Consider the following 122,326-nt stretch of genomic DNA (forward strand, 5'->3'; position numbering starts at 1 on the left):
CGACATCACGTTAGCCCTAGGAGCTCACATCACCTACTTGAGAAGTGCCAGAAGAACACTTGATACACCCCAACTGTAGCGAAGTACTCTGCAAAGGAGGAGGACACAGTGTATATGCAGAGGTGACCATTCCCCCCTAGCTTTGTCAACTAATACTACAGACAACCTTGGGTGGGCTCGTCTAAAAAACCTCATACCATGGACAAAAGGAAAACTGTCTGTGGTAATACTGTGAAGCACAGCTTTTGAGGTGAGCAGTTTAATGAAAGACCCATGTACGTTTATAGCATAATTAAAGTGGACCTCAGATTACTACAGGAAGAAACTTAAGCTGAACTACCATATCTCAAAAAAGCTTTGGTAAAGGTTGGTGCAGGATAGGGGAGTTATTATCCATAAGTGCTTTTATCTTCTTTGTATTTCTGGCAGAATTTGTCCTTCTTCCAGACATCTTAATAGACAAGTTCCATCAGGGGATGGGTAGGATTCATCTAACTTCCTTATGGAGCTGTAATATTATGGAATGTGAACGCAGCAAAGGACAGTAAAGAAAAAAACCCCAAACCCACAGGCCAAAACCTCTTATAACACGATGTCCACAAAAGTGAAGGACGAACCAGTCTCCTCCAGTTCCCACTGCTCCAACCAGCAATATTAAGGACTGTAAGAACAACACTCTGAAAATCATACATAGGTATACACCGTGTAATCCTTTTTGTCATTGATGAGAATATCTTGCAAGGCAGAAGAGATGTATGCTCCTAAAAGAGCCATCCTGCACCCATGCCCAAGATCAAGCACAGGAGAATTGTTAGGCATGGTGCTCTGCAGTTCTCCATCATGAGGTCTGGGAGAAGGGACAGCATCACTGAACAGCTTTGAGAGAGCGATAAAGACATTCCCACTATCACTACAGTCCCAACCAAACTACATGGATTACTACCACATTGCCATCGTTACTATGAGTCTAGTTCTGTCATCTCTTTGAAAAATGAAGGAAACTTGTACATCAGCCTTTCTGGTCCTACAAGCGGAATCACATCTAATGGACTTTCCCACACATCACTGACAGGATGAGAACAATTAATGTGTCTTGTTGATGTCCAAGTCAAACACACAATTAACAGGCAGACTCAAATGGCCCCATGTCTGGAAGAAAGTCCATTACACATTCCTCTAATTTTCCTACACAAGATATGGGAACTTGAACTGATTCAGCCTGTGCACCAGAATATTCAGAGTATGCAGTAAATGAGCCAACAAGCAAATCTGAGGCTCAGTGCACCAATATATCAGCGGTCAACTGCTTCTATGATTCTACACCAAAACACAACGTTTTGCTATGTTGTGGATATTATATCAGCTGGTTACATCATGTTGTCAGCTGCATGTAACATCCCAGCAGATGCTGATGAAACACCATGCAAAAGGCATTGCCTGTTAACTGTTCAGAATAATGTGGCCTCCTCTCCCTTTATGAGCTAACAAGCTGGTTCTCCTCTAAGCAAATGCTTCATATGGAAGCATCTTTTAACTAGCTATCCAGGCAAAAACAGGACAGAGTCTCCCACCTTACCAAGTATCAAATCAGTTCAACCACCAAAAAAGAAAACATTTCGGTCAGTAGTTTGTGACCTTCAAAACGAAACCATCCATCCACCCAAGCTGTTGCAAGTCAGGTCTGCTATCTTCAGGCACCTGTTGTGGGATTAGATGAAGGGAAGGTGGCCACTGCCACTTGTCCATGACGTGTTGCACAGTGGCAGCACAGTGGTGGCAGGAGCAGAAAGGTGCTCACAGGCAAGTGGCTTCCAACACCGACTACAGAGCAGACCAGGCATGCTTGAGTGAACCAGTAGCTCCAAAATGCCTACACCTGAGCATAGTTGAAGAGTTATCTCTAGTTACTGTCCTCATAAAGCCAAAAAAATCCCTTCTCTATTGACAAAGTGCTGGGGGGGCAGGATTTTTGGGAACCTGAAGAAAACAATGAATTTCTTTTTAGTGATGTCAGTGATTACTTAACATCACCCCTGACATTTGTCATAAATCTGACTGCAGGAACCAACTGAGTTAATGCATTATACTCAAATGGCTTCTTAAGCTTTCATGAGGCTGAAATATCACTGATCCAATTGAATAGAAGCATCACAGAAACAAAGCAAGTCTTAGGGGACTGATCGTGACACATTGAAGAGATCCAGTCTCTGGCAAGTCCTTAGCCAGAAAAAAAACAGACCTTTGGGGTCTAGTTTCTACAAAACCCATGACTCAGAAGAAGATACAATTTCCTTCAAGAATCCTTCTGTGATCCTATGTGTTTCAGCACTGTTGCACAGGGCTGAAATGCACTTTTCAAGGCAAGAATACAATGCAGAAAAGTGGAAATGGCACACGATGCCTCCTAGCAGTCCAGAACCATGAAAAGGAACGGGAACAATGAAGCATTTCATTGCACCAGGGACCTGACTGAGCAGGCTTGAGATGGCACTGACTACATCTTATGCACCAAACATGACAGGCAGGGCTAAGCATGCCTACAACAGATAATACAGAAGTAAAACAGCCTGTCAAGTGATAGGGTGTACACATTCCTGCTGTGGGGCTGAACTTCAGTTATAATTTCTTGAAGTGGTTTAATGTGCTTTTGTCTAAACTACTTCACATAAACATGCACATATGTACAATCTGTAATTAAATAATTCTTTGCTTTTTCTTTTAGTAATTCACATTCAAGATCACAAAAAACCCAGGCCAGATCAGAAGAATGATTGGCTTTGACTATAAAGGGCAATTTTTTTGAGAGCTACTACATTCAAGCTAGCCATAAATATGGGTAATACAGAGCTGGTTCCTGTGGTTTTCAGCATCTAGGAATGAGAGAAGATTTTTGGTTTTGAGATTTGTCTCCAGTTCATTCATCATATTAGTACAGCCACATCTGAATGGAATTACATATGCAACTTGATCTCACTGCCTCAAGGATACGTTTCTTTTTTCATTTCACATGGGGAGAGGTTCTTTACGCTGGTAATGGAAATGACACTTTCCACTCCCAGCACTTTCTTGACTTAAAAGGCTACAAGAGAAATTGCAAGCGAAGGGTTCATTGGCATTCAACAAGCCGTCAGTTACCATATCACAGTAATCACCAATAATGACAGCTGTTATATCCTGAAATCTTAGAATACTTACCATCAGAATTGGTCATTTGAGCTGTGTCCATGTAACTGGCACAGATCTGAAACTACCACTTTGCTAATCCGGTTAGCTACCTGAAAACATTTTCAGACCAAAAAGATCCATTAGAGACCTGGATACCCTGATTAATCAATTGACATACATCAAAACCATGACAGAAAACAGCAGCTAGAAAATTCTTCCTGTTTTCACTGAACTTGAAACAAGGTTTCTACTCTGAAACAATCCAGATCTCCTCATCGTGCAGCCAAGGCAACTACAAAACTTGTTCTCAAATTCTTTGGTCTGAATATTTCCAACACTGAAGTTGCCACAGCAATGAAGGCTGGGCTCCTTTCCCGCTTCCTGTGGACTGGACATGGACCGAACAGTTTTTCTTGGACCACGTCACAGGATAGGTGCCTGCCTTTGCCAAAGTCAAGTTTGTAGGAAAGGCGTACTTCTAGAATTTAGAGGAAGCAGTGGTGAAGTCTCTTAAAACACTGGTTTAACCTCCTTTCTATTAGCAGTTCGCTTCAGTATATAAACTATACACGACCAACTGGTTATAGTCCCAGAAACAGGGAAGTGACATAGCAGAGAGTATCTGAACAGTAAAGATTTACAATCAACTTCGAAACGCACAGTGAAAAGCTGAGAGGCAACAGACAAATTGCAGGAAAGGAAATTCTGATTAGGTATTGGGGGGTGGGGGTGGGGAATCTTCACCATGAGAGGTGTCAAGCACAAACAGGCTGGCCAGAAGGTCGTATCCTTCAAGATACTGAGAACTTGACTGGACAAGACCCTGAGCAACCTGACCTAACTTTGAAGTCAGCCCCGCTTTTGCAGGGCTTTGGACCAGATGACCTGCAGAGGTCCATTCCAACCCCAGAGAACAGCAAAAGTGGGAACGTCAGAAACTTGTGACTGAACCAGTATCGTTAAGTACTGAGAAAGAAGTCCAAGTTATTGAAGACAGCAAAATAACCAAAGTTAGGTGATTAAACAGCATACAAGGAAAGAAAGCAAAAATCTATAAATTCAACTTAATGCAAAATGGAACAAAGAATTACTTCTACAGTCCTGTGTTAGAAGCTAAATGTTCAGAAGACTAAAACGCCACCGAGGATCACTTCATGAAAATATTTACGTAATGCACTATTAGAATGCATAATGGATAACATAGAAATAATGCACATCTTTAATAGCAATATATGAACTCATCAGTACCTTAAACACCATAATCCAATCTTTGAAAGAATAATAAAAAAAAGAGACAACTCGGAGAAAGGTGATAAAAATGAGACAGAACTCCACAAGAGGTGAGACCAAAAAGCTTTTTTGAAGAATACAAAGCATGAAAAACATCAAGGTTATTTGAGAACTCCTAAAGACATCCAGCTACTGAAAGAAAGATGATGCATTTAAAACTGAACAAAAAGAAGTTCTTCTATGTGTCTCACTAGTTGCTTCAGAGGCAAGGAAACCAGTAATGATCATTTCAGAGGCAGGTTACTATCGATGCCCTGAACTGATGCTATCGCAATTACTTGGTTTATTGTCAGAAGTAGCAGCTTGCTTTCATCGCAGAGTTTGGTTTTGATGTGGACTAGCATCACGTCGCTGAATGGCTCAGCACGGGTAAGGATCAGTTGACTGCACAAAATATAAGCAGAATGCTACAAATGCATTCTCCAAGATTCAAAAAAGAAAAGTAGTAAGCAAGTTTTCATCTCAATGTTGTAACTGAGACTAAAGTCTCTAGATAACCTACTAGCTATTGTGCCACCTTTGTTTTCTACATTAAAACCTATTTTGTTATTCAAAGCACTGTACACCATGTGCACCATCTTCACATAATGTCACAACTATGTTCAGTTGATCAATTCTCAATTATCGGAGTGTTTAGACACAAACTTGGGAATCATTTGCTTTAAGATGATTGTAAATGTTCTTACAGACCTGAGAGCAAACAGCACTCTGATGTGCAAATTTGATCATTTTAGCCTGACATACGCCTGTCTGACCCTAAATCTCTAGTATTACTATTAAGTTCAAATAAGGTGCAAGGTGCCTAAAGCTGTTAAAAAAAAAAAATCTATTCTGTTACAACTACATTTCCCAGCATTTCTTCACTACAGTAACAATTCCTCTCCATACTTTCAAATGAAGGAAAGCTTTGAGTAAGTATTATTCAGTCAATCTTCTGAAGCATACTTGCATCTCCTTTCTTACTTTGCAGGGGAAATATGGCAGAACAAACCTGCCAAGCTTTTGCTCATCTCTCTGAATGTGTTACATTACTTGAACAATCAGAGCAACTAAGAAGCATTCTGCAGAGTAAGAATTGGAAATATTATCTTACTTTTGCTGCTAACTTGTAACATAGAGATTCTCTTTTGCTTACAGTACAGTATCTTAGATTAGGTCCATTGCTGTGATACAATGAAAAGCAACTGCTAAGCCCTTTTGAATAGTACTACCATAAAAATAAATCTACTCAAATACAACTTAATTTCATACTGATAAAACAAACTGGCAGATCAAGACAAAGACATTCACAGTGGTACATACACACAGGTGCTTGTTTTGTGACTTTCAGTATCTAAACACAGCAAAGATGACCTAATCAGACCTGGCACAGTGTAGTTATCTAAAGTTTGTACCATAATATGTAATACGCTTCAACTCAGTTAAAAGGCACTGGTGTTTCTCAATAAATGTCTTTACACAGGCAAATGAGAAGAGATGGAGAACAGAGCACCGTCTTTAGAGCACGCATAGGAAGTTTATGCTGAACACACTGAGTGCAGGACAGAAGGAGGACAAAAAGAGAGTTTAACGATTCTCTTCAAAATATAACTACTGATTTTTTTCTACTTACCCTGCCTGTATTTGCTATCAATGTCAAATAAGACAGCAGTGGTCTTTTTTTCCCCCCTCCTACATCTGATCTGAACAAAGCAGCCATAAATGCAGAGGGACTGGAAAGCAGAGTGGGATTTCTAGAAATTATTCATATGCCTAACAACACAGGTATGTTACACAGTAAGAAAAAACACAATACTCCCCCCCACCCCGGAACAGGTTAAATAAAAATAGCTACAGAGGTTCTACAAAGTCCAAATGAAGACTTCAGTATGGGAAGAGAGATTAGATGGAAAGGAGTTAAGTATGCCTGTAACTCAAAGGATAGAGTCAATTAATACTCCTATTCAAACAGGGACATACAGGTACTATGCCTGTAAGTGGAAGACCACCACGACAGCTGAACAGTCACTGAGGAAGCTCACTTGCAGCAGGGAGCTCTGACAACAGCCACCACCTTTGTGGTTAAGACAAGCTAGAAGAAAACTGGGCGGGGGGAGCTATTCTGTGGCCACGTTTGAAAGGTGCTTAATACAACGGAGTATTTGAAATGCACGTTACTAGAGGGACGGGGAATCTTTGCAGAAGCCCCGTGTTGTCCGCCGAGACAGTCCAGCTGCTGAGCACGTGCCGTGGCGAGACGGGCAAGCTGAGCAGAGCCCACCGCCCGCCAACCACCCCCAATTACCCACCACCCGCCAACCACCCCCAATTACCCGGCCACGGCACCGGCGGAGCTGAGGGGTTTTGAGCCAAGCACCTAGAGCCTGCAGACAGGCTCCAGTCTGCTGCTTCCCCTCCCCGTACCAGCAGGGGAAGAGGGCTGCCTTCCCAGGTAAGGATTGGTAAGGTCTAGGCTGGAAATTGCATTGCTACTTCAGCTTTCTGGAGCTGACAACTTCATGTGTGGATTTTGAGTTGTGCCATGATTTTTACTGCGGTTTTCTTTGACGAACATATTAAAATGACTTGTCAAATTAATAAGGGTCAAAATCACAGTAACGGAGGCCTGCTTACAGGTTTAGTTACATTACAAGCCGTGGCACAAGTTCTGTTAACAGGTTAAAAATACAGAGTTAAATATAGAGTTAAAATACAGAGTTAAAAATATAAAGTGAAAATGTATTCATTTTTGTGTGTTCAATGATGTGCCACATACTTATGAAATCTGAAACACTAAATTAAGACATTTTAAAAACTTACAGGACTTTTACACCATTCTCCTGATGCTCCTGCTTCTCATTCCACAGGTTAGCCACCTCTGATTTAGAGCCTCTTCAGGGGCAATGTTTTTAAACGGATGTATTTTGAGTTTGGGAAATCGTTTCTGAACTAATACATAACCTCATTTTTACCCACCTCCACAAAACCCAAAGCTAGTTTGCTAAAATAAACTAAAATAAAATCCAAACCATGATCCAAACCATCATGCACTTGTAACACAGCAGAAGACTGCAAACAGTATTTCGGTGGGCTCATATGCAGCATCAGACAACCACAAATTGTACTTCAGAAATGGTATAAAAGCAGAAGGGACCACAGAGGATCTAAGGAGCAAGCAAATGTATCAATTACTAATGATGACACTGTCACCCATCCCATCTTCTTCACTGGCTGTACCAAAGGAGTAAGTCTTCTCATATAACCACTAAGACAGTGTTGGTTTGTTTGGGGTGGGGTTTTTTGGGTTTTTTTTTTTTCTCCCCAGGGATGGGGTGGGGTTGTGGTTTTTTGTTGTTTTGTTTTTTTAAAGTCATCTGGGCACACTTCGGTATCTTTCTGATAGATGTACCATACCATTACTTTCGTAAATCCACTTCGACCTCATAAGATTTGCAGGGCTATCCAAAAAGAGGGGTCAATGAAAGACAGTTATATATTTAGATGCTTTATCTGATATTAATCCCACATCAACTCATCCTATGTGTTTTTAAAGTAGCAACATAATACTGCAATTTGTTATCATTTCCCCTGCTTTGTGTATGAAAACTCTCGTGTACTGCTGCAGAAATAACAGAGATAACACAGACTAAAGCAACTTGGAATAGCAAATCTAAAATGGCTGTGACAGCCAAATACAATTCCACACAACTTTTGCATGAGTCTAGGTTTAATTTGCTTTACAGGACAGTTGGCCAAACAACGACATTTATCATAAAAATATCCTCTCTATTAAGCAAATCTCATTTTTCTTTCCAAAAGAAAATTCAATGTATACTCTGAGTGTTCAGTGGCTCATTTTCAAGATCAGCCCACACAGACTTTTGTTAAGAAAACAAAGCAATTCAGTTAAAAAATGCAGACCAATGTAATGACATAGTCATATTGCTTTTGGCTATGTTAACTTTAAAAACCATGCCAATTTAGCTATTTTTCTTTAGGTTTTATTAGAAAAAAGCAGCAGATCAACATTACAATTCAGAGTCTAATCTAAATATGCACTTGACAATGAAGCACATCTGAATATGAAGTGAAAAAGGATTCCAGAAAACCCTCAGTTTTGCTGATCTCCTGCTACCCAAAATCATGTATCTTTTCTTCTGGCTTTCTGATGACTGAAATCAAACAAGGAACAAAAGATTTATTGCTATGAAAACAAAACCACAGTACAGTAGTATGAGTCTTGGGCGCTAAGCATATTCCGTCAAGTTAACTTAATAATTTCAAAGTGTGTTTAAATCTTTTGTTTGGCCATGAAAGTCCATAAGCTGACTGACCCAAGTATAAACTGAAATGGCAGGTCTGGACAAAAAAAAAGTTAGACAGCATGTTAACCTCCAGTTTTCAGACAGTAATAAAGAGATACAATTCCAACAGCCAAGAAATTAAAATTAAAAAGATGAAAAAAGTTGATCTGACATTCAAGAGCTAAGTTTATTCTTATGCTCATTTTGTTTGCGCCCAAAATAATTTTAGACCCACCATAAAAAAAAAAATAGTATTTATGGACTATCACACAATTGAAAAAGAGAAACAATTGCCTTTTGACTTGGTTATTTTCCCCCACTGAGGTATAAAATCTACATACAAATTTGATACTTCACTATAACAAATTGTACTTTTCATAGTTCTGATTTACTTTCCATTAAACCCTGTTTACTTTTTGTTTTTAAACCACAGAATTCTTATTTCATGTTATTGAATCTGGTTTCCAGCTCTCTCTCACATTTATTTGTGGATCTATATTTAGTAGTCTGGTTACCACTGCTAACCAGGAAAAAAAAAAATTCTTAGAACTTTCTTCATTACAACAGCACTTTCAGCAGAGGTTACTGATGTGCAAGCAAACTACAACGATATGCAGCTCTTCAGAGAGACTATTTCATTGATTATGTTTCCACTGTCCAAACATTTTTGAAATTATTTGCTGGAAGAAACTCTTTCGATCTTGTAAACATCAGTGGGCGCAGTTTCACTAGTATGTGTGGTAGTTTCACATCCTTACACAGGAAGGCTGGTTCACAGCTACTGAGAAGCTGCAGGAGTTCTAACAGCTGACGAACTGTGGATTCTGCCGAGCAGAAGTTTCTTCTGTTGCTACTTGACAGTGTAGCCAAATTATCAGCCGAGGTAGCCCAGTCAATCCTTGTTTTTCTTTAGAACCTCTCAGAATATTTCTGGAAGGGTGACGTTGCGAAGCAGCCACTGCTGGGAGCGGCTGCCGTTGCAGTCTCTGATGCTGGGTACCTGGCTGTCCTCTTCGGTGGCTTTGTCCAGGCACTGGTTACTGTTCACATGCAACAGGGTTAATTTCTTGAAGACAAAATAAAAAGAAATTAGTTTTACAAAAATCACCAGGCATAAGCTAACCAAAAAGTTTCTAGTGGCCATTGAAATTCTTCCATAGGTAAGTCAGAACTACACAAGACCCCTTGGTTGCTGGCTCCAGATCCCAATCCTAAAGAACACTGAAATATGCTATTTGATGTTGTAGATACTAAAAACATTGCTTCACAGAACAGTCTGAATTTTTAAATGACATTCTTTATCAAGCAATATCCACCATTCTTTAAATATGACTATACAGCTAAGGATCTCTGAAGAGTTAGAAATTCAAGTTTGTAAGATATAAACTTCAATTATTAGTTATAATAGTAGTTTTGATCAGATCAGAATGAACACATTGAATATGTATTCAAAAGTGCACTTTTTTCTCAGCTGGGGACACAAATTTGACCTTATACAGTATTCCTTTAGTACTATGTTCTTTTTAAAAACTATGTTCTTTAAAGAAATAGTGTACAAATTGACATACGTATGTATCTTTTCCAATACCTACTAATCTTATTTATGCAATTTTCCATATACCACTCCATCTACCTCAGCACTATCCTCATGGAGAAGAGATCTCAGAAGTTGCATTTCCTGCCACTGTACTATAGATAACCATGTGTGCATCAACTTGTCTATGGTGCTGACTGGCATCACTATCAGTATTTCTTCTCTCAGTCAGCAACACAACTAGGACACTGGACTGACTGAAAAGTGGCGGAACAGGCAGGCCTTATGTGCACAAGTAGCAAAGGGTAAAAAAAAAAACAACTAAAAACCTACTGCACTCATACAGCAGCTGAAGAATGAAGAAGGGAGTTGGAGCAGACTTGAGTAGACAAATAACTAACACAAAGCTTCCTGCCCCTCCCTCCTTTCTTTTTCTTCCTGGTAGACATTAAGGGAAAGGGGCTTCTCACATGCCTCCCAGAGGCAGAAGGAAAAAAACTACAGAAAAGTCACCGAACTATGGGGGCAGGAGTTCTTGGTAAGTATTCTCTAACTTATTTTTGTGCTTTATTAGCCAGCTTTCAGTAAAGTTCTGAAGATTATACCTAGATTTTCCATTGACAGAATAAAGAGAAAACACATACAACCAAATTTATGGCTGAGGATTGACACAGGTGAAGTCCATTTTACAGTCTGTGGCAATCATTGCAAGGCAAACTATTGCAGTTAGGTGTCTAAAGATGCAATGTTCTTACCATTGATAAGGTAGAAACAAAATAAAAAGCACTTGCTGTTTGGTGAATCACTGCATGTAGTAATATTACTCATCTTATTTACTTAAGTCAGGTAAACTACATAAGATACAAGAATGAATGGTTCCCAAGACTCAAATTTAATAATTTCAATTAACATTTAATCCTGAAAGCCTTCAACAGCTTTCTTCAGTCTCCTATCAGCAGTTGCTAGCAATGTGCAGAAATCCTAGTAGAGATCCAGTCTTCCACATTAACTGCCATCCCAATCAAAAAAAAAAAAAAAAAAAAAAATCATTATTCATAAGTATTTCCTTTTAGTCTTAAAGGCTGTAGGTTTCCTTAACACCTCAGCTACTAAAAATCTATAGCAAGTGTATTTAGTTAGAAATAACTCCTCTTTTTTTTTTTTTAATCAGTGAAATGACTTTTTAGTAGCTAAATATCTGCATGTTCTCTTTATGAAATCGTCATCATGATTATACTGGCGAGATTCTTCTTCCACAAATTGTCTCACAACTGTCTTCTGCAATAAATGATTTTAAATTAACAAGCTTCAGAACTATTTTTTCTAACTAGCCATGCCATAACTCAGAGTTCTTCACTGCACTACTCAATCAGAAAATTGTTTCTAGAACTTGCAAATCAAATTAATGATGAATGGATCAACGGTCAATGGTTTCTAGATCTGGCAGTTCAACTCATGAACTTAAAATAAATTTGAACATTATGTATGAGAAAGAGAATGATCAGAATAAAGCTGTTTTAAGCATCTCTACCTTAAACATACCAGTATTAGAAATGTAAAATCTTCCTCGTAATTTTGGGATGCTGATTTTTTAATTAGAAAAGTATTTCCTTTTAAACTTGTACAAGATAAGACACCAGGTGCTGAATTTGTCACAAGATGGTTAGCATTATCTTTTACCAGTCCAGCAGATACCTGGAATACTTTCCCACTATTGATCTCATTGTAACACAGCACTACACTAGCAGACTATCTTTCTCCAGAGGATCCAAAAAGCACATTGAAAATATTCTTCTAAAAGAAGAATAAAAAAAAAAAATTCTCTCCCCCAAAACTCACCAGGTAATGAAATCAATACAGATGTCTATTGAGTAACTACACCTTGAATTAGTAACAAAGGGAACATAATCCTGACTGTTTCCTGTTTTGACTGTCAAATAGTGGTCCCACACTGGAATATGTTGCTCTGTAGGCTCATGTAAAAACCCAAGCTGTCTCATTTTAATGTCACAAGTTGTAAGAAGACTTACCACTGGATCATATTCCCAAAGCTGATTTCCTTTCAAATGGTGGCACTTGAGCATCGTTACTGGGCCATTAAGTTTGGATACATCTAAACACAAATCATCTGTTCGAATTTCTTTGTTGGCAGTATATGAGAAAACCTAGACAGAAAAAAGAATGAGACAAACTGAAAAAAAAAGTTAAACTAAAAGATTCCTGGGGCGGAGGGAAGGAGGAACATTTGTGCGTTACTTCATTAAATTACCCACTAAATATTTTTTTTTTTTCTTTTCCCTTCCAGCATTTATAGAAAGATTTTGGGTTTTTTAAGGGAATAAATATAAATGCTATATGAACAAGCTCTTCAGTCAAAATTGGACATTTTTTTGAATTGCAGACTGCTTCCTGTGTAGAAACAGGAGGATCCCCAACACAGGTAATCTCTGTATATTGGAAAATAATTCATCAAGAATTATTAACAAAGTAGAACAAAAAAACAGATGTAAAATAAATGTCAGAACTGAAACCCAGAAAAAAGTACATTAAAACCAGCATTTCAGGTACAGGCTTTTTTTTTTTTTAAAGTAATGATGCCAATCAGGAGATCTAATCAGAAAGTTCCAGAGAACCTGCAGGAGGTTTAGTCTAGCTTATAGCTGTTTCCTCCTCCCCTCATTTCATTTTTGACTTGAAAGTTGATCTAAAACCTATTGCCATCACGCCTCAAAAACCTACAAGTGACAAGCCATCAACAAATCTTCTCATGCATTTCCTCTTACAGGCATATTCTTCAATAAAGGTTCCCTAAATTTTACAACTTAAGTGTGTTTTAAAGATAACTGCTGAAAGAATTGAAGAATCGTCCCAATGAGAAGCAGTGTTCCAAATAACTCAATATATTAAGACAATTTTTTTTAAAAAAAGTCACCTGATTGCCACCCATTCCATGGCAGTTAAAGATTCCAACTTTCTCGTTTTCTTTTCTTGCCATGTTATCCAGACATTGATTTGTCTCCACATTTCTTATCTGGGAATGAAAAAGGACACATCACCAAACGTCATTATTTTTAGAAGAGAACTGGGTCCATATCAAACCACACTGGCACCAGTTCTCTCTGCTATGCACCAGAGGTTATGTGAATGAAATGTAAAATATAGAAAATGTACTACAATGAGATACCGTTGTCTGAGACTCAAACTCCCAAGCAAACGTTCAAGCTACCAGGTTACAGAACTGTGTTTATTTCTTTGCTTTCTTTTGAGGACCTTTCCATCTTGCGGACTCTTTTTGCTCAAAGACTCAACTACAACAGAATGGACACAATTGAGTCTCCAGCCCAAAACCTGCATTAGTTTTAAAGCACTCTCCTAGGTGTGGTGGGTTTAATTCCCTTTGAAATCACGGGTGACTGGGTTAAATTTCCTCACTTCTTGAGTTACAGCCTTAATCCCTGTATTACTATATAGTAAGCAGGCATGAATATCAAGTCTCTTGATAGTCATGCAGCAGCACGAATGCCTGCTCCATTTTGTTGAAAGCATTTGTTTTAAAAACAAACAGTAGAAAATCACCCTACAACAGGGTCAATGTTTGGCTCAACATGACTTGTAGGGGAGAGTAGGTGCCTACTTATTTAGGACAGCATCATCTGCACTACCTCTGCAGTCACTTAAGAAACTCTAAAGAAAAAAAAAAACAGAGAAATGCCCAACAAAGCTTAGGGATCACTGAAATTTGCTGGTGACTGACAAGGGTTCTGGGGGTAAAGTTCAGAGCAGTTTTTAGGCAAAGTCCTTGTTTGACCTGGTCTATTTTTTTAAGCAAAACTCTACTCATAATCTACAAAGAGAATGTTATACAGAAAGTTATCCATAACTATACATTTCTGAAGGAGTATTTCTAAAGCCCTTCTATGTGACATTTAGTACAGTAGTAAAAAAGGGAAAACATTCAAATTACAGTACTGTATACGAAGGTTCAGTTTTCTGCCCCACTGAGAAGCCAGATGACAGGAACACAGGTGCAAGCTACTTGAACTTTGCTGGAGATAACTTGTTTGCACTAGTCAGTTCAGAATACAAACAACTTACTGTGCAGCATACTTTACATAGGGTAGATAAATATGTAGGATAAAATCTTACCTCTCCCAGAGAAAAGTAATGGCGTGGAATTTGGGAATCGGGATAAACATTCTCCAGGTACCAGGAGAAAGGCTTGCACTGGAGCTTGCGTCTTAGTCCAAGTCGTGATGATATGTCCCCATAATCAACTTTAGTAACTCCTGTAGAAACAAAGGAAGTTTTATTTAATGGCTGCTAATAAATGTTATATAATTCCACTTAATACAAAAATCATCAGTATAATACACTGCTTGCATGAAAGACTTTCTCTTTAGAAAGTCATCTCTACACAACGAAATGATTTTTTTTAAAATAAAGCATTATGCTGTTTATATTCTCAGAGAGGACATGTCAGTCTGTGACTTCTTTTTCCAGATAATTATACAAAAGATGGAGTCACTACATCTGTGCTACACATGACAATTTCTTACCTGTGGTTTGTGGAACAATTTGATTGCAGCTGATTACTAAGTTATCAGAAGAGAAAGGCTGAAACAGTTATAGTCACTAACGCCATTCTAACCCCAATGGTAACCGGAGTACATATCTATGCAGCATAGCATAGCAGTCTCCTTCTGTGGAGCAAGGAGAATTCCATTTGAATTTAATTCTGTAAGTCAGGTACCACCTGCTGGACCCTTCATCATCTATCTAACAGCACAAAGAAACAGTCAGAAAGCAGCCTTCATACAGGGAACTAATCCTTTAATAATTCAGTATTTGTTCAATATAACTGCAGCATTTGCAGGAAGTACAGTCACCATTAGAACTGTTATCATTTTTTTTGTGGTATTTTGCTTGCCTTTTTTCTCCTTTGCTACTCAGTTATCAAAGTGCTCATGCTTCCTGTATCTTCCCACTCCTTTATGGTTGTTTTAATACCTTCTGAAAATTAATTTGTGCAAGTCCCATCTGCAGATGGGTTGAGGAAGGTATGCATGATCAGTAGATATTTTTGCCTCACCAGAATTAAGCACTATTTTCATTAATATTCCAATAATATTCATTAACTAAGGGTAGGATAACTTCCAGTTTTCAGGCATCACTTTCTTTTTGTATTTTCCACACTACACTCCATACCACACAGGCCAAAAGTAACACACTACAAAAAAAAACCCCAAACCAAACAAAAACCCAAACCAAAAAAGAACAAAAACATGTCCTAGCAATTTAAATTCCCCTCACAGACCACAAATATGGCTCAACTGGCCACCACACTATAGACCTCCAGCTGCATACATTTTTCAGAAATCCCTCCACTTAGAGGACTGAATTACCTCTAAAATTGTTGACCTTTTGAAACAGTTTGAGACATTTCTAAGTTGGCATACTGTGTTACTAAATCGACCTGCCAGCAGATGGTGTATTTCTACTCAATTAAGACAGATAACTGCGTAATTTCAGCTAAATGTTTGTAAATATCAATAAAAACATTAGTAATTTCAATATTCCAGAAAGAAAAAATGCCAGACAGGCTTTTAGGCTATTTAAAAAAAAAAACAAACCAACACACACCAAAAAGCACCCCCAAAAAATCCTAACAACTAAAGACTTTTTACCAAAGATGCTGGCAAACTATACTGGTAAGTGAACGAAAGCAAAGGAAAGCTTGTTTTTTTAATGACATTTTGAATAGTGTGAATGAAATTTAAAAATGTCTTTGAACAGGATCCCAGAAAACTTCAGTCTGGGCTTTCCAGTCACAAAAGAAATCCCAAAACTAAAAAACACAATACAAACAAAAAACACCCAAAACACTGCCCTATCTTCACCAAAGCAAATATTTGCTCTACACCAAAAGAAGCACTCTCAAAAGACAATGAAGTAAGAAGAGAAAGACTGTACCAACTACAGCTAAGTATGGAGTTCTTCATTCTTCAGTGATGAAAAAGCAGCTGATGGATGAAACAGTTATCATGCCATCCTCGTAACAACCTTATGATACTCAAAACTCATTCATCACAGTTTGCTACATTGACCTTCAGAAAACAACACTGTTAAGGCTTTGTCACATCACTGAATGGCAATAAGAATTAAAGTCACAACCATAAAGAATTAAATGCAAAGTGATACTTAAAAGCATACAAGTGTGCTGTTTCTTAAAGTAGTTTTAAATGTCACCATGTTGAAAGAAAAGTGCCAGCTGATTTTCCCTCCGTTACAATGAAATAAAAGGTGTGTATTATATTCCATTTAACCATTTTTAGTCTGAAAGTTTTTTTAAAAAAAATCCTCTCAAGTTAGGTCTGCACCAAACCATGTAGTAGCACACAGACTACAGTTAGTATCAGGTTAGCAGATGCACTGAATAGCAGAACCGGTATAGTTGCCTTAGGGGTGTCCTCTAACAAGGCCGAGTTACTCTGTTTACTAGGTTTCTGGTACCTTATCTATACTACTTAAAATTAGCTTGAGTGTTCCTACACATTTGCACTATACAGTATGGGTAACAGTTCTTTTTGGGAAAACAAACAAACAAAAAAACCAACACACCAACCCAAACCAAGCCACAAAGCAAGAATTAAAGCAAATCTTCCTCCCAGGAGACAATTATGCCAGACTTCACAGGTATGTGCATCATGAGGAAGACAATATTTGGGTTTTGTTCATCAAAAACACCCAAACTAATCAGAAGTAGTATTTAACAGTACTTGCTACTGTTGCCTTTACTTGACCATGCAATATATATATATTTATTTTTCCCCCAACCCCCCTGGCCCAAACCCTAATTATACTAAAAGGCTGGACCTCCCTGATGATTCTATGTCACACAGCTTGCTGTTTGCTGTGGGACAATTGCATGCTTTTTTTCCACACATGTGCTTAAAGATGTACTCAAAACCAAATATTGATAAGGCAAAAAAACCCCACATCAAATCATCCGATCGCACCATCACCAATTTTGTAAAAATGTAAGATTCATCTCAGCACTTGCTTGTGCTGTCATTATTCTTGAAGAAGTTTGTTATGCAGTATCAGACTACTCTGATTAGTAATGGTCTCTAGTAATTGTTTAGTAATGGTCTTTCCTTATACCTTTACAAAAACATACATGTAATGATGCCTATCAGTAGAATACTACTGCTTCAGTTTAATTTTCTTTGCCACCTTATATTTAAGCTTTCCATCAGCCGTGTTACAACAGCTCTGCCACCCTCAAAATTTCAAGAGCTGAATATTTGCTTGCGAAGTTCAACGTGTGGCAATATATTTATGCTAAACTGCTTTGAAAAAAAAAAGCATGATGTTTTCATCATGATTACCAATTGCTCAATCATTTTCAAAAGCACAGTATGAAAACTGTCTAATCTAAAACTAGTCTTCTCTTAAAAATCATAGAACTTGTTTTTATTTAGTATTATGAAACTTGGTAAGCAATAATCACTTAAAACCAATGTGAACAGCTACATTATTTGCATTCCCAATTAATGCTAATAGGGAATACTAGCTGAAAATAAGAACACATGGAATCACTCAGTACATATTTTGAACACAGGCTTAGCTACATTGCAAGATGTGGACTCAGTCCCTTCTCTGTCCTTCCTATCAACCATAAATAAAAACGTTATCCATTTCCAGTCTGTACATACTGAACCTTGACTTAACACGCTTGGCTAGAGACAAGCGCGTGCAGCGATTAGAAACTAGGCCTGCTGATCCAGTTTTCAGGATAACATGTCTATGTCTCTGTCTAGATGGCTCTTGCTCAGGTAATTCTGCAATGCTGTCTCCTGTCCACTTAGCCCCAGTGCAATGGAAGACACCTTCTGGGGCAAACTTTTGGTCAACAATAAAATTAATTTCCACCATACAAGCTAGACGAGGCTCTACCCAAGCTCATTGGAGCTGCTTTTCAGGATGCCTTCAGCTGGGATGCGAGAGGCTGCTGAAGGACAAGGATGCACGTTGGACAAGGAGCAGCGGGGTGCATGTAGGAGCTGGAACCCAGACTCACATGCTGCATGGGGAAACCGCACAGTCTGAAAGTATCCATGCTTCACCTTTAGATTAAGGATACCAACAAATTCTACATACTGCCAGACTACCATTAATTAGTAGTTAGGAGAAGGTTAGGGGGAGGTAGCTGTGGTAAGCCAGCCTAATGCTTTGCAGCTGCCGTTGCAGAAAGAGGCAGCTTTCCCTCCCTCAGTTTCAGATTCCTGCTGCACCTCCTGTGCTGACACAAGTGCTAACTTAACCAGTAGAGAGCCAGCCTGCAGGGTAAATAATCCTGACCAGTTCAGCAAGTCAAATCAGTTGACATGTATGAGCAACCAACAAGTGAGGGGAGGTGAAGCCCTATCACCTGCCATGAAAAGCAAGGCACCCTCCTCACAGCAAGCTGTTAGACTGACATCTCATGAAGCCTCACCTTGGACAATCCAGTCCCAGTATTTTAGACTGGAGAAAGTGATGAAAGGCCAGCACTAGAAATAAAGAAGTAGCAGAGCCTGCAGAACAGAATGACCAGAGCCAGGAATCACTATTCACCTGCACGTGCTGGATCTGTTTTCTGAAAGCTTAAGAGGAAATGGCCTGGGAAACAGTGCCCTGCTGTAACACATGACTCCAAGGAAAACTGTTGGCTAGTGAGGAAATGTCCTGGTTTTGGCTGGGATAGAGTTAATTTTCTTCCTAGTAGCAGGCATAGTACTGTGGTTTGGATTTAGTAGGAGAAGAATGTTGATAACACATGGATGGTTTAGTTGTTGCTGAGTACTGCTCATGCTAGTCAAGGACTTTGCAGCTTCCCATGCTCTGCCAGGTGCACAAGAAACTGGGAGGGGGCACAGCCAGAAGAGTTGATCCAAACTGACCCAAGGGCTATTCCATACCATATGACGTCATGCTCAGTATAGAAACTGGGGGGGGTTGGCCGGGGAGCAGCGATCGCTGCTCGGGAACTGTCTGGGTATCGGTCGGCAGGTGGTGAGCAATTGCATTGTGCATCACTTGCTTCGTATATTATTATTGTTATTATCATTATTATACTGTTACTATTATCATTACTATTTTACTTTCTTTCAATTATTAAACTGTTCTTATCTCAACCCAGGAGTGTTTCTCACTCTTACTCCTCCGATTCTCTCCCCCATCCCACCAGGACAGGGGGAGTGAGCGAGCGGCTGCGTGGTGCTGAGTTGCTGGCTGGGGCTAAACCACGACAGGAAAGACTACAGCTAGCGCCATTACTGCCACAGAGCATAGCTGTTGCATGCCATGAGATAGGCTTGATTTTGGCTGAGCAGCAGCTGCTGCAACACTTTCCTGCCCAACCTCCATCTGTACCTAACCACTTCCAAGCAGAGAGATGGCTTCTAAAATGCATGAAAGCTTAAAACAGACAAGTAACAATTTCTACTAGGCTGTACTTATTAAAGAAAAAAGGATTACAGGCTTACTTTTCAAAAGGGCAGCTTTCCATTTAACTACATTACATCAATAGTAAGAAGTCTCTCGAGTTCCTATCATTCAAGCAGTATGCTCAGTATGCTTTTTTTTTTTTTTTTTTAACCAGACAACACAGATTACGTGAAGTAGGAAAGCTACCTGAGAATCTTAGGTTTGCTTTCCTGCACCAGTCCCTCTGTAATTCACTATCTTAGGGGAGCAGAAGAGAAAGGATATAAAGGAGGAAACAAATTTCTTGTTAGCTAGGCTCAATGATGCCTGTCAGTATATTACCTACTTCAATCAAAATCCAATTTTCTCATCCATGTCAACTAACAAGAAAAAAACTGGGTGCACAGAGGATTGCCTGTTTTCCTTCCTCATCTGCACCCAGGCTTGCAAACCAGCATCAGCTTAAAAATCCTCACCTTGCTCCTTGCAAGAACTCGTGACACTGTCACAGTAATATTTAAAGCACACATTGTACTAGCAAAGAATTTCATAGGCTGCATACTGTGCTCTGCCAGAGGGTCACTACACCATCATTCTGCAAGAAGTAAACATTTAAATTTTTATATTAGAAGGATACCTGGAAAAGCAGAGTATGGCTAAATGAGCCAAAGTAGCAGAGATTCACTGGGTTCCTAAGACAACTACTGGCCAGAAAGACTTACAGAAATTTACACTGATGTTGTTTGCTGTCAATGGGTAGAATCAGGGTCTGCAACACTCAGATATCTAAGATTGGAGATACCAGAACAACAACAGTAAGGTGTTTGTGAACTTCCCAGACTAGTAATCCTTTCTAGTTAATGCCTACTGGCTGTCATAACTTACATGGATTCATGGGGTGAGAGGCATGAGTGGCACTGAGTACATTTATATGTTCAATAGATACTATATCATAGCTAAGAATGAACCACAGTACTAACCACTCTCTCCACAGCCCCAGGCAACAAAACAATTTCAGAACAACCTAACTTATTCAGGTACTATATGAACATATTCTTGAAACACTTGCAAATTCTAGTATCAAACCTTAGTGCAGTGTCAATACGGATATGGGTACACAAACGAGATCGTGTGCCAGTCGGCAGGTGCAGATGCTCTAAGAGGAGCTCGGCAAGAACACATCCCTATCCACCAATCATTCAGGCTATTAGCATACAAACTATGCAGACATGCATCTTTTGAAAGGAAAGAAAATACACAGTGCAGTTATAGATAATTGCTTAAGTTACTTTCACTATTTTAAAATTTTTACCGTATTCTATTTTAAATTAAATTCTTTCATTCCTTTTCTCCAACAGGAGAATGCATGCATATTCCACAATACTGCAAAGCTATGAAAGTCCTATCAAAGCAACAATCCTACAAAATTCAAGCAATATAACTCCTTTTGTAGCTTACAGTTACCACACAAAATGGAAGGACTATAGAGATTATAAATGAAGTAACAGAGCCTTATCATGATGTTCAGTAATTTACACTTGTTTTTAAGAATTAGGTTATTTTTACAGTTAGGTGTTCCAGCTGCTTAGTACATTTTAAAATCTAGCTTGACATGGACGCATAAAAGCAATCTTAACCAAAAAAAGACTGCACCTATTTATATACAACTTTTCTGAATGATATATCTATACATGTCATGTTTGAATTCATAATGCTTCATTAATAACAACACAGGGCAGTAACCATAAGCTGTTAGCTTCTGATTTCACCTAAAAAGCTTTGAGTAGTAGCAAGAGTTATTTATTTTAATTTAAAGAACCCTACAGTCTTAAGTAATGCATTCTCTTGAGACAAAAACCCACCATAAATCCACACAGTCACTTGTTCTCACAAGTATTCTTAAAACCTGTAATCTAAAATTTGACACCGTTCAGACTCATACTACAGCTTGTATTACAGCTTTTAAATTTCAATACTAATGAAGGTTTAACAAGCAAGTCATAAGGAAATACTTTTTTTAAAGATATGTCTTTGGAAAAGCAGACATGGCATACAGAACTACCACTTAAGTATTTAAAGTTGAATGTCTCTAATGTCTCAAGTATTTGAAGAGGATCTCTATAGCCACCCAAAGTTTGTCTCTTTTTTTTTTTTTTTAAAACAACAACAAAAATATCCTGTAGTGGAAAGCAATAATTCAGTATTTCCCAGGCTTCCTTTCTTTTCCTGATTTTTTTTTTCCAGAAAGTTTGAGTTCATAGGAAATTTGCTCTCATATTTTTACATCCTCTTGTTTTGTTAATATCCATTTTAAGAAACATAATAAATATCATCAGTCAAGTACATTGGCAACTTGCCCCTATACTCTGGATAGTGACATGCAAACTCTACCAAGGCAGATGTTAACTTTTGCCACTCCTGCTACAGGGTTTCACTTAAATCACTTCTGATCTATTCAACCTGGAATGCCTACAACACAGAAGCCAGAGGCCAAACTCCAGCACATTACAAGATGTATTTGGATGGCTAGTTTTCAGCACTATGGTTGAGCTCTTTGACGTTCCACTGAGTTTTTGCACAGGAAGCTCATTCATAAATCACATGCATGTTTAAAAAGAAAAAAGAAAAAAAGACTTCAGAACACATCTCTGGCTAACAAAGTTATTTTTCAATTAAGACCTTCTTTTTTGTATATCTTACGTGAGCTTTGTCTTGCAAACTTCAAAGCATATCATTTTTATTTAAATACACATGTTCTTTCCTAGTAGTAGTAACATTTTAATTCTTAACAGGTATTTCTCATAACCAAAGACCTGCTCACCTGGGGAAATGATGTAAAAAAAGTTTTTGAATTCATCCATCCAGACTTCTGCAAGCCGCCTGTTATTTTTGTTGATTATCTGCCCTGTACCTCCTGGAAAAGTATATGGTGTTGCTTTTCTGAACACATGCCCAACATGTGAACAAGTTACAATTTCCAAAGTGCCACCACACTGCCAAATCTGAAAGTGATAGAACAATTATTGCATAGCTTCAAGTAGTTAAAAAAAAGTTTAAAACTGTTAATCACTTGCTTCTGTTCAAGTTGGAGAAACAACTTTAGTTGAGGTCTAGAACAAATACATACTGCATGGAAGAGAAATGTATGCCTGTTTCTTGCTCAACAGATAAAGATGCTCAGTAAAGCATGAGGAAGGTAGTGTAAGAAAGAGTACGTCAGGCCTCACAGCAATAATGCATCAGCAACTACTTTAGAGACCTGGGCAAGCTGACAGCAAAGGAAGGAAAAGGCTCACATGAATCACAGGGAAGTAACAGGTAGTGATCTGTCAAAAAAAGTCCATTATGAAATAGAATCTCCATGTAAAAAACCCCATTCGTTTCCCAAGTAAGGTTTCTGAAAATATTTTCAATTTTATTTTTGGACCTCTAAAAATGGCAGATTCAGAAAGCTGAACTACTTCAGAAGTATCAACCTATATATCCTGAGCTGATAAGTAGAACAAAAGGAAATAGTACTATTTGGTAAGAATGAAAGTGAGAACAGTGCTGATTAGGTGCACATCAAAATGAACACATGCAATCATTAAGTTAGAAAAACAGCAAGAAGAGAGAGTTTGTAACAGAGGTGCTCACATTTCACTGACACATTAAACCATACACTGATGACATCACCCTTAACTTATGCTCCCCAATTAGCTTTTCTAACTAAACTCCTTTTAACACACGTGCATCCATTCTTCAGAATGACCACCCCAATCTTTTAATTACATGGCTCTGCCAACTATTCAGCATGCACTTTTCACTGACAGATACAGTCCTTGCGTATCTCCATTGCTTCCCGTCAAGTTCCTCCAAAGTGCTAACTACAACTGGAGAGGACACTGATGCAGGCAGCAGATCTGTATTTTACAAAACTAATGACGCACTATCCTGGCTAACAGCACACTGAAAAGAGTAGAGTTTTACCTACCCTGAAAGAAATTTCTAAGTTTTCTCCACCCCAAATATCCATTCCAGCATCGTAGGTTCCAATTTCCTGAAAGTAATCTCTGTCTATTGAAAAAAGACCTCCTGCCATTGTAGGTGTCCTGGAGGCAAGGGTAGGGGGGAGACAAAAAACAAGCATCAGTCACTATGAAAACATGTATTAAATACATTTCACACTTACACTGACAAAATGGCTTTTTATTTCCCAAGTTCCTAACATGTTCCTTCTCAGTAGGCTTCCATCCAAATTCAGTTACCATTGATGTACTTGCAAGCTCAAAATTTTCCAGAGATGGAACCAGTTAGTCTCCTTATTTTCTCACTTCAAATGGGAGTCTGGATAGAGAAACAGCCCTTAGAAAGCTGCTGCCATTCCTGAGAAAGACTTCTGCCTCCAATGCTGGTAACTCATAAAAAAGAAGCCAGTTTCTTACAGGAAATTTATACTTCTGGCAACTCTTCTTGAAAAAGTTATGGGAGGCCATGAAGTGGCCTGCTTGCTTTCACTATTAGTGCTTCATACAAGATAATTGTACAGTCAGGGTTATATTCAGATTTTCTTTACACATTCCTTAATGGTAGAAAAAAACCTGCTAGTTTTTCCTCAACTTTAGCAACCTCTCCCAAATTCCCATATTTTTAGTCAACAAATACACAACAGGTAAATTATATATTAGGCTGACAATATAACTTTATAGTTCAAGTATACAAACTATTTACACTTTTAGCATGCATGATTTTCTATCACTAGTTGTTTTCCTGAAACGTTTTGGGCTTTTTCTGAAAGACACATAAAATATAAGCTAGGTCACAATCTAACTAAAAATCTCTGTGGCTTTTTTTCCCCCTCTTAGAAAGGAAACTTGGGGGGTGGGAGGGATACAATTAGCCACATCCTGAGAAGACCTCTGGATTTCTTAAATGAAAAGCTAACAAAAAAGAGTAAAGGCCATATCCTCACCTTTACGGTAAGTATATATTACCCACTTATCAGAATAGTAAGGCCAGAAAATACAAGTTTCCAATTGTGAAAAAGTACACATTGCACACAAGTTATCTGTGTTTCTCATTACCTTTGTCATAGTATAGTATCTATATATGACATGCAGGTATAAATTCACCTCCCATCCATGCACTTTGAAGATGTTAAGTTTATATGTACGTACACACACAAATATACACACACGCCAAAAATCGATGCATCTTTTCAAAATATTTACTTTGTTGGAATAGAAGATAAGGTTAAAAAAAAGATAAAAATAAGGTTCACTAAAAAAACGTACATCAGTATAAAAACTAGTTAAAAAAAAACTAGTGAAATTCTCCAGTAATTGACATAAAAATATTTCTAAAGTGACAAGCTGATTGCTTCCTTCATTGCTACCAAAAGTTAACAGAAACAAATCCATGTGAAAACTTTCATGCTGTTCCTTCAACCAGACAAAAATGATGCTACAACACAATTCATTAAATACTTACTTACAAGATTAACCTAGAAAGGATATGAGTAAACCTCAGGTGAACATTTTAACCAATTTAATAATTTCTCACTACCTAACAGGAAGGGTTCGATCTCCTTTCCGTCGATCCATCTCTCTCTGAGGAACAGGGTACCAACGAAAATTCAACTTCCAGTTGAATCCACCGTAGGTCATGTCAGAACCTGCCATATATTCAAAGGTGTCATCGCTAATTACGTCAATGATGGGACACACTACTGTTCTCCTAGAAAAAGGAAAGAACCAAAACATTGAAGTGTCAAAAAGGTGTGTGTGTGTTTTTTTCAATTTTGTTTTTAACACATACAGTTTAAATTTTCATAATGCCATCTCTTAACAACAGGACTTAATAGATTATTACCATGAATTAGAGTTAATTCATCTAAAGGAAAATGTGTTTTCTGATACAATTTTGGCAATACTAGCTCTTTTTCTAAATAGTATTTGCATTATTACCAGTAATAAATATTCATCCCTGACCACAGGCTTTCTCAGTGCTACACAGGGATCGTATAGAAAACAAGATTTTCATTTCTAGTTAAGTGGTCAAAGTAACTTGCATGTTTTGAAATTAAAACTTGGTCATACGCTCAGGGGAAGTATTCTTATACGCCCTCAGGACTAAGAAATGACAGTCATTGTTAACAAAGTGTAACTACCGCGTCAAAGTTGACAGAAAGAGGCCTCCTTGTCCACTGTCCTGACATTATTAAGACATATACTCCCAGAAATTAATTCTAATCATCTTAAAGACACTTAAGTAACCAGCCTCAAGCAGGCTTTCTCGCTCGGAAAGCTCTGTAAAAAGATTCAGGGGTTGCAACTAAATTTGAAGTATGTACTTAGTTGAGCTGTTTGCACAAATTGTAACACATTATGTATCGTAGTCTCACAAAAAGTATATTAATGATAACTCAAAGGTTAGTATTATGTCTTAGCACAGTTCTGAGCAAAGACTCTTTATTACTTGTAGCTTTTTCATTATATATGCTATACGTTGTAATAAATTTTAAAAGTGATTTTTATCTATAACTATAAGAACAAAACAGATCTGTAACACCATATTTAATATCTAGTCTATTTAATACGCTGTTTACTAACAGACTAGCGTGCAACTACAGATGTATGAATGTTTTATAAAGCAGACCATTCTCTCACTTGTTGGGGTTCCCCAGCTCTCAAAACAATTTCCATCACACTATCATGGATATAAATGTTATGATTATTGACTTAAGATAGAAATATAAAGTTATGTTACTGCAACGTAGATGATTCCAGTAACTATTCCAACTTCAGAAAATACATCCCAGAAGACCAAGTCACAGCACAGAATCCCACAATACAAATATGTAAAGAAATAAAGAAATCACAATGAGAACCTGAAAACAGTAAACCTGACAGTTCTTGCTCACAGTGTTGGTGTTACATGAGACCAGGGCTCCATTTCTTCCTCAAGAATACCTTCCCAAATTCATGAAGGAATGGGCCAGGCTGCAGATGGGAGACCTCAAATTCCACTGCTCACAACTCCATTCATGCTCAGGTCTCCTGGTATTTAACACATTATCCCATGCATCCCAATAAAAGCTTCACTTTAAACCAAGTTTTACTTTTTAAAAGTTGTACTGAATTAGCCTTTTATCCTTACAGCAATGAGAATTTATCCAGCCCTTCAGAAAATAGGTATTTGCTTGTAAGGCTATATTGTAACACTTGGAACATTTGTTAATGATGAAAAAACCAACATGGACCAGTAGGTGGATAATTACCTGTCAGCTTTGATCCTTGCCAGCAGAGGTTCAAGCCAGCCTACTGTACATTCACAATGAGCATCTAAGAAGGTGATGACCTGGCCTTTAGAAGCAGCAGCCCCCTTTAATCTGGCTCTAATCAATCCAGAACGCTGTTCCATTCGAATCACATGAACAGGTACTTTTAATTTTTTCACGTAATTCTCCAGTGGTCTTTTCAAGAAGTCTGCAAAGAATGATCAAAACCATGGAAACTGTCAGTTACATAGTTCAGCTTACTTTTTTTTTTTTTTTTTTAAATGGAGACTTGAATTAAGAGACATTTTCTGATTTATTTTCTATCCTTTTCCCACTTTCTCAGCTACTTTTCTCTGCTACTTATTCTACACTTCACAACATGCCCTTCCACATTTCCATGTGTTTCACTTGCTAGAGCAGGAAGTTCTTCCTCCTCTTGATTTCTTCATTACGGGAAACACAAAAATGAAGGGAGTGTAGAATGCTTACACAGAAACCAGATTGGATAGACAAGTTTTTATTATGGAGTAGAAGTGACTCTTACTTTCAAAAACATATGCATAATTGTTCTTGGGCATAACGCTTCTCTACCAAGAAAATACAGAAAATAATCTTGACTAGCTGAACATAATGAATTACCTCCTACAGGAATGTAACTTACAAGTAATTTCTTTGCAAGCAGTTTAAGACATGACCAAATCCATTTTTCAGTTGTGCTTTCTCTAGATTTTTCTGGCTAATATTTTTCCTATTCAACTATCACTCTAACACCTAAACCCAAAAATAAATACAAAATCAGGTATACATAAGTGAGTATCTGTAACACCAATAAACCTCAGCTTAGCTGAAGAACAAATTATTCAAAATAGAACAGCCACAACTGACTACCATATGCCGAGAGACTCAAAATTACTTGCATTACAAAGAGCTGCCAAATTAACAAATTTCCCATTGCCAGGCAGAGTTTTTGTCCATCATGAAAAACTAGACTATGATGGATGATGCCAAAGGAAGAACAAAGAATTGAGGGAGAATGCAATGGACAGTCACAGAAACAGACTTCTGCAATAACATGCAGATTTCAATCTGTAAAAAAGGCAAAATAGTCTTGTGACACAACTACAGAATATATTAGATTATGCAGTCAAAGCACATGGGAGTTGTGCTACAACAGTTCAAAGCCTGTAGTCGGATTCAGCATAAGACAGTAAGTACCTCATACAAGAATAAGCGTGACACTGGAGGCAGGACGGGAGGAAAGCACAGCATGAACTCTTAGCAGCTGTTTTGTAAACCTCAAGAGGCAGAGCTGACCTGAGGGTGATTACCATTCCTTACCACTGCTCTGGATGAATGAGTTCTAATTGCCTCCTCATTTTTTTCTGTTCATTGCTGGACTGTCACCGAAACCCACAGAAGTAAGTTCTGACACATCTTGAAAGCTGAACTGTGCTAAAAGAGCCTAAGAGTTTGACAGATCTTAAATATTTGCCTCCAGAGAAACTCAAAGCAAGTTAATTCTTATTTTGCATATTAACAGAGACTCAAATGAATAAATGTTTATTCGCACAAACCAAGTGTACATGTCTGAACATTTTGCAGGCCTTTTGGGGTTGAGCACAAACAGAGATGATTTGGCTGACCGAGTCTGTAGCAAATATAATGTCATCTCTTTAGAGTGTAGCTTTCCAAAGCCACTAATTTAAAAGAACTAGTATCATGGTAATGTTTATAGTTTTAACATATATGGCTTCCATGATATCCATAAAGAGAATAAAACAGTGAAGCATTTCTCTCTATGCTAACCATCTCATGAGCAAGTCACGCAAGTCAACGTGTTCCTCTGCACATTTCAAGGGTAGTGCTGGTAAACTTTTAAAGTAGTTCTAACCACTTAAAGCTGAATGAATATGGGCTGTGACATTGGTCCCTGAATGCACAGTGGCATTAACAGAATGGTAAAATTCTGCCAGGAGGAAGAGAGAAACAGAGAAAGATTTCAATAATACAACTGCAGCCAGTCAAGAACAAGCATAAAACAAAAAGTTACATTACAGAAGGTCATGGTCAACATATGGCATATAAAAATCTTAAGTCCTACCTACATTTTCTCTGTAAAGTATTTCAAATTTCAGTTTATCTTTTCAAGTACTTTTCAATTTTTTTTTCTCTAAGAAACAATCACAGAGATGCATGAAGTATTTTCACTATGGAGGGAACAGGGTTAAGAACAGTCCTTCTCCCATGTTTAACCATGTCTGTAAAAACATTCTTATGAACTACTACCTTGTTCAAAATTTCAGAAGGGAGTATTCCCAGAAACAAAACACTGTGCTACACATTCAGTAACTGTGCCCCTAAAATATTACTAGAATTTCAGGAAAAATAAGCAAAAAGGTAAAGCTTCATGTCTCATCCCTACAAAGGCATGGAAAATAACTCGGGTGTCAAGATTTCTAGTGTTCCTCTGCTACCAGCAGTAAGGGTTAAACGCTCAAATCTAAGCCATGTATTTTCCCTGCAGAGCACTGTCTCTTAGAGCAACAGATATCCCTCACAAACTACTCCTTTAGTTCAAGTAGCAAGAGTCTAGAGTTTTGGACTAGTCATCCATCCAGAAACTGGTAATAGTTTCTTGTAAGGCAAGACTTGCTTTTTTCTTTAAACAAGAGTATTTGAATAGACTTTCAAATGCATACAATACATTTTGGCCTACAAGAAATGCCAGAATCAGTAGCTGAGAGCTGTAGAGATGATTTTCTATACAAACTTATTGGTCATATTTATACTAAATCCTATATTAAACACTCACATGAAAAGTTTCATGCATTACAGAGTCAGTTGTTTACTAGTGACCCAGGATGACAGCTGAGTAAATTTTTAGCATTGCCTCATACACTTCAAACAGAGAGTGAGTTTTTAATAATATTAAAAAAACCCAAACAAACCACAAATACTTCTACTTGGGAACAATAATAATTAATGCATTTTCAGAGGTATAACTTTAGTTTCATTTAACTCTTTCACTGGATATTCTGTTCAAACTTTTTCTATATCAGAAGGGTGCGTAATTTTAACTAGGGCTATGGACAGTTTAAAGAGTATCTTCTGGGGCAGTAGCAGAACTAAGCCAAAAAAGCATATATTCAGTTCAGTTCAAGTAAGTGCATAAGTTGAAAAATACTTTGCCAATTCTATTACTGAGTCACATTTATATGAATATAAATGAAAAATTAAGTTTCAAACAATTTGTTTTTAATTAAACTACAATAAGACACAGATTTATCACACATAAGCATGCAAACACAGTTTTAAGAAGTGTGAATACTTTTCTACATTATTGGCAGGAATTTCATTTTGGTTACGTTGCTTTGATTCTGTATCCGTATAACTTCTGTGAGTGTATTCTATCCTGATGCAATCTGCCTACCACACTTGGCCATTCAGCGCTGACCTAGTTTTAAGCACTGACGAATCCTGATTTCTCCTGTTACCTTTTTTTTTTTTTTAAATAGTTACCAAAGATCAATACTTAAACCAAGCAATTCTGATCAGTAGAGAACAATGTTACAGATATGTCTTGCCCCTCCAAAGCTTTTCTTTTGGGTGTAAATAAGTGCGTGATATTATGCAAATTCATTCTAAGTGCATGACACTAGCAGGTACAAAGTGTGCTTCAGGCAGACTGAATGATTACTTTATTCCAATTAAATTGACTCTGATGCTGGAATTCAAATACACTACTCAGGCTGAACATTTTCTTTTTCTGGAAAAGTCTGCTGGTTTAGTTCAGCACAAACAGAATGCTTAAGTAGCATATACTAAACCCTTCACATTTTCAGGCATCATACCCTTCCGTTTTGTTTAATGTAAAAGCATGCTTGCTGGAACCATAACAAGTTTTTTGAAAACAAAACAAGACAAACTTTCAGTAATTGTTGAAAATAACTACAAATAAAAGATGCCCGAGTGATCTGAAATGAAGATCACAGATTTCAAAACTAAATATTGGAACAGGTTCAATAACACCACCAAAAAAAAAAGTCTGAAATGCTATGTCTTTCAGCCTGGAACTAAGTTACCTTGCTTTTATTACCTAACCCAAGCCCAGAAACAGAAAAGTTATCTATAAAAGCCACATGCTTTTTTAACTGGACTATAATTCTAGTTCATAATGAGGACATGGCTATTGCCATCTTAAAATTTATTTTTTCTAAAACAGAAATTGAAGAGGCAAAATGTAAGAACTATGTCTATACTATTTTAATATTAGTTTGCTCTTTATTTCTAGGTCATACTGAAAGATGACCTATCACAATCATTAGCACTGATTTGAATTAGTGCCAAGGACTGTTTTGACAAATGAAACAGAGCACACTTGCAATATCTATATCAAAAGGGTGCGTAATTTTAACTAAGACTATGGACAGTTTAAAGAGTATCTTCTGGGGCAGTAGCAGAACTAAGCCAAAAAAGCATATATTCAGTTCTTGCAATAAACTTTGTTTTCCTAGAAAGAGTCTGTGCACAAAAGCTAACTAACCAAAACAAATATACTATCTTGGTTCCTTTAAGGAAGCATATACCTGTACAATAGCCTAGTATATGCACTCAGAATCCAAATATCAGCATCTGTGTTAAAAAGATGATTGTTCCCTGGGAACAACGCCAAGAGAGGTGAGCAGTTTCACATGCATTGAAACAAAAAAAAAAAAAAAAACAAACCCACCACCCTGGAATTTTTATATAAAGGTTGAAAAACTACAAGAAATCGTGGAGTGTAATTACAAATTCCCCAAAAGTGAAAACAGTGACAATTTGATCTTGTGACTTTCTAAAAGCAAAAGTTAATCACACCTCTCATCTAATCTGGAACACATTTATGTGGTAGCCTTGACTTTCACATGGGCATTCCTCCTCTGCTGCCAGAGTCTAATTGGATTTAAGGCCTCTGTCCTTTCTTCCAAATTGCACTGAAATTGGCTGAAGCTGTTAAAGTTAGTATCAGGTAAGAAAGCAAAAGCAAGCGAGAGTGCCCGAGAGGGGAAAGGAACACAGACCGATACAAGTGCAAACACAACCTGAGCACATGAGCTATGCTGCCTTAAGAAAACAGGTTGGTCAGAGCTCAGTTAGCTGATACCATCTTTCTACTCAGCTGCTCCACAGCCAGCTGTACTCTAGACCTACATAGTTTGGAATGGGTCAGTTAATATGCTAAGGCATCACACACACGCAACCTGAAGAACAAACTCATACTTTCTACCACGTTAGATATGAAGTGTAAAAATCCACTCCTAAAGTTCTTCAGCTACGAAAACTCCTGTTAACCACTGCAATGGTAACTATCATAAAGCCTCCTGTTAACCATTGTAATCCATGCACGATAATGCTACTTAGACCATGTGATCTGAAATCCAGTGCCTGTCTTCATACATAGGTCTTGTTTGGACAACAGTCACCCATCTTACTCTGTAAGCAGCAGAATATGGATTTTGCAGCACTGGAATCAGAAGCATCAGGCAGAAATGTCAGCATGCTGGGTGTAAAACCCTTCCATAACTAAAGCATGGGAATTCCTGCTGATACAGATAACAGCCTACAACTGGTGGCTGCCAAAACTTTTTTCTAATGGCCTACTAGCTATTAGTTCTAGTGGAAAACTTGCAATGCAGAAATACAGAAAAAAGGGTGATTCAATAAAAAAATACAGAAGTGTTTTAGATGAAAAAAAGCATAATACATTCTCATCTATATTTACAAACACAAGAAAAAAAATCCCTCAAGTTATAGTTTATAACCCATACCACCAAGGAAGATTAAGGAACAAGCCAAATATCAACTATTAACCAAAATGAAATATCAAAGATGGTCTAGAATATTATTTTTATTTCTACTGTACTGTAATTTACAAAAAAAATATTAAAAGAGTAAAATCTAAATAAAGTTATTATATTTTAAGAAAAAATTAGCTTCAAGTCACGTCTATTAATTTCATTACACGTGGAAAGTTTCATTCTGTAGCATGGAGTTTTTATCTGGAACACTAGTTATTAAGAAGTGGAATCTCTTACAGCATAGACACTGAATTTCAACTTCCCAGGAACTGAATGATCAAAATTAATCCCTCTGAGCACCAAGTTTAATGGTGGTACTGATAGTAAACTTGGATGAGTGTGAGGAACAGAGTTGCCTTTGCTACTATTCACCAGGTGATTCAAGTATTAAATGCCCTCAAGCTTTAGGAATGTGTTAAAATTCTAAATGAAAAAAAAAAAAAAAAAAGGCGGCTGTAATGGGATAAACCCACTAGCAAACACACTCTACACTGTCAACAGAAAAGTAAACACAGGTGAACTTACACTAGTTTTCAGTGGAGAATGACCCGCCGGTATTTCAAAATGGGCATTGCTCACTCTGCCCTCCCCTGCCCCAGCTACTGTGTTTTGCCGAGAAGAGCTAAGCCTGTAGAAAGTCAGTCTCAGTTTTTGAAGTAAAAAGAGCAGCAAGCAAAGGCATTGACGTTATCATTACCTCTTTCACTGGCATCATCGACGAGGACAATTTCTTCCAGCATGTGTCGTGGTGACCGGTTTATCACACTATGAACAGTTCGTAGAAGTGTGCTCCAAGCCTCATTGTGAAAAACAATGACAACACTTGTTGTGGGAAGGTTGTCTACATACACTTTCGTTTTACACCTATAAACAAAAATAAGGCATATTTGTAAAGGTCAACCCTTCAGCTAGAACTGCAATTTTGAGGTTTATTGCCAAGTATCAATACTAATGTTCATGATATATCAATTGTCATACTTTGCATACAGAGGAGCAAACGGTGCACAGATTTATATTTTTACCTAAAGACCATCCTGACTCACATATACATCTATGTATTCCATCCTACTACTAAGAAAGGAGAACCTCAATTCCATAACCAGTTCTAGAAATGAAAGAGACATCCATACTGCTAACACACAGAGATGATAACAGATTATTTATTTCCACTACCCCTGTTTTGTGAAGAGTAGCATGTCCAGATACAGTAATCCAAGCCCCTAATTTAGACCTGCATTCCCTCAGAGGGCAAGGGGGAAACCCTAGGAGTGTAATGGGGGCAAAGAGTGGAAGGGCGAGAGACACACGAGATAGGAAATGGCAAACAAACTAGGGAATAAATGCAATAAAAAGTATATATAGAAGAAAACCAAATAATAACTAAAAGAGGTAAAGAATTCTGGACACAGTTGATGTTTGGAAAAAGCCAACACTACATGTATGCCACCTATAATACTGGTGAGTTAAGTATATTTCATAATGTGTTTATATTACAAAGAAAGGGGGAGGTCCTCCTCATTGTATACATATTGGAAGTGCTATTAAAAAAAAATCAAAATCACTTCTGTTCATCAAATTAAAAGAGAACTATATTCACATTCCAAAGTCAGTATGGAAGACCACAGGTTTAGCTCTCCTAACAGCATATATGGGACATTTATGCAAAATATGACCTTCACTCCAAGTAACCCCACATGCAGCCAACATTTTACACTCCACAATACTATTTTAACACAAATGATATTTTCAGCATCTCCTAGAAAAACCACACACTGTACATAAAGAACTCTTAACAATTCTGAAAACACAATTCTGCTCTAAAAAATAACCATGGAAATTTAAGTGTTCTCTGCACAGATCTGCTCCTCCTGCATATTCAAAATCACACAGAGAAACTTACATAAGATTTGATGGTACTAAATCCTTCAAGCTGAAGAGATATATGCAGATCTCAAATACAAAGAAAACACTGAAGCGGAAAAAGAAACATATTCAATGGAGCTTCATTCCAACAAAAAAGCTGTTAGTAGATCCCAAAATACTGAGTCAATTCACTCTAATGTAACCTGATCTAAACACTATTAAAATACGCTAACAAGTATTCATAACTATCACATTAACAGCAATGGCCCTGTCTGAGGGCAAGAAGTACATAGTGCCTATCCTCTAGCCTAAACATATAAAAACAATACTGAAGGAACAACCTGCCAATACAGGATCATGATGTCAGCATCTATCCCCACCCTTTTTTCCCCTCCTTTGGAAAAAACAGTGACACCAGGAACATCATCCAACACTGGGCTCCCAGCATGAATATTTTATTTGCTGGATAACTTGGTTAGCCAGAGCTCTTCTAAGTGAGAGCCATTCTCATAACACATAGGCATTTCAGCTCTGAGGTGGTGACAAAAGCCCAATGTGCACCCAGATCCCAGAAGGAATCAGTAAGCCCAAGTACAATTGAAGACATATCTGGAAGAGCTTCTGTGGAATCATGTTTCATCTCTGAGAATTGAAGCAGAAGGATCAGGCACTATCTGTCTTCAATATTACACTTACTTATTATACAATTATGGCCAAATTTAATTATTCACCATGCTGAAGCGAACATCATAAAATCTTCAGGGAAAGCAGCCATATATATCTCTATGTTTTCCGATTTAGTTTGTGTATAAAAAAAAACTTGCAAAGCATGCCAACTGATAAGGTTATTTTTGTGGTAACACTTGAAAAATAAAATAGCCTTTCGCAAAAATGCTATGATTTTCAGATGAAAAATTCAATCATAAGCCAAATAATTTTCCCCCGTTTGTTACTTGTTCAGCCTATTTTGCTACTTTAAAACCAAACCCTCAATGTTTTATTCCTTCTGCTGCACTGCTCCCTAGACCAGAAAATAAGTGTCTGATTGTAGAGCTTCAGCTACAGTAGTAATACAAATGCACCAATTGTTCCTCTACTTTTTGGCAGAATATTTGTAAAACAGTTGAGAGAAGCCTCTTAGCAGTCTCTGTGAAAAGCAATAACAATGTGTCATTCACCAGGAATATCTTGCTGGTGGGGGGGCTACAGGACCTGCTATTGTATGTAGTATGAAATCTCTCATCTCCAGCCTTGCCTTTTTTTTTTTTTTTTTAAAAAACAGTTTTACAGAAGATTTTATTTTACCGAGCTCAGATCAATGAACTGGTATAAAAAAAGCCAGCCAAGTGATCAGGGACTACCATATTTATAAGCCATTATACTATCCGAAGTATAAATGTATCAAAACATTTAAGATCCGTCTTGAAGGGGAACTTTTTAGCACTAAGAGGAAGGCATACAGGAATTTTTTGGGATATCCCACTCCCTGCAAGGCATTCCCACTGCCCTGTCCTGCAGAAGGAGAACATCTTCCTTTCCACAACAAGACTTGACTATCCTCACCCCCAGAGACCAACCCTTTCTGGGGTAACAATTTAAGATGGACCCTACACTAGGTTGTTTACCGATATGTAAAAGTCTGCCATGGGTAACACAAGGGTGTTTCATAACAAAACTGGCTTGGAAATTTTTGAATGCTATTCGTAATAAAGTGTTTGGTGTGAAGTTATTCTGGAAAGATTCATTGATGCAGGCAGGATAAAGGAAAGAATTAATAGTACAATACCTGATTTTAAATACTCCCTTTACCTGCCTTTCTATATATACCTTTTAGCTATATTTGTACAAGTTTTTGTGAATACATACAAATAAAAAACCCTGGTTTTAATTTTGAAAACACCAACATACACTCCTTCCCACCCAGGAACATATTGCTGCAGAACATAGGACAAATAAAATAGAACAGTCGACACCTGTGACTAGAGCATTAGCCTTCTATGTAAACCTCATGTTTTATCCTTACTAACAAACATTTTAATTAAGAATCCTTTTTGTGTTTCATTTGAAAACAAATTACCCCAGAAAGGGATTACTACAGAATTTAAAATACAGCATTAGTTTCAATCAAGTTATGCAACATTAGTAGCAAAATATAACCATGAGGGGTATGACACAAAGTGTATGAATTAAGGACAATTTGAATTTTAATTCTCTACTAATACATTATGTTCCTTTTGTTGGATCATGCCTCAAACAGTTTTAAAATTGAGTGCATAATATTAGGAAGGCATACCATCTCCAGTAATCTAATGAAGACTCCAAACAGCAGCTGAGAATGCCTACTTCACATGTAATGCGTCATCCTTTCCTTAATCTATGGCATTCATCATGCAAACTCTTGGCTAATGTGACTCCATATATTATTTAGATTGTGGAAACTCCCCAAAAATGTTTTTGACATTTTAAGTGCAAGCAGAGACTTACTGCCCTATTACCTAAAGACACAGAAAAAGAATAGGCCGGATTGTTAAAATATTATCAAGACAAAAAGCCTAATTAGTCTACATTTCTTGATGTACATATTCCAATGCTCAAAACCAGTAATGTTTATTTCATAGCAGGTGTCCCTCTCATGCACTGAAATCCCCAACATCAGCTGCATTAGCCTTGTATTCTTCCCTAACATTTGATTTCTTGCTTTCATGTAATTAGGAAATAAAACGGAAAATTAATTAGGAAATAAAATTAAAGTTATCCAAGATCTTTAATGCCCCATCAAAATCAGATTTCAGGAAAAAAGTTTACAAGCTATACTTTCAAAATGTTGTTTTTACAAAGGAGCCATGGGATTATGAAAACATGACTCTGCTCTGACCTCTGCATGATGCTTATACACATTCCTCACGGAATTTCATCTTTTTGCAATTTTGCACCATATACTCAAAATACTTTGGCCTGGTCCCTTATAACCACATGGTTACTCATAGGTCCATATCTCCCCAAGGGCACAAGGCAGTGTAACAGGTTCCAATCCTTCATAACTTAAATTCAAGTTTAATGCACTACAAGCGAAGGAAGGAAGACATACCCTAGCATATGTGTGTATAACATTGCTAAATAAGAACAGGGACAGCAAAAGAAATACAAGTTGTTGTCCCTAACACCCTGTAGCCTGATTTCAAAGTTTTAAACCCAAAAGTTTTTAAAACAGAAAGCCAAAAGCAACTGTGAGTGTGCTTCTCCATTATCATGACTTTTTGTGAAGATGTTAATTGAATCTTATACAAAAGCTCTGCACATTTTAGACAGGAAGATGCTTAGGAAAAAAAAAAATCAAGGAGAATTTTATTAAATGGATTATGTATAGCCACTTGAAAACTACCTGATGCTACTTCAAATGTGCCTGAAGAGCCTCTGAATAAACTGCTTTCCTCTTTTCTCTTTCAGCCCAGGGTACAAATAGTCCACAGGAGACATTACAAAAATAACCTAGAAGAGACAGGTAAGGCAATTCTGTCCAAATAAAATTAAGCTATTATATCTCAGTTTAAATGCTGCTTCAGCACAATCTTGCAAGGAAAGAAGACAACTCTTCATCTTGCACTTCCTACGTCAGCACAACCATATATTCTCAATGCCCCTTCACATCTGGCAGAACTGGAAGCCTCTCCTCTCATGTCAGCAAAGGAATGAGAAAAACTTCACCAGTACAGGGACAGAAGAAATCCACCAGGTGATCTTAAAAGATCCTTTATTTGATTTCCTCAAAGGTGAAATTCTTCTGATACCTATCTGCTCTGCTCAGTGCCCAACTCAGAGATCAACAAGGCTTACCCACTCTAACCATCAGCACCAGAGATGTCAGGTACTCTGGACACTGCCTTTCGCTATCCCAATGTCACCTCTTTCAGTCTATTGTTGGGACTTTCAGAAATACTTCAAATATTACCTTAAAAAATGCACTCTTATTACAGAACAGCACTTGGCATTTTATCAATACTATGAAATTGTATTCATGGATCAATTTACTTAGAAATTATTCCTAAAACCCAAAATTGAGTGCTACATGTGTAATATTGTCATAGCTTGAAAGACAAATATTTACAATGTTAGCAGTGATCTGTTTGCACACCCTTCAAAGCGTGCAATGCTAAATCATTTCTGAAAGTAATGTAATAAAACAGGATTTAATGTCCTGATAACTCTTACATACTTTTGTTTCGTAGGCTAAAGAATCACACCCCCAAAAAAAAGCTACAAACAAGGTAGAGGTCTTGTAAGACATCAGTTATACAGTACCAACCATGTTTATGCAGTGAGACACAATGGCGGAAAACATCATTCACTGAGGCAAAACATGAAAAAAACCCAACTTAGGTAGTTTTCTAGAAAGATGATGTCATATTTATATTCAGCATTAGAAACACATGCTAAATTTGTAAATACTACATGGCAAGTCTCGACCTCTTCTGATGCTACCAACAGGTTCCTCCACAGAAGAATGAGAGGACAAGTAACAGAGTATTTTTTTAGAACAAGGCCGCTCATGCTTACCTAAACACAAAAATCAACAGACTTAAACATTACCTTAGCCACATTTGCTATACTTGGTACAGTTTTATTCACAGATTCCACCAGCCTTTCATAGGAAAAAGGCATGACCAATAATCTGCAGTGGCTCAAAAACATTATCAGCAGTAAAACATGTATGCAATCCTGGTTTTCTAGCCCAGTGCACACAAACCAGAGCACTCTGATAAAGGACAGACATGGAACGCAAGCAGAAGTGTCTCCTGTGCGCTAAACGGATCAGTTGGGAAATCCCAGTGGAGCTCAGACCGGAGCTCATACGTGCAGTATGATAAATGCAGTGCCAATGGATTTTGAAAGCTGTAGTAGCAACAGATTGGGGCAGAGGAGGAAATGTATTTCGTCACCTTACAAATTTAGTACAATCTTTTATCTTACATGCTACAAACAACAGTTGTAAATAAAGAGTGCAGTTATAAATAAACTGCATCCCAGAACTTCAAATTTCATAGAATCATGGAATGGTTTGGGTTGGAAGGGACCTCTAGAGGTCACCTAGCCCAACCCCCTGCAGCGAGCAGGGACAGCTTTAACCAGATCAGGTTGCTCAGAGCCCCAGCCAACCTGACCTTGAATGTTTCCAGGGATGGGGCCTCCACCACCTCTCTGGGCAACCTGTTCCAGTGCTTCACCACCCTCATTGTAAAAAACTTCTTCCTTATATCCAGTCTAAACCTATTCTTCTTTAGTTTAAATCCATTATTCCTTGTCCTGTCACAACAGACCTTGCTAAAAAACATCTTTCCTATAGGCCCCCTTTAAGTCCTGGAAGGCCGCAATAAGGTCTCCCTGCAGCCTTCTCTTCTCCAGGCTGAACAACCCCAACTCTCTCAGCCTGGCCTCACAGGAGAGGTGCTCCAGCCCTCGGATCATTTTGGTGGCCCTCCTCTGGACCCGCTCCAACAGGTCCATGTCCTTCTTGTGTTGAGGGCCACAGAGCTGGACACAGTGCTGCAGGTGGGGTCTCACCAGAGCAGAGTAGAGGGGCAGAATCCCCTCCCTCGACCTGCTGGCCACGCTGCTTTTGATGCAGCCCAGGATAGGGTTGGCTTTCTGGGCTGCAAGCACGCATTGCCGGCTCATGTCCAGCTTTTCATCCACCAGTACCCCCAAGTCCTTCTCCACAGGGCTGCTCTCAATCTCTTCATCCCCCAGCCTGTACTGATATCGGGGGTTGCCCCGTCCCAGGTGCAAAATTTGACACAGGAAAAATCCCAGTCTTGCTGAAAATCACGTTAGAGCTGAAGTTTTGAGGAAATGCTCCACAGCACAGCCCCTGTAGTAAATCTGTTTAATATTACTGATGCAGTACAAACTGCATAGTCTTCAGTATTAAAATAAACTGGAACCTCTGGAAGTAAGCATTCGTATTCTTAGACTTGAAAACACACATTTATTTGTTATTGAGGTTACCAAAGCCAATGCCAGATCAACAGAGAAGAAAATTAGAAAAATCTGAACTCCTCTCATGAAACCTCAGGCTTTAATTACTGATACCTGATGAATATCGCTGCAGTGCCATAAAATGTCAGTACTCAGTTGTTTACCTGTCCATTTGACAAAAGTTACAGTCTGCAGTAAACTTAATGTAATAAAGCTGAGGCACAGCTATGCCCAATGCAAAACCCCCCCCCTACTTAAATCATAGATGAAAACAGTTTTGAAGTAAGACTCGGAGTCACCCTGAAGCTGCTGAGACTGACCTACATTTCCATCAGAGAATTAACGCCCTGTAGCAGGGGTGGCAGAGAGTGTCAGTACACTGCAGCAAGAACCACCGGCACTCAAGTCAAGTGGTGTGTTTCTGGTTAACAATGACTTAGTCTTTCCTGGATATGAGCAGCAACCTCATGATACCATTATGAACAAGGATGTGAACAAGTCTGCTTCTGACAAAGTTTAAGAATACCCCAAGCCCTCAAATCGATGACAATCGAGCTGGTTAAAGATCTGATTTTCACACAGAAACAACACAGCTGAAAGGGCTGAAAGCAATACTTCTGAGAAAGATGGAATCACTGACTGTCGTAACATGCCAAACCACTTTTCAATGCACAGACTTTGCGTACAACCACAGTTTTAACTTGTGGCCACACAAAGAGAAAGCACTGCAGACAAGGTTGCAACAAAACTTCATGCTACCCTTGAAGGGTGCTTCTTCCAATCAAATTAGAACAATTCAGTTTAGAAAGAGGTCTTAGTTTCTGTAATTCATATCACAACTCCAATTATTCTTTCTGAACAGATGACCTGAATGCAGGCAAGTCCCTTATTCTTATTTAAACATTTCCATCCAGCCTGCTTAATGTCTGCCTTCAATAGTATTATGTAATTTACCTGACATCAAGAGTATGAAATTTTCCTTTCTTCTGATCTCAAAGATTTGGATATAAGAAAGGTCGCATTATCTCATGAGTCAAGTAGAAATCTTCTTTAGACCCTGGAAACAAAATCCAAAATGGTCCTTAAAACCATTGTGGTTACAGAATTCAAGCAGAATTTCACAAAAATAATTAGCTGCAATTGGCCTATTTTCCTTATCCTGAAAGTGATCACAGGAAAGCATCTCTTGACAGAAGCAAACCCAATTCTGTCCTCAAAAACTGAAACTGAACCTTAAGTTCTCTAGCCAAATTATTTTCCATACTTGACCTATCAATTTGAATAAAGTTCAGCATGTGGCTGCTCATCCAAAACAGAAGACACTCATAACAAAGAATGAGACTGCCAAATGTGCCAAATGTTTGTGTGGATATATACAGACTCACATATGTATATATGTATGCATATATACATGTGTGTATGTATATGCATATATACAAAAAAGTTTACAGGAAGCAAGCTGATTTTTAAAGTGACTTTTTTTCCCCCTCTAAGCTTTCTCTATGAAAAAGATTTATAGGTAATTTCCTCCAGCTAACTGATTAAGTCAACATGAACAAGAACGTTTCCAAATGTTGATTCTACAGTGGGCCAGTAACAAGCTATGTGCACCACAAAAGCCAGATGAAAAAATATTCCTGCTTGAAAGAATTGTAAAGTCTTTAATACCTCACATGCTTTCAGACTTCCAATGTGACATTACTGAAAGTTACACTGCTGGTCATCAGATCAGCAGATTTCCTTTACAGATGCCAGGTTAATTAACAGCCTGGATTTCTAGCTTGTAACAAAACATTGAATAAACTTCTGAAGTCTTCCATCACCTATACTGACAACTTTGCTGGGTTTTTTAATTATCTTTTACATCACTATGACCTGAGCTAAATGAATACCAAAAGTTCACAAAGCACATCACAATTTATGGAGCTATTTAAATCCCCAAGACCTCATGGGGATTTTAATACACACTTTCAGTAAGAAAAGTTTTTTCCCCCCATTTTCCACCTAATCTGGTACAATTGTGGGCTGCCAAAAGCAATAATCCCATTTTCACCATTGCAGTTTTGCCCCATCCCTTTCTTTGCACCAGAATCTAGAAATCATACAGCTGCTGGGTATGTTGCTTCAGTTTGCTGATTCAACAAAATAACACTTTCTTCCCCTTTTTGGTGTGCAATCCTCCACCCAGTCAGTGAACACCAAGACCACACAATCATCAGATCAGTATCAACAGAAGCAGTGAGATGACTTCCTTTGGCTGCAGTCCACATTTACACGAGATTATACGTAGTATAAAACTACCTCCTTGGCTCTTCTGCTGAATTAAAATAATTAAAAGCAAAGAGAGCACATGTTCACAAGCCTCACATTTCAAGTACTGCCACTTAAACTCATAAAGTATCACATATTTGTGTTCCAAGAGCATGCTTTTGAATATGTGCCTTTACTAGTTTTACCATGAATAGGTTTACTCAAACTATTTTTCTCACACAAGGCTTGTGTAAATTTTATTAGTGTCATATTATGATTCAACTGTAGTATCTTCAAGTACACAGTAAATCAATTTGTTTTGAGAAGTTAAAAATCCAAATTCCAGTGTATTTTCACATGTATATTTCAGGCGTAAAATCAACAATACATTTTTAAAGCACACATATGAGAACCAGATTGCAGTCCCATAACTGCAGATCATTATATTGTATCATACAATTAACAGTGCCTAAATCTAAACACAGTTCTTTCTAAGCAAAGAGATCACAGAATTAGTCATATGAAGGACTTACTCAGAAAGGAGCCCAGTATAATTGCTATAAACTCCACAACATTCATGTAAGATAGACTTAGAAGAATGGCTTTTAACACCAGAAAGAAATTGTCTACTTCCTCCCGATTGTGAAAGTAAGCTTGGCAGCAAGAACTGAGTAGGGTAGTTTGAGTCAGCAAAAAAGCCTTCAATAACAACTTAAACTTACCACATTACTGTACTAGTTAAACATTAAGGTCTTAGGAATCTGCATCTTATTTTTCTATTAAGTGGCTGAAGTCATAGCTCATATGAATTTAGACCCAGATCACTCAAATACGTAGAGCCACGTGGCTAAAACCTCTGATTATACCCGAACACTATATGTACCACTCAAAACGCAATATACTTACTTCCTGAATACAGACAGTTTGAGAAAAGGACAGGTAAAAGATCCCAAACGTTACGCAGAACTAACTGAGGTATAATAAGATGTCTGATTCCCTTAATTCTGGCAAAATTATACCAACTAAGGAACAGAATGACAAGGAAGATCTTTTACACCAAGTTCTACAGAACCTGCAGCCTTGGAGAAGGTCTCAAAGCTATCCACACACCTCATCGCTACAGGTCTGCTTGCAGAAGACCACCACCTTTCCACGAAATTGCAACCTGCAAAATATGACACCCTCCTAGCACTGCATCATAAGCTCCAGTCAGGACCAGAGCTTACATGAACGATATTATTCTGTCCCACGTATGCCCTGACTACTTCTGGCTAGAAAAGACGAGCATTTTAAGATGCTCTTTTCTAGTGTAAAAAAGTCAGAATTGGGTTTTAACTCTCACACCAGGGACCCAAATGTCTCCTTAAATGTTTTATATATTCCACAAATTACTAAATAATGACTACAGCCTGGAAAGCTCAGCCTTAGAACACAGTACTCATTCTTCATTTTACAAAGCAGCTTCCAAGTTGCCTCAAACAGCATTGAGAGCAAAACCAAGTCACACGACATTCAAATTTCACACATTTAACCACACCACCTTCCAGCCTGAACACCAGTGTAAGACACACACAGGCACACACATTTTAGTCATTGACACCTATTTTATTCATTGCCTCCCTCATCTTCAGCAAAATGAAGGCAAGGCTCTAGTGTTCCTAATCACCTACCTTTTACTCTTTGCTGTCATGCCAAGCCCACAGCTGCATATTTTCCTGGTAACTGTGAATCAACACCCACTTTGATGACTGATTTACAGACCAGAATAAGACATGCTTACAAGAATTATTCTATTAACAACTTAAACCCAAGCTTCTTGTTCCCCCACAACATCCGTCCAGAGGCTGCGGCACTGTCAGTTATATTAGCTAGCTACACTAACATGCACCAGTCCAGATTCAGGGAAGCATCCAGGCTAAAAAAATTACTTCTGGTTTAGATTTTTCTGTTAAGCAAAGCATTTAGTTGTCCCAACGAGAGGAATAAGTAGAATAACGTTCCCACTTGCAGACACAAAATGACTAGCGATTCAGGCATATGTCAATGATTTTAAAGGCATCTATGTGCCTCAGTAATTTTGTGCCAAATAATAAAAATAAACATAAACCTGTTAATATGGCTGGGGCACAGCTCAGCAGAACACAGATTTCAGCTGCTGTAGATGTCTCGTACTGAGGAGTTCCCCAAGCTGGAGAAGTGCCTAGAAGTTATTAAAACAGCTCACATTTTTATTCTTCTAGTAAAGAAACAAAATTTCTTGGCCAAAACAAACATGATACCCTGAGTGGGTTATCTGCAGAGATTAACCTATGAGCACCCAGAGGCAGACTTGAGAGACAGAACACGTAACCCATGAAGGTATTCACTGCCTCGAGGACTGAGCAGGTACACAAACGTGCTTGCCTTCGCACAGGTGATGGGGGGTTTGGGCAGAACCGAAATTCATGTGAAGGATAACGTAGACTACTTCAAAAGCTGCTCTCCAGCTGACAGGTTATGCCACCCCCACTAAATACATGTGGCAAATTGGTCCTGGCACACCTAATTCCACCAGCTTTTGAATGATTAACCATTAGGGAAAACTTTTACAGACTTCTGTACTTCAGAAGAACTGACATGCCAGAGAATTATAGGACTTGAAATAGTCACATCTTCCCGCCCTCCCCACATTAAAGGAAGCAACCCACAAAACCTGTGAAGAAAATAATTACATGGTTGAACAGCTAAGTGTGCCTTTGAACATATCCTCCTTTTTCAAAACCTTGATTGAAAGTGCTACTGGCAGCTGTGCTGTGAGCACGTAAGTGTGGTAAAGAATGATTAGAAATTACCCATTCTCCTTCTTCCCGAACTAGTTCTACCTATATCCCTGCTAACATGGAAATAGTTATAACAGAAGCAGCTCCACTAACACTGCAGAAAGGGTTTCTGATCATGTGAATATTTTGACTAATCAGATAAATACTTTCATAAGACATACATACAACACCGGAGAGTATTTACAGTTTTCACAATTCTGAAAATGCCTACAGTGTTCTTGGAAAGTAATATTAATCCACACATACAGATTAAGATACCCTTGCATTGTAAACACAGTATTGTTCTCAAATTTGCTTGGAAAATGTTAACATGCTCCCCAACTTCTTAATTAGTGTGACCTTACAGAGTACACACTGAAAAGATGACAACAGGAAGAGCTCTTTGGGGACTATTTTTCTCTCAAAATCTACTAAAAATGCACACAGCAAAGAAATATTAAAATTGTTGGCAGCAATTTACAGAAACAGAAAATCCAACTCTGCCCTGAGGCCTTACCTAAAATTTTATTCTAAGATTCAACTTTCACACACATAGTATAGTGATAGTATTTGTGTCCATACAAATGAAAAAAAGAGAAACACATGCAACATCACTAAATTTATAATGCATATCTTACTGCAAAACACAGTAACTGCAGAGCATGGCCAAATGCGCAAGACAAAAAATGCCTATAGCTCAACTTGGTTTTAAAATTGTAATTTCATTTGTCTGCAAAAGCTTGAGTGAAGCTTAGGTAGTGAATTTTTAATAGTTTATAACAATTTCTCTTTCCATTTTTGGTTAATTCAAAGTCTAGGCTTCACAAAGGTTAATCTTAAGTCAACTTTTTAGATGCAGAAATTTATTTTCTTATCTTTGTACTTACACTGTAAAAATAGAATATATACATGCAAGTTTTCCAGTGTGAATGCTGATAAACAGATTATATTATTTAGTTTCTTCTGTGCTTCTAGAGTCATAATGAAAAATTACTCATTTACCTTCCAAATAACCAACTGTTGTAACTATCATTTCCCTAAAGTTTTGTTAATTCCTTCCATTCAGCTCTTCCAGAAAATACGTACAGAAATCACCGCAAATTAGCATCCCAGCTTTGACAAAAGTCTCCAAAGAGTTGAGAATGCTAACTACAAGTTTTTAACCAGTGGAAGTCACCACTTTACAGTGAGGCAATTTCTTATCCTATAGAAAGTATGTGATAAAAGGGGCAGACACTACATATGAAACTGCATGAATGCCAAGAGATCCCATTGCCAAGTTACAACCACAATCAGAGCAATAACATGAGAGAAAAGGATATAACCCCCCCAACAACATCTGTCAGTTTTGAAAGAAAACCCTGCACGTTCGTGATTTGCATTCTTCCACTATAATGAGAAACAGGCAAGTAGTGACGATAAACCCTGACTAATACTATATCTGAAAATCAATTAAGAAGTTACATAAATTCAAACTTAAGACATCTTTTGAAAAATATATGACTCAATTAACACCACCAGCACTACCAGGAACTCGCACGCTACATAGACTCACATTCACTACAACTGATGAAGGAAGGTACCTACAAACCAGCTCTTTATCACTCATTAAAAATGAAAAGCAGTCGGAGCTTTATCTCATTCTTCTAATATTATCTTCTGAGGTAGGAAATGAAAACAATCCAGCAGCTAGGCCTGGTGTATACAGAAGCAACAGCAGCGCTTCTAAAGAAATAGGGTTTCTACAGCATCTGACTGTTGCAGGAGAATGCAGATAATTGATTGGGAAAATCTTGTTTCATGAGCTTTATTTAACTTGAGAGTCCCTTTCATAAACAAGAGGGGGTGGGGGTGGGGGGAGTCATCAGCTACCCTGCCAGAATAGCCCCAGGAGAGTAAAGCAATCCTGGTTTTATTTAAAACAAGGCTACAATTTTCTTTTTAATTAGTTATGACTGAAATAGCTCTGAAAGGATCAATATTTCAGAGGCAAGATCAAAAACAAACCAGATGGATATTAGAAAATATTATAATGCAATCTAAATGAGGCTTTGCACATTTCATGAGGTACGAAATGTTTAAAGTATTTCTTTCTCATCATCAAATCTTTTCTATTTCATATAACGCAAAATTTTAGTCTGCCTCATTACAAGCAGTGCATGAATTTTTCAAATAAGTAATTTTTTCCTGAAATGCCAAGTCTTAAGTGAATTTTGTTTTTCTTCAGTCAAATTAATTTCTATTCTCCAAACAGGCTTCATACTTGTAATCAGATTCAAAGTTAAATAACACTGAAGAAAACTGGTTTCTGCTGTTCAATCTTATTTTACAAATAAGTACCATATATACAGGAAATCCTCATACTTTTCACTTCAACAGTAATATCTTACAGAACTTAACTCTTGTTTTGGATCACTCTTTGCACATTCTTCATTTAAGTAGCATACATTTTTAATGCAACATAAAGCACTTACCCTTCTAACCTGACATCAGGTAAAGATCTGTTGAGTGCAATCATTTCACTTGCCATTAAATTAAATTGATTTATTTTAAACATTTCTTTCATTTTTTCTTGCTCCTCTTTCGGAATGACCACAGGCTTCCCCATCTCTCCAGGTCCTTCATGTGGTTTTTGTACGGGTTCTGGAACTAAGAGTAAATAAAATGTTGGTAACTGCTTTTATGCTTACTTTTGTTTGCTTATATTTTACTTTACACTGTAGGAGCGTTCCTGTTAAAACAGAGTTCTAAACCCACCAGGTTTTGGAAGTGAAAACAAATCTTCATATTTGGGAGTTCAACAGAAGTAGTTAAGTGCTACTCTTAGACACCACAATTCATTTGAAAAAACAGTAAGGGTTTATATCTATCCATCATCATGTCCTAATTGTCTTTATAGAACTGTTCCAGAACAACAGACATTTGTATCCAAGATTGTTCTTGCACACACAAGCTTTTCAGGAAAAGCTGAATTTTCCTTTACAGGGATTTTAGTAAAGATTAATTTAAAGTGAAATTGTAACTTTACATTTATTTCCACATTTTTATTTTGACAGAATGGCATTGTCTTTTACAGTCTGGAAATAATTTCTCTTGGTTTTATCAACTTTATTTTTAGTCAACATAATCACATTGGAGTTTAAAGTTAGTAGTCAAAACAGAAATGCTTGACATATTTAAACAAAAAATCTTAAATATCAAATAATTGATGAAACTGATGAGGGGGAGGGAGAGGAGAAAAGGAATCCAGACTCTTGAATTATTTGGGTTTTTAAACAAAATAAGTAAAAAAGGAAAACATTGTTTTAAAAAGTTACATTTTCTTTACAAATACCCATTTAGTTTTCTCCTGAACTGAAATGTTCTAAATACTTGAGTGATAAATTTGAAGTGTATTACTACTTTACAAATTCAGTGCAAATTTTAATTTAAAAAAATAGTAATTTAAGATCTAAACAGAGGAACAGGAAGTATTTTAAAATAAAGGCACCAAAGCCTTCAGTAATAAGCCTAGCTTAAATTATCTTTAATTTGCATCTAGGACAGCACTGTGTAATTAAAGCTTATGCCAAGAACAAATAGTCATGTAACGAATAAAAATAAAATAAAAAAATAGTCAAAGCCTTCCATCCTTACTGAAACACTAGGACTTAAAATATATACTTACTAATAAAGTGAAACATTCTGCTAATTTGCATTTAACATTAATCAGTTACAAGCACAATGTGCTCCTTGAGAAACTTTCATTTTCAAGTACCTGAAGCAACTGCACTAGTTGCATTAATGCAGTAACATTTAGCAGAGAAAATCCTCCCACCACAGAGATGCCACCAAACTCCCCTTGACTGAAAGTTGAGCTGTATAGTACTAGAAGTTTCCAGCCAGCAATTCATACACTAAAAAGTGATAGAATCGGTATGTCCAAGCAGATCCTGAGCAGACTGATTTATGCACTTAACCATGGGCTTTGCATCTTTGCCTCCTAAGAAAGTACTGTTGAAACCACATCAAAACTTGCTGATTTGCAACTGCGTAACCTTTTAAACTAGAATTTGTGCCTTTTGGGAGGTAATCAACATAAAATTATGTTATACAATAAGGCAATTATTTGGGCTTAATTTTATATATTCAGCTTGGTTTTATTACATAGGCTATCATAACTATTTTTATTAAGTGTATAGAATCATAGAATGCTTTGGGTTGGAAGGGACCTTTAGAGGTCATCTAGCCCAACCCCCCTGCAGTGAGCAGGGACAGCTTTAGCAATTAGAATATAGCAATTATATATATAATTTTAATATATATATATAAAAAATAGCAATGCTAATAGCAATTGATATATAGGTTCACTTGGACAGAAAATTATTAAATGATGAGTGTTCAACATACGTAAAATGATTAAACAAAAGCTATCAGAATATAGTTATATGTTAAAAAAAAAATAATTATTCACCGTGTTGACCAGCCGGGTTAGCTCAGTTGGTTAGAGCATGGTGCTAATAACGCCAAGTTCACAGGTTCAATCCCTGCTCACTGCAGGGGGGGTTGGGCTCAATGATCTCTCAAGGTCCTTTCCAACCCAAAGCATTCTATGATTCTATGATTTTCGGCACTCTCAAGAGTGAATGTCTTATCCTACCGTATTTGCTATTTAGAAGCAAAAATAATTTCCTGTTTTCATTTATACTTCCAGCTGTTTCTTAACTTTGACTAAATCAGTTAAACTGAATAGCTAAATTAACTGAAAACTCATCTTTCACATCTGCAGATCTTGCTGTTAGATGCTAGTTTAGCACATCAGTGAGTTGGATCCAGGTGTACAAATTCCACAAATTCATCAGTTGAGTTTTTAAATTTCATTAGCGAATATATAATACTTATTTATACATTTTACCTAAATAAAGTACTCCCTCCTCCTGCAGAAAAATCCAGTAACAGCTAACTAGATCCACAGATATTTTACGGAACTCACTAAATGCAAAGAGAGGCAAGGTTGGTGTGCAAGCACAGAGGTGACTTTCCGAGAAGAGTTAACCATCTTCTCTCAGGTTTCTGCATTTACAGTAATCTGGTTTCCCACAAAAGCATGTAGTTTTCATATCAATACAAACCAACAACATCGTCCAAAAAAGCCTGATACACATTGTTAATTCAAATTGCAGTGCTCTTTTGGCAGCTAAATATGCAAAAGGTATTTCCTTTGAAGGACTGTAGACATGTACTGATGACACACTTCTAAAACAGTAATTTACAGATACAAGTTTCAGAGCTAAATGAATGACTTAATCATCACCACATCCAATGGGAAATCTAGTAATGTTTTTCCAGACATTTCTCATTTGTATCAGTAAACCATTAGTTTCAAAGAGGGCTTGATCTCTTCCAGATCTTCATTAAAAGTCTTTATGGACTATGGACTACAAATTCCTTATTAACAGGCAACATGCCTGATGAAAAGCAGACACTTCAAAAACCTAAGACCCCCTAAAGCCAGCAAGAGGGATGGATTCTTCCCTGACATGTCTTTCGGGGCCACAACAATGGTAAACTGACCAAAACAGCAAGTCCAGTCACCTTTGGAGGAACCACCACAATAACAACAAAGCTGTTTTGACAGGTAGAAGTTGAGATGTTTTATCTCTTACACACACCTCAGCCTTAATAGAACAAGACTGATTTATGGTGAAATCTGTTTTCAAAAATTAAATCTGTGTTTTGTATCTTGAACCTGCTCACTTTTCTTCTTACAAATTTATGCAGATGAGAATACTCAGAACCAAGTCACAACTTAGATATTCCATCTTTACCAAACAGCTCAGAATTCAGAACACAAGGCCTTGATTGGCACTTGACAAAAATGACTGGTCCTAGTTTAAATTTGTCATTGCTCCAAAAGAAGATTGTAGATAGCAAGTAGCTGAGGTCACAAGACTCTTGCAAAACCAATCCTAGATCTGAAAGATTTTTTTTTTTTTTGCGGGGCTTCTAATCACTACACAAGTGGAATGCCCCTTGAGGGAAAAAATGTGAAAAAGAATGCGTTTGGAAGTTTATTTAGAAACTGCATCAAGTGCCAAAGCTGGAAGTTCCCTTGCAGACATACCTTTAAGAAGCCTATAACTGGGGGTAAGGATGGACTCATTTGATCTTCATTTAAGATCTCAGAGCTGACATTCAAGATTCTTACAGAAATAAGACAGAGCTACACACAAAAAAAATCTTTATTCGTAAAATGACAGTACTACCTGGGCATTTTTTGTTTACAGGAATGTTCCTTTTTGGATTGCTAGAGAACAGCTTGAATCCTTTCTTTAAATCTAGAACTTGTTTACACTTACCAGTAAGTTCTCTTCCAGGCTGTGAAATCTAAATTGCAATGCCAAATCCCCATCAGGAAACAGTGCTCAACTAGATACCCTATGAATTTCACATTTGGAAAAAACCTACTACATAGCATGGATGATGCTTACTAAGGTTCAGTGACTTTCTTTCCAACTAGTAACAACCTTTAAACTTACAGAACAGCTTTCCATCATCAGCAGTTACTCCTTGTGACTTTGACTGGTGAACCATCAGTAATTACAAAAAGGGAACGACCACCCAGAAGATGTGCCAATAGGAAGAACAGCTGTGACAGTTTGGGCAAGAGGTGTACACCACCCAGGTCCGCTGGGTAACTCAGAATAGAATCATAGAATGCTTCGGGTTGGAAGGGACCTTTAGAGGTCATCTAACCCAACCCTCCTGCAGTGAGCAGGGACAGCTTTAACTACATCAGGTTGCTCAGAGCAAATAGGTGAATAGGTGAGACAACCTCAGAGCTGGGCACTGGAGAGAGCTTCCCCTGACCTACTCCCCCATCTCTGGAGCAGTCACGGTGGGGAGAAGAAAGAACAGCAGTATCAGCCAGGACAAGCACAGGCTCCCTCCCAGCTCCCACGGATGGATGCTGGAATCAACACTGCTATGTGTTCTGATCCCACTTTCCCACCCAGGCTACCTCCTGAAGCTACTACTGTCTTCTTCCACCATGATGCAGGGGATGGGCAAAGGTTTAAGCCTATGGCCAAATCATCCCACACAACTACAGTCACTAGATTCCAACTACACCTCCTCTGGTATCACTTTAGTTCCCCAGTCCCATACTACTCAGACACCATGCCAGGCCCCCTTTTCCCAAACATATCCTCCACAGCTCTCACAGTCTGGTAAGTGCCTATCCCTTTTCCACTTCACCTTTTGTCCCCTCATCTCCACACTCACATCATTTCAACTACCAACCCTCAATCTCTATGCTAGCAGATACAAAGACCTTCATCCCACTCATCTTACAGTTCCCCATAATCACGTATGCAGACTTTTTCTACAGATTCACATTCCTTTTCTATTTCTTATTTTGAGCAATTTGTAAAATATAACAGCGGTATACATACAATCCAGTATTAGACACATAAGCTGAAGCTCATGATTTAAGATGCTAGTATCTTATGCCATCAATACCAAGGAGAAAGATTTTCCCCAAAGGCAATTTAGACAATGGCTCTAAGTCTCATTCTGAAAAAGAAACTCCCTCCATTTTCTGTATTAAAAACCTAAGGAAAACATCCTTCTAACTTCATGAAAGCCTGAACTGTCCGAAATTATCCTCAAAATCCTTTGCTCCTGATGAAACACCTAAAGACTAATTTTTCCAGCTGGGCAAGCACAGCCTAAAATAAACTTACAAATTCTTCAGAAAAACTTACTTGTATGTCAAGTAGGTTCATTAAATGCCATGGAATTTTTCCACAAATTGCAAAGACAAGCTATATACCAGAGTGACATGGACAAAGAGACTATCAAATTCAGAGCACTTACATAATTTATGCTGAATCAAAAAACCAAAATCAATTATGGAAATGAAGGGGGGGCGGGGGAGTGAAGTGAAAAAGCAGATTTTGATAAAAGCTTCATAGAAAAAATAATCTGTGTTATCTGAGGAGTTTCTAGGCATTCTGAGTGGGAATAAATCCACTACAGACTCCAAAACAGTAAACTACTGGAACAAGTAAGAATATTTAGGATCAGGCATGCAACTAGGTTAAAAGGAAATGTCACAGCACCAACTACAGCCATGGTTTCTAGCAGACATATTTCTGCACATACCTTACTATAAGTCAGCTGTTTAAAAAAAGAAAAATGTAAAAAACCTAGACACAAAGTTTTGGTTGGTTGGTTTGAGGTTGGTTGGTTTGTTTGTTTACAAGCCAATAAGACATTAAAAAGATATCATGGATTTTGACACACACAAAGGTTAGGGAAAGGCCAGAATGAAGACTGTACTTACCTAAGTAAAACTAACGTTGCATAGAGAAATTCACAATACCAACCTTCAAAAACTGCAGGTTTTTCCTCACCTGAAGGATCCCCAATGACTTTATGTGTAGTCATCTGAACTTTCAACATCCTCAATATATCAAACCAAGTTTGATATATATTGACTTCAATTGCTGTTTGCCAACAGCAGAAAAAATCCTGTTTACAAGACAGCTCTAACGAAGGCTGGCATAAGTTGTCTGCTTAGCATCATGGAAAAACTTTGTGGGAATCCAAAAAGTGGAACCATTCCTTAACACCACAATATCAGTCATCATCTTGTCCCCAAGAAAATCTCCCAACTTCCGAAGAAGGGGGGGGGGGGGGGGGGGGGGGGGGAAGACATACTTTCTATATAACCCTCACCCATTTTCTCGTCACTTTCTTTTCTGCTTATTGAAAAAGAAAGCCAAAAGATGAAATGTAAGCAACTGAAAATTTAATTCCCTTCTCCAAAATTGAGGTGAACTAGAACCTCTCTAAAATGTTTGCATACAATTGTGGAAACAACAGTTCAGACGTACTAAGCACAGAAATTCTACATTCCTATATATTGTTCTCCAGAGATTTATTGGCCTGTTTTCATTATGGAGTAAAAAACCCAAAACAAACCAAAACTAACAATTTCTAAACATCTCCCCAGTGTTAATTAAATCTGTAACAGAGTAACATTGTTCTTAAAAGATTTCAGAAGATTTCCCAGGGAGGTCAAAGTTGTCCATACCAGATGTCAATATGTGAAAGTTTTTTATGATGGAAACGATTAATTTTCAGTACAGATGGGCTGATTGGACTTAACATTGAGCATCAGTGCATAAATTTCCTCAGCAGTGAAACATACAGACACAGCCTTTCCAGTGGGAGACACACCATACTACAAAATTAGGTGTTTCACAAATGAACTGGAGGCAGCAGCTGCCCGCAGTTCGAAATGCCTGTGCTGACACATTGCAGGGATGAGCATTCTCCCTGCATCACCCCTTTCTCCCATGTGACCACCTATGATGACCTCCCTAAAACAAAGTTGGCAACATGAATGGTACTGGCTTTCAAAAAAACCACACTCAACTCATCTAAGTGGTACCCAAAACCTTAAGATGGCAATAACAAAACTGAAAGCTTATCTGAAGAGCTTTAGTACTGAATAATACAGCTCTCACTTCAAAGAAAGTTACATACATAAGCACATGCATATGTGTGTGTATATAAAAACCCAAAACACTCCCCCCATTTGTTACTTTTACATCCAAGTTTATTCTAGTTATTTTCATCACAACATTCACTGTCCCTTATTGCTGTAGTCACTGGCCAAATTTTGGCTTAGGTGGGTTTCTTTTCCTTTGGGGTGGGGGTGTTTTGGATTTGGTTGGGGGGAGGAGGGCAGGGGGACAAGTAAGCTTGGTTGTTGGTTTGTTTTACCACCAAGCCTAATGAAGTTAACAGTGCCTTTGCTTCCTCATTGGTGGAAACTTAGAACATGCTTTAGACTATATTAATGCAGCTTACATTCCTGAACTGCTTGTTGCATAGTTTTATTATTTTTCCATATACATTAGTGCTTAAAATTCTACCTCTTAAGTAAGCATTGAAGTCTGCAACATACATCTCAGGCAACATGCTTATTCCTAGTCATTCAAAGAAACATTGAACATTCTGCAACACCTAAATTCTGATGTAATGCTAAACTGTTGGGGGGGGGGGGTGGGGGGGAAGGAGGCGGGGGGCAGGGAATCAAATGTTTAAAAGAAGTGCAATTTTAAATAAGCATAATTTAAATATTACTCAGGCAGAAAACTTACCATCTCCAGCAGGCAGGCCTCGTTCTTTTTTCTCATCACATTTGTTGCATTCACTGAAGTACAGCAATAGAAACATATCCAGAAGGACCCAAACCAAAGAGGTGGCAAGGACCACCTTGCAATATGCAAATTTTTTCATGGCACTTTAAGTCAAATACAAAAATAAAAAAGTATAAATAAAAATATCAACAGGTTTCTTTAATCCAGTTTAAGTGACCACGTTCTATATCTGGAAAAAAAAAAAAAAAAAAAGAAGAAAAAGTCACAAAAAGTTACCTAAGGACAGCAGCTAAAAGCAGAAATTTTAACCACGTTTTAAGGTAACAATTTAATTACCAAATACTGTATGTATCAAAATGAATGCCCTATGCACACCAATGAGATTAAGGAAATAGGGTCAATTAAAGCACCATTACTCCAGTCTTTTACTATGTTAACATTTATCACCTGAAACATTAAAATGAGCAACCAAAACAGAATGCTCTGCAGAGCCACTGGAGAAAAGGGTAGGCACATCTAATTAAACTAAAAGGAACTCTCTGGACCCTCTAGAAATCAGAACAAGCTAAATGAATGAAAACCAGGAACATCTCAGGAAGCAAGGTATCAATCTGTTCTGTGTGAAGCCCATGGCTAATATTCCTCATGCTCCTGCCATGTAGTACACGCTGACTTTCTGGACCCATCACTAGGAATGCTAGTCTACAAGTGCCTGTATTTCACGTGAAGTCCAATGGCACATTACACCTTTGTCACAAAGACAGATGCTTTGCTTTCAGCAAGCCAAAAATAAACATTCATTTTGGTAAAGCTAAACAGTAAGCAAAGTGAAGAAAGTACCCACAAGCCACTGTGGTCACTTACCAGGCATTCAAAGCTAAAGGTATCAACTAATAATTTTGATGCTTGAAGTGATTTTAATAGTTTAATGCTTGATTATAGAGCAAACTTTTATACATTTTTCACACATATACATTAAAAATTTTACAGTGCCAACCCTTGAAATTCTCTTTTGTTATACTTGGATTACAAGACTGACAATTTGGAAGGGCAGAATCAAGAACAGCTTTGGGTTTGCTCACTTACACTGAAATACGGTTTGTTGGTTTTTTTTTTCCCCACCAACAGGCTCCCCACCAGTGCTGATGTGTTTCAACACAAAGTACTCCCAAAGTATTTCCCAGCAGGAACAGCTTTAAACCAGAATTGCAGATATTCTTAGCTTATAAAATAAACGGAAAATAAGACTCTTGAAAAACGCACTACAAATTTAAAATTGAAATACACACAGTTTCTCTCACGTGCTTTCAACATAAACTGAAGAATTTATTGGAATGGAGAACTTTAATTGTAACGTAAGCCATGATTATGCAAAAAACCTCACAAAAAACCCTGTATCATCAAGACTACCCTTCCTTTAGTATTTCATTGTCATAATTTGATTCCTGCCCTTCCCCCCACCTTCTTGAGGGAAAATACTAAATACAGCTTATTTCTTATTGGCAGCAGAGACATCCATGTCTCCTTGCACCCCTATACACTTAACTGGCATCGGTTTGGATGGCATAGCAACATAGGAGCCTGTAGCCTTCCACTTGTACAAGACTAGAAGGGTGTATATCCCTCTGCTTCCTGCATAGGTGCGCACCAAATGCCAAGAAAGAGTTTTGTTTGGTATAATCTCAGTTTGCATCTATATAGTTTTGGTATACAGGGATGACTATATAAAATGGAGAACTGCAAAAGTATCTGTAATTAACAACTTGATAAAATAGTAGAGGACATTACCACAACGAAACATTAAGTGAGTTATGTTAAGAAAAAAAATCCCAGGGGTTGGTTGTTTGGCTGTTTTCGCTGTTTTTGCTGTTTTTTTGTTTTGTTTTTTTTAAATAGATACAAGGATGGGCCTGAACTGTGGATCTTGGAGTTGCACTATACAGCTCTATGAAACCATCAGCTTGGTGATCCGCAGCAGTGAAAGAAAAATAATTTGTTACAGACTACTAAGAGAAGAACAGAAACCAAACCATCACTATGCTGTTACACAGTATCTGCTTTCTCATCTTGAGTGCTGTACGAACATCCAGTCTTGTCATTTCAAAAAGGATATAGAAGGATTAGAAAGGACAAGTGAGAAGGGCAAAAGGATGAAGACAACAAGGCATAGCTTCATTACAAGGTGTAAGTGAAAAGAGTAGCATTCTTCCTGGCTGGAAAAGATGTAACCTAAATTGTGTGGCAGGTCTATAAAAATCAAAAGCTGCATGGAGATGGCAAATAGAGAATAACTGTTGCCTGTTACTCCTACTTTTTGTATTGGCAGAAATCAAGTGAATTTAGCAGCAAGAGGTTAAAAAAAACAAAAGGAAGGTATTCACCACAATGTGTAGTTATGCAGGGGAACTGGCTACCACAGTACACTGCCAGTGCTGCAGGCCTGTTCATCAGCTATTAAACACCAGGTCCTCACCCCTACTTCAGACATTCCCTGACTGTGACCCTCAAGTCACTGCATGCTAGGAGAGTAGAGCAAGGAACTATCCTTATAATTTCCCCTGTTCTCTTCCCTAGATATACGCTATCAACCGCTGGCAGAAACAAATACTGTACACAGCCGAAATCTCTCTGACACGGTACAACTGTACTTAAACTCTCCATACAGTAGGTTTCTTCTTTTGCTCTAATTTGGGACACCATAGAAATGATCTGGCAAAGAATCAAGTCATACCACCACCCTGCTTGCACTTAAAGAAAACAAATGCTACTTAAAAATAACATGTTTTAAAAGAGAACTGAGTAAATTCTTATAATCTCAGACTTCTTGAAGTTCAGACTCGTGAGATATTAGGCTATAAAAGAAAGTGTAAAACACACAGGAGTGCAGTGCTTACAGGTCCTCAAATTAGCAAGACACCAGGAAGAGAACTGTTTATCTAGACCTTCTGTCCATAAGAACACCAAATATATCAAGTGTTTTAAAATGCATAGGCTGGCACTATATCTGCTTCTAATGCAAGAAAATTCCTTTGAGTTCAGTGAAATGTCAAAGAGACACTTTGTGAACCCTTTGAATCCTTTGCAGGCTCAAGGGAAACGATCAAGAGACACCAATGCAAAGTTCAACACACACCAGGTACCATCAATAAGGCCCTTCCCTGTACCTTTAGACAAAGGCTCTCATTCCCTTGGGCAGTTTACCATGTCGTGAGTTAAAACCAGTGGTAAAAATACAGTGTATGACAGCACTTCCACTCTCTGCTTATCAGCAGAATTCAGGCAGCACAGCAGTGAAGCAGAGGAGCCCAGAAACTGCAGAAGCAATTGCTCTTAGCATACCAGAGCCTTGACCCAGACAGACCTTTGGAAGAGGATTCCATCATCCAGGGCTTGAGCTGTAAGAAATGCTAGGTACCTCTCTCTGGTGCCAGCGGCCTCACCCATGGGAGAGGTGCTCTGCCTGAAGTGCTGCTTCTTCAGTGGAAGGAGCTACGAGGGTAGGACAGCCCTGCAGAAGGACCTGGACAGGCTGGACCGATGGGCTGAGGCCAACTGGATGAGGTTTAACAAGGCCAAGTGCTGGGTCCTGCACTTCGGGCACAACAACCCCATGCAACGCTACAGGCTTGGGGCAGAGTGGCTGGAAAGCTGCCTGGTGGAAAAGGACCTGGGGGTGTTGGTTGACAGCCAGCTGAACATGAGCCAGCAGTGTGCCCAGGTGGCCAAGAAGGCCAACAGCATCCTGGCTTGTATCAGGAATAGTGTGGCCAGCAGGAGCAGGGAGGTGATTGTTCCCCTGTACTCGGTGCTGGTGAGGCCACACCTGGAATACTGTGTCCAGTTTTGGGCCCCTCAATACAAGAAAGACATTGAGGTGCTGGAGTATGTCCAGAGAAGGGCAACAAAGCTGGTGAAGGGTCTGGAGCACAGGTCTTATGAGGAGAAGCTGAGGGAGCTGGGGTTGTTTAGCCTGGAGAAGAGGAGGCTGAGGGGAGACCTTATCACTCTCTACAACTACCTGAAAGGAGGTTGTAGTTGGTCTCTTCTCCCAAGTAAGACGTGACAGGACAAAAAGAAATGGGCTCAAGCTGCGCCAGGGGAGGTTTAGATTAGATATTAGAAAAAATTTCTTCACAGAAAGAGTGGTCAAGCATTGGAACAGGCTGCCCAGAGAGGTGGTGGAGTCACCATCCCTGGAAGAGTTCAAAAAACAGGTAGACGTGGCACTCTGGGACATGGTTTAGTGGGCATGGTGGTGCTGGGTTGATGATTGGACTGATGATCTTAGAGGTCCTTTCCAACCTTAATGATTCCTAGTTTTTACTTTCACTATAAATAATCCAGCCACCAAGCCAGGAAACATGAAATTGCTACTCTACCTTTAATTGGTTTAGTGGTGGACTTGGTAATGTTAGGTTAATGGTTGGACTGGATGATCTTAAAGGTCTTTTCCTACCTAAATGATTCTATGAAAGTGGGCAGATGGGTACACCATGAGCAAGGGTGTACAGTAAGTAGACAGGTCTTCACAGAGACCTTGCAGCACCACAAGTCTGAGCCCTGTGATGAAAGGAAAAAAAAGAGACAGCTAGGCACTGCACTCAAAGGATGAGTGGATGGAGACTCCCAAGATGGTGACTGAGTGAGGGACAAATCCAGGAAATTAGTGACTTGTGGCAACAGAAGGAAAGCCTGCAGATGTGCATTTCCAGAACAGTTATACTGCCTGGGATGCTGTTGAAAGATTGATGAGTCTGCCCAAGTTCAGCTCTTAGATAACCACCCCTTGGCTATTCATTCATGTATGAATCAATGATACTGCCAGGTGTGAACCTGAGCATATGAGCAGTGACTGCAGAGCTCAAGGGAGTAGAGTGTAGCAGGCTTGGGACCCAGATACTGCTCTCCTCAATTGCTCCAGTGGGAGGGCAAGAGTTAAGCAGGAGTGCACACAGCCTATCAATACCTGGCTGCATGGCTGGTGTCAAAGACCATAGGACCCACTCTGAGAAATGAGGGTTGCTGGCCAGGATCTGTGTGAAAAAGTGAGGCAAGGAGCATCATGGAGAGGTTCTTGCACAACTTCTGTGAAATGCACAGAAGGCAGAAGCAGACCTGCTTTGGACGAATATAGAAACATACTCCTGAGTATGTGAGGAGGCGAGTACCTTGAACCCCAGAGTTCAAGCTCGCTAGAAACAAGAACAGCAACAAGACAGACATCTGTAAGGATACTGGCAAAAGAAAGGCCAAGAAAAATGCAGATCCACTGCTCAGTGGGGCAGCAGACCTGGTGACAATAGGTGTGGAAAAGGCTAAGATACTCAGTGCCTTTTTTGCCTCCTTTGTTATTGGGTGCCACAGATCAGAGCCTAGTGGCAGAGTCTGTGGGAGTGAAACTTCACATGCAGTACAGACAAACTGAGTCAGGGATCTCTTAAGCTGCTTGGACATGTGAAGCTCCATAGCACCAGATGGGAGGCATCTGATGGTGCTGAAGGAGCAGACTGATCTTATTGCAGGGTCATTCTCTATTATCTCTGAAAGGTCATGGTGATCCATACAGTTGCCTCAGGATTAGGAAAAAAAAGCTATCATCAAGAAGGAAAAGGAGGATCTGGAGAACTATCTGCTAGTCAGTCTCACTTCAGTCCCTGCAAAGATTATGGAACAAATCCTCCTGGACCCTATATCCACACATAAAAAAGAAAACCAAAAGAAAAGCCACAAAAGGGCAACTGGGAACAGACAGGACAGATTCACCAAAGGCATATCATACTTGACCAACCTGCCAGCTTGCTTTAAGGAAAGGACTGGTTTGGTGAGCAAGGGCAGAACAGTGAATGTTGTTTACCTTGACTTTAACAGGGACTGTGACAGTCTTCCAGAGTACTTTGTCAGAACTGAGACGTGACCCGAAGAAGTGGGCTACTGGGTTGGTGGACTGCTAGCTGGACCGCCAGGCTCTATGGGTTTTGACCAGCAGTACAAAGTCCAGCTGACAGACATTCACTAGTGGTGTTCTTCAGAGGTCAAAACTGGAGCTCATACTGGTTAGTGTCTTTCCTGAGAACCTGGGGGATGGGGCTGAATGCACACCCAGCAAGGTTGCTGGTGACGCCCAACAGGGGGTGGGAACATGCAGACAATACCCTGAAACAGTACCTTGGAACGGCCCTGGGTGGTCAATCCAAGGGACATCCAAGGACTAGAAAAACAGGCAGGCTGAAAACCTCAAGAAGTTCAATAAACGCAAGTACAAAGTCCTGTACCGAGCGTGGAATAACCTTATTATCCATATAGGCTGGGTGTCAACAGGCTAGGAAGCTGCTCTGCAGAAGGAAACCTTTGGAGCTTGATATAATAAAACATAAATCAGCAGTGTGTCCTTACAGAAAAGAAAGTCAACTGCATCTATAAACAAGTCCAGTAACCATAGCAATAATCCCAAAATGCATAGGTTTAATAATTGCCTTTGCTACTGTGTAATGTAATAAAACTGAAGATTTTTGCAAAACCAGGTATTTTTCCTCCCTTCAAAATACTGGATAATAGATAACAAAACCTTTACAACATGGAAATAAAAGGAGTATTAAAAACGCCTTGGAAAGTAGAAACAGATTTATCAAGAATACAGTGAAAGGAGGAAAAATGGGTACATTCAAGTCTTGTTACTTCTGAAGGTCAAGCGATTTTTTTTTTTCCCCCCTGACAAAATCCATGATACACTTGACACTATAGAAAAAGGTTATCTTTAAAATTACTGCTCATGTCAAGCACATTGTTTCACTTTACCACCTCTTTTACCAACACAGTTGGCATGGGAAAGAATGCTTACTCTTTTCAGTATGACACATGACTATTCAGTCATTTTTATCTTTGGACCAACTTCATCTTTGTTTATACTAGTGATCAGTCTTCAATACGACTTTGTAACAGACTTGACAAAGGACTTCATTGCCATTACTCAACTAAATCAGGATTCTACACTGGATGTGGCACGTAAACAGACAATGCTGATGTAAAGTTTGTTTTCCAAACTTTCAGATATGAATAAACAGAACTTGGCACAAAGTAAGGGCTCATCAAAATCCTGACACAATGCTTGCTAATTCTAAGCTATTAATATCAATCTAAACCAAATGGAAAGTGATTAACTGAACAGCATCTAAGGAAAGATTGATGACCTACACAAAATTGAATTTTCAGCTTCTCAGTCTATTTAGTAATGAGGGAGAAAAGTCTGGCATACTCTAAGGTAACATATTAGGCATATGTACAGATTTTTAAGCAAACTTCTGAAAAATGAAGTAAATGCAAATTGTCAATACAAGCACTGTCTAAAACTCCACATAGCTGAACTACTAATGAGGCCTATCCAGTTGAGTATGTCTGTATTTGAAAACAGAAGTGATGCCAACACTAGACTCAGGTTTCAGAACTACTTTTGCTACTGTGCTCATGTATTTTTTTTTCTTCTTTTTACTGGCCCACACTCTGTTAAATTGTTTTTAGTGCTTGTTTGCAGAGAGCTCATTACCATCAGCTCATCAGTAAATAGATCATTTTGAGGATAAACAAAGTGTTACCTAGTTTCAATGTTATTAAAGCAAATGTAAAAAAAAAATTCACATCAGAGGGTCAACCCATCACCTATGGAAAACAGGTATATTCTGTGTCTTCTTCACAGAAACATAAACGCATCTGGTAAATTCCATCAGGCAAAAAAAAAAGGTTCAGGAGTTCAAGGATGCCAGTACTCTCTTCTGTTCAGTTAACACAAGAGGAGTACTCTTCATTGGGCTACACTTGTCTGACAGATTTTGAAAGGTTTTAGTATTCAAAAGTCATCTGTACAGTACAATTCAGCAACAGTAAGTTCTAAAGAAGTGATGAGAGAAAACAGATCATACTAGTCTGAGCAGTACGAGAATAATTCATTACAAGCAAACCTACTCTTCAGAAAAATCTGAGAAAAGTAGGTCAGTAAAATCAATTTCTATTCTTGCTCTGTGTAGGAATACTACACTTTTAATTCATCAGAAGTGAATTTTCAATTCATAAGTCAATTTTTTAAATTAACCATTTTAAAAAACTATCAATTTGTTTCTAAAACTCGTAGGCCTTGCAATGAAGGAAGAATAAAGCAGAAAGAAACATAGGAGTAGCTGACTACACTTGAACAACAAGGATGAAGTTCATACACAAAGGCAGAAGTTACTGGTTCATAAAGGCTTTCCTACAGATAAATTACAATGCATAAATATGATTATAAAAGTAGAAGCTCTTGTGAGATGAAAATCCAGCTCATCATAGAAAAGCAATGCCAAAAATGGAACAACAGGTATGTACTCCATCCACAATTTTGTCAAACTGTCTATAACTGTATGGAACTAAGTCACTGTGCACTTGAACCTCTGATTCTCCCAATTTAGAACCATAGAGTAGTTCAGGTTGGAAGGGACCTTCTTATCTAAGTAGTCTTCACTTAACCTCTAAACTTTTATTATTTGTTCTAATTACTTCTACAGATACACAGTAAGGAAATAACATTTCTAAACTGAGTAGAAACACTTTCAAAACCAAGCTTTTCTTTCAGTTACTTCAAGTAAATTAATTTAAAGGACATTGCTATTTTGGTCCCTATACTTTTCAGAAACATCTTAACTACAACCATTTAGCTTCTAAAAACAGTTTATCATTTTGCAAATTAGTGCTTAACAGTTTCTCAAATAAGTTTGTAAGCAGCATGTACTAGCTTGATTAAATCTCCTCAAAATTTTGCAAGAAATCAAGCAAGCATTTGGTCAACACTTTCAAGCAGTTCCCACTACTACACAGCTCTTCCTGATTCTCCTTCTAATCAGCACTATTCAAATAAAAATGATCATTTGCAGATTAATAACTACCTAGTATGGCCCAAATATTAATTATACTAGAAATATAGTTTACCTCCATCTAGTAAAGATGAAATACGTGAACATTAATTGCAACAGGGACAAGGACATGGAAATTATCAAACCCAAGATGAAATAAAACCAGCTGAGATTACCCACTTTGGTAAAACCAGGATGGCCTGCATAATGCCTTCTGTAGGGCCCAGAAAGAACTGCCATGTGAAACTTCAAAGCGTGACAGCAGAAAAGTCTGGTAATTTACTACACATACTACCTGAAATAAGCATAAATGCAATGATATTCAGAATGACAGCAAGTTGTCCAGACTTATATGGTTAGTTTAATATAATAAAGTATATTAATACTGCATTAGCATAGTATACATTAATGGAGTAATTAATATAGTATATAGTATATCAATTCTGCAAATGTTTCTAGACCAGACTAAGTGAATGATCAAGGATATAAGTAGATCAGAAGTTTAATAAAAAGCAATACATCTTTGATAAAATTAGAACAGTGTAAATTTCCTTCAATCTATAACTGAATTCAAAGTTACTGCTGTCAGCTAGCGCAAAATATTTTAAATATAGCTCCCACAAGGAAAATTGTCATTTAAGGTGAGGAAGATCAGGATTAATACAAAAAATAATGTCGATAAGTAAGATTATTACAAGAAAGACTGTAAAGGCTTATTAAAAAAAATCCTTAGTAGGCTGACAAGAATGCACCTTCAATAATCTAGCACTATTTTCTTTAGTAATCTTGGTGCTAGATCTAGATGGGAGATCTTAAGACCTATTGCTGTTAAAAAGGAACAAGTGATAAGGTAGGAAGAAAGATGGTTTTGTGGACTGGAATAACAGAATCGAGTCGACATTTAATAAAATACATTCCATAATATGCATTGGAGTATGTAACTTTGTTATCAGCTGAAGAATTTCAATAAAGCAAAGGCTCATAAGGGTGACACTGTGAGCTGCCACTGTCACCCAGTCATGGATAAAAGGCCAATGAGATTTCTGGATGCATCATTTAAGTATTCTCCTTAGATATAAAACCAGAAACCATTGTATGATGCACCAGTATTTCACAAGGGAAGGGCAGAGGGAGAGCTATGTATTTGGCAAAGAAGATGTTTTAAAGCAGAGCCCTGTGGATTTATAAGAGACCGCTGCAGGGCCTGGACGCAGTGATCCAAGCAGTCCTTTCTACTCTCGGTCTTCCAGCCTGGAATTCATAGAAGAGTAACGAACACAAATGAAAAGGCCAAAATTAATTGCTTCCAGAAGCAAACGCAGATGCCAGATCTTTGTCATAAAACTCCTCCATACCAACTCACTGTTTGGGGTGGGGTTTGGTTTTGTTTTTAAGTTGGTCTTTTAGAAGGAAAAAGAAAAAAAAAAAACCACCACCCACCCCACAAACCACAAAAACAAATATCCACACTCATGGATTCCCCTAATGCCAAATTCTCCCAGTAGATTGTTTTTGAGAATAAAATGAAAGATTATTTACAGAACTCCTCAAATGAAAGTCTTTGAAAGGCTTTCTTAAGTTACTTTTTCTCCCCAGCCATCGCCAATACTTTTTAGACTGACTTTAAGAAAGCCCTATCTTACTTGCAGGAAGAAACTGCAATGGGCAAAGTTTCAAAGGATCAGATGAACAATAATTTATTCAAATAATAAAAGTTTAAAACCAATTTAATCCACAGATTTTGGATTTGCATTCTTTTTTTACAACAATTTTTGCTATACAAGAAAAAGAATCCAGGAGGGAGACAAAAATTCCCTATCAGAATATCACTGTAAATATTACAAGAGCTCAAGAGGATAGCTAAAATTTGGAAACCAAGAATACAATAAAAGTACAAAGACTACTGCTGTCATATAAACAGCTGAGATTGACTAGACTCCTATTCCATGACTTTAAAGTAGCTTTCAAATGACTGAGGCAACAATTTCATTTTTCTGTCTGCTCTCCAGGTTGAATGAAAATTATCTAAAAATAGACAGACTTATTCAGGCATCCTTCAGACACTTCCATTCTCTCAACTGCTTTGAGATTTAAAATATACTTCTATTATGCCCAGTGAACAATTAGTATGCATTACTTAATATTGCCAATCCTATACAAAAAACCTATACATCTTTTTACAGTACTGCTTCTAATATTAGAGTACATCATTAGTTCAATTTAATTACAACACATAACAAAAATGAATACACAGATATATAATGAAGCCAACAGCAGTAAGTTTTTGCATAAGCATTAAGTTACTGGGTATTGCAGTACTGGCAGGTAAGTTCAAACCACCATTATTCAAATCTTCTCCTTCTTACATTGAAGAGCAGATATTGCCGCTCCTGACAGCTACAGAACAGGCAGTCCTTTTAGGAAAGCAGATTTATAAGCCGATAAACAGTTATTTCTTTTCCTGAAAGAACTGCAGTCAAACTGGGCTACTGACACCTCAGGTGCTGTCAGAAAGCAAACATTCCTCTTTAAAGCCATAGCTACTTCACATACACACTCCAGGAGGGCTACTGAGTGCGCTCAACTTAGAGTAACAACCAGCTAGAGAATACAGACAGTATTTTCATCAGTGAGTATCACAGGCAGCATGAAGACAATAAGCAACTCATGAGTGAAAAGCTTTTGTTACTAACAGCAGCAAGAGAGGATTTTAATGTCAGTGCTAGCAATGCACCAAGCTCATAAAACCCCGACATATAATAATTAATAGCTGAAGACGCATCCGTAAGACCTATTCAAGCTTTCTGCTACACTTCACAGAGGCCTAGAAGGCTGGGGTGGGATTTTCTTTGGTTTTTCTTTTTGGAAAGTCACAGCTGGTGACCCAGCACTTAGCTTTCAGTACAGCAACACTCATGCCAATCAGCACCACAGAGCTATAAAGCGTCTCCAATCTTTAATAAATCCCTGAAGAGCTGTGCTAGTTGGTCTTCCAATCCCTACGCTACAGGACTGGAAGCAGAAAATCCAGGTCACATCAGCACTGATGTTCTAGGTGAAGACCTCCATTTCGTCAACAATTTTGTCACATGAGCTACAGACCTTGCAAGTTCACCATTACTCAGAAGAAACATTTTTTTAAAACTAAGTAATTTTAGCTTTGCTATCAGAGCTAAATGCCTGTGCAAAGGGTCTTTTAAGAAATAAAAAGTTCCTACCAGAACTACCCCAAAATCTATATTACAGTGGGATAGTGTCACAGTACTAGAGATTAGGCTATTAGTATACTATTTGCGGTCTGCAACAAAAACTTGTAAACACCTCCACATATTTTAGGTACTCAGGCTTGTGACAGGATGTAACACAGCATGAAGGCTTCTAGCCAAAAGCAGCATCACTTGGCCTTACAAGGCATATGTTCACTAAGACCAAATGCACGCAAGCAGTCAAGAATTTCTAATAATCAAGAAGTCACACATTTCAAAGACTATTTTAAATCATCTGACAGGTGCACATGATAAATAGAACAGGCTAGCTGACAGGACTTCTTTTAAAGTTAAAATTCCTGCTGAAAAAATTAGATTTACTATTGCGAGCAATCTTCTTTAAGAAATCACATGCACTAGATTAGACTATGGTAAAGCAAAAACACACTAAGGTGTTCCATATTCTCAATGCTCATATTTTCCATCTTCCTTTATAAATGTTTCTGCACAGTCAAGAAAATCATATTTACTTTCAAAATTTTTTTAAGAGTTCTACATTAAAATGTCAAACTGCAAACTCAGTTTTTACTAGCTGAGACTGAATGAAAATGAATACTATCCTTATCAATAGATCACTCTTCATACAGATGTGTCAAATACCCAATAGAATTTTCTGCAGATAATACTTTCTTCAGTCTGCACATGTCAACAGTTACAAACATCAGGTTGCATTTGCTTTTGAAGTATTCTGAGGAAACAAGTGGATTGTTCTTGAAAACACTGATGAACACAAAGGAGGTTGAAATTTACTCTCTATTCTGCTATTAAGCTAGAAGATAGAAGTTAGAAGAGAAGAAAACTAGCAACTCAGGTGTCAGTATGAGAGTCACAAATTTCAAGGAGAAATCTTTGATTACTTAAAGGTCAGAAGAACTCACTGTCACCAAGCTAGTTATGCATTTTTTCACAGACAAAGACCTAAGCAGACGATGAACAATCAAGTGAATAAATCTTTTACAAGACAATCTTGAAACCTTCCTCATATGTTAGGAGAAATTGTTAAATCTTGCAAGCTAAGTCTCAAATGTTCTAAAATATCCAACCTCCATAAAGCTTCTGATTATTCTTTAGATATGTATCAAAGCCAAAAGCTAGAGTGGAATAAAATTGTTCATTAATTCTTCAAACACTTTTAAAGATGGCAGAAAATTACATAGGCAAATAGTCATCATTAAGGATGAATCACTAATGGGCAAGAATTTGAATTAAAGAAAAGCAGAATCAGCTAATCAGAAAAAAAGATTATAAAGGAGATTTCTGGCAACATACGGTAAATTGCAGTGAACAGATTCAACCATCCTTACGTGACTAACTGCAGAAACCTCTAAACCTGAAAACCCTCTACTGTAGATTAAAAATCCAGAAGAGGAACTTGAAGAAATACCAAATACATTCAAAGAACTTTTTTTTCCTCTGCCTTCAATGTATGTGGAAAACATTCAAAAAAAAGTGCTCTAGAAGAAAAGCTTTGAAAACAATACAGATAAAGAAAAATTGATGTTACATACTGGGGCCTAGGATGTTTATCCTAGAGAAGCTGGTTGAATTCTGTCTACAGAAACTGCAGAACTTGCTGACAAATAAAATACAGGCAGATACCAAGTTAAAAACTGCTGAATAGGATAATGCATGTGACTAAACACGAAAACCTAAAAAAGAATTACGAAATGTAGTTTGACAAAATAAGGATGACAATCTTTTAACACATGGTGGGTTATATTATCTCAAGTAAAATGAAGAATGGTAAAGAATCCAAAGGTTTTGTTAACAAGATTTACTTCCCATCCCTTTAACAGTGATGATGCAGATAGTTTAAAAAAAATTAAAAATAGCACACACACACACACACCCCCGCCTAGGGAAACACAAAAATTCTAACCACAAGTAGCTTAGAAGTTTTGCAGGGCTAAGCACTTTTTGAAATACAGAGAAAACATCAGATCTCCGTCCAAAAACACTAGCACCAACACCCCCCCCCCCCCCAAAAGATCAGAATGTACGTTTGTTTCTCTTTCTCAAGAAAGAAAAACCTGATCAGATATGGAGAAAAAAAGAAAAGCTAGCATTGTCCACTTTCACAATACTTTTTTATTGATTTATTGCAATGTTTCTCACAAAAAATTGTGCCACTTTGCTATATCCATATGCAAATATAAACTCTAAATAGAAAGCAAATGTCTGTATTTATACAGACATGCCATAGAGCTCTTAAGCATACATTCACACATGAAGCCTGTTTTCACATCATAAAGCTGTCTGCTCAGCAGGTAACTTCTGCTGCTAACAACTGTTTTGTATTGAATAAACATGCGCAGTATTCCACTAAGGATGATTCTTCACATCCATCCTTCACTTTCCCTCTTACTTATACTCCCTTGCTTTAGTTTTTCTTAATTCTGTCTTGCAGAGACCTCTGACAGCATAAGCTTGAGAAATATCATGCTTTATTTCCATTACCAACCCATGCAAATGTACACACGGTATAAAAAGAACCATGAGATTTTCTTCAAAGACCCATAAATTTGTCCACATAAAATCTATTTCTGAAGTAAGCAATGTTTCTATTTTGGGTTCTACTTTGGATAGGTAAACAACAAGAAAAGAACTGTCAGATAAAAAGATAAACAGGCAGACTAATAAAGTAGAGTTCTGGAAATCCTTTAGAACTTGGGATCATCTGCAGGACTGGACAAGGTAAGAAGAAACTGAAAGGGAGACGTTGCTATAATAGTTGGCAAACAGCCCAATATAGCAATGGCTCTTCTTCAGGACTAGAGTTCTGGATACTTTCTTCGTCCCCACATCAGTACCAGTGCTGAAGACCAAGATGCTATTTCCACAGGACCAGAGCTTAAACTCCAGAATTCAAACTTCAGGTGAGCTACAGAGGTTTGTATGCCGAAGCCCCTGTGATGACAGGGAATTTAGAGATGCACCAGTACTGTCTATTTGGAACTGTTGCAAAGGCTAATTTTGCATTTTGGGACATTCTCACGAGTCTACTCTCCTTTTCACTGCATTTTCCCCTTTGATATTCAAACAAGCAAACTATCCTTAACTCTCGGGCAGGCAGCAGCTCTGACCAAGTCTGCTCCATGCAAGCAGATGCGCTCTCCTTCCCCCGCTGCTCTTACACCTACATCTCCTAGGTTGCTACCATACAAAAATTAAGATAACAGGTGAAGTAGAGACAGGATGAAAAGTGATCTGCTGCTGCTGCTGGAATCAAGACTATTTAACAAAAGGAGGAGGAAGGAGGAGAAGAAGCTAAGACCCCACCTGTCTAAGAAATATACAGCTGCCCATATGATTCAAAAAACCTGAAGCACACAGTATTCACCTGTCCACCAAATATGTCTTTCTGTAACTGTAGAAGTAGACAATTATAAATGATGGATCTAAGCACAGAAATTGTAATTTACCATGGACATACACCTAGCTCATTATAAGTTATCAGCAAGGCAGAGCTTCCATATGCCATTAAGTGGAAGGGAAAGAACTCAGTTTGACCCACCCAGGTCATACGCCAGTCCTAATGCAAATGGATGAAGCCGTTTTTACATTAGCAGTCCCGAGAAATATGAATATGTGAAAAAGCTAGATTGGCAGACAAACCAAAAAAAAAGCCCAACTGAATAGTCATGAAAGACTGGCAGAAATTCAACAGCAAACAAAAAAAGACAATATATGGCCAGCCAACAGAATAAAATCACTTTTAATTGCAGAATACTGAGACTATATAGAAAAAAACCCAAAGACTAAAAAAGGACAAAAAATCCAGTCTATTAATTTCACTGTGAACAGCTTTGCCCTTTCCCCACTGCCCCAAACCAGATATATTAGATAACCTTATTAAAAAAAATATTTAGAAACCAAGACTTTGTTTGCCAGTATTTCCAGACAAAATAAATGCTGGCTACATTGGAGACTTTTCTCACTCATCTCCAATACTACAGTAAATATTTTAAACCCTTTTATATTCACTAGAGTAGTACTTCCAAACAATTACGCAAAAAAAAAAATAATTAATCCACTAGTTAAACTTGGTTTGCTGAAACTTAAAAATACAAAGTATGAACATTGAGACCAAGAGCATATTGCATTTAAATCCAGCCAAGTGTGACAAAGAATGTCTTGGTTTTATAGTTTTTTAGAATGAACTTCCTTCTGCACTCTGGACACATCATTATAAAAAGCATACCATTATTAATGAGAGAAAATGTAACGAGAAAGAAAAAGGTCTACATCAAACAGGTGGCTATAAATTTAAAGAAGCTCTTGGGTAGCCCTATCAAGTCACTGTAATCACAGCATTTGTGCAGGAAATTCCAGTCTGGATTTTCAAGGGTTAAACAGAACCACGGAGCACTCTTCCCAACTTTCAATTTCATCAAAAAAGAAAAAAAAAAAAATTACATTCAAGTTGACATTTGATCAAAAGCAATAGTATGGAAACAATAAGTTGAATTCTATAGAAAATAGCAATCCGGTTTTGTTAACAGCTTCAAAAATCTGTACTTTTTAAAACAAGGACAAACCTATCATGTTTTGAGCTTTGTGAAAGAAAGTGCTAGAAAAACAACAACAAAAAAATCAACTGAAAAATTTAGTTTTCACTTGGATCATGGAAAGTATTTAAACAAAGTCATTCTTCGCAGGAAAATGCTACATTTTCAGCATTCTGTAATAAATGTTTTTCCAATGTTGCTGGATTTTATTTCTTAACTCTCTAGAAGAAAAACGGCAGATTCACTCACATGCTGTATTTCAAGACTTTATTCTTACAGCGAGTGATTCCAAAACAGGTTTTCCATCTGGTTTAACTTGTAAGTTTTCATCCTAATATGAAAAAGGTTTGGCAAATTTAAATAAGATAGCCATATCAAGATATAAGCATTGCATCAGTAAGGGATAAAAGTAAATAAAATTTAGAATTTGTTATTTGTCGCACTGTGCAGCAGTCCAGAGAAATCTGAAGAATGTGATATGTAATTTAAAGCAGAAAGATTATTTCTTGAAAGAGTTCACTTTTTTCCCCAGTTACCTACAAGATTGATGCTAACAATTTTCTGCATAATTGCATAGAGAAAACAATCAGTATAACATTAGGTATGGCAGAGATGTATTAAACTTCACTAAATTACTTAAGTTCCTTCAAATACTAAGGTGCATATTACTTTGCCAATTTTTTCCAGTTGTCAGGCACTTTCTAAAAAACAGCTAATGTATTTAATTTGACACATCATTTTTGAAGGTATAAAGCTGGTAGCAACTTAAGCTTTTTTACAATTCAAAATTCATACCTGACTAGAAGCCAAGAGAGAAACAGGTCACCATAAAAAAGGTTAATGTGTCAGAAAACATTAAAAAAGGGAATATGATGGAACCGTTTTGCAAGTTCAGCTATACATTAATTGGAGGCCACAGCACTTGAGTAATACAATCACTTTTTTAAAATTTAAATTAAGTCAGATACTTTTAAAGCCTCTTTTATAATTCTGTGTTCCAATTCATTTAAAATTACTTTTCAGTAACATTTCTGAAAGACTTTCAACTTCTCTGAAGATACTAGAACCTTAACAACAAGAGAGAGTAGACACGCCTGTGATGCCATATCACATAGTTAGGTCATGGTTAAAGATGCACCACACACTACTGCGTGAGTAGTTGCTACTCCATCTTCTCCCTCATTCCAACATGCCAGCCTTCTGCTTTGCCAGCAAAAATTTACACAGCAATGAAGAAAATCAATCAGGGAACTGATACAACTGAAAAATAACCAAGAACAATTGTTTTTTTCAGCCACACTAGTCTCCCAGTACAGACCCAGATCAAAGAATGCGGACCAACCAAGTATCCCCGCCAACAGCAGTTATTTCCACTCAAATCTGTTAGCTCATTAAACCCACCATTAGAGTCAACAATCACAGAAGAGGTGGCTGGGCTACAACAAAAGAAATATCAGTGGATCTACAGCTTGAACGGTCATAAGCAGTAAATCCAGAGGTAAAAAATTTGTTCTGCTCTTTTTTTTGAGCCTAATTTTTTTAGTCTGAGTAGCCTCTACTATTATTTAACAATATTAGGTAGTAATTTTGGATGTATTTTTCCCTCTCCCCTCAACTGATGCTCGTTCAAGCTATACTTTTTAAGCACTGAGTTTAGGAGTACATGCCAGATGAACATCTTTTGGAGTTGACTGGAAAAGGATCCACGTAGACCTGAAAGACACTTTTCGCTTTTTACCCCACTTAACCTGAACTTCACAGTCAGCCCCAATGAGTTCTTCAGAACTCAGTCTGTGAAAACTAACCTTACGAAAGGTGCTAACAGGTTTGCGGGCGTGAGGGTTGGCTGTGTAGAAATCAAGGTGAAAAATAAGCACAAAATGGCAATACCAAGGACATCAAGTGGAGGACAACATTTAACACATTAAATACAAACTGAATCAGTTAATCTTTTCTGCCAAAGGAAACAGACTTGTCCTACCACATCTTTGCCCATCTGTCCCATTAAATTTTGGTTCTCCGTTGTGTTTCAATAAAGCTTAAAAAAAACCAGTAGCAAGTGGGAGATGCACACAGGGAGAAGGCTTGACAAGAACCTAGTTGTTAAACACCTCATTGGGCAGCCAGTGGCTACACAGTGGTAGTTTAATAAATCATCTCTTGTCCAACAAGGATGCTTTAAGGGAACTGTGTTTACTGTAGAAACAGAGAGAATAAAAACCAGGCCTTCTTAGTTCAGCTGGATGGAAAACTGATACGAATTCCAGCTCATTAGCCTAGATCACTCTTTTCAAGATGATATAGTACTAAGAGAATAAAGGTAACTTTAGGAGAACTAAAAATGGGGTGCTTTATACCCTTGGATATTGTACTTTCCAATACCCAGAGACAACCACAATAACCGATAAATTAGGCTTGTGCTAATATCTAAAGGAATTCTTATGGACACCTGTTTAATAGCTGCAGACAACTGAACTGGTTCACCAGGACGCTGAAGGAACAGAAAAATATGGAATATGCAGTAACAAAGTCGTAGCAAACATGCAGTCTCTAAGTGCTCCCTTTGCTCTAAGATACATCGAAAGCAGACAGACCTGACTAAAGTATCAAAAATTCCTGTATCGCATTTTGTACTAACCTCCTCTGCAGGTTTACAGCCATCTGGATGGTCCACTAGCACTGGTGGCAAAATCCCAATACACTGCTGTAGAGCGCCTGTGGCGGGAACCATAGAGCAACAGGCTGGCCTAGGCCATTCCGACACAAATGTAGAAGCACAAGAGGTCTTCCATCCACAAGGTCTTAAGGCTGTCCTAGAAGAAGAACAGAAATTCAAATAAGTTCCCCACTCAATTGTGTGAAGGCTTGAGGTGGAAGGGGAAGGGGAGGAAAGTTTTCCAGCATTTAAGACTTCAAAATCCTATGCAAGAGAGAAGGAGCCAAAAGACTGCTTCTAAAAAAAGGCAGTGAACTGAGCCTGTGAGGAAAACAACATATGCAGGGTAGAGTGGAGAGGTGGAACAAGTCATTAAAATTTTTTAGCCTTTCAGATGATATGATTTAAGTGGGAGGACTGCCTGTCCTCCCAAATAAGCAGTTATCTGTTTTTGAGTTCTATATATGTCGCCCTCTATCCAATCATGAACACTTAGCACAACAAACTACGAATTGTTCTCGATAAGGCTAGAAAACAGCCTCCTCAGTGGCACACATTCACATGAGCAACTCCCCAGATAATTATTCTTTCGGACTGTTTTCCCATACATATTCTAGTTTATAGATATAGGGTTTTTTTACATTCTTTCATCTCTCGCCCACAAGTTAAACATTAGCATTTATAATGACAGCTTTTGTAAAAAAAAGGTGTTATTAAACTAACACAGACCTGACGCTTAAGAAGTAATGTTTTTTCACTTCTAAAAAAAAAAATGACACCTGAAAAATGATGCCTGAGCCTTTCCAAGTGTTATCTGTTAAAATTTTAGCAATATTGAATGAATTCCTTCAAATCTTTTCCTTTACCCAGTTAATACAGGAACGTCCAAAGGAAATTCTAAGCAGCTGAAAAGTAAACGAAATATCTTAACAGACAAAAAAGCAGATTTTTCTCAATTTTTAATGCAATTGTAACTTGCCTATAGTTAAGTAATATTTGCCATATATGATGAGCTTACGTGTTGTATTTGCCATATTGTATATAAGCCTGCTAAGTTATTCAAGTTTATGGCTCTACCTATTTAAACTGTTAGATTTATGTATTGCCTGTCCAGATTAAAAATTATGTGCAAGGGAGAAAAAAAAATAAGATACTGACACTATGATAACATGACAGTATGGAGGACATACATGGTAAGGAAACCTAAGATCGGCAGTGATAGAAAAGATATTTGTCAGCTGCTTATTCTGAAACAAATTATTACTCCAGTACTGAGGCAGGTGAAGTAAGTATAACACTCGGCAGATTTCCATTGTTTTGCATATCAAAGTAGAAAGGAAAAATGTCTCAACTCCTAATTTTGTTCTCCATTTGAGGGTAGATTACCAAAATACTGATAAAGCATACTGATAGAATAAGAATAGTAAGCAGTTCTATATCCACAGAAGTGGCTTACAGTGTGAATTTTAAAAGAACTGGCTAAGGATCTCCCAGAAATAATACCAATTGTTACCAAATCAGAAAAAAAACCAGGGAAGTTTCAAAGGGCCAGAAAAATACCAATTCACAACATGACCCAAGACATACCCAGCAGGGCACCTGATGTAAATCACATGATTGTTACCTTTCTGAAAGTGTTAAATATTAAGAGATCATGACATAATTCTGAAGAGCCGCAACCGCCTTTATCAAAGCAAATTAGTCACATCCTTCAAGAAGGTTAAACACACAGACTTCTATGATGCATCTGACTAAGCTCTACACATTGCATTGTAACATGCAATACACAAAAAACCAATGTTGTTTATGTTAAATTAACTTTTTTTATATCACTTTTCTTCAGTGAAACTCAAGTGCCTTACATAGAGGTGGAGAACATGATCCATTTTTACAGATAGGGAAACTAATCCAGCTAAGCAGCTGGCAAATCTGGGAGCAAGTTTTCTTCTACCTGCTCGAGAGCTTTAACTGAAGTATCTAACTACACATCTATCTGGTTAGATGAAGATCCATATTCAAGTGATTTTGCTAATTTATGTATTTCTTCAAAGGATCCTAAGATGACATGCTCTTTGTTCAGTGCTGTCCAGACACTGGACAGAAATAGCTCTTATCAAACACACAAACAAAAAGCAAACAATGAGAGCAGGACACAGAGAATGGTCCATGTTGCTATTAGTAAGCAAGGCACAACTACCAAGGGCAGATGTTCGCTTTTTTGTAGTGAACTTCCACACACTTAAAAGCTCATAATTTCCCTTGATCTTTTCTTTGGGTTACAAAAATGCCAATTCAACCTTGCTTTCTGCACATACCATCTTTTCTAAATTGCCAGTCGTTACCATTGCCCTCCTGAGGCAAATTAACTGTGCCTACATCTTTCTTGAAGTACAATGACCCAAAATGACACAGTACTTTAACCTTACAATACAGAACAGAGCAGAAGGTTCAACTCTACATGTCCTCCAGATTATACCGCACATTCATGCCAACACATGCACACACCCCTCCTTCTTTCTGAATAATGTTGCACTGTTAACTCTCATTTTATAATCCATTGCTTGTCCTAGATCGGGGTGGGGAATGGGTGGCAGGAACAACTTAAACAGTTGAGCTCCATTTTTTTTTTTTATGGTATTTTGACTGAAATATAAAGCATTTGACTTATTCTTCTAAATCACATCCTATTCTTTCAGGCCATCTTTCCAACATTCAAGATTCTTCTGAATTGCCATGCCAGCTTCGTGCACCTGCATTTATTCTCAAACACCTCTTGTCTTCAGATTTCATAAACATATGATATTCTATTACCCAGTTCATGAACAAGAACAGTAAGCTGAAACAACTGCACAAAATCCCACACAATATGCTTTCCCTTGCTGAAAGTGAACTACTGAAAAATAAAACTCTGGCTACTGTTAACCTAACCATTTTACACACATCCTAAAATAGCTTTTTTTATCTAGGCCATGTTTCCTTAGCTTGCTCTGTAAGAGTATCACATGTGGCTTTCTCCAGTCCACAAGCTTCCTGTTGTAGAGGAAGTTAGATTGGCTTGATTATGCATTTCTGATCTTCACAATAAGGCTTCCAAATTCGCTTCCCTAAACTGCACGTTCAAAGAGAGGACTGTCTTACCTGTAACTACACCTCTTCAGTATGTTTCTACTCTAGCTGGATTTTCCATTATAACCTGTTAAGAACAAAAATTAAGGCACAGTATGCACACAGAACTGGCTGGTGATTTTCTCATGGTTCCGACTCAAAACAAAAGCCGTTTTAGCCAGAAACAGGCAAAAGAAACCAAGGTGAAGAAGATGTATTGTGCCCTTTCATTGTCTTGATGTAAATCCTAAGTAACCCAGGAAAAAGTAATAGCCTATATATACATTGCTGATGTGGACAGGCAAGTGGATTAGGAGATCTGGACACCAATAACAGAATACGTAGGTGAACAAAAACAAGAAAGCAGCTGCTGCAATAGCAGTTATGAGTACTTAGATTAAGGCTACCAGTAGGCATTAGCTTTCAATGCTCCATACCATGTTACACTGCTCCACTATTCAAACTGAAGACTACTTCTGCTTTAAACTGTGCATAAGAATAGCATACAGACTTCAAATGAAATTGTTGGAGCTGGGATTTTGGAATTTGGAATCCAAACAGCTTCTGTTAATAAGAAGTTCTCACATCAACTCCAAATATTTTACAGGATGAAAGTTAGATGAGGATGATTCTAGGCAGAGATCTGCCTTGCCAGTAATTTTTACTGTCCTGTTTTATATTCCATTACCACTAACTAAATGTTCTGTCACCCCATGTACCAGACCCTCTGCACAGTGGGTGCCTTAGCTTTTGTAAGTGGCACCTAACAAAAAAAATAAAGCTTTTTTTTTAAAAAAAAAATTGACTTTTTAGGGGAATCCAATACTCTGAGCTTTTATTTAAACCTAAACAAATTTTAGCCAGCCACTGTGATATGCTGACCAGATTCACAACCAATGTTTGTAAAGTGCAAAGTATAATTGTCTCGTATTCAAGTGTCTATACTGAACAGCCTCAATATTTGCATTCCCATTATTCAGAGAACTTCCTTCTGACATATTTAATGCTAGTAACAGCAACAATCATGCAGAGCTACTTATCCACAATGAAGTATCTATTCCTAATTGTCACTCTTTATCCCACTTACCACTTTCACCTCTTCCTAAATATAATACAGAGTGACTGTATGATTTTTTTAGTCATGCATTATCTTCCCAGTCTGTACAGTCAACTTCTGTTTATTCAGTGACACACCTCCCCACGCACACAAAATCAGCTGCCATAAGGTATGCAGCCAACTCCATTTCATCAGCTTATTTTCCTACAAGCTCAGTCCAGTGGTATGACCCTGCCCATGGTCAGAAACATCAGAGCAAGGGAGCGAACAGGAAATCATGAAAAGGAGAAAAAATTATTAGCCTGCCATGAAACTCCAGAGAAAGATTTATAACATTGAGAAAACCACATCTTCTACCTGTTGGTCTTGAAGTGACCAACAATACACAAAAAAACCAGAGCACACAACAAAACCACCATGGTTTGATTCCATAATTCTCCATGGCTTTATCTTATACAGAAAGACAGCAAGGGAAATAATTATTTGAATAAATCTTTCTTAATGGAGACAATCCAAAGATTTTTTTTCCTACATGCAATTTGTCAGAAAAAAATAAGATTCACAGACATCATTTATAACACAATCAGCAAAACCATAAACACAGGTATGTGTTCAACAGGCATAAAGTACACACTGCTATCATACTATCTCCCCAAGACTTATAAAAAATTGTCAAGGTAACAGTTATTTCGATCAGGCTGACATCTAAAGCGTATGCCCTTACTTTTTTTGGCCTTCACCAATAGGCTGTTCACCAACCGAGCAATGATTCTGGCAAGTACAGCCATGCAAACAATGCAGCAGCGCCTTCCTCTCACAGCCTGCTGCCTTCTGGGGACACTGACTCAAAGCAACACAAGCCAACACTAGCAGTGTATGAAATGGACCAAGAGTGATTGAACCCATAGGGGTTTTTTCAAGTAAATATTATTTTTAGAAGTCAACTGTAAAATGCTCCCCCCACCCCCAAATCAAGACTACAGCAAAGTTCATTTTCACTTTGCTTGAGAGTACTACACTGCTGGAAAGCACAAGAAAAAAGGTTAAAATACAAGACAATCTACTGCTCTCAACAGTAAAGTGTCTACTATCATATTCAGTGTCATTACTAAATCTCTTTGGACTGTAAGAAATACCTTTTTCATAATTCAAACAGTACCTACACAGAATTGCACAACTCAAAAAAGGAAAAAAAAAAGCTGTCTTTCGTTACTTCACAATTGCTCTCCAGAAAGACAAAAGACAAATTATTTGCAAATCAGGAGCAGCACTACAAGTCTGTAAAGCAATTAAAAACATTAGTGAAGCAATCAGCAAAAGCAGTTTATTTTTTATAGCATTGATGTACATCAGCCTTCAGTATGAGCATGGAGCATCGATGGTCTGGGCATGCTTGCCTTCAGCGGGACTATCAACAAAGAGTTGTGTGTTGTTGGCTGCGAGCTGGCAGGCACCCTCAGCACCTTCTCTTCAGCCACCAGGAAACACTACCCTCATTGTTTCACAAGTCTGCAAAGCAACCAGTACAGATTCATACGGAGGATGTGAGCCACAGTGCAAAATGCATTAGACACCTCTCAGCTCCTTCAGTTGACAAAGCATTCACTATGAAGGAACGCAGAAGTCAAGAAAATAAGATTTAGTGTCAACTACAAGTTTTCTGTTTGTTTTGTTTGTTTATAAAGAGTGGGTAATTCAGTTTTCAGTAATGTCTATTGTAATGGGCTATTGAAAACTTCAAGACTGAGCTGTACTTCCCTCTCAAAATCTCCACTTTCCTATCCTGTTCCACAACACTTTCAAACTCCAGTCTTGCCTTCTCTCCCCCTGCTTGCAAGAGCTCAGGTGGGACCGGCAGCAGATGCACACCCTGACATTACAGACAACACATTTCCTGTATACAAAGCACTGACTTTGGACCTCACTGACGACTCTTCACCACAAGTCACATGAAGCTCAGGAGACATCAGATAATTATCACTTACTGCAACAGCTCAAGTAGTCATCTTCCGCAAAAAAAACACGAGTATGGCAGCAGCCTTAAACCAAGCAGCAGCAACCAGGCACAATCATCAGCCCCGTCCAGTACACCAACCAGCATTAACCCCAGCTACCTATATATGCGTACATGTGCACAGGTATGTGGATTTCTTCATTTAGCTGTTATGAAGATGACTGGACTTCCACTTTCAGAGTACTGTTCTTTGCTAGAAAAAGTGTACACGATATTAACACTGGCAAACAAACATAGGATCCCTTCAACTGAGAAAGGCGATGCTTTCCGTGTAACCTTTTCCAGTCTTCCTTGACTCATTAGAAAAAGGTTCCCAGACCTACTGAGGGAAAAAAAAATCCTATGTAATTATGAATACAGTTAAATACATAACTATATTAAAATCAATCACAGCTGCCCTCATAAACGTTCACTAAAACTGCATGCCCTATGATAATCAATGCTTTCTTCAACAGTGAACAGAAAGCTTCAGGAAAGCTGCCTGCTATATATTCAGGTCTAATACCCACTTGAATAACCTGTAACCTCTCATTTTCTGATCTGATGCAAAAACCCCAACAGTACGAAAGCTTACAGGGAGAGGGTGTGGGAGAACAGAGTTTAGAAAAAGAAAAATGTACCCGAGTTATTGTCATACCCAATTTCTCCAATTCCACTGATAATTTTTAATGGAACTACAGAGAGTGAGATAACTACAGATATTTCCCATTACCTCAGAGACGATCAGAGGGTTGCAAAATTATGGACATTCAAATATGCTGCTTTAATGGTGCTTAAAAGATCACAACCTCAGCCTTCTGCGGGCCAAGAAATCAGTTTGCAAGTGGCAACAGGCAACTGTGGGATAATAAAATTACACCAACTCTGTCCTATATGTAGAGAAAGGGAACTACGGAATTGTTCTACTTCTAGCCATAGGCTTAGCTTTTTTGGAGATCACACACACATGCACACACAATATTATAGTGTGCACTATAGCATATTACTTAAAGTGAGAAAAGCAGGAGGGGGAGGTATCTAAGCAAGATCCTAAGACTTGCCATTCACAACAGGCAGTACTTGAAATAAATCAACTGGTAAATTTGTAAAAGCAAGTGTCAAATTTGCACAATGCTTCTCAACACTTACAAAGGATGTCAGTGATATAATATTTTCTCATGAAGATAATAAACAAAGTGCTAAGTGGTAGAAAGTCCCCAAAGTAAAACCACTGCTCCACACATCTAATTATGTCTGTTTAGACACTGAGAAATCATTTCTTCCAGCACTCTGGCATAAGAGACAGTCTACTGCCTATTTGGCTCTGTACCTTCATTGCAAAAGAAATAAATATTACAGTCCTTACTCTAAACCAAATAATTTATGGCTGTATACAGAGCTAAAAAAGGTTGTTTATATATTTACTAACTTAGGAACCAAATGTAACCGTAAAAAAACCTCACAAATCAACTAGGAAGTATTCTCTTGCAAGGTATAATTAGCACTTCTTAATCAAAGAGTAAAATGAGAAAGTTGTATTCTTGTCCACAAGCTTTTATGAAGCCCTATATTATCACACGTTACAACACTAGTCCCCCAGTAAGTAATGGAAATATTAGACACAGCCATTTAAGAGGTGAACAAGCATATCATAACTCCAAAGTCCAAAATAACACACCGCTTATTAGGAGGACTTTAAATTAGGGAACAGTAAGCTTACATAGAACCTCCCCTAAAAAAAAAGAAAGCCTGGCCTGTGGACTCATTGCTTTGAAAAGATTAATGCTCTATTTAAAACAAAAATTTTGTGGCGAGGGCCATGAATGGGAGCAAAGAGCGAACGGTTTGCTACCTTCTGCTAGACTCAAAGCGTTTCAATAAGACCGTCTGTCCATGTCAACAGAATACGTACCCTAAAACAAAAAACTGCTTGAGCAAGCATATGTCTTCATACACAAATACTAACCCTCACACAGAAACTCTAGTTTCTGATATCTTCATCTACCTCCTTGCAACAGTATCTGAAATTTGGCCGAGCTGACAAATGGCTATCATTTCTCATTTGCAAGAGTAGGAAGATTGCTTTAAACAAAAAAATTTCTTCCATTCTTCTAAGTAGAAACAGGCAGGCAGGCAAGCATTTTCTGGCTTCAGGTGAGATAATGGTCCCTATTTCAGGAAGTTTTGTTTACCACGAAGGAACACAGGAAGCATTACGTTACCAAGTTTCCAAAACAATGGGTTCAGTTAGTGACACGGATCCGAACTTCTTTCTTGTCCCTTTCTGTAAAATCAGTAGCAGGTAGTTGAAACAGAAGACTGAGCACTGTTAACACTGTCCTAACAAGGATGAGGAAACTGTAACAATAAACCAAAGAATCAGCTTTTCTGAAAAAAGCACTGGTCTTTTAATGCAGTAATCCAGCATACAGTTTCCCAAATCATGGTGCAAACCTTGAGGTTTCTTCCTAGAAATACCCTGTTTCACTTAATTTACTAATTGCCGAGTCAGTCAGCTGTTTGCAGTGCCTTTCTTTTTACAAGCACAAACCCAGAAGATACTTCAGTATGTAGGAAACAAAGCATGCAGTTTACATATACATCACGCCTAAACTCAAGTTTAAAGGAAAAAAAAAATCAATAATATCAAAAATCAGCACTGCAGCTCAAGGAATGCATAATAACGTCCCCTAGTCCCCAAGCATTTGCTTCTATCCCCACACTCTTTCCTGACATCACCACATTTGGGTACAGGTTAGAGCTAATTTAGCACAGAAATGTACTGCAATCCAGAAAATTTTGCAATCTATTTCACAATACATGCCTAAGGAAGGGAAAGAATGGCCAGGAAAAGACTGTTTACTTCAGCAGCAGTGGCAGACTGGCACGCTCATGAAGCTAACAACTTAATTCTTAAATTTTGAGACTTGCCATTGTTGTTACACCAAATCTCAACAGGCCTGTTACATGGCAATTATGTCTTCTATTTTCTCTAATTGTTTGTTTTTCAAGTTATTCTGTATCTGTTTTCCATCTCAATTTAAACACCTCTTTAGCAGCTGCTGTGGACCAGGAACATTGTGAATTACATCATAACTTCATGAGGGAAGGATTATTAATCTCATACCTTGCAGACTGCTTCAGGGTTTGAGAAACTTTCACTACTGGAAATCTCCATCAGCTATCCAGATATAAATTCAACCATTTAGCATTTTCAGTAACTGGAAAGACATCAGTTGTATAAACCCTTGCTTCCCTAAAACACCTGACTGGTTTAGGGTTGAGGAATAATTCTTTTTTGAATATTCTAGAAAGGGATGAAACAGGAATCTTCCATATCGAAGCTCATCCTAGGCTACATCAACAGCTAGGCAGCAATATGAAAACATTCAGAATGTTTACACTTCTAATCAACCGCTAGAAACAAAGTTACTAAAGACAAAATAGTGTAACAAGTAGGCTAGTCACTTGCTATGTTGAAAGGAAGGTCAGGATATAGAGAGCTATGACTTACAGAAGAATAAAAATCCCAACTTTTTATTTGATAGCAGGTACGCTACACTACAGAACGCTGCAGCAAGCACCAAAATGAAAAAAAACTTTTAAAGATACAGATAAATAAAAATCAAGAAAAATATCAATGTATCACTTTTGTTCAATTAACACAGAATTACTCCTTTAGAAAGATGGGGAAAATCTTTGTTTGGATATACAATACTGTCTTAAACCACTTAACCCAAAACGTTTAACCTGACATCAAGAAAAGCAAGCAGGAAGCTCTGAACGCTTTTGCACACCTCATGATAGGCCAACACAAAGCCTCCCAAACTCATTCAGCTTTCAGCTCAACTGTTTGACAAAGTCATACCCTTAGCAAACCACTTCTTAACATTGGTTCACCTGGAGAGTATCAACTAACTTTTTTGTATACGTTAGGAAACGTACTATGTTTTTTAAAGACTCAAAGCCAATCCATCATTAGTATATCAACTAGAGCATCAGTGCCAGCTGAAAAAGCATTTTTAAGTCCTTCCCCTGCAGCTGAAAACTTGGGGCTTGCAATTGCCTCCCTGTGAAGCTCCCACCAAAACAGAAGACCATCAAAATACCTAAGCTGGGTTTCCATGGTATGATACACAAACATTTAGCTTCAAATTACTTTGACACAGAATTAATAAGAACCAACTTATAAGTAGCAGCTCAAGTGCTTCATCAGCTTCAAAAGAATAGCAAATGCTGAGAACAGTTACTTGCTTTGCAAGCTGAAGTGTTCTATAGACCAAGTATGCTCAAACCACTGATTTGTCAGCATTGCTCTTAGATTTGTACCAAAAAGCATTCCACACTTTCAGAAACTAAGTTCTAAATAAACTCCGAAAAGATGATGACTTAAGTATGATCCTTTCAGCAAAAGACTTATCAACCTTCCATATTCATGGAAAAATTGTATACAGAATGGAAAATCCAGTTTGATTTTTCCATACCATAACAACAATATTCTGCTTACTCATCAAGAACAAATACGGCAAAAAAGTTTGTAAAAGACTTAAAGTTCAGTGCTATCTTCAGCACATGTATGTAAAAGAAAGCTACAAGAATTTAGAGAGCATGTAAATTTAATTTCTTATATAACTACCTTGGCTGTCTGGTTTGGACTACCATGTAATTTTTTTGCTCAAGAGACATCATGTCTTATCCAAATACATCAACTGTCTTGTCTACCTCCTCAACAATTATTCCAACATACCCCAGGGCTATAATGGTGTGCCCTGTGCTGTAAATGAAAGCATACGTTATGCCTATTTTACATTTTATTGGGGTATATAAACCCCTCTCGTTTCTTGCAAAGATCCCACTGATATTTTCCTGCTAATCATAGCTTACCTGCTTTTGCCTGAATTATATCAACATCTTTAGCATTTAAAGCATTTTTTTTCCCCATTTTTTATGTTTCCATTTCCAGAAAGCACAAGCAAGCACAAAAAGGAAACTAAGTCCTATGTCAAGAGTAAATTTTACTCTTGTCAGAGTCAAGAGGGGCAGAAAGGAAGAAGGTCAAACTGATTTTTTCCTACCTGAAATTGGCCAGACAGACTAATCATGCTAGTCAAAACTTTCACCTGCCAATAGGTTGATTCTCCCCAGTCAATGCTTCTACATTCTCTTAATAGTTCTGGATTTGCAAACTCTTTTACTAATTAGCTTGCTACACAACCACAACTGTCACTACTTGCAAAAGAAATACTGAGATACTATTTAGCCATTTAAAAATTTTTGTTATCTTCTAGAGCAAGACATTTACATTTTATTCTCTTACCAACTCTTCTGTTCTCTTCTCCTACAGGTTTTCTGGTGCCCAGTTCCTGTCTACCTATACTTGGAGCCCCCAGCGCATGCCTTTAGGCGAAGCATTGACTAGGAGACTCTCCAATACTGTTTGTAGCTGCAGTAAATTAAAAAGTTGAAGAGGGGAATGTCATTGCTTCCTTCACATTGCTCAGTGCAGGTGTCGAGGGAAGGTTGGAGATCACAGCTGTAGTCTCATCAACCGGATCTTGTACCAGAGTTCTTATTTCAAAGCTGCTCAAATGCTACCAAAGCTTCTAATTCTGACCCACCCCCAACTACTTTTAATTGTTAAAAGATGCTTGGTAACATCACTTATGCCACCCAGTTCCAATTTTCCTCAGTCTCAAACAGTTGCTCTTTGAGGCAATCTACTTCTTTTCAAACAGCCTTCAAAGCAGCAATCTCTCATTATCAGTTTTATTTTGTTTTTTAAGCAGAGGTCTAGCCTTTGACCATTTACAGCTTACATACTTGCTGAAATAATTACAAGCTGAGGAGCCAACAGCACAGTATTTCAATATTGTGACCCAGTGATTTACTTATAATACTTTGAAAAGAATGTCAATGACCCATGAACACTACCAGACTGAAGTTTGAGTGTAACAGAATATATTATATTACATGTCATTTGCAAATTTTTGTTAATACGCTAAAGAAAAAAAGACAGAGCAATCCCCGTTAGGCAGATCAACATAAACACATAAATCGGATACCATTAGCAACAACTGAAAGATAGTTACAATACACCTTAAGTCAACCTATGCTTTTTCTTAGGATTTATTAATTTCAAAGCTTGAAACAACCAACTCTTTTGATGATTATCTTTTTTAATGCCAAGGAAGTTATTATAATGTTAGATATTATATGTAGAAAAAGCAGCTAATTCAGGTAAAAACTGGAGTGAAGGTATAGGTGACAATGTTAAAAATATGTCCATACTTACATTAACATTTCACTTCTTAGTAAAAGTCCTTAAAATCATATAATTTAGTAGCATTCATTCAGGAAAGTGAGAGAATATTATTATAAATGGTTATATTATTATTTGTAGTGTAAGAAGTCTTTCCTAATCGTTTGTGACATTACAATGTAGAACACATGTCCACCAAAGAAACTAGGTCATAACTAAATATCAAACAATCGAATCTGAAGAAAGTCTGAGCAGACAGTTGCTTTATTAATTTTCTCATACCACTCTTCCATGCAAGTAGCTGTCATAGTTAAGAAATAAGCTTCGGTTTTCCCAACGCAGTAAGGTATCCTGTTTAATTTTATTGTAGAAAATATTAGTACGAAGACAGTGAATTGAGCTGCTTTCATTCCTTTTCCCCATGGTATTCAGAAAGTAAATAAACTAGGTCATCACTCTCCCTAATTACATCAGCTTACCTACACTACATGTACGAACAATAGATTAATCTTCTCACCTTGCCTGAAGTCTGCTCTCCTGTTCTCCTCTTTGGTTTTTCAAGAGGGGAACAGGATATGGTATACTTACAAAATAGCCACTTTATAAGCTAATTATCTCTTCCTATGAGAAGATTTCAAACTATTCCCATTTAAAAAAAAAAAAAAAACCATACCGTAAATTCAGATTGAGAAGTTCATAAACAAACTGCAGAAACTTTGCGTTGGGGACAAGAAACACGACCAACTACTCATTAATGCAAGCAAAGTGGTTTAACTTTTACCACTATGGTCTTCTAAAAAACCCACCCTATAGCAGCAGCTGGCTGCTTTTTTATAATTTAAAAGGACCAGCTGCAGTAGGAGCAGCACCACACTGAAAAATAACGTGATAGAATGTCAATGCTTAGAAATAAATTACATTCTACCTGCAAGCAGCCCTTGCTAAAACAAATTATCTTGCCTTATGGAAAGCAGAACTTATGGCCTGATCTCCCACAGATTTCAGTGAACAGCAACCACCTCAGCACCTTGCTGCTGCCGGTCCCTTACGAGCTCTCCTTTATTCCTCCACCCTCAAAACACCCATTCCCCACATGATGCTATTGTATCTTCCCTATGTCTCTTAATTACCAAATCAGCAAGAGGTATCGCACGCTAGGGTTTGTTCCAAGGTGTAGGTATGCCACCTGGTCGGTCAAAAACATGGCTCGCTGGTGAGCTGGCAGGCTAGAAAAGAACAGGCAACTGTTAAGCTACTGAGTTGTCTGTCTTCTGCCTCAGCATCACTTTTCTCCCAACTTGTGCCAATTTAGTATTTTGTGGACTTTTGCCCATCGAGTATGACTACAAGCAGCCTACAAACTTGGGGGGAGAGGGCACAGGGGAAGAGCAGAAGGCTGAAGGTGAACAGAGCAGATCAAACTGTCTCAAAAGGCAACTCTTCCTCTCCTGCCAAAGCAATTTTTTTTGCCTAGCTGGGGCAATCATTCACCTAAAAACGCTATTAGCTTTTACAACAAGGACTACCACAGGGCATGATGTTACCGTATTTGACATACGATGAGAAAACAGGCAAACTGCAGGCAGAGAACAGAACCCCAGCCAGCGCTGGTATGGCCAGGGGAATGTCCCTCTCATCACCTGAAGACTGGACATTTGATCTGTATAGATGTAGCCAAAGCAAGTGACTTCAAGTTTTTCCAAGTGTCCTTCAAACTTTTTGTGTATTAAAGTTTTGTCTTTAACCTTCCTCTCTCCTGAAAGAACCATGTAAAAAAAAAAGTTTATTTATAACTCTATTAAGCATTCTTTCTGAAGCTGAACAGAAAACAGTATTTCTTCCAAAAACCTTAATTTACAGTAGATACAAAGATTTTCAGAAATATACACAGTTTTAAGATAGAAGTCTCTTAAAATTTCCCTAGTCCATGTACAGTTGATTTCATAAGCTTGAAGGTTTTTCAGTAATATTCTTCCATAGCATTCAAGCTTTTATAAATAAATGCCTTTTTCCCCCTCCATCTGAAACAAATCCCTTTTGGAAAAGGAAGATAATTCTTCAACAACTGTTTGCGTAACACTGGCTAAACTTTCTCCTTCTTGTGTCTGAAAGTGACTGCTCAGCCCATGACAAGTTTCATGATGCCAAAGCAGTAGCAGTTCCAGCCGCCGCCAAAGAGCCAAACTAATCCCCTTTGCTCCAACCCGCAAGACTCAGATCGGGAAATCTTTAAACACAGTGTTTGTCACTTGGGCCACTGTGTTAATTTCTTCTTCAATACGCCTGGCCATAAATAGATTTCGATTTACTTCAAAGATGCCAGTCATCACTTTTCTCTTAAAGAAGTATTGTCTCTCTCTCTCTCCTGACATATTCCAGTTTACCTTTCATGTAACAGTTTAATACATTGTTAAAACACAAAGGAACTCATTAAGTTATTCAAAATACATTGAAATATCTCTAGTAAATTAATTACATCAAGAGCTTGCATGCAAAGGAAAATACAAGACCTCATGCCTTTTCCGAATACTCTCCAAGCACCAAGACAATAAAATGAACATTCTCAGTACGTTGACTTTGAGGTGATTTTCTTTTTTTCTGAAATACTTGAGTTACACTAAAAAAAGTGATGATTTTCTGAAAAAGGTTGAGCTTCACTTTCACACAGCCAGGTCTCTAAGACATGTCAAACTAGATATCAAAAAACCCAAATTACTAGCAATTTCTATTATTTTTGACTTCTTTCAGATACATTTCTCCACTCCCATTCTTGAATCACTACCACATCCTTCTGAATCAAAATTAATGATACACCCAACCACTCATCACACCCAAACAAATGGAAGAAATGGAGAAATCACAAATTATGGAAAACTGTTAAGTCAGTATGCTACAACAGTAATTGATAAGAGCTGTTTTAATCTAAAAATTAGCCAGCATTTTACAAGTGACAGATACAGAAGCAGAGTCACTTGGAATAGCAAGAAATTGTTCTTGTTTATGCTCCATAGAAATAAGACTGTACAGCTCATCCCTGCAGACGGAAGTGGTAGTGAATCATAATTTCATTAGCCTCCGCAACAAAAGATGGTTTGATTATAAGAAAGTTGTTATCAAATATTTTTACAGCCTCAGAGTCAAAAATTTCACTATGAGGATCCCAAGGTCAAACATTTGATTTTGAAATCAGTGCCTGACTTGCATGCTATTTAAGTCTGGGCTCTTCTGCATAGAAATGACAATAAAGAAAGCTTGCTCATTTAAAAAACCACTTCATTGTGGATTCTTTGTTTAAAAACGCTAGTGATCCAAACTAGTGGATTAGTGCAAACTAGTGACTGCAACTCAGTGGTATTCAACTCTACTGCAAATAACATGAGTTATGCTATTACCAAAAAAAAAAAAAAAAAAAAAAAAAAAAAAAAAAAAAAAAAAGGAATTGTTTTCCTGGCAGAAGCAGAGATGTTTTATGAAGTTTTCAACAAAGAGGAAAATGTGGTTAAAAAGAGTCCTTAGATGTCTTTCAAATATACATAACACTCATGAAATATAGAGAAACCATTGTTTCAGTTCTCAGAAGTTCTTACTGTGTTTGGAAAAGCACAATTTTGGGGGAAAAGAGGAATAGTCATGACAGTTTAAAACTGCATAAGAAAGCTTTGATATAATCCAAAGCAAGAAAATTACATATTATTGTACTTTTGTGAATCAGATCACAGCTGAGATTGGGACAATTAGCTTCTTGCACACAGCAGATTTCAAGCATTAACTAGTTGCAGAAGAGTGATTAGTTTTCCTGGACATGGAAAGACAAAATGAAAGATGTGATTTGACAACTCTGCAAAATCCAAAAGGAACTAAAAGAAAGAAACATGAGGAATGAAGGAAAGGAAAGGAAAGAAAATAAATAACTTCCAGAAGCAAGGGGCTTGGTTTTCTGGTTTTTAATAGCGTTTCTTTAAAAAAGATTTAACAAATTCAATATACAAGATTACGTGTTTCTTCTGGGCACTGGCTACCTTACATTTTTTAAAATTAACTACTGCATATATAAAGTTTTTATGATTTAGAACTGCAGTGCAAAATTAGATATATAGCCTGACAAGCATATTTTAATAGAGAAAAAAAGTTTTGTGCTCAGTCTGCATATACAAGGTGAACGTTGCTTTAAACTGTTTTAACCAGTTCTGGTTACTCACTAGACTTCTAGACCTGTTCCTGCTTTTTAAACACCCTTTTTCATTCGATGAGATGACACCATAGCAGAATAAAGTGAATAATACTATGAAATAGTACTTGAATTTGTAATACAATAAAAAAAATAGCCTTCAACTTTCAACAACTGTACCATATGCCTTTTGAATATATAAGATTTTTTTCAGATGCTTTTGTCAGAGTAATTCTGATTCTGCTGTACCACATTTAGGTATCTTTCTTCCAACCACACTTTTACAAGAGTTGATGGATAGTTTAATATTTTCTGCAGGAGTCTGTGTTACTGGATACTCACAGTACCAAAGTTTGCCTCATTCTTTAATATTTTGTACAACAAAGTAGTATTTCAACTACAAACATACAAATAATTTTAGACTTAATAAAATATTAATGCAGCTCCCAGCAATTCAATGACTATTCACAGCCAAACATCAAATACGGATTTCAGAGCATGTAAAACCTATAATGAACACTATTTTTTCTAAAGCTATACTCCCAATACTTTTTAAGCTCTCAGCACACTAGAGTTATTTTGAAGGCTAGATTATCAACCATTTACTTCTGGAACTCTGCACAGCTGAAGCAGTCCTTAAGGCTGATGTTGATCTATACACTTGGAAAATATTTTAGTCCAATGTTCATAAAACCTGTGATGCCATACGTTAAAACCAATTTGAAGCTGAAAAAATCCCCCATTTTTTATGAATATGCCATCTAATGTATCAGCAGCTGCCCCATTCTGTTCTGCTTTAGCAGGGAACTTGAGCTTTCACAAAGAATAAAGAATTCCTGTGCATCCTTCCTGTCACATTATTCTCCCTACTCACTTCAGTGCCCAAATAAACCACAGTAGAAGTTGAAGAAAAGGGACCACTGAGCAGCTTGGAGTTGTTTTCCCACAGCTATCTTAGACCACATTTCCAAAACATTACCAGTCTGTTCTTTAAAGAGGCCAGACACTTAGATTAAAGCTAAATCTCAAGCAAATGTGAGTTTAACTTACTGGACCTTCCTATCCTATCTGTAACCCTTTTTATACACGAACAGCATTGGAGGAAAGAGTAAGTTGTGATAAGAACCTAAAGGCCTTTCAAAGTTTGTGTGAAGGTACAAAGAATGTATAATTTTTAATCTGCATTAAGGCTCCTGAAGGTGGTTCTGCGCTTTCCTACTGCCTAAAGTTACGGAACAACTTCATATTTTTCATGCTGTTTCTGAGACCTTCAGTTCAGGAAAATAAACCACAAGTCAAATATTTGGAAATGTCAGCCTGAAAAAGGACTTCAATTTTAAAACCTCTCTTTGCAGGCAGAGGGCCTTAAGGGGCAAGTTTCATTTTTCTTGAGATACGTACTTCAAATAAATGTATTTAAACTGTAGTACCTCTGCTGCACTTCAGGAAGCTTAACATTTGTAGTATGATGCAAACCTGTCCACACTATCTCCAGAATTTGAAAACTGAAAACAAAATAGGTTTACTAAACTATTACTAATTTAAGTACCTATATTTCTTAAACTTCTGATCAGTAAGCCCTGAGGAAAAAAACTGCAAAACTATATTGGAAAAGGGGTGAACAAAGTCACACACTGCTTGCAGGGGTGGGTCTTTTTTTTGCTATTCTAAGTATACCTGTTATTCCAAATATCCCTTTGGAACAGCACTGCTCTGGTATGCTGTCTTCAACCATTTTTCAAAGATAAAGATAGCAGACATCCATTTCATTCACACGATACTACAGACAGTAGAGTTTAAAACCACAAAGTGGTCTTAAAAAAAAAAAAAAAAAAAAAAAAGAGTTCTGTGGAAATGCCTCCTTAATTTCTTTACGACAGTCACCAACTCACAAACTGGACATTCAAAGTAGTATTCCAATCAGCAGAAACTGAAGTAATTTCTTACAGAAGTACTGTCTGGAGACAATAGGCAAAGCTGAGTTTTGCATCTATAATTAGGATTCAGCTTCTGTGTTTGAGAAATGTATCAATCCCAATTACCCTGAGTACACAATGAACTGAAAATTAAATAAATCCATTAGTTTAATTTTAACTTAAATGAGTCCTTAAAGATACTTAAAACATGCCCCATCAGTGAACGTTCTCTCTTCAATGTATTTAATGCAGAAACATCACGAACAGGATATGCACGTAAGAGCCCAGGCTGTTCTTAATGCTAAATTATTCATAATAGTAATCAAACTGATGAATGTCACATACAGTGAAAGCACAACTCTGACCAATCCTATTTTTTCACCTACAACTAATTGGCACTTGGACCATCTGAAGATTCAGAAGCCTATCGTACTTGCGGTTTGGTTTTTTGTGGGGGTTTTTTTGTTGTTGTTGGATTTTTTTTTTTTAAAAAAAAAAAGCATCACCTAGCAAAGTTAAGAACTGACCACATGAAATTACACGCACATGTCACCCAGTTTTGGCTGGCGTGAGAGACAGCTTTATGCTTGGTCTTAGTCCTTGCTCATCTTGGCCACTCTAGTTAAACTCATTTTAGAACACTGTTGTGGAGACATCTGAGGTCCATGGTCATTTGACTGATTTTTCATTCTGCTTCTCAGTCAGCTCCTTCATTCAGATATGGAATGAGCACTTCCAAATGTTTCTCTACACACTGACAATTGATTCCAACCTGTTACCAATATTCCCATCTCCTGATTTGTTCCTCACAGAACCCTCAAAAAAAACCCCAAAATTTATTTCCCTCTCCCTGGGAGAATCCTGGCATTATCACTTCCCTTTTAATTTTCAGTGTAATTCTGGTGATCGTTCACAATTTGCACTAAAGCATACAGAGTACAGGCTTAAATGGCATAGAAAAAGATAAGATAATAATGACCCATGGCTACAGAAAAGTAAACAGATTCGGATTCAACTTCTTCAGGCTCTGCTGGCCTTCGTCATGTTGTGCCTGTAAAATGAGGCTAGTATTCCTGTCTCCCATGGAACTACTTAACGTGAGATATTTATGCACTGTGATATTATCATAATTATGTGGCTGATGGGAAGCACCAGCCGAAGCTCTGGACCCTATTCTGTTGCACTGTAAAAAAAGTCAGAGAACACAACATACCCTCTCGCTTGCCTGTAACAAGTTTTCACAGGCAACTTGGATGTTGAATATCATCCCGATTCAATTATTCTGCATAACTGGGATCACAAATTTTGTAATATGAGTTCACTTACACATGAGGAATTCTCTTACCTGAAGAAATATTGGAACCCAACATGAGCATAATACTGCACCTCATTATAAAGAAATACTATTTGTACAAAAAACTCTAACAGTTTATCTACAGTAAGAAATCACACAAAGAAAATTCCTAGAGATTCTACCCCTTGCACAGCTTAACCAGTAGTAGCACTAGTGAAAATAAAGTAGCCTTTCCAAAACATTTACAGTATTACACTGGCTTGCAATTTACAGGACAAAGTTTTAAAAAGCAAGACAAGCGTTATGGAACAAAAGAGCAGTTCACGCGTTCTGCCTCCAAAGGATGCTAATGCTTTTTCAGCTAGACAGCAGAACACTGAACTGGCTTATCTTTTGGGTAAATTTTCTAACAGAGTAAAGTTTCTGAAAGTTGATACCAGCATGGTACAAGAGAAAAAAAGAAAAAAAAAGGTATGAAAACACTTCCCTCCTGAACTAGGAATGAATTTCACAGCAGCTGTTCATCAGCTGGTCCCACAGTCTGAACTTCCACAGCAGCAAACTGCTGCTGCTTTATACTGTTCTTCACTTGCAGTCACTTCTTAGAGGAAAGCAAACACAAACGCCTTAGGGACCATCAGAGACTGCTATTCTGCATAATATAACACAAACAGTGCTCAACAGCCCTACCTGTATGTCTCTCAAATGTTGGAAAATAGCTGATAATAAAGGAAAAATACACGAACTGAAACTATCAAGGAGAGTTGCAGGGTCACTGAACGCTGATTCCAGTAAAAAGGCACCACTACAAAGCTCTGACCATTGAGGATAACTTTTTAATTCCACAGAAATGAAGCTGACCACTCCAGTACCAAAACAAAATACCTTGGTAAAAAACCCCAAAGTTTTGAAACCACTTCACAATCAAGTTCTGTACCATAGTTACCTAGCACAGAAAGGCAGAAGAGGAGGAAAAAAACAAAAGTTTGTTCGGTTGGGTTTTTTTAATGCTTGAAAATAAAGCCTTGGATCACAGAAGCAAGGGTGGTAAGTGATATCAAGAGACAATCTAGGGAGACGGCCTCACCAAGGGTACCTTTTCTTAACTGACCAGGTCTCCAAGCACCTTGCTTTCAGGGACAGCTGAGGATATCACCTAAACACACCTTTCTACCTTGACTGCTCAGTTCCATTGGCCCTTCAAACAAAGGCACGAGAAATCAAAGTCGTACTTCCTACCAGAAACTACAAACCACCTGCACAGGCCAGGGCCTTAGAACTCAAGTTAATCTGCATTAGTCTAGTTATAATCCACCTTTATGTGAACCTGACAGTAAGAATGCCTCAGTGAGCTGGGAGTTACTACAACAGTACACACGCAAGATATTTATGCAGTGCTCAAAGTCAGAAGCTTCTAATTTAGCTGAAAGTAAATGCCCCTTAAGAATCTCCATATTTCACAGTGTAAAACCATATTTAAGCAATCAAAAAGTGAGTAATAGAGCAGTTAGCCAGCTCTTTAATACATTAGCTAAAAGTATATCAATTCCATTGATTTTTATGATGGGCTGATTTCACATAATGGCCTAAGCTCGCTAGAAAGACTGTAAAAGGGAAAAAATGCTTTGCCAGAATTAGCGGAAAATGGTGTCAAAATGCTTTTATGACAAGCATACAGTTAAAACATTTTATTTGGAGATGTTAAATTTAGAATACTACTGTCAAGAATAGATTTGGTGCTAAAAGTTGAGTTAAAGCCATGATTACAACACTGCAGATATATTTTGCAGATTTCAGTTATATTTCGCTTTAAATATTTTGGTTTGTTCCTAGCTAAGAAACAGGAAGCTTGGACTGTGAATAGGTAGTCAAACTTCAACAAGGCAAAAGGTTTACAGCAGGATGCTTCAATGGTCTACAAAGCAAGCAACATTTAAAGGTACTAATTAATGAACTGGAAAAGAAAGTAGAAAAGTTAACATTTATGTAGGTGTCGTGGTTTAGCCCCAGCCAGCAACTCAGCACCACGCAGCCGCTCGCTCACTCCCCCTGCCCCGATGGGTGGGGGAGAGAATCAGAGGAGTAAGAGTGAGAAACACTCCTGGGTTGAGATAAGAACAGTTTAATAATTGAAATAAAGTAAAATAGTAATGATAATAATAACAATATAATAATGATAGTAACAATAACAATATACAAAGCAAGTGATGCACAATGCAATTGCTCACCACCCGCCAAGCCCCCAGTTTCTATACTGAGCATGATGTCATATGGTATGGAATAGCCCTTGGGTCAGTTTGGATCAACTCTTCTGGCTGTGCCCCCTCCCAGTTTCTTGTGCACCTGGCAGAGCATGGGAAGCTGCAAAGTCCTTGACTAGCATAAGCAGTACTCAGCAACAACTAAACCATCAGTGTGTTATCAACATTCTTCTCCTACTAAATCCAAAACACAGCACTGTGCCTGCTACTAGGAAGAACATTAACTCTATCCCAGCCGAAACCAGGACAGTAGGTTACTCAAGTACAGAAGACCAAAAATGGAACCAACTGGGAGCTAATCAACCATGACGTACAGGTAACACAGCGGCAGATAAAATTCAATGTCAATAAATGCAGAAGCAACACTGAAAGTTAAATTATTAGTATGGTCAGCAACCTTCTAAATTAAGTAGACCTAGTATAAACAAGAGGAGTACAAGCATCCCTGGGGAACTCAAGGAAGATCTCTGTTCAATATGAGAACATAGCTTTTGAAAATTAAAAGTATCAGGATTCAAAAGCAGCGGAGGCAAGCACTAGCAAAACGGTGGTATCTTCACATAAAACCAGCGCTTCATTGTTAATCACTACCTGAAAAAGGCTGCCGCAGTGTCTGAAGAAACTTGTATAAAGAGAATTAGAAATTAATACTGTTAATACAAAGAATCACAAAGCAAGACATTAAAAAAATACATAGTTATAAGTAGACTAAACAAAGTAAATGGAAGGGAAATAATTTACACCTCAAAAATTAAGATGCTGCTCAGTGGAAGTGGGAAATATACAGTTTGGAGGTATGCTTTTTCAATACAATGCATAATTAAATATCCAAAGTAATTTCTAGTGTGTCTTTGTAATAAAGAATCCACCAATAGTCAAAGAAGGACAGAAGACTGGACTGGGATGAGGCATGTGACATTTAAGGATCCAAGCCTACTTCTATTAAGTATTGGTGTAAGACCCATACCATAGCAGAAGTATTCAACATCTGCCACAAGCTCTTCATCTAGATGAACTCCAAATAAGCTCCACTGCCACAATTTCAATGCTAGAATTCACCATGTTGCCCCTGTGAGGGGACACACACACCAAAACCACCACCTTCCAAACAAACTTTAAAAATCAAGATCCTGAAGAGCAACACTAGAATGCAAAACACACACCATAACTTGGCCTAAAGGACAGCACTACAGACGTCCAGATTTTCATTAATAACTTAAGACAAATAAAAGCACCCCAAAATTCTTGATAAAGTGATTGGTTTATAAGTATGAAATAGCACCATTCTCAAAAGCACCACTCCAGCTGCTAAAAGGTGTTTTAATGCATCTTATACCAAAAAAAAAAAAAAAGTTCTATTTCAATTTGTAGGCCAGTCCTTTTCCTTGTAAGCACTGAAGGCTCCCAGTACACGTCAACTTGCATCTAGAGATGGTTCCTGCACTTCCACACAGAAGACACCTAAAGAAACAGACTGGGGACGACCGCAGAGCCAAAGCCCATACCATTTCAGTCCTGTGAATGAAACTTTCGTGCCAGGTGGATAGTCTGAGACTTATCATGTGCACTTAAAAAAAAAAAACACCCAAACCAAAACCCACTAAAAATATAAAATGCAAAATCTGTCAAGAATCTCTTGTCTCTTGAACTAAATGTAATGTAAATTGCATTCAAATGATTTTAAGTATTTGGAAGTACCCTATTTTTAGATGAGTGTCCCTGGAGGTACTTTCTGTTCTCATCCCAAAGACAAACATCACGCTCTTTCTGTGATAGAGGACAGAAAAATATGTAACAAGTTTACAGCCAATATGTATTTTAACAACATGTATGCAACAAAGAAAGGACAGCAGGGTACTATTTTGCTAAACCAGCAATTTAACATTGAAATTTATTCTAAATTACCTCCATTCTTTCTCTGCATAGCTTATTCCTGAACTCGTTTGAACAAATCCAGTCGAGATGATGGGGGGGGGCGGGGGGGGGGGGGGGGGGGTGTGGAACTTTTGTATAAAAGTGAAACAGTACCACCTCACCACTAGGATATGCAATGACTGTCACGTGGTATTTTTAAAACATTTCCATGACTTTCATTAGCGTCTTTGAATTGCCCTACTCCTACAGGAACACCGTATATGAGGAATAAGGTATCCTTATGCACGCAGCTTACAATTCTGAAAAGCCAGGCAGCATCCAATAATAGTCCAAGCGTTATCATTATCACCTTGATCTCAAGGGTGGCTTGTATGCGGTGTCCTTGCCAGGTACCATTTGTATCACTTTTCTGAAGATGACCATGCTGCCACAATCTCCCTATCGACAATCATTTGAGGAACATTTATCTCTGATATGCATTCACGCTTTACGGACAAGGTAAGCCCGATAAAATGCAGCAAATCCAAAGTGCTAGCAATATCACTTAAAGAAGGCCAGCATCACAGGAGGACACGGACAAAATTCCAAGTCACAGAAGACGATGAAGCTGGCACTAGAAAATGAAATGCTTTCTCCAATATAAGCGATCCTTTGTATTTACAAGAAAAACGAGTTCTGTAGTGTTCCAAGTGTTCAGAGTTGCATGATCTTCACTGCCTTTGCAAAGGAGCGAAGTTGAGAGTAGCAGTGTATAAAAATACATGGTTAGTTACATAGTTTTGGTTTGCACAGCTGTTGGCTATGTTCATTTACAGTTCATGTAGTGCCAGCATCATTTATATAAACAGAAGAGGCTGTTTCACTCCTGTTCATTACCATAAAAGTTATTTCTCCCAGCAGCGGCCGCACAAAAATCAGTTTCTATTTCAGTATCTCACCCTGTAAGTTTACAAAGTGGCAAGTTCTAGAGACTGGTAAAAGCAAGCAGGAGCTAAAGAAACTTGGCCATACTTGATAATCAACGGGGGGGAGGGGGGGGGGGGCGGATGGACGGACAGACAGGCGGACGACTAGACACACACGACACACACTTCTGCTTTCTTGGAGTGGAAGGAGGTAGTAGCCCTCTGTTAACAGGGGTGAAGTCACATGAAAACGAAGTTGCTTTAGGCAACTACTTGGAACGAGAGCCTGAGTTTCCCCGACCCTCTTCAGCTTTATGAATTAAAATGAAAGAGAAGGCGGCTGATCCGGATTCCGGCAGATAAGAGAAAGTCTAAAATACCGGTCGCACGTTATGCAATAACCATTAACCGATCGAACCGGGTGTGACGGCGGTGCAGAGGTAGAGCCGGGGATGCTGCCCCGGTACCCCCCCCTCCGCCCCCGCGCACACGGACGGACAGACACACGGACGAACACCCGCGCTCCCGGAGGCCGCTGACACCAGGCAGCCCCCCCGACCCCTGCAAGCAGCAGCAGGACGTCCCCGGCCCCCCCCCCGCCCGCCCCTTTCCCCGGCAAGGAGCAACTCCGGGAGCCGCGGGAAGGCAGCGCGCAGGCTGCGTGCGCCCCCGGCTCCCCCCCCGAGCCGGCACCGCGCCGCGGCCGCCCCGCTCCGCCGGCCCGAGGGCAAGCGGCGATCGGCGGCGGCTCCCCCGCCGGCGGCCGGAGAGGGCAGAAGCCCGGCGCTGCCTGAACTTGGCGCTTCCCTTCCCCCGAGCCCCAGCGTGGGCCGGGAGCGTGGCGGGGGCGGGGGGGGGGGGGGAAGCGGAACCCGCGGAGCCCGCACTCACCTCGGCCCTCTCCGTCGCTGCGGGGCGGCCGGCCCTTGAGGGGAGGCAACGGGCGCCGCCGGCCCCGCCGCTGCTACGCCTGTCAGCGGGCGCCCGAGGGGGAGAGTCCCGCCGGGTGAATCCTCCAGGCGGCGGCGGGGACGGGGTCGGGGTCGGGGCCGAGCCGCGCACCGCCCGCTCGTCGCGGCGGCCGCCGCCTCGCACCGAGCGGAGGCGCGGCCGCCGTTGCCGTTGCGCAGCCGGGGCTGCCGGCGGCGGCCGCTGCAGCCACGGGGAACCGGCGCCTCCGCTCGCCGCCTCGCTCCGCGGCCGGGGAAGGGGCGCTGCGCCGCCGCCGCCTCGGCCCCCCTCTTCCTGCGGCTGCCGGGAGCCGCGCTCCGGGCGCAGCGGCGCGGTCACAGGGAGCCCGGCGGAGGAGCCGCCGCCGCCTCCCTCAGCGCCTCGGAGCCCGCAGCTGCAACCCCGCGGCGGCTCCCGCTCCGCATGCCCCGTCCTCCGCGCACCGCTGCCGGCGGCGGCGCCCCCGCCCGCCCGCTCTGCCGCGCACGCCGCTGCCGCCCGCTCCCCCCTGCCTGGGCTCAGCGCCGCGTCCCCATCGCCGGCGCGGGGGCGGCGGCGGCGGCGGGGCGGGGGGCGGGCGCAGGGAAAGGGGCGGCCACCGGCTCCGCCCGCGCACCCCGCCCCGCCCCGCCGCTGCCCCGGATGTGCGGGGGGGGGGGCCGGGGCCCTCTGCCTGTGCGCTCCCGCCGCTGCCTTCCCCGGTGTCCCCGGCCCCCGCCTGTCCCCAGGCTGGGGGATGGCGGGGGGGGAGGCCGTGCGTTTTGGCCGGTCCTAGTCAACCAGGCGCGTCGTGGCGATAGCTGCGGGCCTGCGGCCCCCCCCGCCGCCCCCGAGCGAGGGGTGGGCGCCTGGGCTCCCCGCGGGGGCCTGCGGGCGGGCGGGCGGCGGCTTCGTGCGGGGCTCGGTGGTGAGCGGGGGGGGGGGGGCCTCCTGGGGCCCCCCTGCTGCGCCCGCACCTGCTGCACCCACCCTCGCGTACGCCTTCAAGTAGGCCTGGGCTCTGGGCACCCCGGGCTCTGGGCACCCCGGGCTCTGGGGACCCCGGGCTCTGGGGACCCCGGGCCCTGGGGATGCTGGGCCCTGGGGACCCTAGGCCCTGGGGACCCTAGGCCCCGGGGACCCCGGGCTCTGGGGACCCCAGGCTCTGGGGACCCAAAAGAACTGCGTGACCTGCCAAACTGGCCTTCCTGCGCCTTTGGATGGCGGCTGCCCGCAACAGCCGCTCCCAGCGCCTCGCCGGGCCATGGGTGGCTTTGGGGTAGCTCGTGCACCGCCAACGTGGCGCGCCAGCGGCGATTTTGGGACCCGTCGTTGAAAGAAGTGTTGCGTTGGGTCGTGGGGCTGTAACGAGCCTCCTCTGAGCGGCCCCTGAGTAAGGCAGCAGGCCCTGGGTGCGGGGCCCATGGCGGCATCCAAATGTTAGACGCGTGCCCTATAATGATGTTTGTGTCCTGAGGTTATTTAATACAGCTAGAAAACTACTTCAAACCCCCCTGCCCCCCCCAAGATACATTTTGACACTTGAATTCTGGGAAGCCTTTTATCCTTCCCTACTCTTAAATTCAGCTTTTTAAAGTTTATAGATCAAAGTTTATATGCCATCTTTAAAAAGTCTTAACTAGCAAAGTTTCAGTGAAGAAAACACTGCGTTTCCTTGACAAGTGAATCTTAAGTCTCTGAAATGATGTATAACTTTAAAGGGGTATTTGTTTACAGAACCCAAAAACCATGCTGTGCTCATTATAAACGTATTTAACAAGTCCCTCGGCAGAAACCCTATATTCTAAATAGAATTTAAACAGGGAAAGGAGAAGGAGAAAAAAAAAAGGTGTGCAGACAAAGTTAGGTGAGTGCCAAACGCTTTCATACTGATGCCTGACAATTTTGTAGGGAATTTTGCTGCTGCTTCCATTTATTTCTCTCTTTAAAGATCTTTCTGTTCAGACACTGACTGGTTCTAGTCCTTTACCCACCACACACTTGCAGCTGCCACTAGCCCTGTGGTATTTTTATTTTGTCTAATGGTAAGACTGATTTTTTTTTACCCTCTTTGCCACATATGTGAGTGCTACTTGTTTTTGCCTCCCTCAAAAGTAGCTTAGGCCTTTTTTAAAGGCACTTAGGTTCCCCAACCATTCATTTGGGATATTTTTTCTTCAGACAAAACTGGTGAGTTCAGAATCCTTCTGTGCCCCTGCAGATCTGTTGAGGGCGAGTACTTAGTTTGCTAGGTAGAGAGCATACAGAATCCTGTTCCTCTGTATAGTTTGATGTATGCATATTTTGACAGCCGTACACTTGCTTACTTTTGCAGGCATTAAAGAAGATATTTCAGGCCCCCCTCTTTAAGCAGAGAGTGCAGGCAGGCAGCACAGTGGTTGTCTTGGACTCCATCTGCCTGTTCGCCCCTCACTGGGGAGAGTCAAAAGTGGACGATGGCTTCCTGAGGAGAGGAGACATCTAGCCAGGGTAAGCTGAGGATTAGTGGCTAAGTGAGAAAAGTGGCTGTGACTAATGTTGACTGAAATAGTTTGAATAAAAAACATTTTGAAAAATGCTTAAAATTGTAGTCAGGTGACAGAGTAAACATACATGTAAAAATACCAAGGTAGCCGATGCATAAACAGCGGGACAAGGAGGCATTCTTTGCCCAGCGCAGGACTCGCACATATGTTCACCTTCAATGAGCTGAATGAGATTCCTTGTGTGCTTAACTTAAATGTTTGAGCTTTGCTGTTTTGCTCAGCTGATACATTCATCAGGGACTGTGTACTACGACAGGCAGCTTCCCTGGGAGAAGTAATGCACACCACTGAAAGAACTATAGAGCTGCCTTCATTTAGCATTTATAGGCTGGGGGTTGCATATGCGTGTGTTTATACACAGGCAGATAATATAAGAAGTATCAGGCTTTCCTATGCCGAAAATGTGTGTTTTCAATTTACGCTAAAAAGTTTTAGCAAGAGTAACCTACTGTATACAAGCAGCTTAACACTTGTTCTGTTATGACTGATGATGCTGTGGGATGTATCCCACATCCCTCTGGTGGCATGTCTTTATGACACCTCGATTATCTGTTCTATTGCATTGCAACCGAGTCCAGGAAACCCGCTTAGCAAAAATACTATCAATTTCATGAAAAAAAGAAGTCAGCACGAGACATCTAGATACAGCCAAAGACACTTTAAGAAGTGATATGAGTTCACTAAACCATGCAGATAAAAAGATGTAATTTTGGAGTAAGTGTACATTCAAAAGTGTAGTCTATAATTTAAGGACTAAGTTTATGGCATTTTTATTAAGAGAAGTATATTGAGATTCGGGTTTATGGATTGTGGAGCACTACTAAGTCAACTTTGTGAAATTATTATTGGAGGGATCTTCTTAAAATATGTACATCTCCAAGTCACGAGAACAAATAAATAGATTTTAAAAATCTTTGTGATGGTTTGTAATTATAGTCAATGCTATCCTTCTGATTGCATGAGACTCTCAAATTCTTCTAACATACATACTGCAGAATGCCTAGAGGAGCGGGGGGGAGAATAATGCATTTTTCTTGCTTTGGTGACATGTTTGTCCAAGCTGTGGCACTCCTGTGATGTGCCCAGAACCCCAGAAAATACCAGGTCCGGGGCAGACAGCTAGTACACTGCAGAGGGGAATCTCCTGTGCAATTTTTACTGTAGCAGGCACTAATGGGCACAGTTGCCTGCATAGGTCTCCGTCCTATATGTGCGGCCCACCTACAGCTGCAGAGAGGCGAACTGACCAAGACAAATGCCAAAGCTGGCAGGCTCAGGGCAGATCAGGAACTGAAGTTCAGGCTACCTGCAAGGTAGACAGAGGCACCGGGGCCAGATCCCACAGACAGGGTATGCAGAGCCGTCATTCACGCCAGCAGCACGGCTTCGTGTTGTGAGGACAACAGCCAGGAGCAGCCCTGCCAAAGAATCCTCACAGAACCAGGATTAAGATGTTCCCCAGCTGAAGCAGGTCACTGTGTCAGGGTTTGGCAGTTTGCTGCATTGGAATCTGAAGCAGCATCCCATTTGAACCGAATGCAAACAAGCAGTACCTTAATGGAGGTCATTTTGCACTCATTCAGTGGTTAAATGGTGTTTTTAAAAGAAAACCTTAGAAATAAAAAGTATATTTACATGCCAGATACAATCCGCTTTGTAAAAAGAAAGCGGCATGTAAATACTGTCTTCACGACAACTTTGGGGAAGTGTTTTCCCTGCCAGAGCTAATTGCCAATGAAGAAATTGGCATTTATTGCTGAGGTTGTTACAAAGGGCGTCATAAACTAACTTTATTATACCAAATGTTGAACTGTATTTGCATTATTTCTATCACATTGTCTTTGTTTTACAAGCTGTCTGCAATAGCTGTTCTTGGAAAGTCTCCAACAAAGCATTCTCTTTGGGGCTACTCACTGCAAATAAGATTAAAGCTTAATATGTCTGGTAATCAGTTTTCTTTTAAAGAGTGCAATTTGATTTCTTATGGTCAGCTGGGATCCCACGTATCCTCATCTCTTCTGTTTTTCAACTTGCTGCTCTCAATAACCCAGAAAGGCAATTTGCCAACAGATGTCCTTTCACCACTTTTCCTGAATTAGAGTGTCATCTGAGAGGTAGTCATGCACGCCTTCTACTCCAGAATCCAAGACTTCTGTCTATTAAATGCGACTTCTTTTTTTCCCCTCCAGCCTGGGCAAGAACAAAGTGCTTTATGTCCTCCATTTGTTCCAGTGACATGCAGTGAATAAAGATGGGTAAAGCTCGTTTGCTCAAACCAAGCAAAGAGGAGTGGGTAATCTCTGTACTCCTCACCTATACCACTCATTTGCTCCAAGACAGCTGCAGCTGTACTGGGTGGATTTTTCTTCATAACAATAAAAATACCCATTTGGGCAAATGGCAAGTAAGAAAGAGAGAGCACCATGAGAACCTGTCTGTCTTTCATGAAGCCGATCCCACCCCCAACAGCTTGATCTGATCTCACTCATTTGTAAGGACGGGAGGAGGGAACAGCCAGGATCTGTGCTGGCGCCCTGGAGGGGAAGGCAGAGCAGAGCACCTTCTCATCTCCCAGGGTACAAGGGTCCCAGCACCCTCACTTTCCACGGATGCTCCCTGAGCCTGTGAGTGCACAGCTCTCGTCCGCTTTGCTCATTTGCTGGGGAGAAGTAAGAGGGAGAACAGGTCTCCTTCACCCCATTCCTTCCCCTGTGTTGGACCGGAACTAGGACACCGTGCTGTACCTGAGGAGAAAGTTAAGAACAGAAAAACAGTGAGACTGGACCAGCAAAAGTGGACTGGGTAAGCCTAGCCCTACAGATACCATGCGAGTTTGACAATCTAGTAATTACTGAATCATTTGGTACCACGTGCAAGCAGAATAGCAGCCACACGGTGCTGCCACCATCTATGCTGACTTATTGTACGACAGAAGGGTCAGGAGTTGCAGGAGACCATGAATCATTAAGGAAAGTGTTTGGTAAAAGAGAATGCTGTTGGCGACTCTTGCACTTCCTTTTTTTCCTAAATAATAATATTCCTAAAATCCATCTTGACTGATACTGTAACTTTTCCTATTGGGCCTACTGGACCAAATCACCAGAGGCCAACATTTTCAGAGTGTTAGTTCCTCATCAGGAGATAGTTTCTCAAATCCCAGTCCTCAATTTTTACTTCTCTTAACTCTCCTATTGAAAACAAGCTTTAGGACAACATCAGAGCATATTGGTATATTCGTCAGTTTGGTTGTCAGAAGTCTAAGATGATTTAAACCAAGTTTGCCAAAGGAGGAGGTTGCTTCTAGATACAAACATTTCCAAGAATGTAAACAACAGTTTTCAAAACGTTGTTAAAAGGTTTTGGCAGGTATGAAAGTGCTTCCATTTCCATCTACGTTAAACCTGGAGCATATTCATCATTCTTACATAGCCTGTTGTTATTCCATATGTCATCATTTGTTTTGATACTTATTGCTAAGTTCTGTTACAGGAAAAAAGAAGAGCGCTGTGTTTCTAGGATATTTCTGGCATGGCAATGACATGTTTCGATATATTACAAAACATTCAATCCAGCGAGAATATCCACAACTACAAAATGTGGATGTTTAAACCACAAAAGAAAAATAACTATTACACTTCACTCAAATATACATGTGACTGAAAGGACTGAGGATTTATCACAAACAGCTCTAGCCTTTACAAAGTGAAAGTGACTGGTCCTATTCTGGAAGAAATATGAATGAGCTTTCTCTCAAGAAAAATAGAAGCAGCCTGAGGGCAACATAAAGGTATAGTAAACCTCTAAAAGATGAAGTCTTTATCTTTACCAGAGTAGCTTTATGTTATGGATAAACAAAGACAAGATATAATTTTATGTAGCCATTTGAAAGTTCATAAGCCTGGTTAAAGCAACTTTTCTCAAGCAGTCTTAAAAACAACAGTAAAACTAGCAACTAATATGTTTGCCTGATACACTGTCGTGTCTGCACGATAGCAAGGCCTGTCTAACACCATTCATTCTCCCTGCAGATGGGATCCCAGTGTTCCTATTTCAGCAGGATGTTTTTGTCACTGACTTAAAAACAGTAAGTGATTAAACCGAGAGCAGATACTAAATGTTTTCACATAAAAGCCCATCACAGATTTCTCACCCAAATGCTTCCATCTATCCTTCACTATTTACCATTGCTGTTAACACAGTGGGTCAGCAATATCATTTTTTGCCAAATGTGAAACAAGGCAATTTTGTAGGGGATGCCGGAGGCCACTTGGAAACCGATTGCTTGAACGAGGAGGTACCTTCTGAAAAGCAGCACGCGAGGGTTTCAACTTTGTACCTCGACGGCTTCTTCAACAAATAGGCTCCATTTGTCATATACAGAAGAGCAAAGGAGAGGAAGCGGGCTTCCCACAGACAGGTCGGCAAACGAAGGTGCCGTCTGCTCCATACATCATAGATTAACCACAATAAAAAGGCTCAATTCATCAGTTTAGAGATACGCTGCATCATTAAATTATGCCTTCAGTGACAACTGAACAGTCCATTTGCCTTCAGCACGTTTCTAGGAGAGGCAATGATTGGAACTTAATAAACAGTTGTGTTAGAAAAGCACTATTTGTTATCTATACAGCTTGTGAAGCACAAGCAGCAGAAGAAAGCAGGAACGTTTCTTTTCAGTCACAAGCATCAGGACAAATTACTAGCAGGTAAAGGAAGTGGACTGATGTGATAAAAATACACTACTTATCACTCACTTTTCAGGTAGGACAAGACCTTAGTAAGTATTTGGTAGGTTTTCCCATTAGTCTGCTGTTCCTACAGTAAAGTTGCATTGATTAGCATTGCCACATGCTATTTCCAGTCAAAGGACTCCACCCATAATCTAGATTCCAGTTGTATTGCCCAACTGAGGTTTTAAAACGGTCAACACCCACTGCAATTCAATTATTTAATTACATGTACCATTTACCTAAATGACATTGCAAATGAGCTACGCCTGCAGCAATGGATGGTTTGGGTCAGACCAAAGGTCTAGCTTCATATCCTCTCCCTGACACCCTGCAAAGTGGGTACCCAGGAAAAGATTACACAGGCCACTACAGACACGTGGTGGCACCGCCTCAGTTTCCAGCTGAACTTGGGTTTTCTCTTTTCAGTACAAAGGTGATTTGCAGTTCACTTATTTTCTATAACCTGCAGAGGTCTGCAGAAGCGATAATCCTGTAGATCATCCCCAGCTAGGTCTCCACTTAAGTGTATGTTTAATTGGAATGTACTGGCAATACTTAATTGCTGCAGGTGAGCTTTGTGGACACGCGGGCAGCTGGCAAAAGCAAAAGGCAAGTATCACCTCTATGTCTTAATTCAGCTTCTCCCTTATGATCTGTCCGAGACCATAGGAATTCATATACTTTCCCTAGGGTTTTGATTTCTGGAACCAGTGGACGAGATGTGTGTAGGGTCAAGTAATTTATCCAAAGTATAAAGAGGCTTTTCTGTAAAACCAAGGAATAATTCATCACTCAGACTTCTTTGTTAATAATTTTCAAGTATTATGAAATTGTCTAACATTCTTACAGCTCTGTTCTTATTCTTAAATACTTCTACTCCACAATCTTGAAGTATATGCAAGTATAAAATATTTTACCCGGGATACATTTGAGTAATAAGGGCATTCTAACAATTTTTTCTTCTGTCTTGCTGTGTAGCAATCATCTTTGATATTAGTACATTCACTGCCTTCCTTCCAGGGATGCACTGATTTTAGACAAGGTGGATAAAAATCACTCCATCTGGAACTGTTGTAATGCTTACTGCCTGATTCCTAAATCCCGCACTGGAACTGAGTACACCGTGGCTGACCACGAGCCCAGCATGGAGGGATTAGAGAAAAAAATCCGGCACCCCAAGGTAGTACTTGGCAGCTGCTGTTTCAGCCCTAGAGCTACAGCAGCTGCCACGGCCAAAGCAGCACTACTTGCAGTGGACAAAATAAAGAAGATATGCCTGAACTGTTGATCTACTTCTTCCCACCTTGTGGCTTGCCTGCATTTTTTAACTCTTCCTTTACACGGTGCAAATAGTTCCACCCGGAGAGTAATCTTGTGGATCCAGGAGAAAAACTGTTTTCATACCTATTGCACAATACAGCCACAGAAACCTCCCCTCCCCTTCCCCCAACCCCACCCCAATATTATGTTGTTAAATTAAAAATAAGCCACACTATTTTTTCAATATTTCTTCAGAAATCCTAGCAGAGGTGGATAGTACAGAAAGATTATCTCATCACATGTAACAAGCAAAGAGACCGTGCAAGCAATGAGCTATACGCCTGAGGAGATAAGGGTGGAGCCTATAGTCTAGAACAAGCACAGCAGCATTAAAGTATTTCATTTTCTATTAATCTATTTTCATACCTTTCTTTTCCTCCAGTCTTTTCTAAAAAAATGTTTAACTCTCCAGAGTGCCATTTCTAAGATGGTTTCCCATAATGCAAAAGGGAAAAGTCTACAAGCTTTCCAGTGTAAGCAAGCAGCAGATGTGTGTGAGCAGAGAGCTCAGTAAGTAGGTATTTCCAGAGAGCTTAGATAAAGTGCTTAATACAATGCCCAAATACCACAAGTCCCAGTGGGATCTTGAAGCCTGCTATGGATAAGAGACGATGCAAGAAAGTCAAAGACAGCACAGGAATGCGATGTTTCCTTTTCGAACCGTTCTGAAGTCCGACAACCTTTGTGTGAACCCATCAGTCTGACAAAGTCAACAGCAAGATGCAGCGGGTGGCAGTGGGCATAGAAGGTAATATAGTACCTTCTCGGGGTTATAAACTCTATTCCAGTTGCCCCGTACTAATCCTGGGGCATTTCCACAGCGTCTTGACTAATCACTTCCATCAGAGTCAAGAGTAAGCGCAATATCATAATTTCCAAAATACTGTTTTAAAGTTGCACCTTTGCATCTAAACAAAATCTTGCTCTTTGTCTAATTATCTGAATGTACACAAGATATGAGTATTATTAAATATTGGGAACACTGCCACTTCGGTTAGCGCAAGTCTTGGGTAAGTCAACACGTTGTACATCCACCATGCTTTTTACTTGAGGCTCTCACAGCTTTTGCTGACGCAACTGTCTTGGTCCGATTCACGTTAGACAAACGGCTACACTTACACCAAGGCCAGAAGACATCACATCGAATCCTAACTAAACTTCACATGACCCTGTAATGCAAATAAGGTTACCCCTGCTTTTGGGGAGGCAAACTGGGGTCTTGCCTGAGGTTGCAAAGCAAGTCAGCGACATAGTGCCAAAAGGATTCAAGGTCTCACTTCCCCTCCCATTCCTGTGCTTCATTATTAAAAACATACTCCTGCCTTGTTACACGCGTCTCACTTTTCACTACAGCGTATCACTGCTTAGCACAGTTTTAACAGTAAAACCTGCTTTATGATTTGAAATATCCTTCTTTGGATAAAGAGAAGGCTTTGGAGAAAGAGGAAAGTGATTTCTTCAAAGATACACTCCTGCCTTGCCAAGTAAGTGTTAAATCTCTCTAGCTGAAAGACTATTTATGGTCTGCATAATTATTCTTTCAGTGTATGACATCATCCTTAGCACACGCATAGCCCAGGACACAGTAAATTATTCTCCCTGAGAATTCCTTTCATTACTCTCAGATTGTTAAACATCACCTAGTGGCAAATTGGTAACTGATGTCTGTTGTCTGCAATTGATTTGTATGCTTATTTCTTTTGTTACACACTGGGGTCTCTTACCTTTTGTGTCTACAACAGAACTAAAGATGTAAATATTTTAGGATGCAGGGAATAAATTATTTGCTTTTTTCTAAACCTGTATTTATTTACTTTTTAAAAATGGCTTTTTGTATTGCAAACAATACTCACTCACAGTTATACATCCTCTGGTACTACCTCAGCTGTAAAATACAATTTTCTACCCAACCTTTGATGTGGGACTTCAGCCTTGTGTGCAGCCAACTTCTGCCCATCACCACTCTCTCTGATTTTGCAAAGGAGCGACCTTTTGAAGTTCACACCATTTTGTTCATTCAGTATCACTACTCCAACTAGTTGAACAGTATCAGTGTGATCTGAGACCTCTGAAAGCAAAAAGTTTAATCAGAGCCCCTCATTCAGTCTTCAGGAGTATTCTTCAGAAAGACAACAGAGGCTTAAAATTGATTTCTTGCAGGACCTCTGAGTGGCTGCTGTAAAGAATAAGGAGATGGCACTGATATGAGTCCCATGAGGAGAATCACTTTAACCTGAAGAATGCTGGAATTCCCAAAAGCTGAATGGTGGTGAAAGCAATTACCTGAAAACACAGGCAATGTTTTGATGTTTTTGCTGTTGTCTTTTCTTCCTGGCTTTTGGAATTGTTTTTCTCCCAGTTCCAGCAGCAAAGCCAGCATCTGCAGTTTGCTGCTGTCTACTCAGTTAAGCAAGTATTACACTTCTGTTATGGTGGATCAGGCCCTTAATCTGAACAGTACTGTCTGTAATGAATCAAATAACCTCCGGGGTATTTCTCTTTTATACGGCACAGTTATTTACTTCCATGTAAACCATGCTTTTGAGGCACGAAGTGCTGCACTTCTAACACCCAAACAGTGATGAACCTCTTGGTCACATATTCAGAGGAGGAAATGCCTCCCTTTCTACATTTCTTCTAGCTATGCTGTCTATTAACCATGGTTTATATTTCTATTAAATCGGCAGATTTTCCTTCCCTCGTGTGTCCAGTATATTTTTTTTGTTTGGGCTCTCATAGTTGCTCACCTTGCTACATCCCAAACAACAGGTCCTGATGTTCTGAATGGCCCTTATTAGGATTGTTGTTCTAGAGGCACTTCCCTGGAAATTTGATTGAATTTTTAGATGAATACAGATACAGAGGTGAAGAAAGAAAATGTACAAAACTGATTATTTTTCTATTTGAAAACTAGTTTTCCTGCTGTTCTAGACAGATGGAGAGGAAAAAGATGGTACTTAATGAGGTGGGACACATTGTACTTCTTCACAGCACTGCTGAGCCAGAATACCATTTTTTCACATGAAAACCAATGCAGTAGATAATGTGCCTTTCAAACACCGCTTTAAAATGAAGACCAATACACAAATCAACTCACCTCACCTAATTTTCTCATAGCAATGACAGACCAGTTTGGTTTTATTGCCTACATTTGTATTTATTACTGCTCCCTCTTCCTCCCATTTCCTACCTCTCTCTTTTTTCTCAGAAGAGAAAATAAACAGATGCTAACAGAGTAACCCTCAAGATAAAAATACCTAAAACCCCATGCAATTTCCCATGAATTCTTTCAAAGCATGCTGCTAAAGGAATATGGTCATGCACTGTAACCCTCATACTGAGCTCTGGTCAGTGTGGGACATTGTTTTACAACACCAGAATATAAATGCTGTTCTAACTAAATCGAAATGCTTACAAAGTTTATAAACTTAGAAAGTTTAGAAATTCTCTGCTGGCAAGGTTGAATTGACTTCTGCTCTGAAACTAAAGATTGAAAACATCTGGGGAAAAAAAAAAGATGTGTCAATTATCTAAAATGAGCTTGTGCTTTACATATAGCTTATTAATACATATATAGTCAAACCACATCAATTCCACTGAGCAAACCCAGCCTGCAGGAAGCTTATTTTAGGCGTGTGATTTGGGAAGCACACAGAAGAGAAGGCTCATCCAGAGCCGGTGCAGTCAGCTGGAAGAATGCTGTTGACTGGAATGGATTTCCGAGGACCCTGATGGGCAAGAGTCGGATACCTTTGGCTGTCAGCACTGGAGCTAACAAAAGCTGTGGTTTTCTACATTTACTCCCAGCTACATAGAAGCCAGAGTTACCTTGACTATCAGCGTTCATCAGCAGGTTGGAGTGTTTACTATGTGAGGTCTACAATGCTTCCCCTCTCAAAAATCCCAATGGCTGTAAGACTCTCTTCCCAATTACAGCCAAATCAGTGACCCCTGCAGCAGCACTCAAAAATGTTAACTTTTGAATTTCAAAAAGCCAACTCAGATTCTTCAAATGTACTTTTGAAATAATTCTAATTTAATTGTTGTCTTTTGGCTGAGATTTTCTGTGCCTATGTGTTTGAATTAGCATTTCCAAGCCAAAACCTAAAAGCCTTTTGCTGTAAGTAACAGTAGATGTTAATGTAAAAGCTAATGGAGATTGTGCTTACCACTGAATAAGGCACAAAGGAAAGTAAGAGCCCCAAAGAATTTACCATCTAAGGGCTCATAAATTCAGTGGGACTACTTCCAAGATCAAATGAACACTTCTGGGCTAAGTATTTGTGAGATCAGTTTCATTTTGCAGACATAAGACACAAAATTGCCCCTTGAGACTGGGAGAATAATTCTGCATAACAGAAGACATGTACTCACTCTTACTATAGTCAATACCAGAACTTTAATGATAGTAGGAGAGCCCTCTGGAGTGTTTTTTTACATACGCTGACTCACACACACACTTCAATGTATGTATATAGAAGTTTTATCTTCATATGTATGTATGTACGTGTGTCTGTGTATGTGACCTCCAGTTACATAAATACATATTAAAATCTGTCTATATTCATATATAGATTAAAATCCAATCTATCACAGCTGTATAGTATATGTTGTAATATGAGAATATGTAAGCTAACAAACCAAGGGGGTGGTTAGAAGACAGGAAGTCTTTCATACAGGTTGCAACTTCATTCTCATAAGACATTAGAGGTCCCAATACCAATTTTAGAGTCACTAATCTACCTGAGTATATGAAGTACCTCCTCTTTTAGGAGGAACCCTAGCTCCCGCTGTAGTCAATGGAGAGTTTTTCTCGGCTTCCAAGAAGAATCAGCCCAGGCCTTGCTTCATCCAAACAGAAATCATTCAGACTACAGTGTCCCTGCTGATGCAGGAGTTGGGTCTTGTAGTCACATATTTTAAAGCGCTGGATAATTCATAGTCACCAATAAAGGGGGGAAAAAAAAAACCCAACCAAACCACCACCACCAAAAAACAAACCCACACCCAAACCTATTTCTTATACGGATAATTTCAGATGTAGCAAAATTCCCTCCTTCCAACTTATAGCACAATTTCAAACAATCAGTTAGAGTTTTATGAAAGTGGGTATTGACCACTGCTTCGAGATTAGGTGGGTTAACACTGTGGCAAGATATAAGGAATAAAACCCCAAAATTACAAGGGATTATGATCTGCAGGAAAACCCCTACATCTCACCATTCAAACTTGTTTCTGATATTAATATTGAGCTCCTACCAGGTTGGGTTTTTCATTTGTTTTAACACTAAATTGAGACTAATGCAAACATTCCTGAAATAGGATGAACTACTTCTATCTTTTTAAGTAGGAGATTGAAAACTGTCTACACACCTACAAAATCATCATTGCTCCATCAGTTAAAATTACATCCCATATTGCTCTCATTTAATCAAAAGCCAATCTTCTTAAGTTATTAAAAAGAACTGGCTTCTTGACATTAGCTAATACCAACAACTAAACAAACAAACAAAATTAATAGCTCATCCAAAAATTAGGGCAAGTGTGAAAAGGAAAAAAAAAAGTATTTTCATATAATTGGAGTAGACTCCTTTCTCCAAGAAATACAAAGAAAACATTGGCAATTTTCAACAAGCATTGGCAGAGTACACATTAAGAAAATCACTTAAGATTTCATCATGTTAAAAGTAAGATAGCATCAATATTTTTAGATTTTATAACATCTGTTTACAGTCAAGATTTTTTTTTTTTTTGAAGTACTATAAATTGGCAATTGTTTATCTACAGTAATGGACTCAATTGCTGCTTCCCCAGATTATGCAATGAGCACATTCAGTAACTGAGATAATTAAGCAATAAACATATACTTTGAGCTGCAGCAAATCCTTGCCAGCATTAATTCTGCCAAATCAGAAGACATGCACACATTGCAACGTCATTTATTTGCACTTCATTTTTCAGTACTTTGTCCTTCACTGTTCACTTCTGTAATGCTAATGTACTATTGCTTTGAAAATAACTAAAATTACGGTCTGACCACATTCTGTTTGAAGAAGTACTTGTGTGACCTTCAACACTACACAGAAACACATACATGCCAGGAAACAAGGTTATGCAACATTAGATAAACCATTGCATGCAAACTTACACACATTAGGTCAATATGCTAATCAAAAGTTTGACAGATATTTCCATTGCACAAAGATGTGTACAACTACAGGCTTACATTACCTATATTTAATTTTTTCTAAAGTCTCGCTCAAAACCTCAGTTTAAACACCATCCTTTGTCCCCAGCCTTTAAATCTGTCAGGAATATTCTTAATTTCCATTAGTTTTTCATGCTTTTTTTGTAGGCCCAATACTTAAGTTGATGATGGTTGCTTCTGAAGGCCTAAACCTCCTTAACTTTACTAAAGTCCATGGGAGAACAAAAATGCTTCACACCATCAAACTTCCATGATCTAACATCTCTTAGAACTCACTAATTGGGAGAGACAGAATGTCATGGCAGATTAACGCACCTTCTTTCACTTTAAACACCTGAGTTGAGTTTAATCTGCACAAAAGTGACTAAAAATCAATCTAATCTGACAGTGGTGAAATTATTAGGTATAATTATATGCATTCTCTGATCCTTAGCTGGAGAAGACAGGTTCCTTGGAATCTTTCAGGAGAGGAATTTAAATGATATTTGTAGGGTTTTTAAAAACCAAAATCATGCAAAAAACATTTGCTTTCAATCATAAAAGATGAAAGGTGATAAAGACAATATCTTCTGTTCATATCAGCCCTTAATATTTGCTACAGGAAACAACACACCCCCATGCCAGAAGTGTGTTGGAGGAAGGAAGGAATTGGGGGAAGGGAAAAACCTTGAAAAGTACTCAGATGCACCATTTTTAATTACACAGAAACGTGTGTTACATTTTTCATGATGGGCTCCTCTGCATTAAAGGACCAGGGAACTTAGCTTGCTCATACAATGAAATAATTAGCAAAATTCCTCATTTGCAAAGGGCTGTATATATCCATCTAATGCAAGCAAATAAACTCAGCCCATTTGCCAAACTCAGAGCAAAGGACATGACCAGGGGAGCATATCCCTGACTTGAAGCTACCTTTTCTTTTTCCTTTCACTCAACTTTGCTGAGCTGTATTCAACTACAAATTAGGAAATAAAAAGGACACTACAACAGGCTGACATACTTTTTGTCAATAATCTCAGCAATAATGTAACACTAAACAGTGCTGAAAAAGAACCTAGTTTGTTTAAATACTAATCATGCCTATTGAAAAGCTTCAAATGCATTTGCAAATCCTTTTACTGTATAACGTGGCATACTCAACAGCACACTGTTAACAATGTTCTTCATCAAAATCTTTCTTCAAGCAGTAAAATGCATCCATTTATAATTCCAGTATTCCAAAAATGAAGACACAGATGATGAAATCATTGTATTCTGAGCATAAAAAAAGCACAGCAAGTCTATGCGTTAGAACTAGGAACGTAATACTGTGATTAAACTAACAAATTTGGTGAAAAGACTGGTTTCTCATGTAAAAGAGAATCACATTATTTGCTACCACTGTCATATTTTTATGCCCATAAGTGCATGGACAGTGGAAATCCAGTTGATACAATCTATCTGGATTTCCAGAAGGCTTACGGAACCTAAGCACCTACCAAAAAAATAATGAAGGTTCTTACACAGATAGAGAACTTGTCAAAAAATAGGATATAATTGCCTAAAAGAGTTAGGGAAGTAAATAGTCCTCACAGAGATCTGTACTGAGACTTATGCTACTCATTCTATTTATAAGCAAGCTAGAAAAGGGGTGTAGCAAGGTGACAACAGTTACTGACGCTATTTCATCATTTAGGGTAATGAATGTGAGGGCTCATAGTGGAAAACTACATAGACCTTACGTGACTTAGTAATTAGGCAATAAACCAGCACAGGGAATTAATTATAGATAAACATAAAAAGATACACAGGAGAATAAAGCTGTCCAAATTTCAAATATACAATGAGTCAACCAGTATTACTCAGGAAGAGAGACCTTGCGGTCATGACAGACAGATTATGGAAACATAAGCTTAGTGTTCAACAGCAGTCAAAAAAAGAAAAACAATTACTGCGAAAGGAATTGAGACTAGAACAGAGAACATCTCTTTGTAACCTACGGAGTGCCTGCACCTTAAATACTGTGTGCAGTTTGTTTCCTCCATTTCAAAGAATATACAGTAGAGCTGAAAGTGTTCCAGACAGGGCAACAAGGAGAATCCAAGCATGATCCTCCATATAAGAAATAGCTAAGTAAGCGACAACTCTTGAGTCTAGGAACAGAAATGTTTACGACTGAGTAAGATAAAGGTCTATAAAGTCTTTAGTGGCAATGGAGAGGGTGGGTCTTTAATGTCTTTCCAAAAACAAGAGCCAAAAAGCACCAAATGAAGCTAGAAGGGAGTCAGGTTCAAAACCAAGAGAAAGAGGTGGGTCTTCACACACGTGATTCAGCTGCAGGAACTTCTGTTTGTGGAATACCGTGAACACCAACAGCTCAGACTTGTTCAAGGGGCACCGGACAAATTCATAGAACTGGAATCTACCAAGAGCTACTAAATACACAGAAACCATGTACAGAACAAGTATCATCCTGTGTCATTGCCCTGTTCATACAGTCTTCCCCACACATCTGCTTTCAGCTCCCACTGAGGACAGCGTACTGGGTTAAACAGTCTGACCCCGTATGGCCAGCCTCACATTCTCACTTCCCTGTGTGAAAGCACATGCCTTTTACGAACAACGATGGAACTGACAGAATCACAGAAAACAGAACTGGAAAAATTCTTGAGAGGTCATCTAATCTACTCTCCTGTCTCTTGGTAGAATCAGTTGTGCGTGATCTTTTGTGGCAGATGTCTAACCTGTTTTTCAAAACCTTCAAAAGCTAGCTATTCTAGTGCGAAGCCGGCCTTCTCTGAAAAAAGCTCTTTGTAATATAACCTGAATCTTCCTTGCTGCAAAGTTAATCCCTTTATTTCTTCATTGTAACAGACGTGGAGAGAGATGGCCCCTCCCCCCTTGCAGTGGCCTTTCATACCTTTGGACTTACCTACCAAAACCTAGAAAGAAAACCCAAGCCTTCTCAAACTGTAGTCAACTAATCATTGAAAGGGGATAAAAACCCCAACCAACCAAACCCCAAACATCCCCACCCCTCCCCAACACCAAAATCCCTCTACATATTACCCACTTGAGAGCATCACAGAAAGTAATAAAACAGATTCTTCTAGCAGGGTCATTACTAGTACAAAAAAAGAAAACGTGGAGTATGGTTAGTATATAAAGAATGACCTATACTGCGCAGTAAATTGTGTTCATCTACAATGGGCACAGAGAAGAGTTTACTCCTTTCCTGCAGAAATCTCCTCCAGCCCCCTTCTCCTCCTTATGCCACACACATAATCCAAATTCTCAATCGCTCTTTACAGATCACGCTTCCTAGACCTCAGAGCATCCTCTTATTCAAGAGATAGGAAAGATTTGGAGAGAGTCCAGAAGTGTAATGCCCAAAGCTAGACATAGCATTCAAATTGAGCCTAACCAAAGCTTTGACGAGTGAAAGGATTACAGCATGTGCCTTGCAGGCTTCCTGCCTGTGTGACGTTTATCTTTCAAGGCACTGCAATACCGCTGATTCATACCCGGCTCATAATTCACCCAGGCTCTGCGATGCCTTCTACTGCAACTGTTATCAACTCATTTTTACCCTGGCCCGTGATTTATGTTGTTCCAATCATTTTCATTTTTTTCTGTCTTGTAGAACACTTTTTCCCCCAGAAGAGATGATCTTTGGAGGAATTTCACAAAAAATACACTGATGCTAAGCAGTATCAATCTGCTTCTCTTGGTCACCTCAAATGATCCCTACGGATTTCCCAAAGTCAACTGATCAGACTCTTAAAGATCACTGGCTGTAAAAATAAAGTATGAATTTGTGCCGATTTATTTATATTTAAAAAAACCACAAAAGAACCCCAACAACAAAACCCCAAACCCTTTTCTCTAAATTCTAGTTCTGTCCTCCAACTACAGTCTCCTCTCGGCTTGGTATCACCTGCAAATTTAGTTAGGGGTTTTTTTTGTCTATCCCATCATCCCACCTCAGCAGAAACTCTCACAGAAACTCAGCAGAGACTCTCACAGACCCTAAGACACTGGGTGCAGTCTGACTAGTTCTGCACCCACCAGAGTGGTTTATCTAGCACCTGAATTCCTAGTTTGCATTTGGAGGGGGAAAAAAAAAAAAAAAAAAAAGGCAAGACTGACAAATAACCACCAAAGTCAAGATGTTATCAAGCAGATGTCACATTCTGGTTGCACTTTGCATCTTCATCTTTTGTTCGTTTGGGGTTTTTTGGGCTTTGTTTTTTTTTTTTTTTTTTTTTTTGGCATTGAGAAAATAATAGTGAGCAAAGCAGGTAACATTCACAGATGGCCCACTAACAAACACTTAGTAATACTGTTGGCAATATTAACTTACTCAAATCTATATCCTAATTGCAATAAAGTACCACAGCCTTAATCTACAAGCAAATGCAAAATTACTATAGGACTAAGAGTGCTATAGTACTAGAAGACTTGCTCTAACAAGCAGAGATGCATGAGCTAATCCCTGTAAGCAATTTATTCATTAAATTCAACCTCTCTTCTCTTAATTAATTAAATGCGACATTTTTATTTCTGTGAATTTATTATTTAGAATTATTAATAAATTAATTATATGACCATGTTCAGTCTCCAAATTGCTTGCAAACTATTTGCCATCCCACCAAGATCTTGTTCCTATATGAGACTAGTTACTCAGCTAATCCACATTTTTTTCAGTCTACAAACCTACAGCATTTTCAAGGTGGTTACTGCATTAAAGATTATGCAAATTAGTATCATGACATTTTTATCTCTCTCAGCTGAGCATTTCAGAAATCAAGAACTTGTTCACATGAAAAACTGCAGAAAACATTCATCAGAATCTGAATGCAAACTAAATAGGGAAATTCTTAACCCATTTTCACTTTCAAAAAGATAAGATTAAATCTAATATGATAAATTAATTCATAAATCATTTGAGACAGTGGGTAAATATGCTAAATATTTCATAATAAATAGTTATCCAGGATATACAGAATACAGGGCTCCATTAACTACACAATGGCAAGTTTCTTCCTTTCACAGTGTACACAAACAGAATGATGTTTAAAATCCAAGTCAAATACTACACACCACAATTTTCTTTTCCAGTGTAGAACTCTATTTTACCATAGTGAAATCTGTATTTAACATAGCCTTTTGGGCTAGATTTCTCTTGCCTACACAGTATTTTGGTTAAACTCACCAGGCACAGCATGCATATAATTTTTGATCAGAAGTCCACACTTCAGGTAACAACACTGATAAACAGCAAGTGTGGTACCAACATAACTTTACTGAGTTAGTAGCAAAAAATTCAGATGAAGTACAACTAAAACACAAACAGAACAGCACTTTGGCTCTTACTGCTCATTTCTGATGTGTCAAATTCATTGCATTTTCAAATAAACTTTGAGAAGGAAAGGCTACTAGGAAAACGGCACAAAAGGCATTTCTAAAGACCCTGCTTCTCTTTTTGTGTTATGAAGAATATAGAAATGGCTTTTTCAAAACTTCTAACAGGAAGATTGCATTGAAAGTTAGATATTTGATGTGTGCAGTAAAAGGGCCTTTAATATTACAAAAGTAGTCTCCTTAATCCAAAGTTCAAATACCTATTTTAAAGGCATTCAGCATTATATTTAAACAAAGCTAGTGCAGTGCCTGCAGCTGCAAATTGCAGGGAACAAATGCAAATCACAAGAGTTCACACTGCAGGATCTGAAAAGTCATCAAAGCCTCCAAGTACTTTTAAAGAATAATGTACAAAATGCCACCAGACCTCACAAGCTACCCTGCAGGAATCCATTGCTTTTTACTTGATAGAGCGGTGAAGCTAAGAACGTCAATCCTTTCTTTTTTCCAGAGCCTCTATAAAGATGCAAATGACACCCAGTAGACACATACACAACTAAAAGAAAAAAAGTTTGGTGTTTTTTTTAAATAAAACTTAAGTCTTTTTAAAGAGTTAAAAACTTACAAATGATAGAACAAATTGCATCGGTGCAATGCTGCTAAAGATGGATAAACTAACAGGTAAATTGTCTGATGCTGTTGCCAGGAAATTGTTATGGTACAAATTACTATGCAACCATCACTAGAAGACATTGCTCAACTGCCACAGCTTCCTACATGGAGTTCAACCCATCTAGCAAAAAGTTATCCCTTACTTTGTAGGTATGAAAACAAATGCAGAAAGAGGTTACGTAAGAATTTGAAAACCTTCATTTTAATTCGGTGGTATATAGAGGGATTATGTATATTGTCTCGCACCATTTTGGATACCTAATAATCTTATAAACTGCAATACGGCCAATGAGCAAAGCCACAGACAATTTCATTTTTAACCCACCCATTTTTCTGGTAGTACAGAAGTAAGAATAGCAGGAATGTTGAAAGCTTAACAACCAGGTGGGATATAAATTAGGTACTGAGAGAGATTTAATTTCAAAGCTTGGAGAAGAATAAATTCACACTTGTGTAGACCAGCCTTTTCCTTTTGATGGAGCAGAAGAGTACCAATGCATTTGGTCCGAAAGCATCCAAGCCATTTGCTCCCGCACAGCCTGAACATGGCAGTCGGAGGGTATCC

General features: G+C 38.8%; 1 protein-coding gene across 1 annotated transcript; it reads right to left on the minus strand.

The window, feature by feature from the left end:
- Nucleotides 1-8,165: 8,165 nt before the first annotated feature.
- On the minus strand, nt 8,166-75,205 carry GALNT1 (polypeptide N-acetylgalactosaminyltransferase 1). The gene is made up of 12 exons (XM_075728203.1): nt 75,162-75,205; nt 55,874-56,102; nt 48,194-48,368; nt 33,533-33,699; nt 26,999-27,206; nt 25,285-25,455; nt 23,714-23,831; nt 22,562-22,742; nt 14,419-14,558; nt 13,205-13,303; nt 12,303-12,437; nt 8,166-9,804 (listed from the first exon to the last, which is right to left on the minus strand). Exons 2-12 carry the CDS (start codon nt 56,010-56,012, stop codon nt 9,658-9,660), a joined length of 1,680 nt encoding a protein of 559 aa, XP_075584318.1. The 5' UTR covers nt 56,013-56,102; nt 75,162-75,205; the 3' UTR covers nt 8,166-9,657.
- Nucleotides 75,206-122,326: the final 47,121 nt, after the last annotated feature.

This window comes from Pelecanus crispus, chromosome 2, assembly GCF_030463565.1.
Source record: "Pelecanus crispus isolate bPelCri1 chromosome 2, bPelCri1.pri, whole genome shotgun sequence".
NCBI lineage: Eukaryota > Metazoa > Chordata > Aves > Pelecaniformes > Pelecanidae > Pelecanus > Pelecanus crispus.

What these genes read in the sequence shown, in the direction of transcription:
- GALNT1 (XM_075728203.1), bottom strand. Translation starts at nt 56,012, where the DNA reads ATGAAAAAATTTGCATATTGCAAGGTGGTCCTTGCCACCTCTTTGGTT. An exon ending in TTTTTACATCATTTCCCCAG is followed by an intron (nt 14,559 to 22,561) that starts GTGAGCAGGTCT and finishes TTGTTTCTACAG; the next exon opens with GAGTTACTAAAGTTGATTAT. An exon ending in ATGGAATGGGTGGCAATCAG is followed by an intron (nt 12,438 to 13,204) that starts GTGACTTTTTTT and finishes TTTTCTGTCTAG; the next exon opens with GTTTTCTCATATACTGCCAA.